This window comes from Prionailurus viverrinus, chromosome E1 (assembly GCF_022837055.1).
Source record: "Prionailurus viverrinus isolate Anna chromosome E1, UM_Priviv_1.0, whole genome shotgun sequence".
Classification (NCBI taxonomy): Eukaryota; Metazoa; Chordata; class Mammalia; order Carnivora; family Felidae; genus Prionailurus; species Prionailurus viverrinus.
The window spans coordinates 47,225,214-47,330,298 of NC_062574.1; the positions used below are offsets into that span (position 1 = coordinate 47,225,214).

At 44.4% G+C, this 105,085-nt stretch overlaps 1 protein-coding gene across 1 annotated transcript; it reads right to left on the reverse strand.

The window, feature by feature from the left end:
- Positions 1 to 20,397: 20,397 nt before the first annotated feature.
- On the reverse strand, positions 20,398 to 93,201 carry GRB2 (growth factor receptor bound protein 2). The gene is made up of 6 exons (XM_047832450.1): positions 92,997 to 93,201; positions 84,636 to 84,850; positions 33,191 to 33,288; positions 27,211 to 27,333; positions 23,739 to 23,907; positions 20,398 to 22,555 (listed from the first exon to the last, which is right to left on the reverse strand). Exons 2-6 carry the CDS (start codon positions 84,711 to 84,713, stop codon positions 22,370 to 22,372), a joined length of 654 nt encoding a protein of 217 aa, XP_047688406.1. The 5' UTR covers positions 84,714 to 84,850; positions 92,997 to 93,201; the 3' UTR covers positions 20,398 to 22,369.
- Positions 93,202 to 105,085: the final 11,884 nt, after the last annotated feature.

Here is a 105,085-nt window from a genome sequence, read left to right on the forward strand (position 1 = left end):
CATTATTTTGAAGTAAATACCAGACAACATATGATTTCACCAGTTAACATTTCAGAATGTATCTTTAAAAGACAAGCACTCCCCTTTTAAAGCATATCCCCCAAACCTACCATCCCCACCCCCCAAAAAATTAACTATAATTTTTCTAATATTATCAAATATCAAATTAGTGTTTACATTTCCCTGATTGGCCTATCATTTTTAATGACATTTAAAAATGTCATTTTTTTTTAAAGTTGGGCTAATTGCTATCCAGGCTATACACTGGAACTGGTTAGTATGTCTCAAGTCTTTTCAAATCTATGGTTTCCCTCTTCTCTGATTTTTGCTTGCAATTTCTTTCATGTTCTTCTCATTTCTTTTCCTTTCTCGATTTGTTTTTTAAGAAACTAGGTGGTTTATCCTGTAGCGTTTTCCCCAGTCTGGATCTGGCTTGTGGCATCCACACGGCATTGTTTTATCATCTTTCTCTGCCTCCTGTGTTGTTTGCTAGGAGGTCTGATCAGATCAGGTTTGATTTTTTATTTTACAAGATTACTTATTGCGGACTTCTATAAGGAGAATCACAGTGCCTGCGTGTCTCTCATTTTGTGATGTTTGCAGTCATTAATATCACCACACTGCCTGGGGGTTGTAAATAGTGACATCATTTCAGCATTTATTAGCTGGACTATCTGTAAGAGGAATATCCCTTCATTGGTTAATTGATTATATGAAGTACACTTCATAGAAGAAAGGCAGGATAAATGTGTGACTCTTTATTTTTAGCAGTTTTCAAAATAATTAACTGGTTGCCTAGTATCTTTCAAAGGTGATTGATCAAGGAGATTTTTTATTGTTATTATTATGACCACAAAATGTATTTTAAACGTATTTTATTTACATTTTTATTTGTTTTCTAAGTAAGCTCTACCCCCAACATGAGGCTTTAATTCACGATCCTGAGATCACGAGTCACATACTCTACCGACTGAGCCACCCAGGCGCCCCCACATAGGACATATTTTATATCTATCATTTGAACATATGGATTTGAACAGATTTGTCCTCGGGGCACCTGGCTGGCTCAGTTGGTAGAGCATATGACTCTTGATCTCGGGGTTGTGAGTTCAAGCCCCATCTTGGGTGTAGTATTCACTTAAAAAATAAAATAAAATAAAGAACCATATTTGGCTAGTGGGTGCCTATTCAAGTTGCCTCTGAATCCTTTTGGCAAAATGTCTAGCTTCCTACTTTCTGGTGTAACAGGCTTTCTGGTGTTCTAGGGTCATCACAAGTTTTAAACAGTTTTATTGGAGTATAACTGACATTATGTGTCTTTTAAAAATGTTTATTATAGGGGCGCCTGGGTGGCGCAGTCGGTTAAGCGTCCGACTTCAGCCAGGTCACGATCTCGCGGTCCGGGAGTTTGAGCCCCGCGTCGGGCTCTGGGCTGATGGCTCAGAGCCTGGAGCCTGTTTCCGATTCTGTGTCTCCCTCTCTCTCTGCCCCTCCCCCGTTCATGCTCTGTCTCTCTCTGTCCCAAAAATAAATAAATGTTGAAAAAAAAATTTAAAAAAAATGTTTATTATATATATTATGTATATTATATATGTGTATACATATATAATATATATGTATATATATTATATTAATATTACATATTAATAGGTATATATAATTATATATATTATACATTATATATATATTATTTAATGCTTATTTTTGAGAGAGACAGAGTATGAGCAGGGGAGGGGCAGAGAAAGAAAGAGTCACAGAATCCAAAGCAGGCTCCAGGGTCTGAGCTGTCAGCACAGAGCCCGATGCGGGGCTTAAACTCACGAGCCTTGAGATCATGACCTGTAAAATGTTTATTATATTTTTGAGAAAGAGAGCACAAGTAGGGGTGGGGCAGAGAGAGAGGGAGACAGAGGACCCAAAGCAGGCTCTGTGCTGACCACAGAGAGCCCAATGCAGGGCTCAAAATCACAAACCGTGTGATCATGACCTCAGCTGAAGTCAGACGCGCAACTGACTGAGCCACCCAGGCGCCCCAACAATTTTATGTTCTGACGTGTGGTGTATATCGCCACAAAAATAGCGAACATATGTCTGTGACTCCAAAAGATTACTTGTGCTCCCTCACTATCCCACCCTCTTCTCCCTCCCTCTTCCCCAGGCACTCTCTGATCTGCTTTCTGTCATCATAGGTTAGTTTGCAGTTTATAGAATTTTCTATAAATGGAATTATATATGATGTCCTTTTTGTCTGGCTCCTTTGCCTCAGCATAATTATCTTGAGATTGATCCACACTGTGTGTATCATGAGTTGATTCCTTTTTCTTGCTGAGTAGTATTCCACCGTATGGATATACAACACTTTGATCATCCAGTCACCTGTTGATGAATATGTGGGTTGCTTCCAGTTTGGGGCAATTACAAATAAAGCTGCGATAAATATTCACATATAAGTCTTTGTATTGACATCTTCATTCATTTCTCTTGGGTGCAAATCTCAGAGTGGAATGGCTGGATCACAGAGTCAGTGTATATTTGACTTTGTAAGAAACTGCCAAAGTGTTTTCCAAAGTAGTTGTACCATTTTACTTCCCCACCCCCACCCCTGCAGGATGACATTTCTAGTTCCTCTACCTCCTTGGTAAGGTGATTCTTTATGAATCTATCCATTTTAACAGATATGTAGTAGTATCTCATTGTGGTTTTAATTGCATTTCCCTAGTGCCATATCTTTTGAATATCTTTTTGTATGCTTACTTGCTATCCTTGCATCCCTTTGGTGCTCAAATCTTTTGTCAATTTTTTAAGCTTTTTTTTTTAATGTTTATTTATTTTGAGAGAGAGAGACAGAGAGACAGAGCGCGAGCAAGGGAAGGGCAGAGAGAGGGGGAGACACAGAATCTGAAGCAGGCTCCAGACTCTGAGCTGTCAGCCCAGAGCCTGATGCAGGGCTTGAACTCACGAACTACAAGATCATGACCTGAGCCAAAGTCAGATGCTTAACTGACTGAGCCACCCAGGCACCACTCTGTTGCCTATTTTTAATTGGATTGCCTTTTTTTTTTTTAAAGGAGAGAGAGCAGGGGGGAGGGAAAAAGGGAGAGAGAGAGAGAGAGATAGGGAGAGGGAGAGAATCTCAAACAGGCTCCATGCCCAGTGCCAAGTCCAATACAGGGCTCAATCCCATAACTCTGGGATCGTGACCTGAACCAAAATCAAGAGTCAGACACTCAACCGACTGAGCAACCCAGGTGCCCATGGATTGCTTTGTTTCTTCGTGTCGAATTTTGAGAGTTCTTCTCTTTTCTGGATATAAGCCCCTTATCATAATATATGTAGCTTCTCATGAGCTATGTGGCTTGTCTTTTCACTCATGTCTTTCAAAGAGCCCAAGTTCTTAATTTTAATAAAGTCAAGTGTATTGATTCTTTTCCTCTTTTACGGATCATGCTTTTGATATCATATCTAAGAGTTCCTTGCCTAGCCAAACAAAACAAAACAAAACAAAACAAAACAAAACAAAACATTTTTCTTCCACATTTTCCAATAGAAATTTTATAGCTTTAGGTTTTACATCTAGGTCTCTGATCCCTTTTGGTGCTTGTTTGCTTGTTTGTTTGTTTAAGGAAGCTCTAGGCCCAGCCTAGGGCTTGAATTCACAACCGCAAGTCACATGCAGGTTGCTTGGTTGCAGGAAGAGCATACGATTCTTGATCTAGAGGTCATGGGTTTGAACCCTACACTGGGTCTAGAGACTACTAAAAAAAATAAATAAACTTAAAAAAAAAAAAGAGTCACATGCTCTACTGACTGAGTCAGCCAAGCAACCCTGGGTTCATTTTTGTGTATGACATGAGATATGGACAGAAGTTCTTCCTCCTTTTTTTTTTTTTTAATTTTTATTTGGATATTTCATTGTTTCAGCACTGGAAATCACTGTGGTTTTTGTTGTTGTCATTGCTGTTGTCGAAAAGTCTATTCTTTTCCCATTGAATTACCTTTTGTAACTTGGTTGAAACTCAGTTGCTCTGGGGCGCCTGGGTGGCTCAGGCTGAGCGCCTGACCTTGGCTCAGGTCATGATCGCACTGTTCGTGAGTTTGAGCCCCGCATCGGACTCGCTGCTGTCAGTGCAGGGCCTGCTTCGGATCCTCTGTTCCCCTCTCTCTCTGCCCCTCCCCTGCACATGCTCTCTGTCTTTCACAAATAAACATTTTAAAACATCAGTTGTTCATATATATACAGAATTTTGAGTTCTGCTTTCCTTTGACAAGCATTGTCCACATGGGAAGTGGATGGTTATAAATGTTATGGTGGCCCACAGTGGGCAGAACCAGGTACAGAAATCTGACATTTTGTCCTTCATGGAAATGTTCTCCACTTTGCCCTTCAGGGCACCCCCTCACCCCCACCCCCGGTCCTCACTCACCTCCTCTGTCTCTTTGCTTAGATTGCCTTATTTTCCCATGAAAGCCCAGCCTCTGTTATATCTCTGTTTTCATCAGTTTTGTGGACTGACTGGCTACCTCTCCCACATAATCTCTTCAGCTCTGGAGATCTTTGGTTCTATTTTGTTCTGGACTAGAACAAGCCCACATTTTAGAACAGGTCTCCCCACGGTCACTCAATAGGTAAGGCAGCAGGACTTTGGCTACTGGCTAGTTGTAGGCTGAGTTAGACTCAGGGAACTACAGATCGCAAGAACTGGAAAGACTCATGGAAATCACGTAGTCCAGCCAGGGCCCAGAGGGGCTAGGCGGTGTGCCCAAGGTCCTTCAAAGGCAGATGGCAAATTCGTGGCCCAGCGGAAATGAGATCACTGGCAGGTGCCAGCCTTCCTGGGCTCACACCTTGGCTCCGGCTTTTGCATATTTAAAATCTGGTCATCTCATTTTAAGTTAAATATACTAAGTATATCCTATCGTGCGGAAAGAGAAACCGGAGAAAAGCGGTTCCCGTCAGCTTGGGGAAGTGAATCCTTCTGTGACCTCATCAAAATTTACCCTAAAGAGACCTATTAAAAGCTTCTTTGGATTTCCCCTGACTTCTCAGAGGAAGTAAATACCTCCTTGGCCTTGACCACATAGGGTTGGTATTTATCAACTCCTCCACCAATGATCTGTCCAATCACAGGCAAAAGAATCTCTTACTGCCCGAGCCGTCAGCTGTGCCACCAAGAAGAGTCCTGAGAGCCAGGAGGTAATTTGCTGTGGCTCTGTAGCCAGGCATGCCTTCCTTTGGGCCACGGTTTCTCTACCTATGAAGATGGAAGTGTTAGGGGCACCTGGGTGGCTCAGTCGGTGAAGTGTCCGACTTCGCACAGGTTATGATCTCGCTGTTCACAGGTTCGAGCCCCGCGTCGGGCTCTGCTGTCAGCTCAGAGCCTGCTTCAGATCCTCTGTCCACCCCCCCCATCCTCCCCTGCATGCGCTTTCTCTCTCTCTCTCAAAAATAAATATTAAAAAAAGAGGGAGAGATGGAAGTGTTGGACTACAGGGTGTCCAAGCTTTGCTGCCTCTGTGCTTCCAAAGGTATAAAAAATCTGCATTTTTAGTAAGCATCCCAAGGGTTCTCAACTTCAGCTGATGCCAGAATCATCTGGGGTGCTTATTTAAAAATGCGGGTACACCTCCTTAGGGATACTCATTCTGATCAAGCAGGTCTAGCATGTGGCCCAGGAATAAGCATTTTGGTTGGTGGCCCATGTTTGGAGGAAGATTGAATTAAAGGGTACACATCTCAGTGGGTCATCCCAGGCTCTCCTTATTTCTTTCTCCTTTCTTATGACTCTGGGTGAGATGAAGGGCCTCTATTCCCCATCATTTTTTTCCATCAAATATTTATTGAGGGTCTGCCTAGCCAGACACTGTTAAAAAAATTTTTTTTTATGTTTGTTTATTTTGGAGAGAGAGGGAGAGAGACAGAGTGTGAGTGGGGAGGGTCAGAGAGAGGGGGAGACAGAGAATCTGAAGCAGGTTCAAGGCTCTGAGCTGTCAGCACAGAGCCTGACGTGGGGCTCGAACCCACGAACCATGAGATCATGACCTGAGCTGAAGTCGAAGTTGGGACGCCCAATGTACTGAGCCACCCAGGTGCCCCCAGACACAGTTTTTAGATGCTGGAGATATAGCAATGAGAAAATCAGAATTTCTTCCCTTCTGGAGCTTTCTTTCACTTAGTAATACGTACCTGAGTTTCCTCCATATCTCTCTGTGTTGTGATAGCTTACTTCTTTTTAGAACCAATAGTTCACTGTCTGGATGCATCACACATTCATATACTGAAGCACATCTTGGTTGCTTCCACATTTTATTTACCTTTTTAAAGTTTATTTATTTTTGAGAAAGACAGAGACAGCATGGGCGGGAGAGGGCAGAGAGAGAGGGAGAGAGAGTGAATCCCAAGCAGGCTCTTTACCGCCAGCTGCAGAGCTCAATGTGGGGCTCGAACTCACGAACCATGAGATCATGAACTGAGCTGCAACCAAGAGGTGGACGCTTAATCGACTGAGCCACCCAGGTGCCCTGCTTCCACGTTTTAGTGATTATGAATAAAGCTTCTGTAAACATCTGGGTGTAGGTTTTTGTGTGCATGTAACTTTCCATCATTGTCATTTACTTATTTTTTAAACTTTGGGGCTGTAAGTTTGAGAAAATCATCAAAGACCAACAACTGTAGGAGGGTTCTGGAGGAAGCTGGGGCAGCTTGCAAGGGGCCAAAGATAGGGGCATGTTTGACCAAGTTCCCTTTTCTGTCCTTTCAGATTCAGTAAATGATTCAAACACCAGCGTACTAACCAAAGGGCGAGAAAACACACACACACACACACACACACACACACACACACAAAAGAAAGAGGATTCACTGTCCAGTCGCTTTCAAGAGCTGATTTCTTATGCATTTCAACTTTCTTCTGCTCTTGTCAGCAGAGCCAAACATCAAGAAGCTATCAGGAATGTCAATGTCAGCCCCAGGAGAAAGCTTTCCAAGTCTGCTGGAGGGGTCTCTGGGCTTCCAGCTTTCTGTGGTTTCCAGCATTTGGTTCTCTCTGACAAGATCATCCGCCTTCGTGGGTGACAACACCTCACCCATTACTCATTTCTGAGCTTCCCTGAGAAGGTGTTTCCTGCTGTGTCTGTGGGAAGCCCGTCGTCAGTCACCGCGTAACGCGCAGAGGAAGAGTGGGTGCAGTTCCATCACAGACGAAAGGCTGCTGTGCCCCAGGTCAACTGCAGACCACATCTCCTTCCTCCACGACTTCTGATCTCACCAGACTCAAGAATGACTACTTCTGGGAACCTCAAACTTGGACGTAAAGTTGACAGTAAAAAAGATGAACGACCCAATAAACAAATTAGGTAAGAGAGCTGAACAGACATTTCACAAAGAAAGATACAAATGGGTAACAAGCAAAGCACAAAAGCACCCGACAGCATAAGCCCAAAGGAAGTGCAAATTTGAAATGGCAATAAGGCACCACTGCACATCCACCACAGTGGCTAAAGTTGTAAAAGACGGATGACACCAAACGTTAGCAAAGCTGTGGGGCAACCGGAACTCCCGCCCAGAGATGATTTTTAAGTAATCTCTACCCCTAACATGGGGCTCAAATCCAAAACCCTGAGATCAAGAGTCCTGTGCTCCACCAACTGAGCCAGCCAGGCACCCCATTTTCAACTATTTTTTAAACGTTTATTTCTTTTTGAGAGAGAGAGAGACAGAGAGAGAGACAGAGAGACAGAGAGACAGAGGATCTGAAGCAGGCTCTGTGCTGTCAGCGCAGAGCCTGATGCAGGGCTCGAACTCATAAACTGCGAGATCATGACCCAAACCAAAACCAAGAGATGAACACTTAACCAACTGAGCCACCCAGGCGTCCCTCAACCATTTTTAAATGTCCAATTTTGTGGCATTCACTCCATTTGCAATGTTGTGCAACCATCACCACTCTTTCTAAAATGTTTTTCTCACTCCAAACAGAAACCCTGTATCCATGACACAATAATTCCCCATTCCCCTTCTTTCCTGGCCCCTGGGAATCTTTTTTTTTATTATTTTTTTTATTTTTAAAAATTTACATCCAAATTAGTTAGCATATCGTGCAACAATGATTTCAGGAGTAGATTCCTTAGGGCCCCTTACCCATTTAGCCCATCCCCCTCCCACCACCCTTCCCGTAACCCTCAGTTTGTTCTCCATATTTACGAGTCTCTTCTCTTTGGTCCCCCTCCCTGTTTTTATATTATTTTTGTTTCCCTTCCCTTATGTTCATCTGTTTTGTCTCTTAATTTTTTTTTTAATTTTTAAATGTTTTTATTATTGCGAGAGCATGAGCAGGGGAGAGGCAGAGAGAGAGAGGGAGACCCAGAATCCGAAGCAGGCTCCAGGTTCTGAGCTGTCAGCCCAGAGCCCGATGCGGGGCTCAAACCCATGAACCGTGAGATCATGACCTGAGCTGAAGTCGGACGCTTAACTGGCTGAGCCACCCAGGCGCCCCTGTTTTGTCTCTTAAAGTCCTCATATGAGTGAAGTCATATGATATTTGTCTTTCTCTAATTTCACTTAGCATAATAGCCTCCAGTTCCATCCACGTAGTTGCCAATGGCAAGATTTCATTCTTTTTGATCGCCGAGTAATACTCCATTGTGTGTGTGTGTATATATATATATATATATATATATATATATATACATGTATATATATATATATATATATATATACACACCACATCTTTATCCATTCATCCATCGATGGACATTTGGGCTCTTTCCATGCTTTGGCTATTGTTGATAGGGCTGCTATAAACATGGGGGTGCATGCGTCCCTTTGAAACAGCACACCTGTATCCCGTGGATAAATGCAGAGTAGTGCGATTCCTGGGTCATAGGGTAGTTCTATTTTTAGTTTTTTGAGGAACCTCCATACTGTTTTCCAGAGTGGCTGCACCAGCTTGCATTCCCATGGGAATCTTTAATCTACTTTCCAGGTCTATGGATTTACCTCTTTTAGATATTGCATGTAAGTGGAACCATACAATATTTGTCCTTTTGTGTCTGGTTTCTCTCATTTAGCATAATGTTTTCAAGGTTCATCTACATTGTAGCACGAATCAGAATTTCATTCTTTTTTCTTTTACGTTTATTTATTCATTTTGGGAGGGGGAAGGGGCAGAGAGAGAAGGAGAGAGAAAGAATCCCAAGCAGGTTCTGCACCGTCAGTGTGGAGCCAGACGAGAGGCTTGAACACACGAACCACGAGATCATGACCTGAGCTGAAATCAAGAGTCAGGTGCTTAATGGACTGAGCCACCCAGGCACCCCAGAACTTCATTTTTCTATGTGGCTGAAAAATATTCCATTTGCACGCATACACCTCATTTTGTTCATGCATTCGTCTTTTGATGGGTATTTGAATAGTTTGGCAACTGTGGACAATCCTGCAACAAACATTGGCTTGAAAGTATCTGAATCCTCATTTTCAATTCTTTCATCGGGTCCATGCCTAGAGGTGGAATTGTTGAGTTATATCGTAATTCTATGTTTAGTTTTGTTTGTTTGTTTGTTTTTAGGAATCACCAAACTGGTTTCCACAGCAATTTCACATCCGCACCAGCAATGTATGAGGGTTCCAACGTCTCCACATGCTTGTTAATACTTCTTTTCTATTTGTCTGATGCCACGTGCTTTTGCATACACAATTTTCTCTTCTTTCCCCCAGCGTCTCTCTGAAGCCCTTCCTGACCCCATCTGAGTCTGTGTTTCACCCCCCGCTTCCCCCATACCCTATCCCTGTCCTGAGACAGATCACTGGTCAGCTTCCTCCCTACGTTTTGAGCTCCCTGAAGGTTGGCGTTTGCCAACCTTCCCACTCTTCTGTCTCCAGCACCCAGCACAGATCCATGTTCAAAATGCTCAACACTTGGGGCACCCGAATTGCTCAGTCAGTAAAGCTACGGAGGAGCTTTCTACATGGAGGAGAGTTGAATGGAGAAAGACTGTGGGGCCTCTTTGGGTGTCTTTTTTTGCTCACCTTTGGGGTGGGGATACACCTGCTTCTGAGGCCCCTTGAGCTCTGGAGAAAAAGAGGTGTCAGAGAATGTGGAGGATGAACGCTTGATAGGCATGCATGAATGGTAGGGTTTCAGGATTAGATTCAGCCACGACAGTGACGGGGCACTACAGTAACAGTGGCTAAATCCATCAAAGGGCAGAGGACACTGTCCAGGGCTGGTTAGGCCACTGTCTTCACGAATGTCCCAGGGGCACAGAGGCCTAGTTCATCATGCCACCATCCCAGGTGTGGCTCTCACTGTCTGACCCCAGGCAGCAGCTGGAATTCTAGCAACAGGATGGAGGAAGGATTCGGAGGAGAAAGGGGTTCTGGGAGGGCTACCTGGAGCTCCCACATGAGACTTTCACTTGAATCCTATTGGTAAGAATTCAGTCACAGGGCCACACCTAAAAGCTGGAGTGGCTGAGGGGCACCTGGGTGGCTCAGTGGGTTGAGCGTCTGACTTCAGCTCAGGTCATGATCTTGCGATTGGTGAGTTCAAGCCCCACATCCGGCTCTGTGCTGACAGCTCGGAGCCTGGGGCCTGCTTCGGATTCTGTGTCTCCCTCTCTCTCTGCCCCTCCCTCATTCCCACTCTGTTTCTTTCTCAAAAATAAATAAACATTAAAAAAAATTAAGTGTTAAAATTTTTTTTTTAAAAAGTCATGTACAGGCTACAAATTGAGTGTTCCACTACTCTAGAAGAGGAGGGAAGGGGCGGGGGGAGGAAGTGACAGCCCGTGGCTCAAACCACGAGATCATGACCTGAGCCGAAGTCAGATTAACGACTGAGCCACCCAGGCGCCCCATGGACAGTCTTATTTTCTTATTTTTAAATATCCCACCCCCTTGTCAGCTGGATCCAGAACTCGGGCTGGGAAAGCAGGTCACTGTAGCTCTCCTGAGTCTGATAGGCCTCCCGAATGACAACTGGTGTGTTCGCTCTGAGCTCATGTAAGTGCCCCGAAGCGTAATGGGTGCAAACCTGGCCCTTGCCCTCACTCCTCCCCTGGTCCTGTCCTGCGCTTGGGAATCGAAGGGCACCGGGTGCCCCCTCTTCTGTTCACTCCCGTTCGGGCCCGTTGAGCACTCCTGGCAGCGATTTCCGTGGTCGACCTGGTTCCTGGGGAGTGTGGCCTTCTGACTCTGGAACTGGCGGCACCTGTCGCTCTAGCTAGAGGCTGAGGGGAGCCCATTTACACCCCTCCCCGAGACCATCCGCCGCGCCTTTCCGCTCTGCTCTCTGTCAGCCCGAACCTGGAAACTACCCCACTTCGGGGCGTCTGTGTGTGACACCGGTGCGATCTCCATAGTGACTCCCCTGTTGATATGCAAGCCAGCGCGTGAGAGAATTTCACGGTCTGTGCGTGGTGGGCGGTGGGGGGCAGATGGGACGTGGGCCAGCTCCTGCAGGAGGCTGTCTCGGGCCCCCACCCGGGGCAAGTGGGCCCTCCCCGAAGCAGCAGGAGGTGCAGTATTAGGAGAGATGGGGGCTGGGACGCTGCTAGAGAGGAACCCGGACAGCCTCCTGCAAGGCGGAGACACTCCCGGTGGGTCTTCCCGGCCTCTAACACAGACGGAGCAACAGCCACCTCGAGGCAGACGCCGAGGGTCCCGTCGGTCTTGTAGGTGAGTGGCATGAGGCAGCGTGAGTTTGGGGAGGGACAAGCACCAGTGCCCTGAACAAATCAGGATCACCTGGAAGGGGCTGATGGGGCCAGGGCAGTTCGAGGGCGTGAAGAGTTACGGCACAGCCCAGCCGGGTTCTCATGCCTTCTGGTCAGTCTCATGCCTTCACAGTCAGCTGGACTGTGTGCGTTCCGTTCTGTGTGGCCATGTGACGTTGCGCTGGAACGTGATATGCGCCACTTCTACGCTTGGCTGGCCCCTGAGGCCCCCCACGTTCTCTCCTCCCCGCCGCTGGCTGGATGCACTTGACATGCTCTACCACTGAGGTCGGGGGCGACGAGCTAAATGAGCAGCAAGAGAGCGACGCTGATGCTGCCCCGAGACCAGCACCTTGCAGTCCTCCAGTCGCCTCTGCCAGTTCCCTGGGGCCTCGCCCCCCTCCCCAGGCTCGCGGCTCAGGAGGGCACGGCTGACCGGTTCTCTCTTAATAGTTCTGACCCTACCTCTTGTGCCCTTGGTCAGTCACTGGGCGCATGTTTGTGCAGATTGTCGTGTGGTTCGTTCAGGCCTCTGCTCAAATAGGAGTCCTCTCTCAGAGAAGCCCTCCCGAAATACAAATAGTAATCCCCTCGATTCCAGCACTTTCTCTTCCTGACAGCACTGTTTTTCTGTATAGCTCCCGGGTCTCTTTCTTTCTTTCTTTCTTTCTTTTTTTTTAATGTTTATTTTTGAGAGAGAAAGAGACAAAGGGTGAGCAGGGGAGGGGCAGAGAGAGAGGGAGACACAGAATCCAAAGCAGGCTCCAGGTTCCGAGCTGTGAGCACAGGGCCTGACACAGGGCTCAAACCCACAAACTGAGAATCATGACCCGAGCCGAAGTCCAACGATTAACCAACTGAGCCACCCAGGTGCTCCAAGATCTTTAAAACAAAAGAGCCTCAGGGGCGCCTGGGTGGCTCAGTTGGTTAAGTGTCTGACCTCCGCTCAGGTCATGATCTTGCGGTTTGTGAGTTCGAGCCCTGCATCGGGCTCTCTGCTGTCAGCACAGAGCCTGCTTCAGATCCTCTCTCTCTCTCTCTGTCTCTCTCGGCCCCTCTCCCCCAAAATAAATAAACAGTAAAAAAAAAAAAAATTCAAAGGAGCCTCAGTGCTGGGAAGCAGCAGGCTTTCCATCTCTCCTTGGCCCTGGGGCTAGAGCTGTGCTATTCCAGATAGCCCTGGGAAGCAGATCAGCAAGCAAATCTTAAGTCAGGCACTTGCATTACAAGAGAGGAAACTTGTTGGGGCTTACAAGGACCCTTAGGACCCTTAGGCTGCTGCTGATTGAGTTGGGTAACCCTGGGGTAGGGAGAGCAGGGGAGCGGAGGGGGGGCGGGGAGGATGTTGGGCTCGTGGAAGTTGAGGTGCTTGTGGGCAAATGTCTAGGAGCAGCATGGCCTCCTCCCCTGTAGCTCAGGACATAAATCTGAGCAGGGGACCCAGGAAGAGAGGTTGTGGGCGTGGAGGCGGCCCTGAAGCCATGGCCCCGGCTGAGACCCCACACTTGCCACTCTTGGTGAGGAAACAGGGCCGAATTCTGCTGAGCCTGAGGAAGGCCAGGCCCTGAAGGCTGGACAAGGGGAGAGGAGGAAGCAACAGAGGTGGCAGCATAAGGGGCAGGAGGCAAACCAGCGCTGGAGGTGCTCAGGCAGCCCGTATGTGCTGTGAGGACCCTCCCCGAGGCTATCCTTAGCCAGCCCCTCAGCCTCCACCCCACCCAGACTGTGGCCCCCCTGCCCTGCCACACTTCCCCCCCTCTGCTGAGAAACCTTCCCAGCTTCCAGGACCAAGTGCAGACTCCTGACCCTCAGGAAGGTGTGATGTAGGGGGAAGCGGGGAGACCCAGGGCTTTATTCCAGGCTGTGTGACCTTGGGCAGGGCCTTAAACTCCAATTCCCTTGTCCATCTGTTTAAAAAAAAAAAAAAAAAGCCAATGTCGCCAGGTTGGCCTGAGGATCCATGATTGTGTGTAGGTGTTTTCAAACTTTTTTTTTTTTAATTTTTAAAGCTTATTTATTTATTTTGAGAAAGAGAGAGACCATGAGCAGGGGAGGGGCAGAAAGAGAGCAAGAGAGAGAATCCCAAGCAGGCTCCACGCTATCAGCACCGAACCCAATGCAGGGCTTGAACCCAGTGAACCGTGAGATCATGAGCTGAGCCAAAACCACGAGCTGGATGCTTAACCGACGGGGCCCCCCAGACACCCTGGTGTTTTCAAACTATGAAGTGCAAATGGAACCGGTACTGATTACGATCTTGGCTTTCAAGGCCTTTTACAGTCTGAGCCTGGTTCTCTGGGCCAATTCCTCAACTATTTGGCCCCCTAAATTCCTTCTGAGTGTCCCTGGCTGTAGCCAGCATCCACTTTTCTCTCTGATCTGGGGCCAAGGGCTCTCTTCCTCTCTGCTTGTCTACTTATCCTCAGCCTGATGCCACAACTGACCCACGCCCCACCCCCCACCCCCTGAGGAGCCTTTCCTGACCAGCTTCCTGTGAGCTCTTGCTCTGCCACAGCCTCAAAACCCCACATGCCTGCCTTCCCTCCCACTGATGTCACTGGTCTCTTCGTCCAACTGAGGAGCTGCTCCCTGAAGCCAGGACCCCTCCTTGACCTGCCTGTGGCCCTGCCCTCTGGCCACCACCACCAAGCCCAGCACCCCGTTTCAATAGCCACCTGCTGGCGGGACTCATCTGCAGTCAGGAGCCGCAGAGCAGTGGTTAGGACCCAGACTCTGGGTGACCTTGGACAGTTTGCCTCCTATGCTTTGGGAGTAACCAGGAGGTGACCTTGTACAAGCTACCTTTCTCAGCCTCAAGAAAGTTTGAAAAGCTATGTGAGGGTTGCCCAGGATACTGTGGGCTCCTCGATGCCAGCTCCCACACCTGGTAATCCATGCATGCATGCCAGCCCACTTCCGGTCAGCCCTGTGCCCACCCATGGCTTCTGTTCTTGTTGAGGGCAAAGAAATTCATCCATAGTTTCCCTCTTTTATGTTTCAACCTTTGACCCATTTGAAGGCTACCCTGGTGATCGTCGTGAGGTTCGACCCAGCTGTCTTTTTCCAGAAGGGTACCCGTTGTCCAGATTATATTTATTAAAAGGTCCATTGTTGGGGTGCCTGGGTGACTCAGTCGGATGAGCGTCTGACTCTTGATTTTGGTTCAGGCGAGGATCTCATGGTTCGTGAGTTCAAGCCCCACTTCAGGCTCTGCTGACAGGGCAGAGCCTGCTTGGGGTTCTCCCCCCGCCCTCCCAAATGAACATTAAAAAAAACAAGAAAGGTCCCTTTTCAGCTCTGAGATTTGAGAGGATGCATTTTACACTCTGAGTTTCCATATGCTGGGGGCCTGTTTCTGGGCTTTCCGTTCTGTTGCTGTTAGTGGCCCTGCTGGGCATGGCCGCCAGGCTCATTCCTGAGTCTTCCCAGGAGGTGGGGGTGTCCGATGCGCCACCCCTCTCCCACTGCTCTCCCTTCTCAAGTTCTCCTGGCTCTTCTGCTTGTTCATGTTTTCAATGTAAACTTCAGATAGTTCCAGGAAAAAAGCCTCTGGGTGTTTTTATTTGGATCGTGTTCAATTTATAAACTACCTTTGGAAGAATTGACATCTTTATGACGTTGGGTTTTTTCCTCGCCAAGAACACAGCTCCACCTTTTCAATTTCATGTCCTTTGGGAATGTCTCAGTTTTCCTTGGGGAGGTTTTGCACGTTTCTTGTGATGTTTATTTCCAGATATTTTATCTGTTTTGTTGACATTGGAGATCAGACCTTCTCTTCCAACACGCCATCTCACTGGTGGGTGTTTACATGTAGGAAGGTATCGGTTTCTCCATACGGGTTTTATCTCACTTTCCTCCTGAATTCCTGGACTGTTTGAAGTGGTCTGGCAATTGGTGTCATACAGATAAAATTGTTTTTAAATCTCAAGTTTAAACCCCACAACTAGGTGAGCTCTAAGAAGGCTCTTCCACTGCTTCTAGATCTCCCTGCACCGGGATCCCACAGAATGAGTTTAATGAGCAAATGACAGACTGAGAGATGGGGGGCTTAAATGGGATGCTTGATGACTCCTTGTCATGAAATCGCCTTAAATCTGTGCCAACATCTTATTTGCACAAAATTCTTTTTTTAAATATTTATTTTTGAGAGAGAGACACACAGAGCATGTGGGGGGGAGGGGCAGAGAGAGAGGGAGACACAGAATCCAAAGCAGATTCCAGGCTCTCAGCTGTCAGCACAGAGCCCGACGCGGGGCTCGAACTGATGAACTGCTGGATCATGACCTGAGTTGAAGTCAGATGCTTAACCGACTGAGTCACCCAGGTGCCCCTCTTTTTTTTTTTTTTCTTTTATTCAAAACATTTTGTTCTAAGGGAAACAAGTTCTTTTACAAATGCTTTCTGCCCATAAGATTTCAATCACTTTTGTAGCCTGAGTAAAGTAACCTGTGAGGAGAGATTACCTTTTTCCGAACAAAATGCCAGATCTGTCAGGATGACTATTGTCAGGCAAAAAAATAAATTAATTTAAAAAAGGCAAAGCAACACGTGTTGGCAAGGATGTGGAGAAATAGGAATCCCCATGTCCTGATGGTGGGAATGTAAATTGGTGCAGCCACTGCAGAAAACAGTATGGAGTTTCCCCAAAACATTACAAATAGGCCTACCTAATGATCCAGCAATCCTACTTCTGGGTATTTATCCAAAATGATTGAACTCAGGATCTCAAGGAGATATCAGCACTCCCGTGTTCATTGCAAGGCTAGTCACAGTAGCCAAGACTTAGAAACAACCTAAATGTCCACCAACAGATAAGTGGATAAAGAACATGTCACACGCACACACAGTGGAAGACTACTCATCCTTAATAAAAGGAAATTCTGCAATATGGGACAACAGGGACGAACACTGAGGACACTGTGCTAAGTGAAACAAGCCAGTCATGGGAGGACAAATATTGGATGCTTCCACTTACATGAGTCGAAAATATCAAATTCATAGAATCAAAGACTAAAATGGTTAATCAGCAGGCATTAGGTTTCAGTTAAGCAAGATGAGTAAGTTCTAGAGATCTGCTATACAACACGGTACCTATCGGTCAACGATAACGTATTGTACACATGAACATTTAAGGGGGGGGGGGCGCCTGGGTGGCGCAGTCGGTTAAGCGTCCGACTTCAGCCAGGTCACGATCTCGCGGTCCATGAGTTCGAGCCCCGCGTCGGGCTCTGGGCTGATGGCTCAGAGCCTGGAGCCTGTTTCCGATTCTGTGTCTCCCTCTCTCTCTGCCCCTCCCCCGTTCATGCTCTGGCTCTCTCTGTCCCAAAAAGAAATAAACGTTGAACATTTAAGAGGGGAGCGGCGCCCTGGGTGGCTCAGTCGGTTGAGCGTCCTGACTTTGGCTCAGGTCACGATCCTGCAGTTTGTGGGTTTGAGCCCTGCGTCGGGCTGTGTGCTGACAGCTCAGAGCCCGGAGCCTCCTTTGGATTCTAGGTCTCCCTCTCATTCCTCTCTCCCCGACTTGTGCTCTCTCTCTCAAAAATAATAAACATGAAGAAAAAAGAAAATTTAAGAGGGGAGATCTTGTGCTAAGTTTTCTTATCACAATAAAAAAAGAAAAACATTGTTGGCTAAAATAGCTGGTTCTGGAAGCTCATGGAAGAGGGGAAGTAGGAAATACACATTTAAGGGAAAAAAATTCTTTGCAAAGCTCCCGGAGGATTCTACTGCAGGATGAGACCGGCTCTAGCCCATTCTCCTCCTTTGATAGGATGGGCCAGTGATCAGATGCCCAGAGGCAGTAATGAGGGTCTTGTCCAAGCCCTTAGAGCCTCACTTCCTTGTGGAGTCATCCTGTTTCAGTGCTAGTAGGTATAGACCAGAGAGAACACGGTCTTCCTACTCTCCAGCTGCACCCCTTACCCTAAGAGGTGAAAACAAGGGGCAGATGCATTTAAAAAACATTACTAACTGGTTTTCCTCCAAATCCTTGCTGCCTTTTCTGGCCTGGCAGGCAGGTCTGAACTTCAGAAAAACATGGCTGGACTTCCCTCCAACCTTCTACCCTCGAAGACTCCTAAAGCAGCTGGACGTGGTGGGGGAAAGCTTTGAGGTCTGTCTCCGTCAGCTCAGGCTGCTATAGCAAAATACCAGAGACTGGCGAGTCTGAGATCACGGTGCTGGCAGATTCGGTTCTTGGTGAGGGCTCTCTTCCAGGCTTGAGACGCTGCGGCCTCGCTGTTGTCTCACAAGATGGAGAGAGAAAGCTCTGGTTATAAAGGCTCTGACCCAACATGAGGACCCCACCCCCATGACCTCACCTAATCTAATTCTCTCCCGAAGGGCCTGCCTCCTCATACCATCACACTGGGGGTTAGGGCTTCAATATTTGGATGGGGGGGGGGACACACCCACATTCAGTCCATGGCAAAGTTCGTAGTCCTAGCTCTGGATCCTACGAGTTGTGTAACCTTGGGCAAGTTACCTAACGCCTCGGACCTTATTTCCTCATCAATATGATGGAATACAAAGTCTGCCTCCTAGGGTTTTGGGAGAAGTGAGTAATACATAAGATGTCAAGCACGATACCAGAAATAGGGTATTTGCTCAATACAGGTTTCTCCTCTCTGTCCATCTGCGGCAGAGGCTGGCTGTCATCTTCTCCTCTCACAGTTTGTGAGTTCAAGCTCTGAGTTAGGTTCTGCACTGACAGTTCGCTCTCTCCCTAGGCCCCTGCCCCTCCGCCACTCATGCTCCCACTCTCTCTCAAAATAAACTAAAAACAAAACCACCAAATGAACACACGCTTCAAGAGCATATACAGCGTCTCCCTGTTCTTTAGTGTAAAACAGGGCTCAGGACTGGAGAACGTGCATTTCATGGAAACATGGTGTCTTGGGGAATGAAAGCATTTCTAAGGCACCAGATACCATTCCGTGTTCATTCTTCCCAGTCATCCAGGCGCTCTGGTAAAGCAGAGCTCCATCCACACATCGCCGACTGTAAGCAGGTCAAGGGGGCAAGACAAGGAAAGGCAGACTTCCTGTGCCCCCGGCCTTATCTCTTTCCATGACGTCGGTGTCTGTGCCCTCAAGCACCATCTTGGAGTACCTGAAGGTGGGGTCTGGTGCTGCAGAGACTGCCTTGAGGCCCTCGATGGGAGCTGTCAGCACTGCTCCCTCTGCAATCGTGTTTGAAAATGAGACTGCTACCAGTGAGCCGGGCGTACTGGACCTCCTGCCGCTGCAGGGCCACTGCAGTGAGTGCAGTACGAGGAAGTCTCAAGGCCACTCGTCCGCCTGACTCGTAGGCATCAAACGCAGCTGAGCTGTCCATGGGGCATGCCTCCCCAGGAATTACACATTCATGGTGGAAGGGGATCCAAACACCAAGAAACCTGTGACCAAACTCTGCAAAAGCATCACCGTTCCCATTAATTCCAATGCTGTTCTGACGCAATGAGTCAAACAGAGCAAAAAGCCACAAGGAGGCTGATGGGCAGGGCCTTAAGTTTTCACTAAAATGGCCCCACTTTGGAAACAACTGCTCAGCTTCGGAGTAGCTAGCACAGGTGGTCCAGGAGACCAGCAGAGTCCAGCAGGACAGTATCCACTGAGGTCATCGAAGAAATGCGAATTGAAAACTACTGCACAAGTAGGGCAACCACAAATGAGGTAGCATGCTGAACTGTATTTAAGAACTAGACCACGAACACGGGGCCCCTGGGTGGCTGAGTCGGTTAAGCGTCCTACTCTTGGTTTTGGCTTAGGTCATGATCTCACGGTACACGAGTTTGAACCGGGCACGGGGCTCTGCATGGACAGTGTGGAGCCTGCTTGGGATTCTCTCTCTCCCTCTCAAAATAAATAACTTAAAAAAGAAAAAAAAAAAGATTCTGTCTCCCTCCTTCTTCCTCTCCCCCACTGGCACAGTCTCCCAATTTCTTGCTCTCAAAAACAAAACACAACAACAACAAACATAAAACACACACAACACAGACCAAGAAATTCCTTGGGTTCAATTTCCATCAGGCTCTCCCCAAACAACACTTGTTTGGTCTAGGACAGCCAGCATGATGTGGTCAGACACTCCTGGTCTCACCCTGCAACAGCCAGCTGAGCAGACGCTTTTTTTAGCTACTTAGCACATGGAGACTGCTTCAACACACAGCATTCTGTGCCTCTGTCCTTTATTTAAGGGAGGGGGAGAGGGGATGAGAACCAAAGAAGCCATGCTCTTTTGGTTAAGCGTCTGACTTGGGCTCAGGTCATGATCTCACAGTTCGCAGGCTCAAGCCCCACATGGGGCTCTCTGCTGTCAGCAAGGAGCCTGCTTCAGAGCCTCTGTTCCCCCTAATCTTTCTGCCCCTTCCCCTACTCACGCGCTCTCAAACATAAACGTTAAAAAAAAACAACCCAAAACACCAGGCATGCCTGGCTGTGCCCTCAAGCATCTCGGAGCACCCAAGGGTGGGGTCTGGGCATCCACATTGTGAACAAGCCCCCCAGGGACCCTGATGAACAGCTGAGTGTGGGCATCCCTAATTCAGGGGCCCAGCAAGACCCACATGCTCCCCAAGGGGCTAGGTGAGTCAGAAAACAGGACACAGGAGTCCTGATATCTGACATAGCTTTTAGGTTTTTACTTTAAGACGAAAGGGGGAAAAAAAGGAGAAAAGATACAGAGTGAAGAATTCATTGTATGTTTATTATTCACAGTTAATCACTACCTACCAAATGCTATCCGCAGAGTTAAAGGATTAAGTACATAAGTCTTTTTATTTAAACACTGATTTTTTTTTAAATATATACACACAAAACTTAGTTTAGCAAGGCTTCATGATATACACCAATTCCAAAATAAAACAATCAAATGGTCCAGGTGTAGAATGCCAGAGATTCCTCTTATCATCACCAAGGAAAGGAGAAGCTACCAGAAAGGACGTGAGGTGGCAGATGCTCCGTCCAGAAGAGCAGCCGCCTCCGGGGCCTCTGAGTACTCCGGGCCGAGTCCCGCTCCATAACCAAAGTCCAGGGGAGACTCCAACCTCCAACCAATTGGAGACTTCAGAATCCAAAGGCCGTCACCAACTCCGGGCAGCCCCATTTTTTGTTGCAGGAATGGGATCAGGTGGAGAAAGTTCACAGGCACATCACTATGAGGGGCAAGCAGCTGACAAGGCGTGCAGAGAGAGCTCTGCCATGGACACGGCCTTCCTACATTTCCCACTTGTCCTTCCCCAAACAGTCCCTGCCTCACGGAGACACTTCCTGGGGGGCGGGGGGGGGGGGAGCAGCTATAAACACAGCCCCCTGGGAACAGAGACACGAAAACCCAGCCACTTCATCAACGCTGCCCCAGTGCTCGCCTGGGCAGGTTAGGGAGTCAGCACAAACGAAGAAAGCCGCAAACAGACACCTCTGTTTCAGAGCAAGAAAAATGGAAGCTCTCATTTTCCACCCCAGTGCTGGAACACAGTACAACCTGGGACAGTCACAGAGGGACGTTTTAATTTCCTTGGGCTTTCCTGTTTGGAACTTGCTGGCTCCAGGGTTTTGTGTCTGGAGGGGGTGGGGGGAAGGACGGTGGGCGCTCTGGAGTTGAGGAGGGGCAGACAACAGCCTAGATCACGAGGTCAAGGACTCTGACCCCCCTCCTCCCTAGGTGAGATCCAGTCCGATGTGGGAGAAGCTGTAACCTCTCCTCCTTCCCCGGCAGCAGGTGCCACTGCAAACCCCAGAGGGCTGGACAAATATTAAAGCTGAACGTTCCAGGCTCGTGGCTGCAGACAGGCAGAAATGCCCACACCCTCCACCTGCGCTGGCCTCCTCTCCTCTACCCCACTCCCTCTCTCCCTCCCCCTACCCAGGGAGGATGATGTACACAGAGTAGGAGACAAATTGGCTGAAAAGCTCTGGACTGTCTTTAACTTATTTTAAAACAAATAAAAAAAAAAAAAAAACCACCACTCATAAGCAACTCTTGAAATAAGGAAAAAGGCACTATGAAAAATCAACGTGCTTAATGATACCACGTGGAGAGAAAACAACATAGAAAAGAGACAAAGGTTTTCAGGTTGACTTTTCTCGGGAAGCCGTGAGGGGCCAACAGTCCTTCCTTTTGCCCTGCTCCATTTCCAACTGTGTCACAAGACGCTGGGGCTGGGGGCTGCCCCTCTGGCAGAAGGTGACCAGCAGGGGCTGCCACCCACTGCCCTCTCCTCTGTGCATCGAGGAGCACAACGACGGCTGTTCTTTCTTCTGTCATTCCGACTACGACAGACAGTTTGCATAGAGAAAATACCAGCCTGCTTGGTTTCTTTTCTTTTATTATTGGCATCAGCTAGGACTATATGTGGTATTAGACGTCATGCACTGATGGACAGAAGAGGAAAAGGATGAAAAAGAGGAGAAAGGAGCAGCGGTGAAAATTTGTAATAAAAACTCTTTTCTTAATTTATAGGTAAGTTTTGGCATTTTTATATCCAACACCCCCTCCCGCCCCCCCCAAAGTTCCAACCAAAGTGAGAGGGTCACCAGGTGACCCAGCCAGGTGTTCTGAGCTCCCTCACGGGCTGCTGTTAAGGCAGCTCGTGGGTTTAAATCTTTTGTATGTGTTTTAAATTTTTCACTTTCTTTAAATAATCTCTTCTTGATTCTTAGACGTTCCGGTTCACAGGGGTGACGTAATTGCGGGGAAACATGCCGGTCTGCCCGTGGCAGGCCCCTTTCCACCAGTTGGGATCTGAGTTATCCATGACGTGGATAAAGTCTCCCCGACGGAATCCCAGCTCTCCATCCTCCTGGGGATCAAAGTCAAAGAGGGCCTGGACGTATGTTGGTTGCTGCAGAAGAGGGGCAGGGAAAGAGCACATGCTGGGTCTCTGCTCACAGCCAGCCCCCTGCTAGGTGGGGCTGGTCACAAGGGCGCAACAGATGTGTGCGACTCTTTATGTCTCCTGAGATGACCTCCCATTTCTCCTCCCCCTCCATTTATCCTTATAGGTCCTACGTCTACTCTCGTGGGTACAGACTACTTTCATCAAAGCCCACAACACGCTAGAACACGCTGGAGTCTATTCCGCCACGGCGGCCAGGGCACCACACCATCGAAGCAAGTACTGCTTTTTCAGGGAAGGAACTTGGGAAACAGCAATCAGGCTTTGGTTTACAACTCCAGGCTTTGAAAAGGCTTTACTTCCCATCACTTTATTGCTTATAAAGTCCTTAAGGTTTTACAGAGTCAACAGCTTAAATAAAGTGAGGTGGAGGGCCACCTGGGTGGCTCAGTCGGTTAAGTGTCCGACTCTTAATTTCTGCTTAGGTCAGTTCGAGCTCCACAATGGGCTCTGTGCGGTCCGTGCACAGCCTGCCTGGCATTCTCTCTCTGCCCCTCCCCCCCACTCGCGCTCTTCAGAATAAAAACTTTAAATAAATAAATAAAACAAACAGGGGCGCCTGGGTGGCTCAGTCGGTTAAGCGTCTGACTTCAGCTCAGGTCATGATCTCACGGTCCGTGAGTTCAAGCCCCGCGTTGGACTCTGTGCCCTCAGCTCAGAGCCTGGAGCCTGCTTCGGATTCTGTGTCTCCCTCTCTCCCTGCCCCTCCCCTGCTCATGCTCTGTCTGTCTCAAAAATAAATAAAAACATTAAAAAAATTTGTTTGAAACAAACAAAAGTGGAGCTCCCCGTAACATAGGAATACAGGAATGAGCGTGGACTCCACTCCCTCAACAAGCGAGGTTTTCCTCCTAACTTGCTTCCAGCGATACAATACTGGACAGCGTTAAAGACCGTTTCCCTAGAGAGACATAGGTGGTAACCAGCAACGCACTGCCTCAGCCGAGGGAGCCTCTGGAAAAGGCAAAGCTATTTTGTTTCAACCACAAACCTTTAACATGAGCTAAAGGTAGTATTTTGAACAATGAGCACAGAAGCCCTGGCGGTAATCCTCTGAGAAGGTACTGGCCTGCCCGAGGAGCTACTCTGAATCGCTCAAAGTGATCCCAGTCTCTCTGATGAGGCTTACCTGCGGCACCTGTTCTATGTCCCGGAGGAATATCTGCTGGTTTCTGGACACGGATGTAGATCTGTGATAATCTACCAGCTCATTCAAAGAGTTGAATTTCACCACCCAGAGGAAGTACTTCCCAGCTCCATCTCGGAGCACCTTGAAGTGCTGCACGTCATTCCCAAACCTGGGGGCGCAGAGAACAGGTCAGAGGGCTCTGTCCTGGCTCCCTGGGGGTCAGCGGCCCATCAGATCAAGGAGGGGTCTTGTGAGGACTAGTATTCTGGCAACACTCCTCACAGGCTGAGGCACAAGAAGACTCCCTCGCTGGAGAGTTAGGACACCAAGTGCTCCTGAGAAGCCCCTAGGGAACTGATGCTCACCAGTGATGACAGGAAGTACCCTGGCCAGATAGGGAAACCCTGTCCATCAGTTCAATTCTGAAGATGTTTGTAAAACAGAAGAGAATGGCCCAACCTATGGCATGCCTCTGCGTGCCCTGCACCGTACCACATCAAACAGAACCTCATTCAAGGCAAAGAATGTGACTTTGTTAACTTTTCAAGCAAAAAAATAATTAAAACCTTATGTGAGATTTCAAGATGACAAAAGGTGGGACAGGAAGGAGAGAGAGGAGGGACTGGACATACTTTCAACAACTTTCCCGGAACTGGGACAGTTTAGAGTCATGATTCCTGCGTAGGGATTTTAGTTCTACTCATGGGAGAAAAGTATCAGAACAAAAGGACGTAACAGAACAGTAAGTCCAAGAGGCGTGCCTATCACCTTCTTCCATCAGCCCACAGGAGTGGGACCGCGACTGGGTGCTGACCGCCCCTGACCACAGTGCTACGTGGCTGGAGCAGCAGCTCAGCAAGGCTCTGCCTGTCCTGCTCACTGCTGGGTCCTCAGCAGGGGCACCAGTGCTCAGCCCTCACAAGGCACTTGATGAACATCTGTAAATGAAGGACAGAGTCTCTTCTCTCCTTCAGTCTTAAAGGGGGAAAGAAATGGAAAAACTTCTTAAAAACCACCCAGCAGGTGGCAGCACTGGGCCTCAAGCAGGGGATTCCATGAGTTCAGAAACCGTGTTGCTGTTTCATGGGAATCCCTGTGTGCCGGGAGGAAGGAGGCCACATTCAAGAGACACTTCTGACTCCACAGAAGCCACAGCAGCCTAACCCCCACCGGTGTGAGGCAGACAGTTTCTAAAAGGTGTACTGGGTCCAGACAGTGAGCTGTTACCTACCACAGTGTTTTCCATCACTGACTCACATCTTGACAACAGAGAAACATCTCAGAGACTGTGGATTCTTGAATCTCCTTTGAGAAGGTTTTTTTTTCCTCAGTGTTTATTTATTTATTCTGAGAGAGAGAGAGGGAGGGGCAGAGACAGATGGAGAGAGAGAATCTCAAGCAGGCTCTGCACCTGCAGCACAGAGCCCAATGTGGGGCTTGATCCTACGAACCGTGAGACCATGGCCCTGAGTATCTTGAGGTGTGATTACTACCTTGATGTTTCTTGTTATCCTGTGTTTCATCATCTGTTTCCTTACGTTTTATGCTGATCTGAGTAGAAATCAAACACTATCAAACGAGGAGGACAAGCAGTTACTCGTGGGTTAGTTCTGAGTGACGGCCACCACCATGGCAGGTGGTATGAGGTTGGAGGCCTTGATTACCAGTAAGTACTGTGCATGCTCATGCGGTAGCCAATGGCAATCTCCTGAAACCATTCCATTTTATCAAATAAAACTTTAGGGGCGCCTGGGTGGCTCAGTCAGTTAAGTGTCCGACTTCGGCTCAGATCACTATCTCGCGGTCCATGAGTCCGAGCCCCACGTCCGGCTCTGGGCTGATGGCTCAGAGCCTGGAGCCTGCCTCCGATTCTGTGTCTCCCTCTCTCTCTGCCCCTCCCCCGTTCATGCTCTGTCTCTCTCTCAAAAATAAACGTTAAAAAAATTAAAAAAAAAAAAAAAAAAAACTTTAAAGAGCCCATGCATTTACTGTTTCAAAAATAAAATTTGAAACAGATGTTATTACTACCTTCAACAACACAAACACCTAGGGGGCACCTGGGTGGCTCAGTGGGTTAAGCATCTGACTCTTGATTTCGGCTCAGGTCATGATCCCAGGGTCGTGGGATGCAGCCCCACACTGAGCTCTGAGCTGACAGCCAGAGCCTGCTTGGGATTTTCTCTGCCTCTCTCTCTCAAATAAATGAAACTTAAAAAAAAAAAAAAAAAAAAAAAGGCATTGGTAGAAGAGGAAAATTCTGATGATAATAATTAGAACCGGTTTGACTTTTTCATGTTGGGACTAAAAAAACTCACTCTATAGGACACTGATCTGTGAAGTACTGTATCACAAAAAACTGCCTCCCATACCTTCAGTGAGGAAAGGAACACAAAAATTCAGTTTAAATCTACATTTCCAAAAACCGTACTGGTTCCTAAAATGAAACAAGATATTCAGTTGGTTCTGGAAACTGAAATATCTACATTCTGTGCAAATGGCAAATAACTCGTCTTATGGGCTTCGCTTAAAACTAATCAATGTAGGGGTGCCTGGATGGCTCAGTTGGTTAAGCATCTGACTTAAGTTCAGGTCATTATCTCATGGTTTGTGAATTCAAGTCCCATGTCGGGCTCTGTGCTGACAGCTAATAGCCTGGAGCTTGAAGGCTTAGGATTCTGTGTCTCCCTCCCTGTCTGCCCCTACCCTGTTCATGCTCTGTCTCTCTCAAAAATAAATACACATTAAAAAAATTAATTAACCTTTCAAGTTTTTATTTAAATTCTAGTTAGTTAACATATAGCGTAATATTAGTTTCAGGAGAATTTAATGACTCATCACTTACATACAACACCCAGTGATCTGGGTCTGCATGTAACCTAATCACACTGTCGTATAAATGATGTATAAGTGATGTGTAAGATTCCCAGGGCAGGGGTGCCTATGATAATACATTAAATGGAAAAAGATGGAGTCAAAACACATATGGAAATGACACTGATTAAAAATCCTTATTTCACAGATGAGAAGCGATCTGCTCTGAACCCTCAAGGTTCCAACCTCTAGCCTCCATGATTCCTTGGGCGGTAAAATTCCCACCTTCCCCATTCGTTCCCAGCTTTCCAGTTCCCCTTCACATTTATATCTACCACAGGGGAAAGCAAAACACCCCCAAACCCTTGTGTTAACCTTTTAAAGGTAAAGTGAGAGGCCCAGGACGGTGTAGATTCAAGCTAGGCATCACCAACTGAACGCTGGAGTCACGGGGCTCTAAACTCAATGCCGGTAGAATTTTTAAGAGGAGCCAGAAATTACTATTTTAATGTACAACTTTCTGATTTGGTAAAACACAGTTTAGGCCAATCCTTTACCAGCCGCTAACCTTTGGTGTGTGTAGCCAGACACCCGGCCTGTGGCTTCACAATTCAGATCATCAGAGAGAGGACTCCAGGCGACCAGAGCGGGAAGTACTTACTTGACAGAGAGGGAGAAGTCCCCAGGGGCACTCTCACTCTCTCGGATAAGAAAGGCCCCATCATGCCGCTGTTTGCTAAGCATTTCTTCTGCTTTGGCTCTGGGGATTTTGCCAAAAAACCACCTAAGGAAGGAAGACAAGCCAGTCAACATCTGCTTCCCCACAAAGAAACGGGATATCCAGCCTCCGAAATGTGAGTAACAGAACACTCCTTGCCAAAGGAAGGGGCCTCCCTCTTTACCCTCTAGTGTCAACATGCCCCACAAAGCCATTCAAGTCAGCTTCTCCCTTGAGAGATGGACCATCTCCCTTCAAATGACTGTTCCCTACCCTACTCTCCAGAAAGTGACTCATAAGGCATGATCGTGGGCCACTCTTCCTATAGAGGAAGACACTTAAAGATGGGCCTCCCGGGCCAAGGACCACTGGGCTCCCTACTGACTCATCAGTAGGGCACTGGGGAAAGCCCGGGTCTGTCAATATGAAGCACCGGAAGAACCACATAAGGAGAGACAGGCCTCTACTTGCAGCCATTTGCCAAGGTCACGGTTTTGCTACAGTGGGTTTAAGGGAAATGGAGGTAGGAAACCGGAAGGCCCAGAAACTCGAGACAGGGCTACTTCTTGTAACGGCCCAAGGCAAAGAGGGTCAGGCTCTGAGAGAGCAGCCTCTGCTATCACAAAGGCTGGCACTCCTCTCGAGGCCCCGCTCTCTGCCATCACTGCTCAGAGTCGGCTTCTAGGAACCATCAGGAACATTATAATTTATCCTATGCAGAGGCAGCTAGTGGCAAAATTCAGCTTTTCATTTGGAGGTTACAGATTCTTCTGCTCTCAATGCTAATTCACCTTGGCCACAAGAAAAAGTGGGTGAATTCATGCAAAACTATGGGAGTATCTGGCCTGTGGAGGAGGAGGAGGAGGAGGAGGAGGAGGAGGAGGAGGAGGACCGGTGAAAAGAGCTTAAAGTCATAGCTGCCTATTTCACACGAAAACCATTACTAATTAGGATGAGTGAACTGTGAAAACAATACTCTCTTTTCAAATTTGTCTTTAATGTGTTATTATTTTAAAAAGCAATGATAGGGGTGCCTGGGTGGCTCGATCAGTTAAGCATCCAACTCCTGATTCCGGCTAAGGTCATGGATCTCACGGTTTGGGAGATCGAGCGCCATGCTGACGGTGTGGAGGCGTGGAGCCTGCTTGGGATTCTCTCTCTCTCTCTCTCTCTCTCTCTCTCTGCTCCTCCCTGGCTCACTTTCTCTCTCAAAATAAACAAACACACATTTAAAAAAATAAAAAGCAATGGTATTACTTAGAGCTGATAAAGATCTATCTGCTTCATCAGACTCTTTACATGATACTTTGGAAGTCTGTTTATATATACAAGCTGTAATAACAAAGGTACCAAAAAGTCCATTAAAGTAATAAATCTAACTTCTACCTTACAAGTACGGAATCTCTAAAGTAACATACTAAAAAAATTTTTTAAATATTTTTATTTATTTTTGAGACAAAGAGGGACAGAGCATGAGCAGGGGAGGGGCAGAGAGAGAGGAAGACACAGAATCTGAAGCAGGCTCCAGGCTCTGAGCTGTCAGCACAGAGCCCAACGCGGGGCTCAAACTCACGGACTGTGAGAACATGACCTGAGCTGAAGTCAGACGCTTAACCGACTGAGCCACCCAGGCGCCCCTCTAAAGTAACATACTATACGGACATTCAAACGGAGTGAGCTGCTACGGAAGATATGTTCAGAAGCTGCTATTAGCTGGATTCACCTTTAAACACTCCTAAACCTACCTTCTTGTGTGTTCCTCATGTTGAGTACTATAATGCCAGGTTGCTGAGGAGCTGCTACGAGCTAGCTTCTGGCTCCTACAAGTAACTCAAGGGTAAGTCCTCCAGGCCTGGAAGTCAGGCCGCACGAGAGACGTCACATATTAATACAACAGAATGATCTCCAACTACGAAAGGGCAGCTGACTAGCATAGATATTCGTCGAGTAAAAATAAAAAGCAAGACTTCCCTCAAAGTCCCCACAGCAGCAACTGTCAGCAGTTATGGGGGGTCGATTTTAGACCCTTGCTTCCGACGCACAAATTCGTAGATCTGGCCAGTGTTTTCCTGCCCCAGCTTAAAACTAACTCAGTTTTGTTTTCAGTTAAAAAAGATAAACTTGGGGCGCCTGGGTGGCTCAGTCGGTTGAGCGTCTGACTTCGGCTCAGGTCATGATCTCGTAGTTGACGAGTTCGAGCCCCGCATCAGGCTCTGGGCTGACAGCTCATAGCCTGGAGCCTGTTTCAGATTCTGTGTCTCCTTCTCTCTCTGACCCTCCCCCATTCATGCTCTGTCTCTGTCTCAAAAATAAATAAACGGGGGCGCCTGGATGGCTCAGTTGGTTAAGCGTCCGACTTCAACTCAGGTCACGATCTCGCGGTCCGTGAGTTCGAACCCCGCGTCGGGCTCTGGGCTGATGGCTCGGAGCCTGGAGCCTGCTTCCAATTCTGTGTCTCCCTCTCTCTCTGCCCCTCCCCTGTTCATGCTCTGTCTCTCTCTCTCTCAAAAACAAATAAACGTTAAATAAAAAAAATAAACGTTAAAAGAATAAAAAAAAAAAGATAAACTATAGTGAAATAAAGTACTCTGTATTGGGATTTTTACAAAGTAAACACACTCATTATAAGCACCCAGATGGAAAACCAGAAAATTAGCTGGAGACCATTTTATACTTCTTTTGTATCTGCTTCCGTTTTTACGAATCTCTCTCTCTCTTCCTCTCTCTCCCTCTCTCCCCCTCTCCCTCTCATGGATGTCCCGGAACATAAGGGGTATTCGTACAACATAAGCAATCGCTCCCAGTTACAACATTTAAATAGTGACACGTATATGTAACAACATGACTACGGTCACAATCTTTTAAATCTTTCAAAGTTGGGTTTATACTCTGACACAAATAGCAAAGGAGAAAGCTAACGAGAGGAGGTGGCTCATGTCCAATTTAATTCTTTACTATACCCCACAGGCTCCCATCCACATGCACTCAGTGTGAAAAGCATAGATCTGGATCCACCCCCAGTATGTACAACCCGTGGTGCAACACTTCTGCCACCAATCACTTGGTAGTCTGTTTGTTAACCTGAATGCTGTTAGGCCGTACTCCATTTGAAACTTCCCTCCTCCTAACAAAAACTAAAGGCAGGGGGACAGGAAGGAGGGAGGGGAGAGGGAAGGGGGGCTTAATCCCCTGTGCTCTCCCACAGCTATGGGAGCGACGTGGACACTGTACCTATGGATGACCAGTCAGAGCAGTCCTGGAACAGAATACGTGTCCATGAGGCCAACTGCTGCAAAGACCCATGGCCACAGTCTGTTCAGCAATATGGTTTCCTTGTTCTGAGCCTGCAGTGGAGAAGCACTGCCTGCATTTCAGCCAGAGGCTGCAAAGACCACCACCACGGAGGCTGTCCTGGATGCTTCCCGATAGATTATTATTCCAGAGTTCTTTAGGGTACTTGAAAGAGGACAAGGCAGGATAGGGGCTCTTCCTCGAGGGCTAAACCATCAACTGCGCAATGGGGCAGTAACTCGTACTTTCTGAGGAAGGAGGCCTTTCTTGTGTTTTCCCAACAGTTGGATTCGAAACGCCTACATTACCTCCAACAATTTGAAGAAAAACAAGGATTTAGAGCCACTGGCATTTTATTTAATATAAAAGTTGCAGTATGATATTCTGCTGAATTCCCTTTCAGCACAGAAATATGGAAATGAAAAGGAACTGAAGTTTACTTTGTTATGACTGGATTGAGTGCAGGAGCCAGCAAATTAAAATTATGGCCCTCGGCCCAAATATGCCCAGTTTTTATACGGCCCACAATCTAAGACTTTTGACAAATTTTTAAAGGGTTATTAAAAAAAAATTCGAAATATGTGACATGGCAGATATCGCAAATAGTTCTCAAAGTCTACAATATTTATCATCTGGTCCTTTACACAGAGTTTAGCCAACCTTTGATCTATTTTGAGGATAACTGAAAGAACAGATGTGTACAGACTACCTGGCTTATACGGACCGAGGGAGCTCCCACTGTGTGATCTAAGGAGTACCCCCCACTCCCGGTAACCACTACCCAACTGCTTTTCCCCATGGAGTGCATCCCATGATGCTGTCCATGGAAAGTTCACACAGCCCCCAAAGCAAATACTGACACTAAATGGTTACAAGGATGCAAAGCTGTCCTTAGTATACTTTCCAGGACATCTGTACTAGTCTTGTGTTCATCTTCTGGAGTTTTTTGGTCGTTACCATTTGTGCCTATGTTTTAGTGACCCGGGCATGGCTGTTCGTAAACCCCTGATCTAATATTATGGGGACTTCAAATAAGGAGTATTAGCAATCCACTGACAGGGGTCCAGGAATCTCTTCCACAGACACCTTTGGAAGTATTTTTTTTTTTTTAATGCCTACTCAAAAAAAAAAAAAAAAAAAAAAAAAAAAAGATAGCATTTAGCTCTTATTTATTTGAGACAGAGACAGAGAGAGGAAGTGCACATGTGGAAGGGCCAGAGAGGGAGAGAGAGAGAAGTGAGGTTCACCTGGGGCTTGTGTTTTTACCCAGAGCAGGGCACAAGCTCACCTGATGTGGGACTCAGACTCACCAACTGTGAGATCATGACCTGAGCCAAAGTCAGATGCTTAAAGACTGAGCCACCCAGGCGCCCAGCATTTGGCTTGTACTTGACTGCCAGTGGTGGTCACCTCTGAAAGGGGTATGTGTGTAGAGAGAAACTCATGTACTGCTCTGCTCTACAGTTTCCTACAATGTCTTTTATAATGAGAACTAAATTCATAAGTTACTGAAATTATAGCAGTGAAATAAAAATAGCTTCCCTAATTTCTAGGATAAAGAGAAATGAACTAGATGATCTTAAGGGCCCCTTTGGGCTCTGTGACACCGAGCTGGGTGTGTGATTACATGGGGTTAAGATCTTCGCTCTAGTGCTTGGGAGAGGAAAGAAATGACGGCCACCCATGAGAGCAGTGACAGTGAAGGAGAGGGACAGTTGGGCTGCTATTCGAGGTGGGTCAAGTCATCTAAAGGGCTTCTTATCGTTTGTTAACTGAAGTAGACACAACTGACTCCTCCTTCGTGTCTCAATGGCACGCTAGTCTGAGCACGAAGCCTCAATTCCCACCGATGTACAAGGAATGGAAGAGACTGCTTCCGAGGGAGGAGCAGGGCCAGTGAAGGAGATGGTGGGTGAGGGTGGGAAGGCTGTGGTCTGTATGGGCTCCCAGGGTCCCACCATGTCACCTACCAGTATAAACTGGGTGGGGGAGGGGAGGTTCCTAGGGAGAAAAAGAGAAAAAAATTCACTGCTCTCAAGAGCCTGGAGTAGGGAGATTATTTTGTTTTCTCTAACGCGGGAACACTAAGTGGTAGGCAAGGGTAGTGATTAAAATAAGCATTTTCTGAAAACCTATTATACTGCCAAGCATTGTGCTCTGGGGATACAAAGATTATTAAGATAAAGTCCTATAGGGTAATCAAATGTATCAACAAGACCCTGTGGTAAGTACCCTTTCTAAAACTCAAAACATGTAGAATTATGAAACACTTCTGGCCCCAGGGGTTTTGTGAAAAAGAATCCTGGAGTGGCATTACTGTTGTTTTATTATTTGAAGATCACAGACAGTATCAATCCAAAACGTGTACTATTATTATGTAATAGTATATAAACTACTGTTTCAAAAATGAAACAATTGCTTCATTAAAGAGAACCAGCAACTATTATCAGTCTAAAACATACTACTATTGAGTATTATCATTACATACTATTAACATGCAAAATCAACATGCTTTGTTAATTTTCTGGGAAGATAAAAAATACGACTTATCTCTAGGATCTCAATTTTAAAAACATTCTTTGAAATAAGCAGATGGGTCTGACCCTTGGAAGACTAGCAGAGCCCAACTTACGGATGTGGTTTCATTTCTATGTAATTCTTGGGAATGAAGCCATCTTTCCCGTTGAGCTCTGCCTTGTACCAGTTCTGATCACATTCTTCATTTAAAACCTGAAAAGAAAGAAAACAAGGGGGAAAAAAAAAAATCAATCATTTCCTTTCCTTTTTTTTTTTTTCCTCCTTATCATTCTTAAAAAGGCAGCCACTAAGACAATGAATTTTGCCATTTAGGTTTGTTTGTATAAGGTGTTATTTGAAGTATGATCAGTTACATGGATGTAAAACTTCACATAAATTTAGAAAACCAACGTTATTGCCACCTCTTATATATTCTAGTTAAAAAGAAAAAGAAACGGTCTCTGAAAATGAGAGTCTGGGGCCCCCAAACATCTAGCATTAACCCCTAGATGAGGATGGGAGAATGACAGGGGAAAGTACCAGCTTGGGAAAGGAGATTCTGGACAACAGCAGGCATTGATGCTGGAGAATGAAGGGAGCCCTACAGGGATGCTCTCTAGGAAAGCAGGCAGAACAGCAGAATGGAGAAGCAGCAGCAAAGAACTTCAAGACTTCTCTAGAACCCATCTCCAGAATCACAGATCCAATCCCAGGTCAGCCACCAAACAGGTGTGTCATGTACGTACATCCTTGTGTCCTCATACATGAATCGTTCTTTAATGAAAAAGCACAGCAAATCCTACTTCACTCACCCTCAAGGCCACAATGCATTTGAGTTAGAAAATGCTGGAAGCACACCACCCAGCCCAATTCAGGGGGAAGATCCAGAGCCCATAAAACCGAAACACGGCATTCTCTAGACTGAAAACATCCTCTACAAACGTGACATGACTACCCAAGGTTATGAGCTAGTGAATCACACATTGATTTTCAGATCCCAAACTGTTCCTTGAGAGTTTACATGGATAGGCTGGACCATGATACTGCATGACAGTATAAGGAGCAGAAGAGAACAGATAGAGTATAAAAGCCACCTCTGAATTCTAGATTTCTAACAAAAGGTAAAGAGCAGAAGGCATTTTAATGACTTAAAAGAGAAAATAGAAACATGAACCCAACTCCAAAATGCTGAACACAAGAAAAGGTAGATGGACCAGCAGAGTGGCAGTCAGTCTATACTATACAACGAAGTTCTGTAAAGAAATTTTTTTTAATTAAAAAAATTAAAAAAAATGTTTTTTAAAGTTTATTTTTTCTTTAAGTGATCTCTATATCCAATGTGGGGTTTTAGCTCGTAACTGCAAGATCAAAAGTCACGTGCTCTTTTAAAAAAAAATTTTTTTTTAACATTTATTTTTGAGACAGAGACAGAGCATGAATGGGGGAGGGTCAGAGAGAGAGGGAGACACAGAATGTGAAACAGGCTCCAGGCTCTCAGCTGTCAGCACAGAGCCCGATGCGGGGCTCGAACTCACGGACCGTGAGATCATGATCTGAGCTGAAGTCGGCCGCCCAACCGACTGAGCCACCCAGGCGCCCCAAGAAAGCTGGTAAAATTCTTTACAAAATGATTTATTCAAGGGGTGCCTGGGTGGCTCAGTCGGTTGAACGTCCGACTCTTGATTTCAGCTCAGGTCACGATCCCAGGGTTGTAGGAGTGAACCCTGTGTTAAGGCTCTGTGCTGAACACGGAGCCTGCTTTAAGAAATTCTCATTCTTATTCCCTCTGTCTCCTCTCTCACTCCCTCTGCTGCTCTCTCGCACTCCTTCTCTAAAAATAAAATAAATCTTAAAAAAAAAAAAAAAAGATTCTCTCTCTGCCCCCTCCCCTGCTCGTGCATGCTCTCTCTAAAAAATAAAAATAAAAACCACAACCAAAACACCAAATGATTTATTCAAGATGCTGAACGATGCTGTACTCATTATCAAATTAGAACTTAGACTGCTCAGAGTGCATGATGTGTAGGTCCAGATGGTCCCTGACCTATAACGGTTTGACTTATAAATTTTTGGCATTATGATGGTGTGAAAGTGACACATTCAGGAAAAAACTGTACTTCAAATTTTGAATTGTGATAGTTTCTTGGGCTAGCAATACATGGTCCTATTCTCTTTTGTGATGTGCAGCAGCTGAAGCTCCCAGTCAGCCATGCAATCCTGAGGGTCACTAATTAATGCACTGACAGCCATTCTGTACCCATTCGGCCACTCTGGTTTTCAAGTTTTGTTTTTGTTTTTATTTAAGTAATCTCTACACCCCACGTGTGACTCGAACTCAACAACCCTGAGATCAAGAGTAGCACGTTCTTCTGAATGAGCCAGCCAGACACACCCAGCCATTGTTTCTTTCAGTACAGTTTGCAATAAATGATGTGAAACGATCTGCACTTTATTATGGAAATAGGCTTTGTGTTACATGATTTTGCCCAAGTAGAGGTTAGTGTTTCGAGCACAATGAAAGTAGTCTGGATGAAGCTATGATGTTTTCGTAGGTGAGGGGTATATTAAAGGCATTTTTGATCTGTGATAATTGTAAGTTGAGGAAGACGGGACTGACATTCCAAAGTAAGACCCAACTTTAGACAGGTCAGCTACCCAACAAACAGCCAAGCTGCATCAGCAACAGCTCTAAGCAAATTCACTCCTGAACAGAAGTTACAACCTGAGGCGTTCTACAGTCCTGGTGCTGATCTGTGACGCTCGCCAGCCTCTGGCCCTAGGTGTCAGAGAGTTTCAGCGGGCAGGCTAAGAGGGCAAATCCCACAAGAGTTAATGAATGAATAGCTCTAAAAAACCAGCTACTGGTAAATCCCAGCAGTTTCAGCGATGAAAACTTTTGATTACTGTTTTCCCTTTTAAACCAATCATTAAGTTTTATTAAATACTGCAACGTTACAAACCAATACATGTAAAATACATTCATAATTTTGAAATCTGCATTTTAAAGGCAATGAACTGTGGCAGCAGCCAGCAGTTATTCTGTTGCTAGACCGTCACACAGCCCATACTGAGGATAAGTGTTCCCAAGGTGCTCCCTGCTATGATAGCGCTGGCATCCCTGAACAGTGAGGTCACTCTACCAGTGTCACCCAAGATGCAGTGACCTCGGGTGGAAGCCCATAACGTGCCGGTGTCACAGAAGATTCAACAGCATGAGGGTGAAGGAGTGATTTCAGAAGTTGCTTAAGGGAGCGTCTGGGTGCCTCAGTGGATTAAATGTCCAATTGACTCTTGATTTCAGCTCAGGTCATGATCTCACAGTTCATGAGATCGAGCCCCATATGGGGCTCTGCGCTGACAGCGTGGAGCCTGGCTGGGATTCTCTCTCTCCCGCCCTCTCTGCCCTTACCCTGCTCACATGTGCACTCTCTCTTACTCAAAATAAACACACACACACACACACACACACACACACACACACACACACACACGGCAGTATTCTGTTATCTACCAAAAAGAAGAGCTTATAGAAAAATGTGGCCCAGTAATTACCTAATTAATAATAACAATAACATCAGTAATAAACCTGTAGGCCTATGAACAAGAGTTTTTCAAAATGTCTTTAAAATTCCTGAAATGATGCATTCTCTACCTTAAAGATTTCTTGGAAAAAGAGGAGAATCAGGCTGACAAGGAGGGGGCTCTGGCCCATTTGGGCATCAAAACAGAATAAGGTAATCTGCCAGAAAAGGACCAGTTTTAATTTGTGACCAATAACCTCGCAGAAGAGGATAACTATGTTACACACCAGTTCATATAGCTGCACATTCTTATCACCTTTACTAAGGGCAACCCCCCTGAAGAACGCTCCCCCCTAACAAAAGAATTTATGGGACAACTCTCAGACTTGGCAGCAATTTAGAACTACGGTTTTTTCTGCAAAATAAAATTATTACTTGGTGTTTAGTATGATTTTCTCCCCAGGAAGGCAGGGAAATATGGAATTGATGCACTTAGATTATTTTTAATGTATGTGAATAGTTAAAATTTTTGGTTTTCTGGAACATTCTATCACCTTGAATATCACTTTACCAGAAAGTCAAAATGTTGCTGTGCGTGCCTCTAAACTTCTCTACTCTAGAACTTAGAAGACTGGTTTCGCTGGAGGCACAGCTCAGGAGAAACAGTGTATCTGCCAGCCTGGGCCACCCTGGGAGGCACGGACCAGGTCTTCCCGCCCAGCGGCTTCACTGGTACCTCAGCACGACACAACACGCAAGCCTGCAGCTGGGATGATGGAACACATATTTACAAATTAAGTTTTATTCACACATCTAAATGCTTAAAACAGCAAAGGACACAAAATAACCGAGTGAGTCCACAGTGGAGCAGACAAGGGGACCAGAACCATATGGGGAGGAGTCTGCACCTGTAAAGACTGGGTTTAACTTCCTAAGGATTTACACGAACACTCACATCCTTCGCTAGAAATTTAAAAAGCCTGATCAGAGTTCTGAGAATGAGGAAGCGCCCCTCTCACCATTCGCCACGATGGAAGGCAAGCGCATTCACTCGTTCCCTCTTAAAGAAAATAGATGGTGGAGTTCAACAACCAAATCTTCAGTCTTGAACATTCCAAGGAATATTTTCAGCTTTTACCTCACAGCTGCAGGTTCTATTAACTCTCATAATCCCTCAGATTATGACTCTGTAGCCACACAAAACACTCTAGTTTAACAGAAGCAAACTGATCAAGAGAGGAGATTACAAAAGGAGGAAGTGACAAGTTTCAGTGACTTTTCTTCTTCTTTTTCTTCTTTTTTTGGCAAAAAGACTGAAAATAATGTCAGAACCAAATCAGAAAGACACCTAAAAGATGAGGAATGATGTGAGGTTTATACGGGACACCTAAAACCATTCCAGTCCATGGAAGGGGACATATCAGGGGCTTTCGAGGTGTCATTAATGTTCTGTTTCTTGACTGTATGCTGGCTACCTGGGTATGTTTGGTTTGTGAGAATTCACTCAACTGGGTACTTAGGACACATGAACTTTTCTATATGCATGTCATACTTCAACTAAAAGAAATACTCGGTGTCTGACTGGCTCACTCAGTACAGCATGGGAGACTCTTGACACTGGGGTCATCGGATTGAGCCCCATGTGGTGGGTAGAGTTCACTTAATTAAGAAAAAATAGTTAGAAATCTTTCAGTCAAGAGAACAGGGCCCTATTCTGGTCCAATTCACACATCAGAAAAACACACCAGGGCTTCCTCATACACTTTGGGCACAAACTTCTCACCCCCAAAATACACAGGGAAGCAGAAAACAACACAGCGAGACTCCAGAAACTCCCACAATCGTAGCTTACTATCACTACTCTATGAAAAAAATTTTCTCAGAAATACAGCTTTCTTCACCATGTGGTTCTACTTTTCTCCATTATGTGATTTTGATGCTATTCACTGCTGCCCTCACCCCCACTCGGACACCATTCTTAAAGCAATGCAAATTTCCATTTACACCAAGTCAAAGCTTTCCAAGTGGAAGGAGGAGGTGGAGGGATGGGGAGGGAGGGCAAAGGGAAAGGGAGGTCAGGTCAAAAATTTCAGTCTCAGGCCTCTTAGGATCCACCTGATCTGGATTCAAGGGGCTGAACACACGAGTTCAAATTCCAGTCTCACCAGTGAACTATGTGGTCTTGGGCAAACGACCTGTTCTCTAATTTTGGTTTCCCCACCTATAAAGTGGTGGTAATACCTACACCTCCCGGGGTTACTGAGGTGATTCATGAGAAAATGTGATAAACAGTGTAGCAATCAGTACAGAGCTACATTTCAGCTGCCTTAGTGGACAAATTTCACAACAGTTAACTCTGCCTTACACATGAGCAGCATCAGATCATAGAAAATGTGGCAATCCTGGGGGGACTGAATTTTATCTCTACTAAATTTCATGTAATGCTGTTCGTGGGCACCAGCAGGACACATATTAACAGAGCGCAGGGATTGTTTTATTCTGAAAACACACAAATACAAGACTCTGGGCTTACTTCAAAAAGATTTTAAATGCGGAGTTCAAGGGTTACAATAACAGCTAATTCTTTTCCCCCATCTCTTCTATACCAATATTGGAAGACAAGAACTGTACTCAATTTTCTATACAAATTATGGAAAAAGGTATCTTTTAGGAAAATGATAGATAAGTATTTTGTTTATAGACTGCTAGTTTAGATTGTAATTTGAAATATGGGGCTATTCTCCTGCCTGAACATATTCAGTTTTTTGTAAATAAACAAAAAACATGATTTTTAAAAAATAGGTATGTAGTGCAGTTATGGAACAGTAGGCCAATCCAGAGTTGTATCAATTCACAGAGCAACTTGTGTAAGAGCACTTGTGCATGAACGATAGGAACAATTGCATATTTAGGCTCTTACACATAAGGCCCCCAAAATACCACTTTGATATGATCCTTGCATCATGGAAATTCAACAAAAGCCAGTGAGTTTCCTCTGCTCTTCAAAGGTCAATCAATGCTACAGGAACAATACTAAAAAACTGCCATGATGTGAAGACAGATTTCAAGAATCTGGTCATCATATTAACCTGAAGTTCTTAGAAAAGGGAGAACACACACACGTACAATGCACATACACGCTTTTAAAAGGCTTGAACCCCTAAAAAATTTGACAGGGTCCTGGCTAGGGTAACTGCATTGGGACAGCCACTTAAAAATCAGTTGTGTTCAGGGGCTCCTGGGTGGCTCAGTCGGTTAAGTGTCCAACTTTGGCTCAGGTCACGATCTCCTGGTTCATGGGTTTGAGCCCCATGTCGGGCTCTGTGCTGACAGCTCAGAGCCTGCACCCTGCTTCAGGTTCTGTCTCTGGCTCTCTCTGCCCCTCCCCCTCTTGTGCTCTGTCTCTAAAATAAACGTTAAAAAAGAATTTTGTTTTTAAATCAGTTGTCTTCAGCTGTCTGTTGAGTATTTTATTGGAAACTCCTAGAATGCTCTTCAACTTTAGACTCCCTTTGCATGGACTACGGATTCGCTCTCAGACTTGCACTGATTCACTGCTAACACTTGAGATAAGTGCTTTGCAATCACCGCTCCGTCTGTTACGTGTTTTGTCAATGTGAAAAACATCTCAGTTAGGCTGGCTGCTCTACTGTGTGCCAAATCACGAAAAACACCCACACTGTAGATAAGCTATTCAGCTTTTAATGATGAGATGACCAACTTAAAGGCAGTTTAATAATTAAGGTTCCTGGTCCCACAGAAACCTTCAATTGTTTACCCAAGCACACGGAGAGCAACAGCCACCAGGTCAGTCTCCAGGCTGAAGGACTACAGCTCCTTCAACACTTGCCGGAGAACCTATGGCCCAGTCAAGACACTTGACAGGCAGTCGGCCTTTAAAGACCAGAAAGTTGTGGGGCGCCTGGGTGGCGCAGTCGGTTAAGCGTCTGACTTCAGCCAGGTCACGATCTCAGGGTCCGTGAGTTCGAGCCCTGCATCGGGCTCTGGGCTGATGGCTCGGAGCCTGGAGCCTGTTTCCAATTCTGTGTCTCCCTCTCTCTCTGCCCCACCCCCGTTCATGCTCTGTCTCTCTCTGTCCCAAAAATAAATAAATGTTGAAAAAAAAATTAAAAAAAATAAAAATAAAAATAAAGACCAGAAAGTTGAGAAAAACGAAATGCATTTATGAAGTTTTGTGTGTAAACATCAAACTATACCGTTTTATTTATTAAATGGTTGAAAGAGGGGTCCTTGTCTGCCTCAGTCAGCAGAGTCTGCAACTCTGGATCTCAGGGTCATGAGTTCAAGCCCTACATGGGGCATAGAGCTTACTTAAAAATAAATAAATGGTTTAAAGAAAGCCTATTCAGGGGCGCCTGGGTGTCTCAGTGAAGCATCTGACGTCCGTCGGGTCAGGTCATGATCTCACATTTTGTGAGTTCGAGCCCAGTGTCGGGCTTGCTGCTGTCACTGCAGAGCCTGCTTCGAATCCTCTATCCCCCTTTCTCTCTGCCCCCCTCCGACTCTAGTGTGCGCGCTCTCTCTCTCTCTCTCTCCCTCTCCCTCTCTCTCTCAAAAATAAACATTAAAAAAAAGGCCTATTCATTAAAAAAAGTATTCACATAAAGATACCAAGAGAAGAGGTATTTTACCTTATGGTGAGGACCTCTCTCAGCAAAAGTATAACATTTGTGCCAAGAAAAGCTTTTTTTAGTTCTCTTTGAGAAGGGTATTTCTAGAAGATTCATTTCTTTGGGGATCCAGGAGTCTGAAATCTTTGACTTTTTAATGTTATTTTCTTTTAAGAGAGGATTGCATTTATCAAAGTAAAGAAATCCAATGGGCATTTGTTAGTTGAGCCTACCGTCTGACCACTAGGGACACATGGTGAAAGGGGCTCTGTTTTGCCCTTTAAACAATTGAGAGAGAAAGAGGAAGGGAGGGAAGGAGGAAAAAAACACTCAAACTCCCTAATTTTCCACTGGTAAAAATCATTCATCGCTTCTACACTGCCATTTGAATATGAACCAGTTGTACCCCAGAAATAGTATCTTCTTCCCTGTTGCTCAAGCTCGATTTCTGTACCCTCTCTAAACAGCTGCTACCAACGGAGATCAGTTTGAAAGGGGAACAGTGGTGAATCAGGAGGCTGAGGAGTACCAAATGCCCAAGCATTAAAGCTGCCTTAGTTTGACCTCAATGTATTGAATGCTCCAAATCAGTTGAAACACCACTGTTTTTCTCTTTAAAATGTACTGAGTAGCCTTCCACAGATTCAAGTTATCCTTGGTTTGGCATTCCAGTTTTCATAACTTGGCCATCACCCACTTAACTGCCTTCCTACCCACTTAGTTCTCTAAATGAACCCTTCAGTTCAGTCAAGCAAGTCAACTCATCAACCTCTAAACACACCGTACTTCCCTTTGGTTAGACTGTTCTCTTCCTTATCTATTTGATAAGCTCTAAAGATTCAGTTCAGAGCTTACAACCACCTTGGTCAACTTTTCTCTGTTTTACTTTTATAGTAGTCCATGGAGGATCATGCTCAACAGTAACATAATCGCTTATAACATCTTATCTACCACTATACTTTGTACTGTGTTCGGGTGTGCTTTGGCCCTCTCCTAAAATAAACTGCAAATACCCTGAAGCTGGCTCTGTGCCCAATTCTCCATCTGTGGTCCTCATAGTGCTTAGAATGGTGTCTAGCATATTTTGAGGAACTGACTTGTATATGGGGGCTGTGTTATAAGTAACGCATACCATAACCTAGAGCTAGCTGGTCTAAGGAGCAGCACAGATGATACACCACCGTCAAATTCCTTGATGAAAAACAACAGCCTCTTTTTTTTTTTTTTAAATTTTTTTTTCAACATTTTTTATTTATTTTTGGGACAGAGAGAGACAGAGCATGAACGGGGGAGGGGCAGAGAGAGAGGGAGACACAGAATCGGAAACAGGCTCCAGGCTCTGAGCCATCAGCCCAGAGCCTGACGCGGGGCTCGAACTCACGGACCGCGAGATTATGACCTGGCTGAAGTCGGACGCTTAACCGACTGCGCCACCCAGGCGCCCCAACAACAGCCTCTTAAACAGACCCTAGTAAGAAGTCTGACCATCACAAGTTTGTTTCTCCAAGGAGGGACAGGCAAAGTAAAGCAAGTAATAGAATCATCAGGCAGTCAGTCTTGCCATCCTACTTGGGCACCACTGCCCAAAGACTTCCATGTGAAGATCTCAAAGGGGGTATGCTAAATCCTTTCCACAGGACTATTTGCTGTTACTTTCCCCAAGATAAAAAGATATAAGGCAGGTATATGGGAATGGGTGGGTAGGGAGGAGAAATTTCAGTATGGAATGGAGAAAAGGAGTGATGACTGGATGGAACAGGGATAGAGGAAGTGTAGCTGCTACACTGTCCAGACTAATACCTTTCAGCAAGGGATCACTTCCTGAAATGCTGACATGCCTGCTTCAGTCTGCATGTCTGACTTGTGACAGACTTTTGCAGGGTATTGTTTTATAGCTACAACCCTTCCAGAAAAATTTTTACACAAGACAGTCCAGAAGACCTCGGACCTAACTATTCTTCCGCTGAATGGCAGCTAGATTGATGTGGAGAGAAAAATGATTAGACACACACACACACACACACACACACACACACACACACACACTGATTATATTAAGAGTTCATGCATTTTTTTTAAATGTTAAGACTTCCTTTATGTTTATATATATAAGAAAATGAACAATCAAGAAGGCTAACCAAATTATATTTCTCTTTCTCTGAGCAACAGTTAAGTACTCAAAAAACAAATCAGACACTTTCTTCAACCCCTTAAGGTTCAGTTGTCATTAAAAGCTGCTTGTGACATTTCAACAAAACAGGAAGGTAGTTCACACTTTACGTGCTATTACTCCACCCAGACAAACCTGGAGGCAGTGAAACCTAAGTGCACAGGCAATACCCCAAAATAAACTCTTTCTACCAAAAGGGTACCAAGAGTTTCCACTCAAAATAATTGTCTTTTGTGTTCTGTGATTCATGGAAGTTGTATTACATTGGTGTAGCTGACTGCTCAACAGAAAAGTAAAATGCTCTCAGAACGTCAGAATTTCAACGGCAGGGTGTTGGGAGAGATGCGGGAGGGAGAGGGACAGTGATAAATACCAGAGAGTTTCAAGAGAGAAAATTTTGCGCATTTGAAAAGTTCAGCAATGATGGTCTGCTCTAGGCAGGTACAATGCACAGGAGTGCCAGGCCATGAGCTAGGGGAGCGAAGGAGACAGTGCATACCCCTCCCCAGGAGCTCGGAGTTTGGTAACTGCTAGTGCAACACGGGGAGACAGACGCCGGGAGAGGAGGTAGTAAGGGGTACTACCTACAGCAAGGACCAACTCAACAGAAAATATGAGTTCCCAACACTGAAGAGAAAGACCCAAGTCCAGTTTAGGAGACACAGGAAAACTTCCTGGATCGAGTGTGAACTAGGTTATACTCTCTGCATCTTTAGTTCTCCTCAGCCCATGCAGAACTGTGAGTGGAAGGAACACACTTCCCAACTTGCTGTCAAACAAACGGGGGATGGATTATTCTCTTGGCCACACTTGGCTGCCGTTAACTAAAAATGACAGGTTAAGTTTCCTTAAGTTGAAAGTAAAACCTTACTGGCCGTACCAGAACTTCCCAACCAGAAATAACCAAAATAATCTCTAACTATAACTAATTATTTAACAATAATATATTTGTAAAAGATACTGTCTTGGGTCACCTGGGTGGCTCAGTCGGTTAAGCATCCGGCTCTTGACTTTGGCTCAGGCCATGATCTCATGTGATGAGCTGTGCTGAGAGCAGAGCCCTCTCTCTCTCTCCACCCGCCCCCCCCCCCAGTGCACATGCACCCCCCTCCCCCAAATAAATAACAATAACAACAACAAGAAAGATACTGTCTTTTCCATATTGTTTACTGACAACAGAACGTTTTCAATTTTAGGTCAATTTCTACAACCCTCCCCTCAAAGAACCAAACAAAATAAAAAACAAAGCCAGCCAAGCCAGAGCAGCAGGAGTTACTGTTTTCTGAGGATGAGCAAACCTGCGCTCATTCACCAATTCCAGTGTCTAAGACGTACTCGCTCCTCACTGCTTCAGTGTCATAAACACAACAGGGACAGGCGCTACCAAGAAATTCCCCTGCCTCCAAAAAACTAATGACAATAGAGTTTATTAAATTTCAATTAAGGCTTAACTGATTCAAGATGTGAACTAAGATCTATTGATTTACATTGTTACCTGAGAGCTACCTCAGAAAATGTAACTGAAAGAAAACCAAAACAAAACACAAAAACACCAAAACCAATAGTCACTGAGCTACTTACCGACAGCCACATAAGGATCTAGGTCTCTTAAAAACTCAAGGCCAGGGGTCCTTACACCTAGCATGTTAACATTCTGAGCTAAAAAAGCCAGTTGCAAATGCGTTTCCACTTCCAAAGCAGTGCATCTGGCTCTAAATCAGACCAGTGTGTAACACAAGACAGACACAGAGGTACTGGATAGAGTGGGGAGTCCCTACTCCCTACTCCCATGGTGGAGGTGAGTGCAGGAAGTCAGGCAGGTAATTACAATAGTAAGCTGAAAATGTGGATTACTGCTAAGTATAATCTGAGGGAGGAAACAAACACAGGAACTATCTAGTCTGCCATTAGGGGAGGTGATCCGAGTGGCATTTGGTGGGGGAGAGCCAAAGGGTCTTTCTGCAGATGCTGTGGGCAGAGAGCTACTGTGTGCAAATCAGGGAATGAGAAGTGGTAGCTAGGGATGACAATAAGGTACTGAAAAGTGACACTTTGCTGGCTGCATTGTGCAGGGAAGACAGGTGGCAAGACAGGTGATGACACTATAGTTGTGGGGACCCATGACACAGGCAGGGGCAGCGCAGTAGAGGGAAGAAGTCATATTCAAGACATTTTTTGGAGGTGGAATCAAAAGGGCTTGGTAATGAAACTTTTCTTTTTAATGTTTATTTTTAAGACAGAGAGAGGGAGGGAGGGAGGAGGGAGAGAGGAGGGAGGGAGGCAAGGAGGAAAAGGAGGGGGGGAGAGAACATGAACGAGTAGGGGAGGAGCAGAGAAAAAGGAAGACAGAATCCTAAGCAGGCTCCAGGCTCTGAGCTGTCAGCACAGAGCCTGACACAGGGATCCAACTCACAAATTGTGAGATCACGACCTGAACTGAAGTTGGTCGCTTAACTGACTGAGCCACCCAGGTTCCCCAAAAGCCTTGGTATTTGGATGTGGTTCAGTGGTGTCTCGGCCACTGATTTTTTTCTGAAAAGCATTTTAGAAAAACACCTATGTGGAACTGCTGGGCAAGTTTCTTTTAAAGACACCATGAGTAAAAATAATAATTTTATTTTCTCTTTAAGTTTTTATTTATTTATTTTGAGAGACAGAGAAAGTGCAAGTCGGGGAGGGGCAGAGAGAGGGGGAGAATCTCAAACAGGCTCAGCACTGTTTTCAAGAGCCCGATGCGGGGCTTGAACTCATTAACTTTAAGATCATGACCTGAGCCAAAATCAAGAGTCAGTCGCTTAACTGAGCACCCAGGTGCCCAAGAATAATTTTAAAAGGTAGATGGTACCCCTGTACTGGTACCTTCCACCTGCCTCTCCAGATCCAGCTGACACCCTTCTCTGTCTTATCATCCCTGGACCTGTGTGGACCCCATCAACAGGCTCCTCTACAGGCTCTCACGCTCTCAGTGGTCTCTTGCAATTTGGGGGTTTCTGTGGACAATCTTGAACCCTCAACTGTGGTCTTAGCCCCTCTGACACAATCTTTTTCTCCCCCAGGTAACTGGTAACTTCCCTCACACTTCCTTTGCCCCACTCTCTGCAGGCCTCTGATGGCAACCCGGTTCCTTGCTCTGACATGGCACCATCCCCTGTGGTTCCCAGAGAAGCCCTGTCTACACCTTGTAAACAGTCTCATTATTAAAGTCTCCTCAAGAGGCGCCTGGGTGGCTCGGCTGAGTGTCCAACTCGATTTTGGCTCATGTCATGATCCCAGGGTTGTGGGATCGAGCCCCCACGTCGGGCTCTGTGCCGAGTGTGGAGCCTGCTTGGGATTTTCTCTCTCTCACTCTGCCTCTCTCCCTGCTCATGAACTAAAATTAAAAAATTAATAATAAATGAAGTCTCCTCCAATTAGCTGGATTAAGGGTGTCATGTGTTTCCTCCCAGGATTGTGATTGAAATTACTCTCAAGATCAGTTGTATGTATCCTTTGGAACTCATTAAAAAGATATTTTGTTATACAGAGTGATATTTGTTGTGTGGCAATGAGAATACAAGTATCCAATTTCTACCAACTAACCTGGGAGTAGAAAATTATAAAAGAGCCTCGCTTTATGAGGACCTTATTCTTAAGCAGCCAAATGATTGTTCTATTTACTATTCAAATAGTTCTTGGGAACTTTTGAGAAAGAGGGTGAAGGTATGAAAATCCAGAGCCTGTTACCTGGTCATTACTAGAGGGTCATAATAATTGACAGTAGCTGTCCACTTTGAATTGCACTTTAGTGAATGTTTATGTGTCCTAATTACACTGAAAGCATTATGCTAGGAAGCTAAAATGGGAAAAAAAAAAAAAAAAAAAAGACAGACATGGTCCTTGCCCTCAGAAGCAATTATGAACTAAGGGAGCTGTATATGTAAATAATGAGGGAGTAAGTAAAATGTGGGACAAGGGAAATTGCGGAGTTTGAATTGAATATGGAACCCACAGCTATCGGTTTCCAAATCAGTCGCATGGCTGATGTATAAAATTCAGTTCCTGTCTGGGAACTATAAAAAGGACAACTTCAAAGAGTCCAGGAATAGAGCAAGAACCTAAAGGTACAGCAACTCAGTATGTCAGAGGATATGGTAAACAAACGAATCTCCCCTCTTATATTTAGAAGAAGGGGCCACTGTTATCTTATCACATTTTGCCTGTGACCCTCTGCCAGGTTACGAGTTATCCTCCGGTGATGAAGCGGTCACGCGTCTAAACGACAAACGGTAATTACAGATACCGGATAGCTGGATGTGGCTCCATCAGGCAGAGTCACCTCTTACAGGCAACCACTCTGGCGGTGCGCTACTCCACTGCAGGGAAACTACTGCCCAACAGGCAGGTCGAGCTGTCCTCTCCGCTGCTGCCTCCACTTGGCGAAAGGGCCAAAGAGTCCTAAAGCCCAGAAATCTTCAAGGACTTCAAGGATTTCATGCAGGCGTGCCTGGGATAACCAGATCAAGTGGCTCACTCCAAGTCTTCTGTTTCTGTCACTCATTTGACAGACCACCCTTTATCTCCCCTCCCTGTGGATGATCATGTTGGCAAAGATGAAAAAGTTACCGGTTGGAGTAGGAAAAAAGGTGTTATGGTTTTATGAAAAGGAACCTGGCCATACGTATCAAAGATCTGAATTTTCATACCTAGTAACCCAGTAATACCATTCTTAGGGTCCTATCCTAATAAAATCATCAGGGAGCAGACAAGCATGCAGCGAGTGCCCACTTTGAGTCAGACGCTGTGCCAGGGACACAACAAAGAACGGATCCTTACTTGCAAGGAACAGACAGTGGGGAAGGCAAGGGAATCATAACTTCAGGTAGGATAAATTACAGGATGAAAAGTTTAGGGCACTTTGTAGGAGAGCACATCTCAGGCAGAGAGGAGTGTCAAGGAAAGCTCCTGTGGGCAGTAACACTTCAACCGAAACCTAGGCACGAGGAGGTCTTAGCTAGGCTGGGGGTGGGGTGAAGACACAGGGAAGAGCGAGGAAGGGATATTCTAAGCAGAGGGAAGAGTGTGAGTGGAGGTTCCTGGGGGTTAGCCTAGAATTCAGACACTGAATCCCAGGGAGGATGTCCAAAGCAGAGGTGCTGGAGGTCACAGAGAGAGACCCGGGCAGGCCTTCAGAGAGAACGACTCTGGCTTTTGTGCGGACAAAACTGGCAGCAGGAAGAAGCTACTGCAGCAAGCCAGGCAGGAGGAGATGGAAATTTAGAGTAGGGTAGGGGGATTTTGACGGTTTTGAAAAGCTCTAAAATAAATATTTGAAAGTCCATACACATTATTTTAAGAATGTACTCCTCCACGCGCAAAATCCCCGTTTGCAGGGATAGGGAACACAGTACAGTATAAGGTGTGATAGAAAACTTGGCGTCCTATCATGGGCTTCTCAGGGTGACCTAATTTAAAAGCTAAAGTATTTTCCACCATAAGTTAAAAAAAAAAAAAGAAAATCTATAAAACGGTAAAAGGGATAATCCCTCAGTTCTTTGAGAACATTGGTCATATTTTAATTGCTATACAATTAAAAATAGACAAAACTGACATTACTTTCTCAGACAACCAATTCAAACAGGTATAACGTGAAGACAAACTTTAGAATCTATGAAAATACTCCATTTTAACGAGTACACCCTGACCCATGCTTAGTCACTTACTTACTAAGCTTTCTCTAACTTCCAGAAGTGACATTACAAGTCTTAAAAGACCTCAAATTGGACATTTTCGTGAAGAAAACGGACACGAGAGCCCAGGATGGGACAACTTTCTCTAAGCACCTCTAATGCAACTGAAGACAAACGGCCGCCGTTAACAGACAGGCTGAACTGACTACCCCTCCTTTTGCTGATGGAGCACAGGCCTCCCTCTCTAGTAATTAACTAGCTCTGTGGCCTCTTTCAGGCACCTGCACCGCCAGAAAGAGCAGGCTGGCAGGGAGGGCTGGGGGGCGGTGCCACTGGGGCACGACCAAGCTGCTGCTGGGGACCATCAGAGATGACAAGCCCAGCCTTGCTCTCCTGTTAGTTTTCTTTCTCTAAGCACCTACACACTGTTCTGTGTGGAAAATCATCATTTTCGTCCCACGGAAATGTCACAACCTGCAGAGAATACAGGGACTGAGGACTAAATAATAGGATGTATTAATGCGAACGATGGCTTTGTCAGACCCTCAATTCCAGACTACAAGAACAACTTCCTGCTTGTACGTGGCATTTAAAGCGGGAAACTTGTGTGCCCCCAACCCCCCGATTCTGGCCTAGCCACAGAACCAACTGAGGGCAGAACTAATCCGTGCTGCCTGGAAATGCAAGAGGGAAGCAGCCATATGGGATTCCCTCCCTTGTCAACAATAACAAGTAATTTCCCCCCAAATGACCTGACATATTGCCATCAACTCAGGTATGACTCCTGTTTGCAGCTGCAGGATACTATGGTTAGGCCTTTATAACCACCCCCCCCCCCCCCGCCACTCCATGCAGTAAAAGGGTTTTAATGTCACAACTGGTTGCACACAACAGACCTGTAGCGATTAAGCTGTCAAATCTGAACTGACTAGAACCAAAATGCTATGTTCTACAGTTGAATTTTCATTGTCAAGGTCATAGTTTGCACCTCTGGGAGAAAAAGTTAAGCTAGTTAAAAAAAAAAAAATTACAGTTCCTTTACTGGGTGGCCTTCTGCTTTTCCTAGAGTTCAAGTGGGCCTTAAAACAATTTTTTTTTTTTCTGGCTTCATTTCACTTTTAAGTTATTACAACTTTTCAAGAATGCTATAAAATATCTGGGATACCCACTCCCTTCTTCAACAGGCCTATCATTCTGGGGTTTTCCTCCAATACCTTTCTTTTTTTTTTTTTTTTTTTTTTTTTAATTCTTTTTTCAACATTTATTTTTATTTTTTGGGACAGAGAGAGACAGAGCATGAACGGGGGAGGGGCAGAGAGAGAGGGAGACACAGAATGGGAAACAGGCTCCAGGCCCTGAGCCATCAGCCCAGAGCCTGATGCGGGGCTCGAACTCCCGGACCGCGAGATCGTGACCTGGCTGAAGTCGGACGCTTAACCGACTGCGCCACCCAGGCGCCCCCCTCCAATACCTTTCTCAGCTGGATGTATCGATTTCTAGATTTCATGTCTTCCCCATTCTTGGTTTTAACTGTAGTGCGCTCTAAGTACTCTTACAAGAAAGGGTGCTTGGGAAGTAAACCTTTTGAGTCCTGGCATGCCTGAAAATGCCTTGATTCTATGCTTCTACCTGAAGCCCTGTCCAACTAGGCACAGAACTCCACAGAATTCTCGGCTGAACAGCACTTCCCCTCAGAACGTGAAGGACACTGCTTTTCCGTATTTGGAGCTGTTCATGCGGAGTTTATTTACTGGCAGTCTGATTATCAGTTCTTTATACAGACTTGTTTCTTCTAGATGCTCTTGGAACTTTTTCTTTTTCACTGCCACTTTGAAATTTCACAACAATGTATCCGAGTGTGGATCTGGTTTTTTTCAGCATGCTGGGTGCTTGGTGGGTAGGCCCTTCCATCTGAAAATTCACATCTATCAGCTATGAGAAGCTCCTTCTTTTTTTAAAAATTCGATCATGTCTTTCCTTCCATTTGCACCATTCTCCTTCTGAATCTTTAACCGTGTGTCAGTTATCAGACCTTATGAAAACCCACAAGGGGGCTCTCATTACATTCACCCTTTCCCAGAGGACTCTCACCTCCTAAGTCTCAACAGTGAGTCCACCATCCTTCCCAGCAGATGACCTTCCTTCCTACGTCACTGACAAAATAGAAGCTAAAAGAAGACACCTTAATAAGCTCCTGCCACACCTATACAGTTATCTGTATCTATAGTCTTATCCTGGGGCGCTTGGTTGGCTCAGTCAGTTAAGCGTCCGACTTCAGGATCTGGTGGTTCGTGAGTTCGAGCCCCGTGTCGGGCTCTGGGCTAACAGCTCGGAGCCTGGAGCCCGCTTCAGATTCTGTGTCTCCCTGTCTGCCCCTCCGCTGCTTGCACTCTGTCTCTCGCATTGTCTCAAAAATAAACAAACATTATAGTCTTATCCTCTGCCTCCTATTATTCTTGCCCATGCTAGTACTTCTGTGCCACATCTCTCGTCTCTTCGGACGCTCATCCAGTAATATTCGTTTCTTTCTGTACCACCAATTTTTTTCTGTCTCTACTGGATCTCTGCTATCAGTAAATACAAATGCCGTTATTTCTCCCCTCTTTGGGACTGGGGTAAAAAACAGATTTCTTTTGATTCGACTACCTCCTATCTTTCCTTCCCTTTACATCAAAACTCTCCGGAATAGTTGTCTCTATTCCCAATTTCTTTTCTCCTGTTCCCTCCCCCACCCCCAGCGTTAGATTTTCAAAGTTTTCTTTTTTTTTCCTTAATTCTCAAGTTAGTTAACATACAGTGTAGTCTTGGCTTCAGGAGTAGAATCCAGTGATTCATCATTTAATGTATAGCACCCAGTGCTCATCCCATCAAGTGCCCTCCTTAAAGCTCATCACCCATTTTTCCTATCCCCACCCCCTCTTAAAAAAAAAAATCACGTATTTATCTTGAGAGGGCGGAGGAGAGGCAAAGAGAGAGAGGGGGAGAGCTAGAATCCCAAGCAGGCTGTGCCACACTATCAGTGCAGAGCCAGAGCCATGTGCAGGGCATGGGGCTTGATCCCATGAACTGTAGGATCATGACCTAAGGTGAGATCAAGAGTCGTACAGTTAACCGAATGAGCCACCCAGGCGTCCCTATTAAAGTTTTCAAACGTAGAACAAAGTTAAAATAATTTTACAAAGAACACACATTTACCTACCCACCTAATTTATATCATTAACAATATGTGTTTTACGGGGCGCCTGGGTGGCTCAGTCAGTTAAGCATCCAACTTCATCTAAAGTCATGATCTCACGGTTCGTGGATTCTAGCCCTGCGTCAGGCTCTGCTGACAGCTCAGAGCCTGGGTCCTGCTTCACATTCTGTCTCGCACTCTCTGTGCCTCTCCCCCACCTGCACTCCATTCTGTCTCTCAAAAATGAATGTTAAAAAAATTAAAAACAATATGTGCTTTATCACATATTGATCCATCAATACATTCTTCCACTATCTATCCTGTTTTCTGATACTTTTCAAAGTTGCAGACAGACATCAGTACACTTTCTCCTAAATACGTCCGCACACAATTACTGACTACATTTAAGTACCAGTTCGCAGTGTTTTCTTTTGGTGTAAAGTTTACATAATCACTGCCACTCCCTAGCAAGTTTCCTCATGCCCCTTTCCCTGGGCCCACCCTTCTCTCTGAACCCACTCCAAGCCTACATTTGCTCTCACTACTCCACTCTAACTATCGAGAGAGGTCACTGATGATCTCCTATTGCTGAATCCAAAGGTCAGTTCCCCATCCCTATCTGACCTGGGTTATGAGCAGCACATAACTGGGGTGACCACTTCCTTTACCTTGAGATACTTCCTTGGCCTTCAGGACGTGACACTTGCTAGGTTCTCTTTCTATCCAACTGGCCACTCTGGTTCAATCTCTTTTGCTAGCTTTTTTTCCTTTTCATTAACTTTTCAATGTTATAGCCATCCCTAACCTACTTTCTGCTCTATCTGCACTCACTGCCTTAATTTTCTCATCCTGTCTCATGGCTTTTACGTATCCCAAATCAGAACGTTCTCTTCACTTCTACTGCTATCACTCTATCATTCCAACTGGCATTACCTCTGCTTGGTTATTACAGTGACTTCTTAACCGGTCCTGTTGACTTTTGTTCTGCCCCCTTTCAGAATGTTGTCAATTCTGCAAACCAGAGTAACATTGGTAAAATGTAAACCAGCTCAGTCAGTGGAGGAATCCAGGCAAACATGACAACTAAGGGTAATGTGGACCTGGAAGGGGCTCTGGGACACAAAAAGGACATTAGGGAAAAAAAAAAAAAAAAAAAAAAAAAAAAAAAAAAACTAAGGAAATCTAAATAAAGTGTGGACTTCAGTTAATAATGTGACAATATTCGTTCACTAATCGTAGAAAAAAAATACACCATACTACCGTAAGATATTAGTTCTAGAGGAGATTTGGTGTAAGGTGTACTTGAGCTTTTGTACAACTTTTTAGTAAATCTAAAACGTGCTGAAAATAGTTTTTTTTTGTTTGTTTGTTTTTGTTTTTTTTTTTTAAGCTAGACTGTCATTCTGTTTAAGATACTTCAGTGGTTTCCCATTCCTCTAAGGTCCGGTCCTCCCTAGCTGTGTGTTCACATCTTAAGCTGAGACAATACAAAAGCCTCCTCTGGAAGTGGGTGAGGCTGGACAACATAAGCCTTCGCTTCAGAAGGAGTGAGCAGGGGTGTAGCTAGGACTCTTCGTTAGGAAGACTGGCTGAGTACCATTTCCAATGCACGAGAGTTTTTGGAGACAATTTAGCAAAAGCGGCATTGTCTGTTTTTCTCAATGACAGTTCTACCTTTGTTGATAAATCCTCTCATCACATTGTGACCTCCCTTTAAATTACAGATCCTGTTCACTGTTCTTTGTATCTTCTACTGAACACTCAACAAGCACTGAAAGGGAACGGGGAATGAGTGTGTCCACAGATGAACAAGGAAGAAGGGCTACCACACAGCTTAAATTGGGATTAAAAACCAGCAACACAGCAATGTAGGAGACACTTGGTCAAATATATTAGAGCTTCAAAATTCTCATCAAAATGTTGAATGTAAGGACTTTTCCCCTACCAATGTAGGTAAAATCTAATTTGGAATCATTCATCTTAACAGGTCTATTGACCACATTCTTAGTTTAAATATTTACTTACTTCTAAAAAGCTATAGGCAGGGAATCTGATAACTCAAGTGAAAAGCTGGGGATTAAGTTCAGGGAGCTGGCCTTTAACTGGCATAGCAAACACTACCAATCATTTGGTACAAGCTCCCAGTGCTTCCAGACTGCTATCAAGGGCACAGCTCCTCCCTATCAGGCCCCTGCCTGGCTCTCCAGTCTTGGCGGCTGTTACTTCCTGCCTTGAGCTCCAAGTTCCAACAAATACTAAAGCTACTGCAAGTGCTTCCCAACTGCCAGGATGTTTTATGATTTTCAGACTTGGTATATGCTGTTTCCTCTACTTAAAATGGCAAACTCAAGGCTCAACTTCAGAATCACTTCCTCTTTGCTACTGCTGATCTTTGCATTATCTCAGCTCTACCATCATACGGTCTCCATGTATTTTAACGATCTGTCTTCTCTACTAGACTGCGCTACTTGTGGGCAGGTCCCTCAACTATAAATCTTGGTATCCCTCAAGGGCACTCAGTGACGGTTTGATGGTTTGTCTTACAAGGAAAAACCTAAAACCTTTGTTGGAGAAACAGTATGCTACAGAAATATTCTAGTTCTTTCTCTCTTAAAAGAAATGACAAACTATCTCCCAAATGTAAATGAGAAAATGTGATTATTGCATAATGAATTTTTATGGCTGGTTTTCTTTTTACTCATAATAAGCAAATGCTTCAATAGCTTAAGTCTCAAAAATATGGTTTCAACAGATTGCAGGCATTTAGTGTGTGCATGTGTCTCTGTCTCTCTCCCCCACCTCGTTCATGCGCACTCTTCCCCCACCCCCATCTTCCACCCACCCACATCTTAAAAAGACAATTCTGGACAACAGGGACTGGTTTTCTATGTGTTTGGAATAATTCCTGGTAATTGTAAGCCCTTCACACATAAAAATCAAAGGACCAGATGGGCTTTTAGGAGATCTTCCAATCCATTTTCCTATTATAAAGCCTAGTAAATGAAGTCACAAATATGGACAAAGTAATTGTCCTATTTTAGGAGGCTTCCACAGAACTATCCTTAGGAATCCACACAAATGTAATCACTGCCAATGCAATGTAGGTCTCAATCAGCATTAGCTCACACACAGCCCTCACCATTACCACGTGTGTCCGCCCGGTAAGGAATGGTGTTACAGAAAAGAAAGGTGCAGCAGAGCCGGAAGAACCAGAGCCAGTGGCATCCATGCTGTCCCTCCCTCTAACCTTGCTCCAGTCCCTTGACTCGTCTGGGCCTCACACAAATCCCTCATAAAATAAGAGTGCTGGACTGGAGCTGCACAATGCTAGTGGTCACTGCTGCCTTTTTTTTTTTTTTTTTAAACTTTTTAACGTTATATTGTGTGTCTGGTACATAACCTTTCTATGTATATGAAAAACAACTCTTCCCAGAGAGGGTATTTTTATTTTATAGATGAACAAAGCAGGGCTCAAAGAGGTTCACTGACCACAGACACAGTTAATAAACAATGAAACTGCCCCTCAAATTTACATCTCTCTTGTTCTACATTTTGCTCATCCGTCTCCTGGAAAGGGGGGGGAAACCCAAAACTACACAGTGGCAAAGATACAAATAAGTGTTTTCCTTCAGGCAGTGTAAGGGCAGAAAAATAGGTCAGGACAGTGTACTATGCCATGGGAAGGGATAGGGAAATAGAAGAAAAATGGGCCGAAACACTTGGCTCTTTTAAAATGTCATTATAAATATATTATTTCTTTATCAGTCGTTTCACTTATTAGGAAATACCATCTTACTAGTCGCACAGATCTACCTGCAAAATACTACCTCCTGAATGAAGGTAGAGGTTAATACCTCAAACACGGCGAGGAACCATCCTCAATATCATAGTTGGAGGAGGGCAGGGAGAGAGTGCAGAACAAGAAACTCACCAAATTGGAACACAAAAAATTCCCAATTTAGTAGTTTTTACCATCCCTGAAAACATTAGGACGTCATGAGCAAAATGTATTATGCCAATTAAACGTCTGTTGCTAACTGAACAATTCCATTCATACAGATCATTAGTATCGTAAATCATAATGTTGGAAATATTTTAGGACTCATGTTTTCCCACTCTTGGTATTTTTTTCTGATTTTCTCATGTTTAAACCAAACTCAAAGTTCCTTGATGTAAGTGAACTATACAAATCAACTTTTTTGAATCCTTACATATACAGTGTTAGAATCACATAAGTCCTCAAAGCACCCATAGGCATTCTGGAAACACTTCAGATTATTCAGAGTTTATCACCTCAGACCAGTTTTAGAGATGAGAAAAATAAAGAAGGTGCATTAACACCCTCACAGACAGACACAGGGACTCAGAGCATGACAGGCACTGGAATGGGGTAGCCCAGTGACCCACAGCCTTAAAAAAAAAAAAAATCACCCCCCCCCATGAAACTTTTGTTACCAAAAATATACTATGTATCTATTTGTGTAATATATGCGTAAAAAGAGTAAGATTTTTTTCATCCTCCAACCACCAAATTTCACCCCGAGGGAAGAAGTCATCCCTGATGAGAATGCAGGATCCAGCTCATTTCCTCCACTAAATTACTCAGAATGCAGACACGTCAGCAAGTATTAACAATTTGGGAGCCAGCAGATATTTTTTAATACGTTGATTTTTTTAAGCAATAGGCAATACATACAGGTACTGAGTAATTTTCACTTTATTTCTGTTCCTAGTATTTTAAATTGCTGGATGAAGAAAAACAGAAATAAAAGTTCTGTCTGTTGTAAAGTTTATCCTCTGGCCCCATTAGGTGCATGGGGCTTTGTCTTGCCTTTAAAAATTCTAAAACTATACATGCTCCCACTCACAGTATCATGCTTTTGCATTCAAAATCCAGCCAGCCTGCCTCTGCTCCTGTGTGGGCATCTGAGCACAATGGTGTGTGGGCCAATCTTAAAAAGGGCAGAACAGCCCCCCACCTCCAGCCAAGATCACCCAATTACTAATGTGACAGATACACACAGCCAAATAAAGCACTACAGTTAAAAGCTAAAGGCTTCCTCATCTTTGAGTATAAGAAGGAAGAAGAGTGGGGCGCCTGGGTGGCTCAGTCAGTTGAGCGTCTGACTTTGGCTCAGGTCATGATCTCACGGTTCATGGGTTCGAGCCCTGCGTTGGGCTCTGTGCTGGCAGCTCAGAGCCTGGAGCCTGCTTTGGATTCTGTGTCTCCCTCTCTCTCTGCCCCTCCCCCATTCATGCCCTGTCTGTCTGTCTCACAAATAAATAAACATTAAAAATTTTTGGAAAAAAAAAAAAAAAAAGAAGGAAGAATAGTAAGTCTAAAGGATAGACAGGGAAAAATAATGAGAATGGTTCGAGTTGGGTCATTTGAAGAAGGAAGGAACAAATGAAAACAGAGGTGCCCGGCTGAGGGCTTGCTCCGGACACCATACTTTGTAAATCTACTCCTGTCACAAAGTATGTATGTCCTATTTGTTTTGGGGGGAAAGATTATTTTCTATCACAAAGGTCTCCTGGTTTCTAACATCATGAATCAAGACAAACTCTCTTAAAGGGTCTGAATACCTAAATTATCTTCTTTGGTCAACCTGTGTCCCAACACCCACCCACTACCAAGTACCTGCCAGATCTTCCACTTTGCGAACGTCTAAAATCAGCTCCAGGGGGTAGGCTACTACCATTTCCACTCTGGGTAGCACCTTCGGCTTCTAAGCTTTCTCTATGGAGGATCCTTTCCACTTTGGAAAACTATGTGGCTTGTGTAGAAGACGACAGTGATGTTTTATCATTTATCTCCGGAATCCAAAAGTTCAGTGGACACAAAGAATGCTGTATCTGCAAAATGCTCTACACAGAGTCTCATTCTTAAGAAATCACAACTCTGGGGGCACTTGGGTGGCTCAGTCGGTTAAGCGTCCGACTTTGGCTCAGATCATGATCTCACGGTTCGTGGAGTTCGAGCCCCACATCAGGCTTGCTGCTGTCAGCCTGTCAGAGCCGAGCCGCCTTTGGATCCTCTGCACCCCCCACTTGCATTCACACCCCCCAAAATAATATTAAGAATGAAAGAAGAAGGAAGGAAGGAAGGAAGGAAGGAAGGAGGAAAGAAGGAAAGGAAGGAAGGAAGGAAGGAAGGAAGGAAGGAAGGAAGGAAGGAAAGGAAGGAAGGAAGGAAGGAAGGAAGGAAGGAAGGAAGGAAAGGAAAGGAAGGAAAGGAAAGGAAGGAAAGGAAGGAAGGAAGAAAGAAAGAAAGAAAGAAAGAAAGAAAGAAAGAAATCACAACTCTGAATTTGTTAAGCTTGCCCTAAGAGCGAATCAGCTAAAGAACGGAGAGCTGACGTGGTGTATACCAGAAAGTCAACATACTGACCGCACACCAAAAATCCACCTAAGATGTTGCCAGTACAGTTTTACAACGGCCTCTTTCGGTTTCAGGCGGCAGGAGTGCTTCCCCCCTGCGCCTGTGCCAACTCCCCTTCAGATGTCTAACACTCCTCCAGCTTCTCTTCTTGGTACTATTCTAACCTTACAGTTTCACTTTAGAAAAAGCTCACCTCTGCACAAACTCTCATTAGTGCCTCCATTCTACTTGGATATGCACAAATCTCTTTAGCCCAGACCAACCTATTTAACTGTCCAATAAATCTCTTTTCTTGAATGTCTCACAAGCACCTTAATCATAACCAAATGGAGCTCAGGATGTTCCAAAAAACATTCTATCTCCCATATTACCTTTCCCAATGAATAGCACCCAGGCACCAAGCTGCTTTAATCAGACTTCTTCCTGACCCGCCCCTCAGTCTACTTCTATCATCTAAATAGGCATCCTCCTCAACAGAAACACCCACCATCTCTACACAGTGGAATGTCCTCACTGATTTCCCTTTACCACTCAGCTACAACTTCTTTCTTAAAATGAAACTCTGACGTTATTTCCATGCTTAACATCCTCCAATTACTTCCTGCTCTTAAAGAATCAAGTTCAACATGAACTCCCTAATTATATAGTTTCTGCCCACTTCTCCAACTACCCCTGCCATTTCTCCACAAAGACCCTGTTGCATTTTTTTTTAAGTTTATTTATTTTGAGAGAGAGAGAGGGAGCGAGCAGGGGAGGGGCGGTGGATAACAGAGAATCCCAAGCAGGTTGCAAGCTGTCAGCACAGAGCCCAACATGGCGCTTGAACTCACAAACCATGAAATCAAGACCTGAGCAAAACCAAGAGTCAGATGCGTTTTAACCGACTGAGCCACCCAGGCACCCCGACCCTGCTGCATTTTGACAACAGCAGAATCACCTGTGGTTCCCCAACCTTCCATGGTTTTTCATGTCTCTGCTCTCTGCCTGAAATGCCCTTACCTCCATATTTATTTACCTAATCTACTCTCAATCTTCAAAATGTAGCTGAATGGTCCATCTGTAAAATCTATCAGGGCCACTCTCCTTTCTAGGTGTGTGCCTTGTACACATCTCCACTAATGAAATGAAACTAACTATACTACACTACCGCAGAGCATATACTCCCTACGTCCTGCAGAGTCCAGTCTTTGGTTTCATCACATTCCTGTATACAGGAGACACTCAACACCTGTTAGTGGGAAGAGTTAATCCCTCCTTTAATGAATAACTGAAATAACACAGCTTACTGTTATTAAGCAATTATTATATGCCAGAATTCAAGATACACTGGGCCATTTCATCCTCCTAACAACTCTGTAAGATGGGTAGATATTATTCTATTTTAAAAGTGAAGAAGCTAAGGTCCACTCAAAGAGGCCAGAAAACTTGCCCAAGGAGACAAAGCTTGTAAATGGAAAAGGAAGGACTGGAACTCAGGTCTGACCAATTCCAGAGTCCATGCTTGTAGCCATTATGTATATTTCCCATCATATGTTGTTTTCCACTTTCTTTAACAGACATTCCCAAAAGTCCTATCCTGCTACTTTTTATTTGTTTTAAATGTTTATTTTTGAGAGAGAAAGAGAGAGAGCACGTGCATGCAGAGGAGGAGCAGAGAGGGAGACACAGAATCCGAAGCAGGCTCCGGGCTCTGTGCTGTCAGCATAGAGCCCGACGCGGGGCTCTTGAACTCATGAACTGTGACATCGTGACCTGAGCCGAAGTCGGGCGCTCAACTGACTGAGCCATCCAGGTGCCCCCATCCAGGCTATTTTTGACCAGTACTTCACAGAATTATCTAGTTAGGTTTCTATTAGGGTCTTATACTTTCTGTATCTTAGGGAATAGATTTATTTCAGCTTAAGAATGCTATGGACAGGGGCGCCTGGGTGGCGCAGTCGGTTAAGCGTCCGACTTCAGCCAGGTCACGATCTCGCGGTCCATGAGCTCGAGCCCCGCGTCAGGCTTTGGGCTGATGGCTCGGAGCCTGGAGCCTGTTTCCGATTCTGTGTCTCCCTCTCTCTCTGCCCCTCCCCCATTCATGCTGTCTCTCTCTGTCCCAAAAATAAATTAAAAAAAAAAAAAAAAAAAAAAGAATGCTATGGACAATGAGCTCAGAATAACAGGATTACTATAAATGGCCTTGCATGCAAGTATCTGCTACCCAATCTAATCTTTCCATTGTAACCAAACAGAAAAACCCAGCCACCTGGAAAGGTAGCTTTTTGAGGTCCACATAGGAAGAAGGAGGAGGAGGAGGAGGAGGAGGAGGAGAAGAAAAAATCTAACCACTTATTTACTTAGTTCAGTCTTCAAAAGGAGTAACTCCTCTCAATTTCTGGAAGGCAGGGCAGTCTGAAAATATAAAAACAAATCTTTTCATTTGGCAGTTTTGAGTCTCACAACCAAACTTCTGATGGCAGACCATGAAGACAAAGAGCAAACTAATCTACTAAAAGCCTCTCCTCTGCTCCCAGCCATCTTTATTTTTAGGACATTCTCTGGCAGTTCTAGTATCAAATGATTGCTATACTGAGAATATGTAAGCTGGCAGGTGTCTAATACCAATCCTACCATCTGCTGCTCACCCAGATGCTTACATTTAAACTGGGAAAAAGTCCATGAAGGGAGTAGGAGCTAATGGCTCATCTTAAACCAGATCTCCTACTTTTAGCGATCTCAAAACAAAACAAAACCAAAAATCCTCTAAGTTAGGATTATTTAAATCTTCCCAGATAGAACCTTTTATCAAAGAAATTCTCAATCCTACTTTAATGAATTCTACTTTTGTTGTAAATAATGGTACAGAAAATTAAGCTGTCCTTTTTCTCAGAATAAATCACTTATACATTTTTAATAGAAGTGAAACAGTAAAACTAAGAAAGAGATGGCAGGGACAGGCGATTCTGGCCAGAAGTTGCCTTTACAACTGTGGTAGTAATGACTGACTGGTCTGACTTGAAAAGGAACATCCAGGGGCGCCTGGCTGGCTCAGTCAGTTAAGCGTCCGACTTCAGCTCAGGTCATGATCTCGCAGTCAGGGAGTCTGAGCCTGGTGTCGGGCTCCGTGCTGACAGCTCAGAGCCTGGAGCCTGTTTCGGGTTCGGTGTCTCCCTCTCTCTGCCCCTCCCCAGCTTGTGCTCTCTCTGTCTCTCTCAAAAATAAACATTTAAAAAATTTTAAAAAAAGAAAGAAAAGGAACATCTGGTACCATTTTCATCAAGGTGAAAGGTTCAAATCGAAGGATAATGGGACTGTGGGGGACAGAAATAATGAGTAAAAGAAAAAAGCACCATCAGTACAATTAGTGTCTTTAAAAGTTGAATGGATGAAAATAATTGGGAATAATTAATAACCAATGGGTACTCAGGGGTTGCTCAGGAACACCAAAAAGATGACTAGAACCATCGGAGGAATGGCTCTCATTCAGTCTGTGGACACCAAAACCAACCGTCCAACCTCCAAGCCTCCCTACTATCCCACTGGCAACTCTATGGTAATACCACCCACTTTCACCATGACTTCTTTTCCCTTTCTTTCATATTCACATCTACTCAGGTACCAAGTCTTATTTTTCCTTTAAAACACTTCTGAATATAATATTACATTAATAAGGATACTCACCTCAGCATTATTAAATGGTGGGACAGGGAGAGGAAACATTCTAAAATGTCCAACAATAGTGGAATGGTTAAAAATTATGGCACAGTCATATAATGAGATAGTCTGCAGCTGTTACAAATGTTGCTTCTAAGAGTTTATAATAGCATGGGTGGAGAAGACATTAGTTGGTCTCCTCAAACTCTAGTCTGCCTCTATGTAGTACCCACGAGGCTCGGGTGGGATCGGACCCCCGATCAACTCTCCCCTAACCCCCAGTGACTGGCTTAGTCCTTGGTTACTCGAACCAACCAAGCCAAATTTCAGGACTTTTGCTGGAGGTGAGGAGGGCACACTTCTCTCCCCCCTTAATATTAGTATATCCTTTAGTCAAGGTCCCTGTGATAGGCACACTGAAAACCAGCCTCAGAACAAAGCTAATACGTGTAACAAGGCATAGCTACCAAAAAATTACGGAGACACTGAGCTGAGGCCCTGATCAAACCATATCTGATCTCTACCCAACCTTTGATCTTTCTGATAACATAAGCCTATATTTAGACCAGTGAGTAGCATATTCTGTTGTACACAAACAACAGCAGCTTAATGCAATGGAAAAATACCGATTTTTTTAAGAGGCACTTTCACATATGGTATGATCTCTACTTTAAAAATGTCTAGAAGAATGATCATTAGAAAAGAAAAGCAAATATAAACAGTGATTATTTCTGGGTGGATTGGGCTAGATTTGGGCAGTGATCAGGAACCGTCACATATTTAATTGCAAAAAAAGACACTGCCATACTGATCCTTTTGAAACTCATATTCCATGTACACTCCAACCCTCTGTGAATACTACCACCTTTTTCTACCTATCCAGATCTTAGCCACTCAGGATCAGTGTTTCTCTTACTTCTTACCTTTAATCTCCAACAGCTACTTTCTCTGAATGTTCGATGCCTTCTCTGAATAGTTAACAGCAGCCAACTATTATAATCACCTCATTTATTGAACATCTGCTATAACACCAGCTACATCCTGGGAACTTTATCTTACACGTAAACATAACTGTTTCTGTATTAGTCACTTCTGTTCAACTAAATACTAAATTCCTGGAGGACAGGAATTGTTTTACATTTATGTTGAACTGCCTCAACACCTAGCATATTCTAAAATAAAGCAGAGGTTCGTAACACAGAGCCTTTTAATATACATTTGGAAGGCAGGAAATCGTTTTTAATAGATTTTCAAAGGTGTGACCTCCAAAAACAGGTTAAGAAGTACTGCGACAGAGATTCAGCAAACAGTTCTTACATCAATAACTAAACAGACCACCAGGAAGCCAAAGATTCCCAGGGAAAATAGCCTGTGATAGACACCAGTTAGCAGAAATCCCATTTTGGTATATTACAAGGCTTTAGGAATCTCACAGAGATAGTACTCTGATGAAATGGAGGCAAACAACTTCCCCTTGACAACTGACAGCACTGTTAATGGTCCCTCTCCACTGGACTTAGGGAGAAATACCTGTGTTTTCAACCTTCTGTTCATACGAATTAGCTCTGTTTAACCAGAAATCATTTTAGCTAAGCCAGGAAGCTTTACCTAGGTCTACCATAATAAGCATAACTGGGCTAATGATAAGTATAAAATTAACACAAGACTTTAGTACTTGAGCGTCTTACATGGGAATTCTCGCTTGAATCTTTCATTTACAGGGCTATGCTATTAGCTATAAATAAAAATTACATTCTACTGTAACCAATTTAGAAAGTCTACTCCAATGGATTCTAGCATTTGCCACAAAGGGTCATGATCCCATCCATCACTCTATTTTAAGACAGACAGTGAAATAGGAATTGCCTACAGCAGTTAAGTCACAGGGGTGATTCATGCTCCTCCAGGTTAAGGCTGCTTCTTGCCATGGAAGATACAGAAGGAAGTTACCTTGTGAGCAACGAGGTGGGTCCTGTTACCGTTTACTTAATTCACCCGTGGGTAGATTCTAAACCGTCCACAGTATTTTCAGTCAAACCTCTTCCTATGGTTTAGCATTAAAGCTGTTTTCCCCAATTAGCTAATCCTTCACTTTCCCACCTTGGTTAGCGGTACCAGGGTGTCCCAGCCTCAAAGCCTCCCAGTCTTCCTGCCCACCTGCACCTCTTGCCCAATGAAGGCGTTTCTCCCCCTGTAATGCCCTCTAGACTGCGACTCTCCTCTGCTCCTGAGGACTTATCCCATCAGCACCCTGGTGGGATACAACTACATAGTTGCAATTTTAAATACTTATGTATTTTTTTAATGTTTGTTTACTTTTGAGAGAGAGAGAGCACGAGCTGGGGAGGGGCAGAGAGAGGGAGATACAGAATCCAAAGCAGGCTCCGGCTCTGAGCTGCCAGCACAGAGCTCGACGTGGGGCTTGAACTCACAAACCAGGATATCATGACGTGAGCCGAAGTCGGACACTTAGCCGACTGAGCCACCCAGGAGCCCCTACTTACGTATTTCAATTCACCTAATCCTCACAAAAATCGGGTGAGTACTGTCAGTATCCCCATTTTTCCAATGAGGAAATTTGGCACAAAGGAGTTAAAAAACTTGCCCAACATCACTCACGGTAAATAGCACAGCTGAAGTCTAAACCCAGACTCTCTGGCTCCAGCCCTGGCTCTTCACCCCTATGCCCCATCTTGCCTCTAACCTTTCCCTAGTCAAAGTCATCTTTCCAAAACACAGCTTTGGTAATCTCACTGTTCTAGGACCTATTAGAAAATGCTGCTGTTAAATCAACATAAATGCCTGCCTTCTGATCAGCCTACAGTTCAAAATCTAAATCTGATCAAATTATGCTCAAATGCCTACCCTCCCACTCATTAGCTATGCAATTTCGCACAAGTTACTCAACCTCTCTGAGTTGCTATTAGGGCATTTGAAAATGCTCTCTCACTGAGCTGTTGAGAAGATTAAGGAGCAAAGTACCTGGTCCAAAGCCTGCCTGGCTCCCAAGACCATGAGCTCAGTAAGAGCTCATTTTCTTGCTCTAGCAAAGCTTTACTTTAGAAAGGCATCTCCATGTTCACATCATCTCTGGACTCCTGTTTCCTCCTACCCAGAAGGTTCTGATTGCTCAGATGGTAGCTACCATTTCATGCAGTACTTCTGAGTCCAAAATGACTTAGTTACAGTCCACAATCACTACATCTGAGTCTATGTTACGATAAATCCTCTAAATCACCATCTTATCAGAAGATGCATTTCAGAGAATGGTCTCCTTTACACACTGATTCACAGGGACACAGAGCCTCAACCAGCCCAACTCAGAGTCCCAAGCACACCGAAACAGTTGGCACATGTGTGCGCACGCACACACACACACACACACACACACACACACACACACAAGCTTGGGGACTGACCCAAACACAGTGTATGAAAAGAAAAATCTCAGGAATGTATTATGAGTTCCTTCATTTTACATCAACTTACCACCAGACAGTCCTGAGTTCAAAAGGGGATGTATCAAAACTATAAGTTATTTCAATGATTTTAAGTTAGAACAAGGAGTAGTAGCTTAAAGTTGTAGCAAAACTGGAGGTTTCTCACACTACAATGCCAGGACCCAAAGGTAAAATATTTAAGAAGGCAAATATAAATCTTATGTTGCTTTACTCAAGTTTAAGACTCTGATCAACCTTGTACTGAAAAAAAAACCCCATTTATTCCTTTGCTTCTTCTGAGCTCAGCTGCTTAGTCACCTCACATGACTCCTGAGACAAGGGCTGGGGGCTGACAGGGGCTGGGTTGGTAAAAAAATGTGGACTTTCTGATTCGAGCCAACCAGCCTACTGAAGAATGGAACCAGTCATAACAGAGATGGTACTTAACTTAAGGACTCTCTAATCCACCTACCACTACTAGAAAAACGCAAAATATATGTAGTCCTTTTGCTTTAAGGATACCATTAATACAGAAGTCATCCTATTACTAATGAAGAGGCACAGACACCCAACACTTTTTTTAAATGTTTATTTATTTTTGAGGGAGAGGGGTGGCAGGGAGCAGGACAGAGGATCCAAAGCGGGCTCTGTTCTGACAGCTGACAGCCAATGTGGGGCTTGAACTCACAAACTGTGAGATCATGACCTGAGCCAAAGTTGGACACTTAAGCAACTTGAGCCACCCAAGCACCCCTGGAATTTTTTTAAACATTTTGTTTGTTTTAAATAGGCTCCATGCCCAGCGAGGGGCTTGAACTCCAGATCCTGAGATTAAGAGTTGCACGTTCTGCCGACTAAGCCAGCCAGGTGCCCCGTTAAAATTAATGCTTAACGTTGAAGCTTAGATCGACTCATAGATTCAATGGCTAAAGCCAGGCCACAGTACAGATGCAAATTAATTATTTTGTGAATATCACAAGGCTACAATGTTAACACAGGTCAGTCACTGTTCTGGCTCCAAGTTTATCACCAGTATATGTACATTTCCAAGAGCTGGCTTCTACGGGTAAATTGAAAAGGAGGTATTAGTGCCTTGTTGGTTGAAACCCACTCCTCAGAGCCTAGAAGAACTGAAATGTCAGCCTATGAACAAATCAGAAGCTTGTCAGATCTGCCTGCATCACTCTCCCATGAAGATTCTCCAGTGTCCCACTAGGAGAGTACACTATTTATACCATCTGTTCATTCTGACTTCAGGATCGCATTTGGTTTGGGCCTGTTCCAGGTTGGCTACAGCTATGCCTGGCACCACAAAGCATGCCTCCACTCCTAGGTGTGTTGCTAACAGGAGGTCAGAAAGCATCCCTGGAAGCACAGGGACACAAGAGTTCAAACAATTGTCTGGAAGCAGAGTGTTCTGGCAAAGTTTCAAAAACAAGAAATTCTTCCCACTTCCCCTCAACCCACCTCACTTTTTAGCAGTAAATTCAAGAGAACATCTGATAAGAAAAGACTCCTCTTCCTGAAATCCAGTGCTCTGTGAAGTTGTTCTCTGGCAGATTCTTCAAGGCTATGACTTGTGTAAATTATGTAAATCAGAACAAATCATCAGGGTTACTTCAAACTATTTCTTGGAAAATGTTTTCCTGTTTTATCCTTTCTTAAGTTTATTTATTTGAGAGAGAGAGCGAGCCCGCACGCATGTGTCATTTACCACCTATCTAATAGCACCCTAGAGGGTCTGGCAGTGCAAGTTGAATTCTGTCACATGTTTGGCTCCCTTCTCTGAATGCGGCCACCCCCATTTCCTCCTTCCCCTCCCTGTGTCCCTACCACCCTGTGTCATGGGTCATGGTGTCGGAGTCCCCTTGGTGCACACACAAGCAGAAGAGGGACAGTCAAGGGGAGGGAGAGAGAGAGGGAGGGAGGGAGGGAGGGAGGGAGAGAGGGAGGGAGGGAGAGAGAATGAGAGAGAGAGACAGAGAGAGAGAGAGAGAGAGAGGGAGAGAGGGGGGGGAGGGAGAGAGAGAGGGAGGGAGGGAGAGAGAATGAGAGAGAGAGACAGAGAGAGAGAGAGAGAGAGAGAGAGAGAATATGAATGAATCCCAAGCAGGCTCTGTGCTGTAGTGCAGAGCCCAAAGTGGGGCTCGATCTAAGGAACTGTGAGATCATAACCTGAGCCAATATAAAGAGTCTAATGCTTAACCAGCTGGATCACCCAAGCACCCCTCCTCTTTCTTCTTCTTCCTCTTTCTTCTTCTTACACTTAAATAATAAAGAACAGGGGCGCTTGGGTGGCTTAGTCCATTGAGAGTCCAACTTCAGCTTGGGTCATGGTCTCGTGGTTCATGAGTTCAAGTCCCACATTGGGTTTGCTCCTTGTCAGCATGGAGCCTGCTTCGGATCCTCTGTCGTCCTCTCTCTCTCTCTGCTTGTCCCCCGCTCATGCTCGCTCTCTCTCAAAATTACACGTTTTTTAAAAATAATAATAGTAATAAAACAAAGGACAAACTCAAGAGAGAAAGCCTAAGTATTCAGAATCTCCTATAGCAATATTTCTTATATACCTAGGGACTATCTGCTGAAATAAATACCACAATGACTATGGATGGAATAAATGCCCCAAAACAAAGAACTGGAGGAAACTGGAAATGTTTTTTGGACAATAACTTAAAAATAAAACTGACTGAGTATTCTTTAGATTATATGCACAGAAAAATGTAATTAAACTTTACAAAGACTCCACAAAAAAGTAGCTAAGAAACCTAAGGCAATCGCAAAAAATAAGGGAATACAAAATACAACAAAAATTCAAGAATTCTTATTTCTGGTCTGTATCACCTAAATTAATGCAAAAACAGCTGAGGCAACATAAGAACCAAGCCTGACCTCTGACAGTGCAATGCTGGTGATAACAAAGACAGTATCAACTATGGACTTAATTTGTACCGAGCAGGATGAAAGTGGTGTGGATTTCAATGCTTCCATTCCAACCCACTGAACTACCATATTGCTAGGCACTGTCAAGACAGAGACACAGAGCCCTACTGAGATATAGGGAATAGAAATACGCTGTGGCCAGATGTATACAATGGAGCCAAGGGGCAGTGGAGAGGGACCTGTTTGCTCTAGGTAATGAGGGAAGGATGGGAGATAGCCAAGATTAAACTGGATGAAAAGAACGACATGACCAAAGACCAGAAGATGTAAAATAGCTCGGTGTTCAGGGAAACTATGCAACCAACTGAAACTTGACCAAATTTTGCTTAAAGATAGCATAAAGATGAACTGACCCATTATTTGACATTAATGGTAAAAGTATTCATCAACAGAACACTGTAGAGCTTTTTGGATGAGGATATTGTGCAAAATTTTAGAACAAGTTGACACAAAGAATCAAAATGACTCTACAAGAAGACTAAGACTTTCTCTAAGATTATTTACGTAACACAGTTCTGGGAAAAAAAACACAGTAATTATGGTTTTTGAATTCAAAGAAATGCTGCCTCTGCTCTCTAGATGTACCTCAGATGCTGCTGTCTGCACATTTAGCTCAAGACCACATTACACATCCAGTGACACAAGGAACCCAAATTAGAAGGGAGAGAACTAGACTGGACAACCTCATATGTCATACCAGCAGAGCTAGTCTATGAGCACTCTTCTGGTCCCTCAATTTTCAAAAGAAAAGACAATACCAGGTGGCAACAAGTTCCAAGTATCTGCCTCTGCACAGGCTGGAAGTAGAGAGGGCGCAGGACCATGAAGAAGGGGGCTTGAAAAACCAGAAGTTCACAAGGAAAGGGAGGAGTACAGACAGGGAAGAACTCCTAAGAGAGAGCCCACCCCAATTCTACCCCCAGCCTACAACAGTATCCTGCCTTCCCTCTCCCACACCAAGTCTGCCCCAGGGCCTCACCTCCAAGGACCAGAGTAACCCTGGACGCTTTTACAAGGAGAGAAGATAGGATTCCTGGCGTCCCAAGGTAAAACCCAAAATACTTTGAACACTAACAATGTTATCTACGTAGGGACAATGTATAGCAGAGCTGGTCCAAAAACACTTCCTGCAACGATGTAAATATCCTATGTCTGCACTAATACAGTAGTCACTAGCCATGTGTAGCTGTTGAGATGTTGAAATACAGCCAATGCAAGTGAAGATGGAATTTTTTTTATTTGACACAATTTTTTGTTTGTTTGTTTTTAGGTTTACTTCTTTTGAGCCCAAAACCCACGGAGCCTGACGTGGGGCTTCAACACACAAACCATGAGCCCATGACCTGAACCAAAACCAAGAGTCAGACGCTTAATCGACTGAGCCACCCAGGTGCCCCTAACTTAATAAATTTTAATAGTCATATATAGCTAGTGGCCACAGTACTGAACAGTGCAGCACTAAAGAGCAGGCATATGGAGACCCAACACTTTGTGTTCCAGCCTTAAAATGTCATTAGCATGTATTACATGAGAAATAACACCTTCCACAGAAACAAATTTATAAGTTTTAGAAAACTGTCACTAAGTAGGGACTTAAGAGATTACTTAATGGACTCAAGAGAATGTTAAACTTTCAGTGTGTGTATGTATATGTACTTTTTAGAATGTATGTACACAGGGGCTCCTGGCTGGCTCAGTCGAAAGAACATGTGCGACTCTTGATCCTGGGGTTATGAGTTTGAGCCCCATGGTGGGTGTAGAGATTACTTAAATAAAAACAACTTAAAAAATAAAATAGGGGTGTATGGGTGGCTCAGTTGGTTAAGCGTCCGACTTTGGCCCGGGTCAACATCTCATGGTTCATGAGTTTGAGCACCAGATTGGGCTCTGCGTTGACAGCAAGGAGCCTGCTTGGCATTCTCTCTCTCCTTCTTTCTGTCCCTCCCCTGCTAACACTCTCTCAAAATAAATATTTAAAAATAAATAAGTTTTTGAGGTTGCCTGGGTGGCTCAGTCAGTTAAGCATCTGACTTCAGCTCAGGTCATGATCTCACAGTTCATGAGATCGGGCTCTGTACTGACAGCTCAGAGCCTGGAGCCTGTTTGGATTCTGTGTCTCCCTCTCTCTCTGCCCCTCTCCTGCTCAGAGTCTTTCTCTCTAAAATAAATAAACATTAAAAATATTTTTTCTGGGGCGCCCAGGTGGTTCAGTCGGTTAAGCATCTGACTTCAGCTCAGGTCACAGTCATGATCTCACGGTTTCTAAGTTGAAGCCCCGCGTTGGGCTCTGTGCCGACAGCTCAGAGCCTGGAGCCTGCTTGGGATTCTGTGTCTCCCTCTCTCTCTGCCCTTCCCCTCCTCACACTAAGTAAACTTAAAAATAAATAGTTCCTTCAAGGGGGTTGTGGTGTCAGAGACACAAAATTTGAGTTTAAAGACACCTACCTAGATAAGGTCTTACCTAAATAAAGAAGGGTCATAATTACTCTGAAGATCCTGCACGTGCCACGCTATTACCAATATGGCTCACATCTACTTTTATAACTGCCAAATACAAGGAAAGGCCATTAACTATCCAGGTTTAAGTATTCTAGGACAACTCCCAACATCTCTTCAGGGCTGAGAGCAAGCTCTACTAATGTTAGAAGTTCTCAGTAAATCAAGCATATCTGGATGGACAAATTGGTCCTGAGCATTTCTAAATTATGTCGAAAAAATTTTCAATACTCATGTCTCACTAAGTCTGTTTCATTCAGAATATCCAGTGCACACCTCTGGCACAGCTCTTAAAACAACGTATTACTAAATATTATGTATATTTTGAACCCTTTGCACTAAGCACAGTACCCTTCATGTAGGACATACTCAGTAATTTGTCATGATTTACCAAGATACTGGATAAGCAGTTGTAAGAATTCACCAAAATTCCACAATTATCATGACACACTCGAGGAAAAATTAATTCACCAACTAGACCTAATAGACATCTCTTTCTTTCCTTTCCTTTTTTCTTTCCTAATCTCTATGTCTGTCATGGGGCTTGAACTCATGACTCTGAGATCTAGAGTCACATGTCGTACCATCTGAGACAGCCAGGCCCCGCCTACCAGACATCTATGGAACTCTACCCAACAACAAGAGAATAAACACTCATCTCGAATGTGCAGAACATCTTCCAGCATCATTTGTGAGGCAACAAAACAAGCACCAATAAACTTAAAAAGACTGAAATAATTCAAAGTATGTTCTACATGCACAATGAAATTATAACAAAATTCAACACCAGATGGAATTCTGGGAAATTCACAAATATGTGGAAATTAAACAACACACTTCTAAATAACCAGTGGCTCAAAGAAAAAAACAAGGAAAATTAGAAAATACTTTGAGATGAATGAAAAAAAAAATAACTGCATACCAAATTTATGGGATGCAGCTAAGGCAAAATTTAGAGGGAAATTTATAGCTGTAAATACCACAGTTCACTCCAAATGGAGGTTGCTATTATTTTATGTATAAAACTCAAAACCTAAACCTCAAAGCAGGTAATACAAGAATAATTTCTCATCAGGTTATGTGAGAATATGGAGATGAGAAGCATGCCCTTTTGGCTAGGCCTTTAGTATCTAACTGGATAGGTATTTGTTCTTTCTGCCACACCAGTAACCTAAATTGGGGAAACCAATAATGCAATTAATCTCAAGAAAAGACCTGTAGGGATACTAGTTTCCACTTCTAGCACTAAGTGGCCATTAGTCACAAATTCACCTGGATATCTCATATGGACAATATTAACACAGTTTTAGAAAACTGACACCAATTTCAGGTTCAAGATCTACTGTGATTCAGCTTTATCATGTCACTTGGAGAAAGTAGTAATCATTATGATCTTCTCTAACAGCCTGGCATAGAAATCCTTTGAGCTACTGCTATTTTCAAAAGAGGTACACTTCAACAGAAACCCTGTCCTTGCTTCCGTAAGGTGAAGTACCTGCTTATTTTCATTATTAAAATTTTGAGTATGGTTTCAAAGTATTTCTCACTGTATCTGGAAAGCATTAAAAAAGTAACTGTGGCTATATTCATTAACTTTTTTTTCCTGAAAGGTGACAGAAAACCTGACCAATGAGTTTCCTTTTTTACATTTTCTAACAATAAATGCAACATTTATTTATTTAATTTCAAAACAAAAACAGTTATCTGGGTGACAGGAGTATGGCCCAACTCTCTTTTACACTTTTCTATTAAATAATTCTAATAAGTGTTTAAAAAGAATAAAATGAGGGGCATCTGGGTGGCTCAGTCGGTTGAGTGTCCGACTTCGGCTCAGGTCACGATCTCATGGCTCGTGGGTTCGAGCCCCACATCGGGCTCTGTGCTGACGGCTCAGAACCTGGAGTCTGCTTCGGATTCTGTGTCCCCTTCTCACTCTGCCCCTCCCTCGCTCATGCTGTCTCTCTCTCTCTCTCAAGAATAAATAAAACAGTAAAAAATATTTAAAAAAAGAATAAAATGAAGACACCTGATTTTTTTTTTTTAATTTTTTTTTTTCAACGTTTATTTATTTTTGGGACAGAGAGAGCCAGAGCATGAACGGGGGAGGGGCAGAGAGAGAGGGAGACACAGAATCAGAAACAGGCTCCAGGCTCTGAGCCATCAGCCCAGAGCCTGACGCGGGGCTCGAACTCCCGGACCGCGAGATCGTGACCTGGCTGAAGTCGGACGCTTAACCGACTGCGCCACCCAGGCGCCCCATGAAGACACCTGATTTTTAATGAATAGATTAACTAGAAACCATTAATAACTTCAAACCTTTTTGTCTTAATTTTACTTTTCTAAGCTACACATTCTATTAAAGTTGATAAATAACAAAATGTCAGTTTGACTAGACCTAAATATGGACAAAAGGAGAAATGAATAATTAAACCTCTGAGAAGTGCAATTTGGCTGCATTAGTAATTTTAATCCAGTTTGAAAACTGATTTAAGTGAACATTAAATATGTAGGAAAGCACATAACATTACTTTCATATCACTTGTCGGGAAGAGATGAGTGGGAAATAACTAGATCTGGGTGGCAAGACCAGTTTCAGGGCCAAACTATTCATAAGGAAAAGGGCTGAGCATGCTTCTAGTTCACGGCCACACATTCTACACAAAGCCTGTGCAATAGTCCTAGATGATGTGGAGGATGCTTGGACTTCCAAACCAAGAGGAGTAAAACAAAAAACATAGAACATAAAACATAAAACAAATTTGCTCCACGAGGCTGTACAGTGTTTTTTCCCTCTTAAGAAAGCAAAACAGGCCTACCAATGTTTGTTGATTTGTAAACTGACATTTGAAAAATTATTGTGGTGGTGTTTTTTACTGCTTTTCTGGTTATGAAACAAATGTTTACAAAAACATCAATTATAGAAATACATGCTACAGAAAATGAAAATTCACCATCATCTCAAATATCCAGAGAAAACCGTTACCAACAGTTTTTTTTTTCTTCATACTGCAGTACATGTAAGGTGAGGATGCTTCAGCAAGTCATTCTACCTTTTTGTTAAAAGCTCTCAGCAGAAGGTCCTGGCTCTAAAGAGCTCAACATTTACAGCATCAACTAACAAACCCTGGTTTGTTTTTCTAAACATAAGTTACCATGGATGATTTCCTCTAGAAGGGTTTCATTTAGGCAAAGTAAAACGGAATTAAAACTACACCTACAAGAGACGCCTGGCTGGCTCAGTCAAAAGAGCCCACAATTCTTGATCCCAGTGTTGTGAGTTTAAGTCCCATGTTGGGTGTAGCCATTACTTAAGTAAATAAATAAACTTAAAAGTAAAATAAAACAAAATAAAACTACATCTATGAATACATACCAAACTTCTCAGCTATCAAAATTACTTATTAACCTGACACAGCTATAAAAGCAGATTAGGGGCACCTGGGTAGCTCAGTCAGTTAAGTGTCCGACTCTTGATTCTGGCTCAGGTCATGATCTCACGGTTTAGGAGTTCAAGTCCCGCCCTGGGCTCCAGGACTGACAGAGCAGAGCTTGCTTGGGATTCTCTCCTTCTCTCCCTCTCTCTATCTGCCCATTCCCCTCTACACACACGGCGCGCTCTCTCTCTCAAAACAAATAAACTTAAAAATAAATAAATAAAAGCAAATTATCAGCAGAAGGAATAGCACAAAATAAAACGTGCCTCAGAAAATCTATGTGCTGTTGTCAAGTATCTTAGATGCTGAGTGGAGGTTCCCTTGCTTCACACATCTGGTTCCACTGTCAAACTGAAATGATGTTCTGTGTTAAAGGAGACTGAAGCATGAAGCAGACATTAGCTGTGCTATTATTATGTATTCTGGCTATGCAGTATGAGCCCTTGTCATTTAACCAAAGTCAAGCAGGTAATCTGTTCAGCCCTTTTGGGAAGTAGATCATATACACCAAGAACCTCCTTTGAAATTATGAACAAAATTATCATCAGAAACAAGGTAAATATCAGCAATAGGGAAATAGTTAAGTCTATTATGATCGTTAACTTTAAAAGTAGTTAATATCAAACCATTACAAATAATCAGTAAAACTGGGATGCCTGGGTGGCTCAGTCGGTTAAGCATCTGGCTCTTGATTTCAGCTCAGGTCAGGATCTCATGGTTCCAGAAATCAAGGCCTGAGTTGCTGGCAGCTCAGAGCCTGCTTAAGATTCTCCGTCTCCCTCTCTGCCCCTCCCCTGCTCATGTTCACTCTCAGAATCAATAAATATTTTTTAAAAAATCAGTAAAACCAATATGGGAAAATGGTAACATATGTTGTATTTTAAGTCTACTACAGTTACAGCATTACGAAAATGTATATATAATAATAAAACCTAGAAGATATCTGAAATCATAAAATTACAGGGGGAGGGGAACATGCAGGATTTTGAGCTTCCTATTTTTTTCTATGAACGTATATTAACGTAATTTTAAATGTTAAACTAAAGTGGAAATATTGCTAATAAAATGCTATAAATATATTTTCCCCTAGCAATCCATTTTAAACCATACTTCTCAAAAATAAAAATAAAAAATAAACCATACTTCTCTATGAAAATAAAGGTCTATGCGAGAATAACACAAAGACAACAGGCAATAACCTATTTTCTCACTGATAACACATGCTCCCCTCTATTTCTCTGCAAAGCCTACAGTTTCAAGGTTCAAAATTTCCCCTCACTTTATAACTATTTTGATGCTTTTTGTATTTTTCAAAAGCAAAGTTCTACAGAAGGCTTTTGTCATTTTGCTAAACCTAGGTTTTAAAAGTCCGCTGTTAAAGAATAAACTAGTTAAAAATTAACAACAAAAATAGACATTAAAGAGGTATTAGAAACGAAAAGCAAGCAAGCTATTGTTAAAGTGAGAAAATACTTCCAATATTTTACCCACAACCCTCAGCACCTGTTGGGGTAAAAATATCCGGACAGAAAACATAAGAACTGATGTTAGAAATGGGACACAAGTAGGCTCTAAGCTTTCCTATAAGGTAAAGAAGGAAACATGTTAAAGCCGTATTTAAGCATCTCTAAGATTTTAGAAAGTTGTTTGGGGGGAATATCCGCCTATTTCTGGCACTGAGACCAGAAGAGAATCTTTTCTCGCAGAGGACACTTACAAACAGCGAAAGACTCCTTAATACCCCTACAGTAAATAAAATAATGAACTTTCCCAAGGCTGTTTCTCACCTATCTCAATGCTGGCCAACAGCACAACACTAAAGCTCCATTCAGCCAAGAAGTCTACAAAAGGAAGGGCCCCAGCAGAATGCTGGGCAGGTGCCCATTTCCTTGCTTTTGGGTTCAATCCTGAGGGAAACCAAAGACTTTAAGGATGGAGAAACCACTTGTCTTCCACACAACCCTCCACCAATGCCATACTTTTAGCTGAGCTCTATCTACAACAAGGTTTAAACAGTTCTGACTTTGAGGTAATGTCAAGACAAGAACCTGGCTGGTTTTATGGGTAGAGTCATGTGACTTAACCTGAGCCAGCGGTTGGACTGACATCTTATCAAAGCTGTGTACCTGAATAACATGAATAAAATTAATGGCAGGGGCACCTGGCTGGCTCAGTCGGTGGAGGGTGCGACTCTTGATCTTGGGGTCATTGAGTTCAAGCCCCTCCTTTGGCGTAAAGATTACTTAAGTAAACAAACCTTTTTAAAAACTAATCAAAAAACAAAACTAATGGCAGCTAGCCTTGTTGTCTACTTTAGTCCAATCACAGCATTAAGTACACTAACATATTAGCTTTTTAAATCTTCATTGTGACTCTAGAAAGGCAGGTGTTCTTCGTTCCATTTTACACATGGTTGAACCAAAGCACAAAGTAAATCGCCCAGGATCAAAATGCCAGCTCTCCCAACGGCTGAGCTGGGATTCAAAGCAGCTAGGTCTAGCCTGGAGTGTTGGAGTACGTGTTCTTTATCACAATACTACAGATGTCTCTCATTCCACATCCCCAAGGAGGTGAAACTGAGGGGCCAGTTTCACCAAACTTGCCAAAAGGACCAAGATTTTCCTTGAAGTCATTTTGAGTCACTTTTTAAAATGTCTCTAAGTTTTAGGACACTGACACACAGTGAATTTCAGCCTAAAGATTTAAAAGCAGGTTAAGTTTCAGCTATTAAAAAAACCCCAACTGGGGCACCTGGTGGCTCAGTTGGTTAAGAGTCCAAATCTAGACCTCAGGTCACGATCTATAATTGGTGAGAACGAGCCCCAAGTCTGGCTCTGCACTGACAATACAAAGCCTCCTTGGGATTCCCGCTCTCTCCCTCTCTCTCTCTGCCCCTCCCCTGCTCGCACAAATGCGAGCTAGCTCTCTCAAAAAAAAAATAAATAAATAAACATTAAAAAAACAAATAAATCTTGGGGGCACCTGGGTGGCTCAGTCGGTTAAATGCCCGACCTCGGCTCAGGTCATGATCTCACGGTTCGTGGGTTTGAGCCCCGTGTCAGGCTCTGTGCCTACAGCTCAGAGCCTGGAGCCTGCTTCGGTTTCTGTGTCTCCCTCTCTCTATCCCTCTCCTCGCATTCTGTCTCTCTCAAAAATAAACAAACATTAAAACAAAACAAATATGCTGACCAGAGCACTTTAACTTCCCGGAATATTCGTCAAATAAAATGGATACAAAATGGTAACTACTATTTCAATATAACTTTTTTAATTTTTTAAAAAATATTTATCCATTTTTGAGAGACAGAAAGAGACAGAGTGTGAGCAGGGGAGGGGCAGAGAGAGACAGAGGCACAGAATCCGAAGCAGGCTCCAGGCTCTGAGCTGTCAGCACAGAGCCCAACATGGGGCCAGAACACTCGAACCTTGAGATCATGACTTGAGCTGAAGTTGGATGCTTAAGGGACAGAGCCACCCAGATGCCCCATAACTTTGTTTTCATAAAACTATAAATTGGTTAAAGTAAGACAAAAGGGTACAAAAGAAGAAGGAAAAAAAAAAATCACCTGAAATCAAGCCCCTTGGAGGTTACCACTGTTACCTTTTAGAGGACCATTCAGAAAGTCCACGTACTTAGCAAGCAAACAGAAATACCCCTAATGGGAGCTCCCTCTCCAGTTTGACCTCATTTGGGAATGAAAAGGCCCTACAGGGTGGCAGTTAAGAACACAGAATCTGGATCCAAACCGGTCTGAATCTGAATGCTAACTGGTGAACTCGGGCCACTTACTGAACCTAACCCTCACATCCCTCATCAGTAAAATGGGAATAACAGCATCTTTGTTAAGATTCTTTGGAGGGCTAAAAGGGAATGGAAGTAAAATACTCAGCTTCCTGCAAGGACATCCTGAGCACTCCATGTACTAGTTACGTTACTACTTTTTAAAAAAAGATCCACTTAAACACTTCTCTGTGCCAAGTGTAGACATTCTGTGTTGACATAGATTTACACCAACATTAACACCTTCATAGCATTCCATCTCACGGCACGATAACCTGCTTATGTAGCGTCCTAATGATGGGCTACTTAGGTTTGGGGTTTTGGTGTTTTTTTTTTTTTTTTTGTAATATGGTTAATTCCATCAATTTAAAGATGCCTCTTTTTACACATTTTAACATGTCTGAAATGCATGTTTCATAATTTAACTGCAAAAACTTATTTTCCAGGTGATACATATATTAATTGAAGTAAATATCCTATGTCTACATTTACACAAACTTGTTTGAGAATTTTCTTAGAATAAATTTTTAAAAGTAGAATTGCTGGGTCGTTTCATGTTCTGATACGTGTCACCAAGACACCATTCAGAAAAATTATATTGTTGGGGCACCCGGGTGGCTCAGTCGGTTGAGAGTCCAACTTCAGTTCAGGTCATGATCTCATGCCTCGTGAGTTCAAGCCCTACATCGGGCTTGCTGCTGTCAGCTCAGAGCCTGGAGCCTGCTTCCCATTCTGTGTCTCCCTCTCTCTCTCTCTCTCTCTCTCTGCCCCTCCCGTGCTTGTGCTCTGGCTCTGTCTGTCTTTTTCAAAAGAAATAAACATTATAAAAATTTTTTTTAAGAAAAACTGCATTATTGTTACAAACCTCCACTGGCAGAAGGTGACAGCCCGTTTCTCCACATGCTGGCCAACACAAGGTGGGGTCAATTTTTATCATCTTTGCTAATCTGACAGGCAAAATGACCTCATTTTCTCCACTTCTTTCACTATTGAAGTCAATTTACTTTAGACAGGATGTCCAATAAGTCACTCAATAGAAGAGTGCCACAAGCCGGCTGTCCAGGCCTGGCAGGTGAGCAAAGCAGGTCTGCTGATGCCTCACATTTCTGGGCTACTCACACCTGACAGTTAAAAGGAGCAGTAACGTGCTGTCGGAGGGAGCATCGAAGCCAGACCTGAGACCAAGCCCCAGCTTTGTAACTTACTGCACTGTGTGAACCTGAGCAAGTTACTTCACTTGTGAGCCTGTTTCTGCAGGTGTAAGATGAGGCTAACGAGGGCCAACCTTTTAGTACCCAAACTAGAAATAATGTACGACTTTGGGGCATAGTAAATGCTCCATAAACGGGAGCTATTCAAACCGAAAGACCCCCGAAGGAACACTGTATTTCCTTACTCATTTCTTCCTCTAAACAGGGATGACTGGTCTTCAGCCAGGCCCCCAGAAGGAGCCCTGTATGGGAACCGAAATCTCATTCTTAGCACCTACGTGGAAACAGTCCATTCAGATGACGGGGGGAAAATGCGTACAGTCAAAGGCAAACAAATCATTTGTTCTAAGAGAATTCAAATCATCCTCATACATAAAAATTAAATGCAAAATTCTGGTTTTAGTCAACAAGATCAGTAAGAATTCTTATCAACAGGCAGAGAAATGCTTCCACCAAGCAGACCGATACTAGGAATTTGAAACAGTTCCTTATTAAGTACTTTAAATCCCATCCTGTGTTTAATCATTCAAATACCTGAAATGAGACTCCTGTACCCAAATTCAGAAGTTCTAGCGGCTGTGAAAACTATTACCAATTCAACCCCAGTTCAGATTCCTGACTTCTCAGGAACAGGCTCAGTGGGCATTCTTCTCTCAGCTACACGGATTTATTCCAAATGTCCCCAGCAGAAATTCCATTATTTTTCCCCCAGCATCTCTCAACGCCATCCACCCCCGACCTTTGTTCCTAGCCTCTGACACCTATGCAGGCACTTGCCTCCCAGGCGCTAACTGCAACCTTCCAGGCTGGGGCTCCAGGCTTCCCTCCTATCACAGAACACTTCCCTCATCAGCTAAAAGCCTTTAAAGGCTTAAAGACAGATCAAATTCTTACTCTTTTTTCTTATCTTGCTCCAATTTCACCTTCTTTTCTACTATGGCACAGTCTTCAACCCCATTCTAGCATTCCTATCTCAAACACAAGCACCCACTCCCCGTCACCATCTCACGAGGTCGGGTTTAAGTCACACACCCTCCAACCATCATTCTCAGACTTCAGCTCTTACCAATCTCTGCCCTTCCTACATTATTACTCTGGCAGTCACAGTGTGTGACACAACTCGGCATTCCATTAAATAAATACCAGTTCCTTACTGGGACTCCTGGATGGTTCAGTCGGTGGAGTCTGACTCTTGATTTCAGCTCAGAGTGTGAGTTCGAGCCCCACATCGGGCTCTGTGCTGACAGCTCAGAGCTTGGAGCCTGCTTCAGATTCTGTGTCTGCCCCCCCCCCCTCCCGCCCCCATGCTCTGTCTCTCTCAAAACTAAAGAAACATTAAAAAAAATAAAAAAACAAAAAAACCCAGTTCCTTACTAAGTACTTACTAAGAGTTGTGATCTTGGATCATTTAACCTCTGTGGGCCACTTCCTCATCTAAAAAATAAAATCTAAATTAAGACCTTTTAAAAGGTCCTCACCTGTTCTAAAAATCCTCTAATTTTGTATACTGCCATATCCTGTTTCACATATTAATTTCACTTCTCATATTTGATTTTAGAGGTCCTGAAAGGAGAAAGTATAACCTGTATTTCTTCCCCAACTTTCAAAGCAACTTATCCCAGGGTGTGGCTAAAGAAGATGCTCAGTAAATGTGACATTAAAACGGTCATCTGCACCAAGATAGAACGCTTCAAAGAGCCGAGTGTGAAACCAAGACCTATTTCTTTCTTTCTTTAAGATTTTTATTTTTAAGTAATCTATACACCCAGCGCTGGGCTAGAACTCTCACACCCCAGAGATCAAGAGTCACGTGCACCGAGCCAGCCAGGCACCCCTCAAGACCAATTTCTAAAGCAGTCTTGAAAACTGATAAAGGTAGTTAGTGCCAAATGAGCAGAAGACACCAAGACGACCCACTGCTGGTTCTCTTCTACAATCAAAGGTCTGCCTTGACAGCAAAGAAAAGCCACCAACTCTAGAAAGGAATGAGCACAGGTTTGAGAGCTCAAAATGGTCTCTTAATTCGTACGCAGCACTGCCTGAAGCACAGGCACATAAGCCCCTAAATGACAGATCTACCTCGGAGGTAAGCTCAGATGTGTTATGCGCTATAGGGGAGAGGATTCAGGGGCCTTGTCTGGTGGAGAACCCCTGGGACTATCTGAAGCCTGCACTACAACGGCAGGGAAATTTAGGTTCATTTCAGCCACGCAAGGCTGAAAATTGCAACAGACCAATTCCTTCCATTTCTATGCCCCAGTGCCCTTCTTCTCCTCCCCTCCAAAAAAAAAAAAAAAAAAAAAAAAAAAAAAAAAAAAAAACCACACACACACAGACAAGGGACAGTAACAAAGGAGATATATTGAAGCATTCAGTTCTATTTTAGGTTTCCAGTGAAATGTTTTCATTTGTCTCTTTTCTCAGAGCAGCACGAGTCAACATGTAGAAAGAAAGTAAAGAAGTGGTCTGCTGGAGGATGGGGTCCACATTAACCAAAGTTAAGCAGGTGCTCCAAGACAGTGAGAGGATGTAATCTTTCTGAACTCTACTCGGAGGCAAAGGGCTAAGCCCTTTTCTAGGGCATTATCTTCAAATAAAATGTATTCGATGCCCATATGTACACACACCCTCCCTTAGCAAAAGAGGGCAAATATAGCCCTATTTCAATCATGTCAAACTGGTCAATGCTATTCCAGCCACTTATAAACATGCTTTGGCTCACAACTAACATCCTTAAGAGCTATCAAATCAAATCAAATCAAATCAAATCAAAGCCACTCAAATGAAACCAGTTACTCCCTGAATAATCAAATGGAGAAAACACTGCTTTTTAAAATAACAGTTCTTAAGACAAAGCAATGTCCCTCCTCTTCACTCAGCTGTTCCACAGAATCATGAGACAAAGGGCAACTACTGTATTAGCACTTTTTTTTTTTCTTTTTGGAGTAAAGCCACAAGATTACTAACAAACAGCTAACGGTCACCATTCAAGAGTAATAATGACATTATGACTTCATATGCCAGTTATCTACCAAATTGGAAAGAAGCAAATATATGTATTTTTCTCTTCCCAAAGAAAATCTGAAAGTAAATGTGAGCACTCTGACTCACTTTCTCTCCCAACAGAACAATTTCTGGGGGAATGTTAAACAGTACCCTCTTCTCTAATTATAGGATGGGAGAGAAGGGTTTCACACTTGTTCATGAGCTTACCAACTGAAGCTGGAGAACTTACAAGATCCTCATGGTCTAGGTCTAGGATAAACTTCAGTGTTAACACTCAGGGAAAAGCTCTTGCCTAAAAACTCTTAAAAATAGACCTCAAATCCTTAGTTTTGTTGCTTTAGTGCTAAACATGTAACAGGGTAAACGTAGAGGAAAATATGAACTACCAGGCTTCTAGGTTTAAGTTTCTTGGGTATGCTTAATGGAGAAATCTACGTTTGTATTGGGGGGCGGCAGGGAAGGCCCCACAGGGTTTCGTACAAGCAACAGATACGGGTAGTTGAACAGCCAACTGTTTAAATTCCACTATAGTTAATGTTCACTGTTACACTGGTTTCAGGAGGACAATATTCGAGTAGCCAATCTTCTGATGATACAAGCTGGTTATCTGTTGAAAACAGTAATCACCTATGAACACATCAAATTACTCCTCTGTACACCAATGAAAGAGTAATTTAATAGTTCAAGTTATGTCTGGTCCCTTGCTCTGACTTCTAGTTAAGAAAACAGAAACAGAACACATATATTACCCTAAAACCTATAGCTGGTTCTGTCTGCTGACAATTCAGTGCTGACTTGGAGAATACCCTGAGAAAGCTGGGCATCACAAAAAACAGTTCTGAAAAGAACACACTTTCCTTCTCTTTCAAGGGCTCTTCAATATTGCCTTCTATGAAATACAACCTAACATCAAGAAACTACTGAGCAGGTAACTTCAGAGTTGAACTCTATGCCTCCAGCAAAGAGAGCAAAATAGTAGCTACCCACAGGTCTGAAGGACTCAAAAGAAAAAGAAAAACAAAAAAACCCGTCCTTCTATAGGGGATATTTCTACATTTCCACTTTGTGCCTCTTTGTAAAATTCTCATAATTTTCATTCAGGGGTAGTATACAAATGGGTGGCAAACCCCCAACCATCAGACTAGGCTCAGAGGGAAAAAATGTCGAAAGTTGAGACGCAGTGAACATGCAAACACTCAACTTCAGGTTCTCCTCATGCAGAGCTGACACATTACTCGATAACACCCACCCTTGTAAAAATAAATTACATACCCAAAAGGGCAAGCTGCTGCCGTCAATTGGGTAAACAACATAATTACCATGTGCCAGGTGGAAAGTGAATCCTCGTGTAAATAGTTTGGGCTCAGAATGAGCTGCAAACTGTAAAGAAGCTGATTTTTAAACTGTCAGCAGGTTTCTTTTGTGCAATGAGAGTTTAACACAGGGTAATTGCTCAAGTTTCTTTTGAGAAAATCGCCCTGTGACTTGTACAACAGCGCAACAAACCTCAGGATTTAGAACTCCACTAGTTTTCTCACAAAGAATAAAAATACACTGAGGTTCTTTAATGAGTTTTGGCATATACTTCTAACCACCTCTCAAAACTAGAGGAAATTAATTTCTAACCAACTAGCATCATGTTCCAGAATGCAAAACCTTGACTGTGTAAGATAAGACTGAGTGCTTTTACATAAATACTTCAAGTTTAAGTCTTTAAAAAAAAAAAAATCCCCTAATGCTTAATAAAACTGCAAAATGTATCAGGCTACTCCGATACTTCCTTGTGACAATCACGCTGCTCTGACTTTACGTGCAAACAACAAGCAAACAGAGATACTGGAGGCACTCACACAAAGGCAGTTAAAGACCATACATCACACCAACCGTCTTAAGTCATATTTAATATTCCTCTCAGCATCTATCTCAGCTATCCAGAGCGCGCCCGATGGTAAATGGTCAACGCGGGCACTGAGAAAGGAGGAGCTCGGCTTCTTTGTGTGTCATCAGGGTAAACGAAGGTAGGGGAGTACAAGGGGAGGCCATCTCAGCATCTGCGTGGCATCCCACTTACCTTGAGGATGTCCCCCCTTTTGAAGCTCAGCTCGTCGTCAGCAGTAGCTTTGAAGTCATATTTGGCGATGGCTTCCATTCTGGGCGCCGCTCAGTGCTCAGCAGCCTGAAGCCGGGGGAAGGGAGTCTTCCCTGCCGAAGCCACCCAGCGCCCTGGGCTCGGCCTCGCCGCTCTCTCGGGACCGGCTCGTGCACTCCGGGACACACAATGCCGCCCTGAATCACAAGAGGGATGGTTGAGAGAAGTGGCCGGCACCGAAGGCGGCCCCGCCCTGCCAATCTGCCTGCCGCCCCAGCCCCCACGCCCCCTGGCTCGGCCCGCCTCCCTCCCTCGCAGGCAGGAGCCCCGATCGCCTCCTTCCTCCTCGCAGGCTCGGCCCCCAGGCGACTGACAGGCCCGCCGGCCAATGGCGGCAGGCGCTCGAGCTATTCCCGCACACACTTCCTCTTCCTTCCCGCTGGGTGTGCGCGGTGCTCAGGAGGAGCCGGCTGAAGACCCTCTCGGTCTCCGCCTCTCCTCCCTCGCCCCTTGCGCTCTCTGCTCCTCCGGCCCGAAATGCAGGCCACCCAAAGAAAGGCCTCGCCCTGCGGACGGCACCCAGCCTTTCCCGGTTACACAGGCCTATCTCCTTCCTTTCCCCCTGCCGACCTTTCTGGTGTTCTGAAAATGTTCGGTCCCGTATCCAGTCAAAAGCAAGCAATTGTGGCTTTGGTCTTCAGCTGCTTTATTTCACTGTTCTCGGAAACTAACCTCGGTCTGCTCCTAGGAAAGCAGGTCAAAGTGAACCTAGGAACTACTTTTTAAAATTCAATTTGCTGTTCTGAGCAAGGCAGCTCTCCCTCTATCGCTTCCAGACTGATCGGCAAGCTCAGGTAACCAGAAATAGAGGAGATCCAGCTCTGACGCTTGAAAAGGCTCCAGCCTTTTGTTGAAGACCTGCTCTTGCCTAAGGCTCCTTCTCCCCTGAAGACCCCCAAGACTTTGGACTCCAAAGAGCCCTTGAAATAGAGGTCCAAAGTTCAGCAATTCCAGAAGAAGCTTCTACATCACTTCTCACTACCCTAAGGAGCAAAGCTTAAATCCTAACTACACTTGAAAGGAATCCCCTTTTCCGAATCTGAGCTGCCAGATGTCTTATCCCGGGGAAAGAAAGTGCAGGGAGATGGTGCCAGGAAGTCTAACAAATCTCTCAGTCAACCTGAGAACAGCTGCTTCTCTCAGCACCAAAGGAATACTAAGATGAACCAAGTTGCATTTTTGCAGGTAAAGATTCTGTAATAACCCTTAGGTAGTGTACTAGGTGATGGTGAACTGTGGGCAGTACAATCACTGTTGTAAAAAAAAAAAAAAAAAAAAAAAAAATCTCCAGGCACCAATTCGGCCACAACCTAGACCTTTGCGTAACTAAAGGAAAATAAAGCCCCATTTCTGTCTTCAGTTACTGTTTTCATACAGGCTAAATAAAAGCAGAAAACAACACGGGACACTGGCAGAATGGGGACAGATTATTTATAGTGACACCGTTCTCGGATAATTACCACCTAGCAGAGAGCTCATCTGAGGGGCATGGGTGATTATCATCCTTTGTTCTAAAGTTAACAATTGGGGCATTAATCAGGCATAGCTACAAAAGGACTAAGCAGTAAATCAGCTGGGAATATTAAGATTAGAAGAAAATGAGCATTACCAAAGAGGACAGAAATCACCTAGTAATAAAAAGTCCTTTAGTCAAATTCTGAAAGCCAAACATTCTACTGCAGGTAAACTAATCAACCAAACCAATGTTTATTCTATCAGGCCATGATATCCCATGTGGGGCTGGCTCTAAGAGAGGAAAGTAAAGAGAGAGCTCTAGCAAATATATAAAAAAAATACAATTAGTCTCAGTATTTATTTATTTAAAATTTTCTTAGGTAATCTCGACACCCAACATGGGGCTTGAACTCATGACCCCACGATCAAGAGTCACATGATCTACTAACTCAGCCAGCCAGGGCTCAAAGTATTTATTTTTGTGTGTCCTTAAACCCCCTTTATTTATTCTCTCTGTAGTTGCTTTTTTTAATCAAACTAACCCACGTATATAATTTTGAAAGTCACAGATTTTGAAAGGCTTATTAAAAAAAAAAGGGCAGTTCCCCACCCCAACACCTACAAGCAATCACCCTTAATTCTGTTTTTAGCTTTCTTTTTGCACCTACAGTATTTCTAAATAATATGCTTCTGTTGTTTTTAAATTTATTCCAGCCATGACCTATTGCTTGCAAGATGTTCACCCCCGACAGTTTCCCCTTGCCCCATCCCAGTAATACCACATACTCCGGTTTAAGCAGTTTCACACGGCAAAATATTCTTCACTGCTGATTTAAATATATTACAACCAACCTTCCTTTCTAGTATAATCCTTTACTTTTTCCCGGCATTAACAACTGCTTTTCCTTCTTTGACTACTCTCCAATATGTGTACCCATTTTTATTTTTTTGCAAAGGCTTCAAAATCTCTGCTATGTGCCTGTCAATGTTTTCTACTGAGTATTTATTTTAATTGGTCTCCAGGGCTGACAGTTGGAACCATGTATCAGTGATGGGAAACCTAAGAATAACTGAGCAGATCTAACAAAAATAAGGAGCTGCATTTTTGAAAAAGAGAAATCAGAAAAATCGGACAGAAACTCAAAGCATTGTCATTGTCAAGGTGCTATGTTGCAACAGGGCGCAAACTTCTATTTCATTCGGGATTTCAGACAACTGCAGTGTAACCAACCGAACAGCAGCAGCATAAAAAGACAGTTTTCAACACTGGTTTTCCTGTTACCTAACTCATCTACCACAGGTTTCCTAGAGAAAGCATAAACAGACTAACACTCTTGAAAATCATGTTTCAAGTAACTACTGCTTTGTGAGACACAGTTTGAGACAAATGAAAACCAGGCACAATCAATACTTCTGTGGCTGTGCCAAATAAAAATTAGCAGCTCATGGAGAAGACCTGGAGGGGTCAGCTTATCAGGCCAGCCACAGAAAAGAGCACTCAGGCTATTCAACGGGGTGTGTTTCATTAATAACAAAACTATCTTATACACAACACTAATGACTGAAAGGAAGAAAGCTGAAAGTGGACACAATGTATAATGATTTCAACAGAGAAGATAGGTGGAGAGTACACTGAACCCTAATGAGAATACTTAAAACTGTTTCAGCATACACCCTTCCTTCAGTCCATCACACACAGCAAATTCTAAAGCAAGTGCAACTTGAATCGTTCATTTCAAGCAATGTGCACTGAATCCTAAAATGCAGTCTCCTAAAGGTATCTGTAGGATTTGTTCTCCTTCCACTTAACTCTTCTTCCCCAAATTTACAGAAAATAAAAATACACAACACTCACTGGGCAATATCACTTAGTGTTAAGGCCCCTGGTCTCTAAAAGCAGGTTGATCTGGGTTGAACAAATGACCTTGGTGCTTACCGGCTATAATTTTGGGCAACCCCCCTCCTTTTTTTTTTTTGCTGGGGGGTAAGCCTTTTAAACAAGCCCCATTTCTCATTTGTAAAATGGGGATAGTATCACCTACTTCATAAGATTCATTCACCATTAAATTAGGTAATATAGATAATATACGTGAAGTGCTTTGGACAGGGCCCGACATTAAGTCATTCAAAATAAGTTAAAATGTGATTCTACTTAAAACAGAGAAGATGTTCAACTTCCCTAGTTAGAAACTGCAAATTACAACAATGAGATTTCTTTCACCTACTAGTTGCCCAATTTTTTAAAGGTTTATAATATTTAGCCTCTGCAATTCTCTCTGGTTGAACAGACTCCCAGGCTCTTTATTCAATGTTCATCCACTTAACAATTTGAGCTGCTACTATATGCCTGACAATGTGCTTGGTATTGGATTGTAATAATAAAACCATCCCAGAGCACAGGAGCAGGGAATTAATCAGTTCAATCTTTTTGGAAAGTAATTTTATAGTATCTACTGACAATTTAAAAATACACACCCTTGAACAAGCAATTCCATTTCCTACATTTATCTTGCTGAAACACTGACAAACACCATGTGCAAAATACATATATACCTGATCAATATCCATGAGAATGTCTATGAAATATATTTCTATATAAATACTAAAAGATATTATCAAGTTAAAAACAAAAATGAAGAAAGATTTGTTTACCCCATTTCTGTAAAGCAAAACATTATTTATCAGCATGTGCTAAAGAAAAAAAAAAAATCAAAGGGTTAACAATGGTTATCTCCGGGAGCAAGGTCACAAAATATTTTCATTTTCTGCACCATATACGTCAGTTATATTTTCATCACTACTTTTATAGTTAGAAAAAACCGAACACCGAGACGCCTGGATTCCTGAGTTCAAGCCCTGCATCGAGCTCTCTGCTGTCTGCACAGAGCCCACTTCGGATCCTCTGTCCCCCTCTCTTTCTGCCCCTCCCCCGTTTGCACGTCCAGGCGTGCTCTCCCCCCCCAACCAAATAAAATAAACATTAAAAAAAAGAAAGAAGGAAAAAACAAACACCAAAATCTTACTGGTGTTCTGGAGTCAAACCTGGATTCAACTGTTGCTTTACCACTTGACTAGATGGGGAACACTAGAGAAATAACTTATAGTCTCTAATTCCTAGTTTCCCTAAGCTGGAAAATGGGGCTAACAGCATCTACCTTTTAAGGGCATTTTGATGATTAAAACAAATAGCCCATGGGGCACCTGGCTGGTTCTGTCAGTAGAGCTTAGAGAATGCTCCTCTTTATCTCAGGGTTGTGAGTTTGAGCCCCACATTGGGTGTAAAAAATACTTAAAAAAAAAAAAAAATTAAAAGTCTTAAAAAAAAAAAAAGGGGGGGCGCCAGGGTGGCTCAGTCGGTTGAGTGCCCGACTTCAGCTCAGGTCATGATCTTACAGTTCCTGGGTTTGAGCCCCACGTTGGGCTCTGTGCTGACAGCTCAGGGCCTGGAGCCTGCTTTGGATTCTGTGTCTCCGTCTCTCTGTGCTACTCCCCTACTCACACTCTGTCGCTCTCTCAAAGATAAATAAAGATTAAAAAATTAAAAATATATATATTAAAAAAAATAAAAGAAATTTTTAAAAATCTTAAAAAGAGAGAGATACCATGTGTAAAGGCCTTCATAGAGTCTCTGGCGCAAAGTGCTAAGAAGCGTTAACTGGCTAGTATCACCAGTACCTTTTCAAATACCAGGCCACTATATTCTTACATCGTCCATCTTCCATCTGCGTACAAACTTAGCAGAGCATTCTCGGAGGTAAATTAACAGCCCTATTAAGTACAAAGTTTAAAATTAAATTGCTCCACATCACAGTCCTAACAATGCTCACATACTTACGCATATAAAGACTAATCGCATCTATCATCAGTTACTCTGTTTGGCTTTTAAATATTTACTCTGTATATACAGAAGGTGTGATTTTAAATGGACTAATTGAAAGCCGCATTCCACTCCGTCCTCATTATTTCACAGCTGCATTCTGCAGCAACAGTCTTGGCCCTTGGACCAGTAGCATCAAAACCTCCCTATTCAGAGACTGATTCACTGTGGGGTGCCTTCTGGAGTTCTGCAAAAGGTAGGGGCCTTAGGCCCAGAGCCTGATTTAAAGTAAGACTCACGGTAATTCTCATGCACACTAAGTTCGAAGCATCACTGTTGTACTAGAAGCGCGCCTTAACCAGGTTTTAAACTTTGCATTCCACACAATGCACTACAAGGTCTTTGCATAAAATGAAAATAATGCGTGTTCACTCGGCTCAACTAGGAAAAAGCCAACTTTGACAAATAAAACCAAGGACTCCCAACAGCCATTCAGTAGTGCTGGAAAGTTCTTCTCAATTAAGCAAGTAACTAATTAATTTCTCTCAGCAGAGCGCGGTGAGTCTCTACTCCGTATTACTTAATTTCTCCAAAATCTATTACTCTTCTGTTCTAGGTAACAATCAGAACTGCTGCAGCCCAACAGGCAACATAACAGATTTTTCTCAGAAAAATCGCTAAGTACCATCAACTAGTGGTATTTAAAACCTAGCAATCCCTCAGATCTGAATACACTTGCTAACGAAGTGAACTCCCTCAAGCATTTAAATGCTTGCTTGGTATCAGAAAAAGCCGATTATAAGCATTAACTTCGCTTTTTACCTTGGGAATTCAGAAAATTTTGAGCAAGGGAAGGAGCAATGGAACACTAGTTATTCCTCTCTGTCAAAAACAAACAAAAACACCCCCTCAACAACAATAACAAAGATGAGTAATTAAAAGAATCCTGGCAGGGGCGCCTGGGTGGCGCAGTCGGTTAAGCGTCCGACTTCAGCCAGGTCACGATCTCGCGGTCCGGGAGTTCGAGCCCCGCATCGGGCTCTGGGCTGATGGCTCGGAGCCTGGAGCCTGTTTCCGACTCTGTGTCTCCCTCTCTCTCTGCCCCTCCCCCGTTCATGCTCTGTCTCTCTCTGTCCCAAAAATAAATAAACGTAGAAAAAAAAATTAAAAAAAAAAAAAAAAGAATCCTGGCAAAGAATTCATATTATCACAATGGCCAGGTTTTAATTCATCGGCGGTCTAAATAAATTCCATTCCCTTAAATATTTCACGTTATCTTAGTTCTATTGTAATATATAGGTCTATGACTGGTTTTTGTTTTTCAACATTAACCACTTCCCACTAAAAGCCAAAAAGAAGTCAGATGATGAGTGGGCCCCTGGGTGGCTCAGTCGGTTAAGCCTCCGACTTCAGCTCAGGTCATGATCTCGTGGTTCGCGAGTTCGAGCCCCCAAGTAGGGCTTCTGTGCTGACAGCTCAGAGTCTGGAGCCTTCTTCCGATTCTGTGTCTCCCTCTCTCTCTGCCCCATCCCTGCTCTCTGTCTCACAAAAGTAAATAAATGTTAAAAAAAAAAAAAAAAAAAAAAAGTCATACAAGCCCCAAATTGACCCAATCTTCCTTACTAACATGAGAAACCTAGAAAGAAAAAAGAAAGCAGTCACACGGTACAACGTTAAAATGAAAACAACTAAAACACAAATAACACAAGCCAGCTACACTTGTGACCTACTGGTGGTATTGATTACTTACGGATGAATTCAATCCTTTGAGCCTCCCCGTTCCCAGGGGGAGAACTTAAAAGTCTAGGCAAGGTTCTCTGGCAACTCTTCTGGCTGACTGAAGGAACCCATAAAGGAGGAAAGAGGGTATCTTCCCCAGAGAGAAAACGGACTCTTTAAATGAGGGAGAACACGAATTGCACCAAAGGTCAGAAACCTCGAAAAATTATGCCCAAGAGGGGGACAAAAAGGAGGAAGGGGAAGTAGATTAGAAAGAAAAAAAAAAAAAAAAAAAACAAAAAACGGGGGCAGGGAGGAAGCAAATGACTTGCATTACACGAGTAAGCATTTAGTGAACTCAGTGAAATGGAGAAAGGAAAGGCAACTACTGGAGAAGTGCAAAGCGAAAAAGTGAGACAGGAAAGCCAAAGAGACTATGCTAACTTCTTTCATGTGTCTTTTAGACTCGTTTCCGAGGCAACAGAGCCAAAAGATAGACCCCGAGTGCCCTTCGGCTCCTCTGCAAATCGGACTTTCATAATAACTCCCCAAACAAGCTATAACTCCTACGGCTTGTGTTTAAAAGAGCAAATGAAAAGTACCACTGCTTTTCTAGCCTCTCGCATTGAAATCATTCCTCGGAACATTTCAACCAACTGCTGCCTGTTGTTCTTTACAAGAATTTTTCAGAGGATAGTTTCAAAAATTTAAAAAAAAAAAAAAAAAGCGACAGACGTAAAGGCATCTCAACCGGCTCCAGGAGCAAAAGGTTCTCACTCATGGTATTCATAGGGTTGGTGGGGTCCCTCCCCAAATTTGGCCTAAAGACACCAGGAGATGGTGACGTGGTGGCCGTGCAGGTCGAAGGAGCATCAATCACCACATATGCAGCCGCTGCGAATCCCCCGCCTCCCGAGCCAAGTCAGACTGACTCACAGAATGAGTACCCAGGGCTCCCGGGCTTCTCCCGGGCCCCTTCTGCGCAAACCCTCTCGAAGAAAGCGTAGAACTTAACTAGGAGCCCCCGGCCCCCTGCCCCAGGGTCCGGGGCTGTGAGCCGAGCGAAGGGCCGGGGGAGGACGGTGCCCCAGGAAGGAAGCGCTCCAAAAGGGGAAACGCGGTGCCCGGAGCCCCGGGGACTCCGTCCCCCGCCACAGGCCTCGCCACTCTGAACCCGAGCCCCGGCAGCCCTCGGGAGGCTCCGGCCCGGTCCCCGCGGGCCAACTACCGCTGCGGAGCGGGGGGGAAAGAGGCACCGGAGCAGCGCCGCCGCCGCCGCCGGCCGCACTCACCGTGGCGCAGCTGCTCCGCTCCGCGCCCGGCCGTCCTCTCCGCAGCGGTGCGAGCGGCCACCGACCCCGCTGCTGCTCCCCTAGGGCAGCGCCTGTGCCCGTCGCCGTCACCGCTTCAATCTTCGTCGACACCGCCGTCGCCGCCGCCCGCTCGCCGAAGCAGCACAGCCGCCTGGCTTCCGCTCCTCGTCGGGGTCCCGCGAGAACTTCTCCGCGCGGCCCCGCCCCGCCCCGCCCCCGCGAGACTTCCCCCGGCGGAAAAGCGCAGAGCGCAAGCGCTCCTCCTCCGCCCGGGTCGCGCAGGTAGCCACCATCTAGCAGCCTAGGCGCCTGCGCCAGACCGCCCCGCAGCAGGTGGCACCGCCGTGGCTCCGCCTCCGGGTCGCTGTAACCCTTTCGGTTCCGAGGCGGGTAAATTACAGCCTAGCCCTGAAGGGGTGACTCTTCACCACACCCTAATCACTTCCCTTTTCTTGCCACCAAACCGAGGCAGTTGGCGGGGAGTGGTGATGGGGTGCGGAAATCTCCCTCCAGCGTGAAGCACTCCAAATAGAGGACCAGGTTTTGAAATATTTGAGAATCCGGTCCAAACTGCAGTGTTAGGCGAATATATTCTTTGCTCCTTGATCTAATCAAGTGCTTGAAACATGCTAAGCGTAGGTATGAGTATAGGTGCTAGGTATAGAAGGTACAACGATGAACAGAAATCCTAGCCCTCAAGCAATTCAAGGTCTAGAAGGGATTAAAAGTAAACAAAAAATGCCCTACGTAATGTTAGAATTATTTGGGGGAATGCTGAGTAAGCCAAAAAGATGCGAGGAAGGACCGCTACTCTCATCTCAGAATAGCCTTCCCTGAAAAGGTGAATGGTGATGATGTCTGAGCTGAAGACCAGTAGGAGTTCACCAGACAGAGAGGTGGAGATAGATGCATTCCTGGCGAAGGGAACAGCACGCATGTACAAGGAACGGAGGCGTGACAGAGTCGTGTTCTGTTCAATGCTAAGTAATTCCTATACCAGGGGGATAAGTAGGGTAGCGACAGATGAGGCTTGAAGAAGTAATTCATATTTTTCAGTTCCAAAAGCTCTTTCCAACTAAAGAGAACAGAACGTATCAAATGGTAATGTTCTCCCTGGAAGCCAACAAAATAGTGCTGAGAGGAGAATGACAAAACATCTGATTCTATAGAGAAAACAAGCCATCGAAATAAGGAAAATGAATTTTTCTTTCACCAAGTGATTATTGAGCATCAACTCCATGCAAGGCACTATGGGAGGGAATAGATGAACCCTCCAAAGCCTCTGCTTTCAGCAGTTTGTAATCCAGAGGAGAGTTGCCTAGTCTGCAAGGCAACACAGCTGGCCTTACTTAATTCCCATTGAACCGTATATAAGACTTCAGAGGAGGGAGCCAGTTACTTGGTGCTCAGGTAATCAGGGGGGGCTTGGTGTTTGAACTGCAACCTGAAAGCAGGGAGGAAAGAGTGACAGAATTAGCCAATATTTCAGATTGCCCAGAGTTTAGTATTTGGGGTGGGGGGAAGTAATAAGAGGCAAGGCCAAGACGTATGGCTTAGGGTTCATTGGCAAGCGATTACCAACCTCTGAAGGCTTTTGAGCTGGACATGTCTGATATGTAGTGAAGATAATAAGAGGACTATCTATTTACTACCTGGAGTATGCTAAAGTCATAGCATTTCTACAGGGTGGATAAAAATATCCCCATTTACAGACTCAGAAACAGAGGCTTAGAGTTTAGTCTCAGCCTAGGCTTAGAAACTAGGCTTCTTAACTTACCCAAGGAAACCCAATTGTAATAGACCCAAGACTTGAACTTAGGCCTGTCTTGTTTCAAAAATCCATATTTTTCCAACCATGATACTTTATAATTACTTTGTAATTCTAGAATGGTGGCCAAAAAAAAAAAGAGAGAGAGAGAAATGAAAGGGTAGGACTTAGCTGCTGAGCAGAGAGGAGAAGGAAGCGAGGGAAGAGTTGCATTTCTTTGTTTTGAGTAGGGGGAACAACAGAGAACTTTGCCAGTCAAGGGGACTAGCTAACTGGGCAGGGGAGGAGTTGTGCAGGGAAGGGGCAGGGAAGGAGATCAGGATGTCCAGTTTTGGAAATGGAGAGTTCATCATTCTAGGAGACATGCAGGTGGAAATGTCCAGTATGCTGTTGAAAACCTCAGTGCATTCATTCGTTCTCCCCACAACGTTAACCGAGCAACTACTTTGTAGAGAGCGGAATGACCTGTCACAGAGCTTGCAGCCTCAATGGGAACATACCATCGAGAGTATGACATTTGCAGTCCAAAGTCCTTAGCACCTTTGGGAGCATACAGCGGGGGACCTGACCTAGCCCAGGGAAGGCCAGGGAAGGCTGAGGAAGAAGGTTTGAGACTCTGATTAGCCTGAGAGGAAAAGAGCGTTTTAGGAGAGAGGACGGCATGTACAAAGCCCAGACAGTAAGAGAGGATTCACGGAAGCCATCTCACTGGGATGATGAAGAATGTGGGACGTGGATAAAGCATTTGGAGAGGCTCACGCAAGGCCTTTTCAGTGCTGCTAAAAACTGGGCACTTGATCCTATAGGATGCTGAAGCAGGTGTGGGCCACGGTCAGATTTTCATCTTCAAACTACTTTATCACTCTGCCTGCAGAGTGAAAATCAATGAGAACTAAGATATTTATCATCCACAAGACAATAATATCTCAAGTTCCTTGCAAGACCTTTATGGATCTGGCTCCTGCCTGCCAGCCCCACTCTGTCTCCAGCCAACACACACGCTCCACCCAAACTAAACCATGGAGGTTTCCAGAAGGTACCATAAGCTTCTGAGTGTCCATATCTTGGCACATGCAGTTTCCTCTGCTCAGTTGGAGCCACCCCACCCCTTTTAGGCCCTCAAGCCAGTTTTAGGGTTTCTTCCTCACAATTCCCACAGTCCCTCCAATCTCATGGCAGCATTATTTGCTCAAAATCTTCCCCCACCCTCCCTCCCTTCTAATGCACTACAAGCTCCCAGAGAAACAGGACCATCCCTTTTCACATCTGTATTCCCAGCTCCAGCACAGTGTATGGAGGGAATAATGGATGGATGGATGGAAAATAAATAACAGAAGTTGACTAGAGATAAAGATGTGGCTGCTTTTCTGTGTGATGTGATATTTGAAGCTAAGGAAGTGGGTGAGATCTCAAAGGAGTATAAATTTCTAAGACAACAGGGGGAAAAAAAAGTATGCACTTCCTTTTAAAAAAGACTCAGTATATCTATGCAAAAATATATGCGTACGGACCAGATTTGGAAGAGAACATTTAAAAATAAAAACAAATGTCTTGAAATGAAGCAGTGTTGGTTGACTTATTAAAAAACAACAACAACAATACACACACACACACACACACACACACACAAACCCACCAAAACAAAAACCCCACTGAAACCTTCAACATTTGTTATGTGGTCTTTTCCACAAAAATCCTTTTCAACAGACACAGACTCAGAAACTTAAGAGAACAGTTGCCCAAAATCATTCCATGTAGAGAAAATAAACCGCACTAGAGGCAACAGCATTTGGCATGCATGTGGCTAATGTTAAATAGCAAAAAGATGGTTAGAGTGAAGAGTCAAGTTGTGAGGTCAAAGTCACATCCTGGTATGCAAACCTGTTGTAACTGTAGCAAAACGTGCTGATTACAAACTGGCCACATCAGTCACTTCAGAATGCATAAATTAATCACCAAAAAAAAAAAAAATCTCTTCGGTTGGGTTGGGGTTTGCGATTATTTTTAGTCGTCAGAAACGGTTTCTCGCTTTGCATTTTGTGAATTGTGGTGCTGCCGCCTGCCGGTAAGAACTGGATATTACCCTGGCGTTTACTGAGCCTTCAAAGCCCAAAGGAAACTGACCTAGCAGTTGACCGCCTAACAGGAGCAGCCTCCAGCCTGTCTCAGGCTGGTCCTCGGAGCCCACATTTCTGAACTTCTCTTTAGTGGGAAAGAGCCAGGCAACCAGTGACAACCGAAACTTGGTCATTGAAATTCTACTCCCACCTGTTCAATTGACCTTAGAATTTCCTTTGGTCAAGTTGTGAGCCAAGGCTTTGTAGGCTTCTCAAGCTTCGAGCGTGGCCTCTGATGCTGAGCCTGCCAGTGCGGCAGCTAATCCTGTGACTTCCCTTCCTCTACCCCCTGACTCCATTTCTATCACCTAACCTGGTCCGCATCACCATCGTTTCTGCAGGGTTGCCCTGGCCTGCTTACTGATCATCCTGCCCCCTTCAAAATCATTATCTACATGGCAACCAGAGTGGGCTCTCTAACTACAAATTGAATTGAGGGCATAGATAAGGTTCAAAGGCCTTAGCATGCCCCATATGGTCCTCTGTGGCTGGCTCCTGCCAACAATTCCAGCCTCGTTGTCTCCACCCTTCTGAATGATGTGCAGTTCCCCGAATAACTCTATAATTCTCTTACCTCCATGTTTTTGCACATACTGCTCTTTTGGGCCCGAGTGCCTCCTCTCCCTGCCTTCCCCAGAATCACCTGGCTCCTGTCTTGTCATTTAATATTCTATCTAGGTGCCACCTCCACCAGGAAGCCTCCCATGATGCTCTGGTCCTGCCAGTGCATTCTCACAGCACTCAGCATACTGCATTGCTGACAGTTTCTCAAGACCATATGTTGGCCATCAACTTACGTGTCCTGCTCCCCTTTAGACTATAAGTTTCAAGAACAGGTACCATGTCTTGTTTTTCTTGGCTCCTCAAATAAAGCCTGACTCTAAGTAATGTGATCCAGCATGACAAGTGCTCTAGAAGCACACGGACTCAGTGTTAAGGGAGTCCAGGAGAGAGAGATAAGTTGGAGATAGAGAGTCCAAGAAGGCTTCATGGAGGAGGTGATAACAGTCGTCTTGAAGAATAGCTAGTATTCCATTAGGTAGAACCATAGAGGCCCTTCCGGACCAAAGAGCAAGTTTATGGGGTACCTGGGTGGCTCAGTCGGTTAAACGTCTGACTTCAGCTCAGGTCATGATCTCGTGGTTCATGGGTTCAAGCCTCGCGTTGGGCTCTGTGCTGACAGCCTGGAGCCTGCTTTGGATTCTCTGTCTCCCTCTCACTCTGCCCCTTACCCACTCATGCTCTGTCTCTCTCTCTCTCAAAAATAAATAAACATTAAAAAAAAGAGCAAGTTTATAAAATGGAGAAAAGAGCCAGCAATTCTTTTCTAATGTTCTTACATTTTAATACACAAGAGAATCCCTGGGGATTTGTTTAAAATGCAAACTCCAGGGGCGTCTGGGTAGCTCAGTCGGTTAAGTTTCTTCTTGGATTCTGCTCAGGTCATGATCTCATGTTGCAAGAAGTTGAACCCCACATCGGGCTCTGCGCCTGCTGGTGTAAAGCCTGCTTGGGATTCTCTCCCTCTCTTCCTCTCCCCCTCTCTTTGCCCCCCCCAAATAAATAAACTTGAAAAAAATGCAAACTCCAGTACCCTAGAAATATTTAGCTCATTAGGTCTGGGAAAGTCCCAGAAATATGCATTTCAGGAGCCTCCTGCTCTACCAACTGAGCTAAGTGGGCACGCTAGAAATACACATTTTAAATAAGCAGCTGCAGGTAATTCTTTTTTTTAAATCATTTTTAAAGTTTATTTATTTTGGGAGAGACATAGACAGCATGAGTGGGGGAGGGGCAAAGAGAGAATCCCAAGTGGGCTCCATACTGTCAGCACAGAGTCCAGCGAGGGGCTCGAACTCACAAAACTGTGAGATCGTGACCTGAGCCGAAACTGAGAGTCAGATGCTTAACCGACTGAGCCACCCAGGTGCCCCATTGACGGTAATTCTTAGGCTATTCTCTGGGCCAGACTTTGAGAAGATAATGCTTACTGAATAAATGAGTCATGGGGATTCTGGAATCTTCCCAATAGGTCCTAGATTACAGGAATCAAAATGTGAATTGCTATGGGCCAAGAGAAATTGGGAACTCATTCCCCTGTGCACTCCCTTGGGATCTTAAGCTGCCCGCAGCTGAGAAATTCCAGTAAAGGCCGTTGGTGTGGCCATTATCTGGGTGAGTAGCACTTGGCATCACGGTGTAAATAAATAAAAAAATAAAAGCACAGATAAGCAAATGGACTCTGTTTTGACTGCTCTCTGTAGCAATGCCAGAGTCAAGTTCAGAGCAGGCTAGCTCTATTCCTTCTGTTTTAGTTTCCACATCTCTCTTTCACGAGAACACAAAAGATGGGAGCACCTGGGTGGCTCAGTTGGTTAAGTGTCTGACTCTTGATTTTGGCTCAGGTCATGATCTCATGGTTCATGAGATTGAGACCCACATTGGGCTCTGGTCTGACAGTGTGGAGCCTGCTTGGGATTCTCTCTCCCTCTCTCTCTCTCTTTCTGCCCCTTTCCCACGCTTGCACATGCTTTCTCTCTCTCAAAATAAATAAACTTAAAAAAAAAAAAAAAGCACAGAAGATGAAGTCAATTCCATTTTGGCTATGAGCTAAAATACAAGTGATGTATCCAAAAGGTGGAAATTTCCCCGCTGTTCCTACGCCTACAAGAAAGAAACATTAGCAATTTTAATACTAGGAATTTCCTCTGATATTGGCTTTATCATATTCTTTTAAGTAATAAAACATTCTGCCTATGAGACTCTCCCTTTTCTTCTCCCTTAAGATTTTTCATTTTTAAAAATTTATTAGAGCTTCTGATGTCCTTTTGCTTTCTAATTTTTTTTTAATATTTATCTATTTTTGAGAGAGAGAAGGAGAGCGTGAGCAGGGGAGGAGCAGAGAGAGAGAGAAGGAGACAGAGGATCTAAAGCAGGCTCTGGGCTGTCAACACAGAGCCCGAGGTGGGGCTCAAACTCAGGAACCATGAGATCATGACCTGAACTCGTCGATGCTTAACCAACTGAACCACCCAGATGCCCTTAATTTTTTTTTTTTTTTTACAAACGGAGTATTAATTAGACAAGCATTACATGGACAAACCCCTTATTTCATGAAAGATGAAAATATTAAAGACTAGCCCACAGGTATTGAGCACTAATTTGAAGCCAGTGAAAGTCTGAAGGCTTTATGCACATTATCTCATTAGTCCCCACAATAACCACACACAGTAGATATTATGACTATGCCCATTTTATTGATAGGGAAAGTAAGTGTTTCCATATGGAGGGGGCAGTCAACCATGTCCAATGTTACCAGAGTGGATGGGCAAGAGGAAGTCAGGCAATCATTGAACTTGGAGATTGCTGGTGAAATGGACAGGAAGAATCTCAGCGGAGCTGGGGGGTGAGAGTCTGACTGGAGGGGATAAAGAACTGGGGGACAGAGAAACTATGTAAGTAAGGAAGTACAAGCAAGTAAAAGCAGTTCTTATATAAGAGTTTTGGGATAGGGGTGCTTGGCTCGGTCAGTCCGTAGAGCTCGGGGCTCTTGATCTCAGGGTTGAGGTTTCAAGCCCTTCTTTGGTTGTAGAGATTACTTTAAAAAATAAAGCCTTTAAAAAAAAAAGAGTTTTTCTATACAGCAGAGCAAAGAACAGGATTTAAAGAGCCAAGGAAGGGATTTTAAATACGGGACCTGTTAGGGCATGCTTTATATGCTCAAGGGAATTATCTAGTAGACAGGGAATCTTTGGGATGCAGGAGAGAAGAGAGATTGGGAAGCAAAGTCCCTGTGGCTCACTCATTTTCACTGACAATGAGCGGCACAGATGAGAATAGATACAGGTCCATGCGTGGCAATGGTCGTGGGAAGATGCAATCTCTCTGCACTGTAAACTTCTAGTCCCAAGGTCAGGGCGCCTGGGTGGCTCAGTCAGTTAAGCATCTGACTTCAGCTCAGGTCATGATCCTACAGTTCATGGGTTCGAGCCCCACACTGGGCTCTGTGCTGACAGCTCAGAGCCTGGAGCCTGCTTCGGATTCTGGGTCTCCCTCTCTCTGCCACTACCCACCCGCTCATGCTCTGTCTCTCTCTCAAAAATAAGTAAACATTAAAAAAAATAAATAAATGAGTGGGGTCAACACCTGGGTGGGGGAGGGGAGAAGAGCGCAGGAAGTTTGCTTTGGTCAGAAGGCATGAAACTGAACTTTTGGACTGTGGGGCATGAAATCGACTCAGGAAACATTACAGGTTGTGCTGAGGTTCCACTTGGATTTGTGGTTTTAATTTCAAAAGAGGCCACTCAGCCAGGTTGCGTGCCTTTAACCGGTTAAATCTGGCTGCCTGGTTGTAGACACAGTGCAGGGAAAGGGTCTGAGTTAGCCAGGTTGGGATTTTGTGAAGCTGATATCACCAAAGGTGCAGGGCCAGGGTGTGGAGGGTGCATGTAAGGGGTCAGGTGTCTCGATGGGGCATGGAATCCAAGCCAAGCAGAACAGAAGGGTGCTGTGTGTGTGTGTGTGTGTGTGTGTGTGTGTGATGGGGACAGAGTTTCTGTTAGGAAAGATGAAAAAGGTCTGCACGGGGGTGGTAGTTGATGGTTGCACAATAACATAAATGTACTTAATATCACTGAACTAGATACTTTTCTTTTTTTAATGTTGGTTTTGAGAGAGAATGCACATGCGCTCACGTGAGTGGGAGAGGGGCAGACAGAGAGGGAGAGAGAGCATGTCAAATAGATTCCTTGCTGTCAGCACAGAGCCAGATGCAGGGCTCGAACTCACAAACCCATAAGATCATGACCTGAGCCAAAATCGAGAGACCGGCACTCAACCGTCTGAGCCACCCAGGTGCCCCTGAACTGTACACTTTTGAAAAAATATATTTTTTAAACATTTACTTATTTTTGAGAGAGAGAGACAGAGAAAGAGAGCAATCGGGCGAGGGGCAGAGAGAGAGGGAGACACAGAATCCAAAGCAGGCTCCAGGCTCTGAGCTGTCAGCACAGAGCCCAACGCGGGGCTCGAACTGACGAGCCATGAGATCATGACCTGAGCCGAAGTCGGATGTTTAATCGACTGAGCCACCCAGGCACTTCCTGGTGGTTAATGGAGTTATTATTTGGTTATTATTTGGTTAAATTATTATTTAACCATTATAATGGTTAAAATGGTATTATATATACGTTACCACATTAAGAAGCTTTTAAAATATATCAAATATTGAAAAAAATGTATTGATACCTGGTGCTGTCCCAGATAAAGTCAAATCCCAGGAATTGGGGCCTAGACATGAGTGTTTTACTATACCGTGGAATTGCTGGATTAGCACGTTTTCACTCATTCGTCCCACGAACACACACTAAAGGCACATTATGACCTAGGCACTGGTGAATTTAAAAGGACAGGATTCCTGTTCTTGTGGAGCTTCCGATCCGGTGAGGAAAGGTGGATGACACATCAGTAGACAAATAAATATTTAGGGGCGCCTGCGTGGCTCAGTCGGTTAAGCGTCTGACTTCGGCTCAGGTCATGATCTCACGGTCCGTGAGTTCGAGCCCCGCGTCAGGCTCTGTCCTGACAGCTCAGAGCCTGGAGCCTGCTTCAGATTCTGTGTCTCCCTCTCTCTCTGACCCTCCCCCATTCACGCTCTGCCTCTGTCTCAAAAATAAATAAAACATTAAAAAAAACAACAAATAAATATTTAAACCACAATTTCAGAAGCTTGTTGCAACCACTTAAGTGAGTTTGGACTAGGTTGGTGAGTCAGAGATGGCCAGAGGGGCTGTGGGATGGGCGGGCTTGGGATCTTTACTGCCGGAGAAACCACAGCTTTCAGGGATGGAGCGTGGAGACGTGTGGTTGCACGTTGCTGCATTGGAAGGGAGAGGTGAGTGACAGCGGGAAGGAAGGGGGACTCCCGGGCTTCCAGCTCGAGGACGGGAGGACTGACCCAGGAGACACAGTGAAGTACAAGCAGGATTTGGCATGGGAGAAGTGGTTCTCATGCTAGCTTTTCTGCTAAGTGACTGTGTGATCTCTGACGGGGGTTATGACCTGTTCGAGACTTAATTTTCTTGTCTGGAAAAATGGGGAATGCAAGTCAAAACAGAGCTGTCATGGAAATGAAGCAAAATTAGATAATCTGTTGTAAACGTTCCTTAATCTGTTGCAAAATGTTCCTTAGTCATAACTTTTTATTTTATTTTATTTTATTTTTTAATTTGTTTGTTTGTTTTGAGAGAGAGAGCAGGGGAGGGCAGAGAGAGGGGGACAGAGGATCTAAAGCGGGCTCTGCAGTAGAGAGCCCAGTGCAGGGCCGGAATACACGAACCCTGAGATCATGACCTGAGCCGAAATCAAGAGTCCGACGCTCAACTGACTGAGCCACCCAGGTCCCCCCAGGACATTCTTTTATAAGTGAGCACTGGTACACAGTTTCTCCTACAAAAGCCTTAAGACTCTTCTAGAGAGGAAACATCTCACCACCACCCTGTAGCTGGCCAGGTGGTGCCCCTGAGAGACACATGTGTCATTCTAATTCAAGACAATCACTGCCAAGGCCAGGAGGTTGGGCACATCCAAACATTCAGTGGTTTCATGTTTTACAGGAAAGCGTACTTCACAGCTTTAATTAGCAAGTGGGATAATTTCAACTTGCTCATGTTGTCAACCCTACCTGTCATCATCAACCACAGGGCAATTAGCAAGGGAAAGAAGCAAGAGGCTTCCGTTGTGACGAGGAGTCCAACGTTTCGAAGGGGATCTCTTGCCTAGGCCGGAAAATTGGGCAACTCCCTCTGGTTGCCAGTAGAGGTCCATCTAGACAGGCAAGAGCTTCCTCAGAGGTTGTAGCACTAACTGTAAAGGAATGTTGGTGTTTGGCTCCAAAAATGGATTTGACCTCGCTGCTGCCGGGACTAGCTGCTCTTGAATGCCAGGAAATGTCGCCTGCCAGGTCCCAGCGATGGAGCGTGGAGGAAATATCCAGTTGCACCCTATGCAATGGAAACCCTACTTCCCTGGAGCCAAAACAGAAATCGGGAATGAACAAGACTCCCCTCCCCTCTCACTCTTCCTGACCCCCAAATCTGTAACCACAAGTTTCAACCCCTTGTGGTTACCAAAGGATAGAAGTAATATTTTCCCGTTTATTTAATAAACCCCAAAGCTGCATCCCCCTCCCTTTTTGTGTGAAACATGCCTTCTGTCTCCGCTAGACTCTTCTTTTGGTTTTATGGCCTGAGGGCAGAGCGTTATGGAATTTATCCTCTCTTCTCAAACTTTTTCATATTGACACGGTTCCGCTGCAAGGTTTGTGGTGTCCTCCCTTCTGGCAAGGATCCTCGGTGTCTGAACATTTTGTCTCAGGAGCCTAGACGTAATAATGCACGTAGTGTGTTTAAGTCAGAGCCTGGCCCTCAGTAAGCTCTTAAGAAATGTTCACTGTTACCGTTATTACTATTATCGTGGCATCTGGACCATGACACTAAGATAATAGTCGGGACTGAGAGGAGCAAGACTGGTTGCAGGGATTCATTGTCACCGCAAAGCCACTCCCAAGGTGGCCAGACAGCCCAAACTAGATTGTCACCGGGAACCACTCTCCCTGAGCAGTTCAACCACAGATGCCTTTTACTGGCTGTGTTTTGCATGACAACACAGCTAAGGGTTTTAACTGGCAACTCGAATAATGTCAACTCCATGGCTCCTCTAACCTTTCTTGTTATCAGCAATATAGTCAGGAAGAGACACAACTTGAACTGAGCGCCAACTACATTTTAGGAGCTTGGCCCATTTTATCTATGAGATAAGCTATCTTATTTTTTTTAATTAAAAAAATTTTTTTTAACATTTATTTATTATTGAGAGACAGAGAGAGATAGGCTATGAGCAGGGGAGGGGCAGAGAGAGAGGAAGACACAGAATCCGAAGCAGGCTCCAGGCTCTGAGCTATCAGCACACAGCCTGACGCGGGGCTCAAACTCATGAACCACGAGATCATGACCTGACCCGATGTCAGATGCTTAACCGACTGAGCCACTCAGGCGCCCTGAGATAAGCTATCTTATATAGCATAGATATTTCATCTATGACGGCTTTAGAGCCGTTGGCCTTAAGAACGTGGGTGTTATGAGGACTAGTTGATAAAGTGCATTTTCTTGCTTTCTTTAGGCTCA

Coding starts and splice junctions, on each gene's coding strand:
- GRB2 (XM_047832450.1), bottom strand. CDS start 84,713: ATGGAAGCCATCGCCAAATATGACTTCAAAGCTACTGCTGACGACGAG. Junction 33,289..84,635: donor AAAGGGGGGACATCCTCAAG/GTAAGTGGGATG, acceptor CTTTCTTTTCAG/GTTTTAAATGAAGAATGTGA. Junction 22,556..23,738: donor ACATAGAACAGGTGCCGCAG/GTAAGCCTCATC, acceptor CCTCTTCTGCAG/CAACCAACATACGTCCAGGC.